This window comes from Cupressus sempervirens, chromosome 10 (genome assembly GCF_028749045.1).
Source record: "Cupressus sempervirens isolate cs-2001-9-10 chromosome 10, ASM2874904v1, whole genome shotgun sequence".
NCBI lineage: Eukaryota > Viridiplantae > Streptophyta > Pinopsida > Cupressales > Cupressaceae > Cupressus > Cupressus sempervirens.
In genome coordinates, this window is record NC_143127.1 from 460,938,614 (window position 1) to 461,082,792 (window position 144,179).

The following is a 144,179-nucleotide window of genomic DNA, read 5'->3' on the forward strand; positions in this document are numbered from 1 at the left end:
AGTCATGTGAAAAGTATCAAAAACATGGTAACTTGCTAGCAACATGCTCTATGTAGGGAACTCATTCCTTCTATCTCTCATTGGCCATTTTAGCATTGGGCCTTTGATCTTGTTGGGCAGATTCATCCCAACTCATCATGTGGACACAAGTTTATTATCACTACTACTAATTACTTCACTAAACTGGTAGAAGTTGTCCCACTTTCTATTGCCTCAAGCAAGATAATTTCTCTATTTATTCTGAATCATATTATCTGTAGATATGGAGTTCCTTCCAAGATTATCACTGACAATGGAGGCTAGTTTAAAAATAAGGACCTTAAACAAATTTGTAAGAAATTCAAGATAAAACAACATTGGTCCTCCATTTACTTCTCGCAAGGAAATGGTCAAGCAGAAGCATCAAATAAAACCATTCTCATAATATTACATAGAATAGTTCATAAGAATGGTAGGGATTGACACTTACAAATAAATCCAACTTTGTGGGCCTATAGAATGAGTATTCATACTCCTACTGGGGCTACTCCTTTTGCCCTTACGTATGGTGCTGAAGCAGTGTTACCTTTAGAGGTTGAGATTCCTTCACTCAGAGTTTCCCTCAAAAGTCTACTTACAGATGAAGACTATTGTGCCATAAGACTTTAAAAGTTAGAACTTCTAGATGAGAAACACCAAGCATCATTTGACCATATGAGGCTCTATCAAAAGCGCATGTCAAAAACATTCAACAAAAATGTTCACCCTAGAGAATTCCAGGTGGGAGATCTTGTCCTACGTGAAAATCCTAAGAATCAATAGAATAGAGATCAAAAGGGTAAATTTGAACCTAATTGTCTTAGACCTTACATTATTACAATAACTTTTGGGTCTAGTGCCTATTTACTATCTACAGTAGAGGGAGAGCAACTCCTTGATCCTATCAATGTCTTGCACTTGAAGAAGTTCTATCCATGATGCTTGTTTTGTCCAGGGTGCATCTTTGTACATATTTATTGATCCTGAAAAAATACAAAAAAATGATATATTTCAAAAATACAAAAAAAATGATATACTATCAAAATTCTAAAAATTGGAAAATGTCCTGAAAAATGATCATCTTAGTAATAAGCGCCTTGATGTATCTCCAAAAAAAAAAAATCAAAAAAAAAAAAAATGAAATAAAATATCCAAGTGGTGAAAACCTAGAAACGGGTGCTACTTGAGGCCTTTGCACCCCTATTTCTTATTGCGTGTCCTCAACACTTGGCCTTTCTCCATCATGCCTTGGTTTGGAATTGGTCTTTGTCTAGGGGGCATAATTGTGTTAGCTTTGGTCTCTTGGTTGTGTTAGTCTTTAGGACACCTCACAAATGGTGTTTTATAACACCACCTCAATTGTATTTTTCAATACAACTCCTGACATCGAGTGTTTTTCAACACTTATCGGTTTGGTCTTACCTAGTTTCATCATGTGATCTTACCTGCCTGCAATTATTCAATCCTTATCCTCAGAACTTAGTATCAATTAACACACTTAAATTTTTAAACACAAACACTTAATGCTTGACCTATGTCGTGATTTTTTCTTTATGTGTTGACTGTTATTGATTTATGTTGAGTGTCCTTGTTTGATAAGTCTCTTTGGGATGCATAGCTAGAGGACTTGGGGCATGGGGCATGTTTTTATTTGTTTTCTACTTGTGGATATGGTCTTGAAACTCTAGAGTGTGTCTTGTTGTCCCCTTGAAACATTTAGGAGATTTGAGGCATCATCCTTGACTATTTTTGCATTACTGTTCTTCTAGTCATCCTAGCATCTATGCCTTGATGCAAGCATGGTTTTACTACATTAAATTGGGTAAGATAACATCGAAGTCATCTTGACCTTTATGTCTTTGATGCTTATGTTAGAATCTTTCTACATTCCAATCCAATATAAATCACATTCATATCTTCATAGTTGTGCTTGTGACTAGTGATGATTGTGTGACTTTACGATGTTCGTTAATAATGACCCAATGATGAAAATAAGTTCTTTTACATTCTCTAATGAATGATGAACACAAAATCCTATATTACAGTTGCTCTTTTGCAAGTACACCTTTGCATTTTCATGTAGCTTGCATTATTAGACTTCATGTTAGTTTGCATTTTTAGGCTGCATTATGAGATTGAGAGGGTTTTCCCTTCATCTTTGTTGTGGACTTTTAATCAACTGTGGTCATGTTTTGATCTTCATTTCATTATCTTCTTTTGTGATCTCAATCGAAATTTCTATCTTAAACAGTTGATTAATTTTGGGGCATTATATTTCTTATGAAAAGTTTCTTTCCATATCTTCCAAACTTCTATCTTCCATTTGCTTTTACCTCACTTCTTTTCTTCTAATTCACCTTTGGGGCATAATATTTCATGCTTGACGATCTACCTTGGTTCTATGATTCTTATATCTTTAGTCTTACATCAAGAACTTTATCTTTTGTTCGATTTGATCAAATTTATTAATTTGTTGTTTCTCCTCTATCTCATTTCGATTTTGATCACGAGGGGGCAGTGCCTATCAACTTCAATCCTTGATACAGTTTTATCCTTGACTTTTTTAAGTCAAAATTTATTTGTATTCTTTGTCCTGATGTGTTCCCGAATCAACCACACATCTAGGTTGTTTTGTGATCCCAAATCGATCTCACACTTCAATTTCTTTCTTTGACTACATGTGTTTCCAAATTGATCACACATTAGTCAAAGAGGGGCAAATGTATGCACCCTAAAATGGCCGCTTAGACTATGGGCCCCCATTATTCAATTTATCAAATTTCCTAAATCAATGGATTGCAATATTTAATTAAATTAATTCAAAACAAATTTCTTTGATCAAATTGTAATTAATTCAATTATTTCAACATTTCCTAAGATTTGATCATTTTATCCCAAGTCTTATTTAATTAAAAGAAAACCTCTCTTTTAATTAAATAATTAATCCACATTTAATTAATTAAGAGAAAAACCCCTCTTTTAATTTAATTAAATATTTTTTATTTAATTAAAAGAACTTGCTCCCTTTTAATTAAATAAAATCCCATGTGAAAAAAAAAATTAAATAAATAAAAATTAAACCCACTTGAAAAAGAAAATAAATTAAGTAGAAATAAATAAATGAATCCTTTTCGCTACATTTGAATGCAAATATCTCTAAGTGGGATTCATCTTTTTCCTCTTCCACTTTCTTCTCAAACACTCCTCTTTTCTCATTGGTGGAATTTTGTCTCACATGGATCAAACTCTATTATCCCATATTAGTTCTGAGAAGCCTCTCACCTCCACATTTTCATTTATAAGGAGCCTTCTCCTTCTCATTTTGATATAGAGCAATATAGAGAAATATAGAGCAATAGAGAGAGATTAGATAAAATGGCTCGTTGCTATAGTATTCTTATGCTACAGGTTTAGAGAATGAGTTTGGAGAAGGAGTTTGAGCCTTAGGGTTTGGACATTGGAGCTTCATTGCAACTTCTCTCTTCTTGTCTTATTCTCTCTTGCATCCCATGGCTTCCATCATCAGGTTTCACCCTTTCATTTTCATATTGTCTTCGAGTCATATTTGTTTTCATAGATTAATATAGCATTGCTATTCCTGTCATAGCTAAGATTTCCTTTTCTTGCACTGCTTTGCATTGTTATCATTTCGATTAGTTTGCATCCTCATTTGCATTCATATTTTGATCCTTGAATCTCTTGTTTTATGGTGTACTTGCATGGGCACAAACCAGGTCAAACTGAGGGCTTCCATCACAAACCCTTGCACTCCATGAATAAAAAGCTATGAGCTGCCATTCGAGACCTCATCCTTGAGCAATCTTGGATATAGTGACCCATAGAAGTGTGCTCACATTTTAGGCATACAAGAGAGACCCAAGGATCTAGAGAAAGAAAGTGCAAAATTTTTGGTAGTATTACCAAATTTTGGATCATCTCTTTTGACATCCTCTATTGGTCTAGGTACATTTCCTCACCCTTCTTCCTATATCTTTTTAATATCATCAATCACTATTTTATAATTTTTCATTTGGAATATGAATCATTTTTCTAGGTGGCTAATGTAGTTAGTGGTCTTGCCAAAGTTTTGGAATAAACATTTTGTCATGAATTAATTACTTGGTAGTGTAATTTTATTTACTCGCAATTAGTTTTGGGAAGTTGTTAATAGTTGATAATCGTAACTAACCTCCTAACACTATATATGTAATTAATTTCCATTGGAAGGAGGCATGGTTTACATTGTATGCATTGCACTTGGAAATAAAGTTAATATCTTTCTACCATTGTTATGCAATTATTACTTTATTTTGGGTAATTTGGTATATTATCTACTTTGTGTAATCAAGTAGTAAACAAATGACACTTGATTGCACAATCTTCTTGAGAGTTAACTCAACCAGTTCCCCGACTAGTATGTGTTTTCATTTTGGTACATGGAGACTATTTTCTATGGGCTTGTTGTTCATTGGAATGTAAGAGCTCATTTTTTTTAAACATGTGAATGATATATGAAGTCTTTAGTTATCTAAATATGAAGTTATTTCTAGTGTTTTTGGATTTTTTATTTTATTTTTTATGAGAATGATGATGCAACTAGGTAATGAAAATGATTATGGTTTAGAGATTTTTTATTCTATTTTTGACAATAATGATATGCTACTAGGGAGTGACAATGAATCCTCTATTTTTATGCTTCTTTTAATTTTTTATGATAATGACGATGCAACTAGAAAATAATAATGGATCCTATATTTTAAAATTATTTATTTTGAAAATATTAGAATGCAGACCTACAAGTGCAGGACTACATGATTGAAAGGTGAACATAGACCTTACATACTAGATGATAGGGATGGAGGTAGATAAAAGTCTTAACTTTCACTAAACTATTGAGATACTTGTTTGATTTGTTAGTGGAATTGATAAAAATGTTATTGATGAGGTCAATATAGCTTACCAATAACAAAGGAAATGATTCAATTTTTGATTGTCAAGTTTTCAAAATTATCTTAGGACTAATGTACAAACTTTATGTGTGCAAGATCTCTGTGAATGATTGGAATTCAACGACTGAGACAAATAGATAAGATAAATGACTAAAATGCACAAATTAAACTTAGACAATTGAACTATAACCCAAGGTATGTTTTAAACTATGCAAGATAAGTTAAACCCTAAATTATGCTTAGAATATTATTGACAATGTAAATGTGAACTAAAAATTAATAAATGCATTGTAACCTAGATGCAAATTTTAAAGGACAAACTTAAGAAAATGTTTAGTCTAAGGGTACAAACCTAGATTTTGAAAACAAATCTAAACAAATATAAAAGTTTTAGGTCTTAGTTTTATTTTTTAGTTTGAAAAGATTTCAGAATTCTCACTTTGCAATTTCAAAAACTATAATTTTTGCAAGCATATGTGGTATAAGCTTCAAGAGTTGCAGTATTGTATTTCACATAAGTAATGCTAATTTGATGAATACAAGGAAGAATTTAGTAATTATGATATACATATTTAGTGCATGTAATTTTGTGTTTAGCAATTGCGATGTTCTAGTTTCTGTAGGTGTTGTCTAATTTTTTATTATCAAATTTTATCAACAAACACTCACAAAATAGATTGAACAATATGGTTGTTAACTCTAAACAAATAGCAGTATGACCAAGGCTCCTCAAGCCCAAAATTTTACTACTCTTGTACAATAGTAGACACTTCAAACATTCTTTACAATATAAAAGTCAAGGCTTACTACAATGAAAAATATACATACTTGGTATTTCATCAACTCAAATTTGCATCACTTTAAGGAGTGATATTCTTGTCTTTACAAGAGAAAGATAGGGATGAGGCCTCATATCTAGATGAATGACCTAATTAGCCTCTTTTCAAAAGCTTCGAGTAGCTTATACAACCTAGAAATTTTAGTCTCAAGTCAAGTAAATACAAATGGTGAATATCTTTAGGGAATGATGCCACTACTTGCACTTAAATTACCATGACACTCAATCAAAAGGGTAGTCTACTAAAATAAGGTGTATAGGCACAATTCAGGGACACCTACATACACACATTTGAGACTAAGACAATAGTCAACCCCCTTAGGGCCCATAAGATTATCTTTAAGAATAGTAGTCTAGTCGTATACATTGATATAAAAAATCAACAATTTCTAGTTGATTCTAATGACATATATGGAGTTTTAACATGTAGACTATTGAAAGAGATAAGAGTTGTTAAAACAAAGATTTAAATTTGGTCTTATTAACACTCTTGGTTTGATATATGTTAATGAAATCAAATAATTTCACTTTATGACCAATATTTTGTTTTAGAAGAAAATTTTCATTCTAAGACCAATTTTATCCCCTCTTGTTTAGAAGCAAAAAAAATATTTATACTTTGTTGCAATATACACATTATTTGACTCAAAATCCACTCCCCATTAGTTCAATACTCAAGGTCGTACTTTCTAGCACTACTTCTATTGGTCCTCATTTGTTTGACACATATCTAGACATCTTAACATTAAACACTCTTTTATTTTAAGAGAGTTATTAGACCTCTTCTTACAAAAAACCCTCAATTATCAGATAAAGTGACATTTAGTTTAGAAAAAAACTCGTTTTAATAAAGAATGCACCAAAATTAAGATCTCAACATTACAAGAATTCACTATTATATAATCTTTGCTAATAATACAATATTTGAATAAAGTTATAGGTTTTGAATAATGAAACAAAAAGAAAAAAGAAGTTTCAACCTTTCTCTTTGAGATTATCCAACAATAACTTACACTTGGACAAATGCTTTGATAAAATAGTTATCCCATGCCCTGCAAATATGAAATGATCTTGTACTTAAAGTTTCTACTACTAGAGCCACCACAAACAGATTATACATAGCAAAGGTGGATTCTCTCTTAGATACATTCTATCATTTTCTAGCGACTCAAGTATAATCATCAACAAAAAGAAGAAGAATTAAAATAAACACAAAATTGGCTTAATGCTAGGGAAGGTACCACATTTGTAGAAACATTTCTCTATCAAACTTTTTCCACTATTGTGTGTTACAATGAATTGTAACACTATCTACTAGTAACATACCAATTAAGACGAGAATCCAAAACTCAAAGCTATAAATTGACACAACTTTTTGATGTCATTGTAAATGCCTCTTGACATAATAATAACACTTGAGATTTATATGACTGCAATTAATGTTTCATTATTTTTCATGTTTTTAAATGATTGTATGCAACTAAAGTAATATAATTAAACAAAAATTAACAACTATTCCTTTTTCTTTCTTTCATCTACAAGACAAATTAAAACATAAACGAGTTCAACCACTTCTTTTAACTTACTTTTGTTGATATTTTGCTTTCACAAAATAAAACAAGTGATTAAACTCATTGATTTTTGTAAGAGACCCCAAAATAGATTAGAGTATGTAAATTAATAGAAAATTGAGAATCTTAGTAAATCTATTTTCAATTAATTTACACTAATACTCACAAATTATTCTAACTAAAAAAAGCAGTATGATAATTTTCATTGGAAAATTGATTATCTAAGATATCAGAAATTGATGGTGGTATGACCATAACATTCCCAAAGGCCCAACTTTATCTTTTATCCCCTCCAATTTTTCACTAGAAGTATTACTTTGGTGGCAATGGGAAAATGAAAGAGAAACAATGTAAATGGAGCTAAATATAAATATATGTTGTAGGAACAACACTGAAATTATGGATTGTGTTCTCATAAATGAATAAAGACCCTAAAGGCTATATATAATGATGAATTACAATGATATCATTGGAGGAGTTGCAAACAATTTAAAAGACAATTACTTTTTCTTCTAAAAATAATGATTACAAATAAGATAAAAATATTACATCAAAGAAACTCTAAAAACGGTACGAGAAAAGAACTACATAGTCACAAAAAATAAATCCATTCTAACTCTAGAATCCAAACTAATAGATGAGAGTGAAATTTAAATAGGTTGGGCAATTTCAAGGACCAAGTAGGTAAGAGTAATCAAGCTAAAACTAGTGCCAAAATGACTACAATTTTTTTGAGGTGCACAAATTTAAATAGTAAAATTGTTGTAGCAATTTAGAACCACCTAGATGATTTGATTAAAGGGGCAATTTTGTAGTTGAAGAATCAAAAAGTATGTTCTCGAAGATGACAAAGCATGAAACATAGGGAGATAATTAACTGACATAAAATATAAGGTAAAACAAAGGTCTAAAAGCCAACTAAACATTTTCATTAGTTAAAATTAATAATCAATAATTTTAATCATACCACACAAGTCATCTTCTAGACCATCAAATAATAGTCATAACTTGCCATGCAAATTGCAGTTTGAAAATCATAAATCAAATTCAATATTTAAGATAGAATTAGATTAAAAATATTCTTATTTATTTAATACTTTCTAATAACATGTTCTTTATGAGCTTGCTTAAATATTTTTTGAACTTGAATTTAAGAATCATGATCTCATGCGAATTTGACTAAAGTATAGGTGAATTTTTTTTTATAGCAAATACACATTTTTTTTTAAATTTTTAAGCCGATAGGCTTCTCCTATGGAGTGAACGCTCCAAAATAGATGTAGTTATTGTCTCACACATAGTTAATTGTCTCACACAAAAATTAGAATGTGTTTGTTTATGCCAACACATTTCCCCTCACCATCGCATTCCCCTACCATTTACAAACAACTATTTAAGTCTGCGAGAAATCACTACATTTGGATGACCTGTTGTGGAAGAATTCAACCATCATATTTATTTTTTAGATATTGAATCAATCTGTAAGTAGAGATCTGATGTTGGAGCACAAGATGGAATCCACAAAGTAAAACTTGGACATCAATTAGATGAAAAAACAACAATAGATAGTAAGTTCTGTAACGGCCTAAGTGGTTGTTGCAGCCATATTGCTACCTTGTATGATTGCAAATAATGACAAATGTTTCATTTTTTTGAAATTAAATACCAATTGAGGGCATTGTATGCAACAAATGTCATTTTGCTACAGTTTGCACTACATTAGATGCTTTATTAAAATTAACCGTCTAACTTTAGTAAAACATCCTAAATAAATGCCTCGTTTCATTTATTTATCAAACGTCCAATAATATTTCATAGTCTTTGAACAAGGAATTACTTTGATTTGTTTTTTGTGTGTCATCACTGTATGCTACAAATGTCATTCTGCTGTAGTTTGCATTCAAATACTAAGGGACATTTGACTTGTCAACAAGGTAAGTTTGCATAACAACAGAATAAAAAGGCCAGAGACACAATTTTTTGTATATCAGGCTACCTGAATAGAAGTTCAAAGACAATACCCAATACTTCTACATTCCCAGGTATTCAATTCATAAATATTTATATATATACTCATTGCTTTATTTCCTCCAACTTTTTCACAATTTAATTTCTTTTCAACTTATTTGTTTTCTGTACTCTTTGCTATGCACTTTAAGTTTTCTTTCACCATTTATAATCATGCATGTTGAATATATTTTGTTACAAGTTTTGGGGGGTTTCAGTTGGAATTTTGAATATCCCAGGGTTCTTTGAATGTTATTAGGTGATTGAGACTTTAGTAGGGAATTTCAATTTAGATTGGGGGGATGTAAAGTTGGGAAAAAATTAGACTTGGGAGGCTCTTCAAAAGGAAAATTTTAATATGTAAGCCATCAAAATTTTATTGATCTCTAACATCCTACAAGTAGAATTGAGGATAATTCACATTGTGCTTAGTTGCAATATTCCTATCTAGGAATTAAATTGATTTTAAAACATTTTGCAATGTTAAAATTTTCCTATTGTGTAACAATTTAACTTTTGTTTGCAGTAGGAAGTTGTTTTACTGATTTGACATTGGGGCTTTTATTAGGGATTTGCTATACTGGAATCATTTTTGTATTCAAAATAATTTTTTTTAACATTAATAAAATTCTGTTGAGCTACTTTTGATCGCTCTATGCCGAACTTTTTTGTCATTTCATTTCGTCTAATTGATTATAATTCCATCGACAATGGATAGTGGCTAAATAATTCTTTTTCATAAAGTATATTTTATCTTCCAAGATTTTCGTAGTCCGAACATTTTTGCTTGTCTTCAATGATGCTATCGATATTTTTGTTTGTTACATTGTTATGATTTCATATGTTTGTTGACAAGAATATCTTCTTCTCCTTTACAAGTTCACTAGTTGCATCAAGAAGAGGAACATAGTCATTTTGGCTTGTGATACACAAGATTTACTAAAGAACTCCAAATAATTGCAATGCTCAAATTTTATGAGAAATCATACAAGTTTTATCCATATAACAACATTATAATTTCAAATTTAGCACACTTACTTTTACTTACATACATTACTTCTATAAAACATTATGCATGTTTGTAATGCCATTTTACAATTATATTGAAATTTTGCCTTCATTGCTTTGTGTTCCTATCTACATTTCTTTACCTACCTTTCTCTTTTAAAATATGCACTACAATATTTAATTATATTCCTAGCAGGTGCTGCATGTGCTAGTTTTTAACTTCTGTTGGCTGAAAACTTGAATCCATTTGAACGACTAAGACCAAATATCAAAACAACATTAGCATTGGACCCCGGCACTTCATCAAGCAAATACTCCGACTTTTGCCTGCAATTTCCTTTGCCTTCTAATTATTATTACCTCTTGCCCTACTCTTCGTCAGATTTCGTTTAAACAGGTAAGCGAAATGTATTTTTTAGCCCGCTTTAAATATTAGCTATGTGATCTTGTGATCTTTTACATTCACGTCGGGTACGATGCTCTGCTGCCCAATTGCTTGGGTACTGGATAATGTACTTGTTGTGCGCTTCCTTGTGTTGTTAAATTCGATTAGTTTATTAATTTATGCTAAAGAGTCTACCTACGACCTTCTACTGTTCTTAATCACTTGTTCTTTAGGTTAAGAATTCAGCTTTCTTTTTCCAACAATTTTCTATGTGGTCAAATTTTCGTAGTAAATAATTACATTTTTTTGGTTATATTATATTGTTGAATTCTTATTCTCGTGGCTTGAGATTTATGAAGTAATTGAAGATATGCGCATGCAGTTGTCTGCTCTTGTCTGAATAGTGTTCTATTTTTTTTAATCTTTTCTTTTTCTGGGACCAGCTATGACCTAAACATAAGAGCTATCGTTAGCATTCTGTAGTGTTTTTTAAGTTTTCTTATTTGTTTGATTAGGACATACCTGTTTAGTGGGTAGTGGTTTCAATACGTCAGGAATTATTGATTGAGATTTATATTTACCCTGGATACAATTAATCAAGACACGGCTTCACTCATATTTCAATTTTGCAAGTTGGGAGACCTGGTAAATTCTTACCCGGTGCATATTATTCTGCTCCAGTCTAACTAATGTAGAATACTTCCAATCCTTATCTTTATCTAGTAAAAAATAACAAATGCAAAACTGTTGTAATTTTTACACCGTTAGATGTAAAAGATTTAGCAGAATGGATATTTAGTTGTCCATTGGGGTGCGTATTGAATACAAAACAAATAAGCCCAATAGGTATATATTAGTTCAAGGGGAAGCACTTGCACAATCAACTTCTACTAATGATACGCAGTGGGGTTTCTGCTGTCTTTCAAAAACTGTGGATTGAAATGCTGTTAGAAAATGTAACAGTGGATTGGTAAGTTTGGGCATAACATCAACATGTCAAAACAATGCAAGAGCTCTAATAGTAAACCATGCTGAGGTTTAAAACGTTTTGTAGGAGTGGGCAAACTAAGATTTGCAGTTTGCAAGAAATTTACAGTGAGAAGGGTGACCTTTTTCCCCAGTTATAGCAGAATTATTGCAGAAGTATGCAAAGATCTTCGGCAAAATTATCAATTGCATGATAGCAAATCAGTCTATCCACATACATTGGTGGTTCAAGTTTTCTACTCCACCTCATTCTTTGATCATTGTTTGGCCACATCACCCCATTCAATGCCTTCTCATAATTTGTGGAAAATATTCCCGCCTTTACAAATAGTATTTGAACTCCAATGAAAGTAAATTCTTGTGTGTTTAAAATATTTTAAATTTTTTACATATGGCCATGAATTTCTTAAATATTTTGACATTGTCTGTCTCTTGCAGCCACATACAACATGTCCAGCTCTCCATTTAATTATTTTCAGAAAATACTTTCGCAGTTCCCTCTTCAACAGATACAACCTTTGCATCAATTTCCATTGGTGCATTTTTGTCTATTTACTGTTTTTCACTAGAAACTTCAGAAACTTTTTGATGCAATTGAAATGCTGTTATGATTAAACAAATACATTTGAGTAGTCTAGCACTCAGTTACCAAGAGATGTGCTTCCTAAATTGAAATGCATATTTGTACTTTTGGTATATGTGAGTGCTTCATCACACAGTTAAATATCCATGTATAACACTACATCAGATCATAAAGTTGTTCAATATAAATATAATATCTACACCTCCGAAGAGACAACATCTCCAGCCTAAACTGGTATGCAGAGTGTGTATCAATCAAAACTTGTTCTAGTTTTACCATACAATAACAGATTAACTAGTTACATACAATGTATAAACTGTTTGAGGGTTGAAGTCTGGACCTTAAATGGAGGAACATGACAATTTATTGAAATCATAACTGTTTTAAGGAACATGTCAATTTATTGAAATCATAACTGTTTTGGACATTTATATAATGAATTCAGCTACTAAATTGATAAAATGCCCAATGTTTTCTTGCTACATTTTTTTTCTTGTTGTCCTTTGTTTGTCAATCAATCTTGTACCCAATCTCTTAAGCACCCTGTAAATTGGTTTTAGATTTTCTCTTGGACAAGTTTGGGAAATTTAATATCCTGTTAGATGCTAGAAATATACAGTAGTAGTAGATTTCATTCTTTTCCTCCCCATTTATCAATGGTGTTGGAAAGTCCTGTTCTGTGGGAATCAGCAACCATGTTTGGAAAACAAGGAATGAGACTTTTGTGATTGTATATTTCATCTTCTTAACAAAGATCATTTGTAGTTCTTTTTGCATGGGGTCAACATAAGTTTTATTACATGGTAAAGATTGGATACAGATTATGACACAATTGTGTGGTAGGGATGTATCCTCAATCGTCAATACACATGCCAAGTCAGACTCACATTGAGGATGTATAATGTTAATTATAAAATGAGTATTTGACACCTTTGTACATGGGCTTGGAAACAATAGTGTGTAATGTACAAAAAAGTCAGGAAGCATGATAAAACTAACATACCAAAAATCTCGATCTATTTAAAAACTAACTATGAATGCCACTACATAAATTTAAACAGATGTTTATGGCCCCATTCATTGTGTAGAGGCACATTTTCTCTTTCTGTTATTTATCCCGAAACATCTTTATCCCTGCGAGTATTGCTAGCTAGTTAGCTAGTAGTTTATTTATAAAATGTACTAATTTTTTATTTGGAAAAGGTTCATCCAAGTTCTCTTGCAAATCCTTATCAATTCCTTAGTCTCTAGTAGTTTGATGGTGGAAATGTGGCTTAAATATTGGATGACAGAGTAGTTTTCTAGTTGAATATATAACATACTTTGTCATTGTAATTTCTGTATTAACTCATCCATGCAAACACTGTCAATTGGTAGAGATATATAATCAATTGGTAGAGATATATAATCATGAAATCAACCATTAGTGATCCATACGAGTATACTCACTAAATTATTTGAAAATTATCTTCATATTTAGAAACTATAAAAAGACAACCATATAATTGATTCACAGTCCATATAATATTTTAGGAATTCATTCCTATCTTTGACAGTTCTAGAGCTGTAATATGTATATATTAAATAAGATCCTGGACTTGATCTGGTCTAATCTCAAGGTGTATAGCTGGGGTCATGCATCATTTCCATGACATCATTATGATCAAACAATGGGATTCGGCTGGAAGGGCTTTTCACCTAGTTTAGCTGAGCTGATAGATCAGCTTTGTTTTTTGCAATAAATAGATAACTTGTTCAGTTTGAAAGGTTGATGTTTGCAGTAAAACAGATCCAACATGGTGATACAATGGAAGATTGCACATTCTTCCATTGGCTAAGATAGAAATGAATTCCTAAAATTTCAATACAGGTTTCATTCTAATCTATCATTGTTAACTTGTTCTACTCCTTTTGTGAGAGAAAGAACTGCTTTTTAAAAAAAATATCTTCTCCGGGGAAATCCTTTTGGTGGTTATGGTCAAAGGGTGAACTGAGTTCATGGCAGCTTCCTTCATGCTTTGTTCTGTATCTGGACCTTGTTGAATTCTATGTTGCATTGTGATCATCTTGATAGCTGAATGCCTGAATGCTTCCTTGTAAAATCTCCTAGTGTCTAATAGTTTAAATCAACTCTTGCTGGCTATTATTGGATAATTAGACATTGATTGGCAATTATGTTGTAAGGTTCAGTCTACATTTGTGTGTGGAAGTGGTTCAGTTTGAGCTTGGCCATGCATCAGGTTGAATGAGACGCTCAAGTTTTAACATTTTTAAAAGTCTCTGGGGTTTTAACGCACTCTTAAATTTGGAGATTGAGAATGCTGTAGAAAAAAATTAAGGCAAATTATTAATACATTCTGCAAATTTTAAAATAAACTTTATTGAAAAAGATTAGAGTTTCCTTGCCTTGAATATATAGGATGCCAGTCTGTATAAGAACTTTATATTAACACTTTTCCTTACAAAGCAGAAAAATCAAGTGTGCTGGCCCATACAGACAAGCCAAACAGGCTTAACAGATAAAACCAGGAGCATGTTGTTAACAGCACCTTACAGATCGACATCCTATATCAAAAACACTGCTCCTTACAAGGTGCCTCAAATGAGACCATATGCAAAATCAAGGTAGTTTCAAAAATTGTGCATTCTCTTCTACATTGCCTCCCCTGAATAGTCACCTAATACAACCAAATACAAACAGGGCTCCTTTCCCTAGATTTCTGATTTGTTAGTCAATATAAGTTGAGAATGTATAGCCATCTCTGATTTTTACAACAACATACACGCTCCATGTATTTCCTTGTCTGTAGAGTGATATCACAAACAGATTCATATCTTCATTAAATCATCTCATCTCAATTGCATGTGAATTTTTTATTGTTGGAAGGAGTTTATGTTATTTCTACTGAATATGCAATCAAGTTTGACAAGAATCAATGTATCTATTAACTAGAGAAAATTGGTGTTAGTTTTGACATGAAGTTGTACCTTTTGGGACCAACAATAGACAATTGATCTATTCTAGGTTACAATTATTTCACACAAGGAAAAAGGGATAACTCAAGGAAACAAAAGAATTAAAAGAAACACTTCACACACAATGGGATCTCACAGTTAAACACCTCGCAAATTTCTCTTTCACACACACTTATTGGCTCTCTAATGGGCATGATTTTATATCATAAAAGCTTCTTGACACTTTTTTTAATCATGCAAACCATAGTTCAACTTCTTGTTCTTTGCCACTTCTTGGCGAGGCCAAATATTTTTTTCTCGGCAAATATCAGAGAGAAATCAACAACTTCTCAGGAAAATATCGAGAATTTTAAAAATGACTTTAATTTAATTAAAAATGCATTTTTTTCACAAAATTCAGTAAGTAAATGCATGTATTGAGTCAATAATTGAGTAAACAAACCAAACAAGCTGATCTAGATATATATAAATGCAATAAGTAACAAAATCGCATCCTCATGTGGAATTCCGTTGTAGTCACTAACTCTGAACTCTGAAACAAGCTACAAATAGTAAATACCGAATTGTCTTTGTTAAAATATAAGCAAATACAAATGTCAAGTTCAATATGAAACTAGTCTACATCTTCCTCTTCCCCATCCCAGTACTTCTAGTAAAAACTATGGGAGAGGGAGGGGGTCTAGCAGCTCTAGCTGTAGCAGTCGTCTATGGTGGTGCTGGTGTTGGCCCTGGCAATGACTCCTCATCATCCTCATCCTCACTATCATTGTGCTTACTGCCACTGTCCTCATTGTCATTGCCCTCCTCGTGAATGTCATCTAGTCCCACTGCAAAACCACCCTCCTCCATAGCCTCCCTCTCCAACTCATATATTTCATCCTCAGTGAATAGTGAAGGCTGCTCCGATGCTGTCCAATCGCCAAAAGGATCTATATCATCCAGATCAAGTGGCTCAGTTGCTGCTGCTATTACCTTTCTTATGTGCAACTTTAGGTTAGAATGCACAAAGACAAGGTCATTTATGCGTTTTTGTGCCAACTGGTTCCTCTTCTTTGTGTGAATGGATTCAAAGAAGCTCCAATTACGCTCACAACTAGATGAGCTACAAGGTTGACATAAGATGCGAAGAGCAAGCTTTTGCAGATTTGGGACATTACCACCCCAATTTCGCCACCAAGCATTTGCAAGATAAATATTAAAGAGTTAGAAAGCAAGATGAGGACAAGTTTTTGTAGCTTATTTAATCTACTTATCATGCATGTGAGGGACTCCAAATTCCAAATATTGTACTTGGGGTCTGAGTGTGTTTGCCTCTCTTTGCCAAGGCTGAGGAGAATAGTTTGCCCGTTACATTTTCATACACTTCCATCTTGGCCACAATGAGGTCTCTCACCGCAATGTCAGGTACCATCCTCTACATGCATTCGCTAAAGCCCTCCATGACCTCTCCATTGGGATCCGCATATGATGGAGAGAAGCGGTAACAAGGGTTGAGGAAATACCCCGCTGCATGAATGGGTTGGTGGAGTTGATTGCTCCATCTTTTATCAATAATATCCCATATGGTCTGAAATTTTAGGCTCTCTCCCCTGTACTTATTTCTTACAGCCTCTTTTGCCCTATCCATGGCCTCATAAAGGGACCCCATTGGGGTTTGTTCCCCATCTATCAATCGGAGAACTCTAACCAAGGGCTTCACCACCTACTATTGAAAAGTAGAAAACAATTATTAAACAGAGAGCAGGATTATAAATTAATAATGAAAGACTTGATTAATAAGTACAAAAAAAAATCAAAATTTGAAGTTTCCAAGTTACCTCCACAATTTATGTAGCTCAATCAAAAAACTAGATGTCAAATACAATGCGTGCAACACTCTGCCCATCGACCTTCTTTGAATAACTTGACTGTAGCCATTTTGGACACACAAACATCTACCTCAAAGGATTCATATGATGAACACTTTGCAATGTTAAAAAAATCGTTGCAAATCTTGTGACCGCGGGTCTAACCAACTCCTTGTCTTCGGTGTAGTCTCTCATCAAGCGAAGGACCCAAGGGTGATTGTAGATATATTTTGTTATCTTCCTTGCTTCCTCCATGATCGGTTTCACCCAATCCAATTTCCCTATATCCTCCAAAAGAAGGTCAATAACATGCTTGTAAGATCCTACCTGCTGCCACATATGCTGCTGCATTGTCGATTATGATTTGCACCACATTTTCAGCCCCAACCTCCATCACAACATTTTCTAGCATTCGAGCCAAAGTCTCAGACGCCTTTATCTTGTCCGAGGCATCCAAGGATTTAAAAAAGACTACTTGATCCTTGCAAGAAACTAAAAAGTTGTTGATGGTACAGTTTCTTCCATCCATCCATCCATATGAAAGTATGGTGCAGCCATACTGTTTCCATTGTAACTTTTTCTCTTCAACCACATCTTTACCCCTAGAAACATCTTTCAACAATCTATAAGCACAAAATAGAAAATGAGATTAACTTTACACAACTTTGATTAAGAAAAAATACTTTCAATAAAAACAAGTAAATTGTAAAACTGTAAAAGTATTAAAGTTTGAAACAAGTGAAGTACTTCCCACTCAAGGTTGCAGGAGTAGGTGGCTTGTAGCCCTTTACCACTACTGTGTAACTTGTCACAAAATTTAAAAAATATGGACTTGTTGCAACATTGAAGAGAGCTTGTTAAAAAACCAAAAATCAGCACATTGAATGTCAAGTTGCTCATGCACATCATGGTTCCATCCAATACCCTCCAATGATGGTTGTGCTTCAAGTGTGTTTCTATGCACAAAATAACCATCAATAGAAGAGTTTGGTGGTCTACTAGAACCAACAGATGTGGAAGTTGAGCCCAAGGACCTGCCACGAGTAGGTGTGTTCCGTGTGCACATCTGTGGGCCACGAAAAGGGCCCACTATCCCCTCAACTACTTCTTCATCAAGGGTGATTGGGATACCTAGTCACATGACACAACCCACATCATTTCATTATGAATCATGATAATTGTTTTAGCACAATCGTGAGTCATGATTAGAAAATAATAAATGATTCTTAAAAAGAAACATACGTTGCAATTCGTAAATGGCTGCCCTCATGGCCAATTTGCCCTTTCCCTTTTCGACTCCTTCTCTTCTTGGGCACTAAGCAAAGCAATCATCTCCCTTTTTATTTCTTCCATAGTCGCATCACAAACCCTTGTGTCATGCTTTTCTATACCAACAAGGTGGTACTTCAAATGAGATATGCCTCAACAGATTTGTTTTTCACATTTCATGCTTATGACACTATTATACTATATTCCTTCAAAGGCATATTTCCATGCAAAGTCTCTAGCCCTTTTAGGGCACGTGCCTATGAATCCAGATGGACATGCTACGGGACGATTGGGAGATGCTGCAGCTGACCCAGATGTAGAGGAAGCCATATTTGTTGGAAAATCAAAGAATAAAACAAAAAATGTATTGGCCTTTAGGTTTTGAAATTATTGAGAAAAACTTGATTGGTTTTGGAAGAATTGCAAGAAGATGGTGTTAGGTCTTTGTCATTACACTCTAAAATATATTAGAGAACATTACAAATGGTATTCCTAGAGTCTTAATTAAGTTAGATGCAAGATATGCAAGTATAGGAAGACAAAAATAAGTTTAACTCAAAAGAACAAAAAATTGAGAAACTTACTTGTGGATCCAGATTTGCTTGGAAAGAGCTTTGAATCTGCTTCTAATCCAATGGAAATCGCTACAAATCAATGCGAAACACTTAGGTGCTGCTCCAAAACCCTTCTCCTCCACCCAAGACGCTGACCGCAGCAAACAAAACAATAAAATGACGTTTTTTGTGGTGCAAGTATTTACTGGATGCCACCCGCGAGAAGACTGCAAGTTATCGTGAAAAATTGGCGATATATTGCCAATTTCTCGCTGTGAGAAGTGCAAAATCTTGGCCCTTGAAATCGGCAATAAAACCTCAAGTTTTCTCGCCGCCTGGAACTTCTCGCGAGAAGTTGATTTATCGGCGATAAAACGACGAGAAGTTGAACTATGATGCAAACAACTTATTACTTGTTGGTATGGATTCCGAGTTATCCTATAGATGTGTCATCATTTATTCCAGATTCTTTCCAGGACCATAGATGATATATTCTGACTGAGTTTCTTGATGAAGTTTTGGAATTTTGATTTAATTGATTACAAGCTTCTGTTTTATAACATAACTGCAGAATGCTAATGGTAACTAGAATTGAAATTTGCAGAGCAGATACAAAAGAAACTCCTTAATTAAAACCAGCAAAAGATTTGAGTTAAAGTGACCTTTATTTATATCTGTGCTATACTAAAATGACATTGAACATACAGCAGGAACAAGTTAAGTCTGAGGTAAATTCACCAGGTGGTTCACTGAATATGCTACGGCTCTATATCTGATTGCTTGAGGAAGTATCACTTATTTCCCTTACTCAATGAAAGGCTGTGATTTTTGATTGGGGAAAGGAGTCTGAAATATCTGTTCAAACTCTTCAGTTCTGGTCGTATTATCTCAGTGTTTTTGCTGCCTTTAGAATTATCTAGATCTCTCCTGCTTCCTCTGAGACATGCACTGGATTTAGAGACTGCTGAAATATGCTTAATCCAACACCACTTGATTGAAGAACCTTGGGGTTTGCGTCCCAACTCAGGCCTTCAGGGTTTCCATCCTAAAAGTACGAGGTGTGATCTTTTGCAGAGAGGTAACAAAACTTTAACGGTGCATGATGAATTCTTCTTTCCATCAAACTCTCATTATAAATTGTCCTTTCCCCAAAAAGCTGCAATACTTTCTTTAAAATTCTCTGTCTTGTGCGAACTAGGTAAATATCAATATTTGCCTCATTGCATAGGCCACCACTGTAGGATTGACTACGAATATTAAGTGGGCCCCCTTTTTAATGATGGCGTTGAAATATTAATTTCTTATTATCCCAAGCCCCAGCTTTTTGGCTCAAATATTTGATTATTAATTAACACCCTTTATTAATTTAATATTTAGCCTATGGAGTGAAAACAATATAGGCTAAAATTATTGTTTATTTATTTGCTAGGTAAGAGGGGACATGACAACAGAGCTGCCACAATCTGGTTAAAATAGAAGGCACAAGATTCTACTCCATCATCTACATAAAAAAATCACACAACATCAACAATGCTCTTCCAGCCTTTGGCAGGAACTATGCTGCTCTGTAGCCCTTGGTATAAATACTATTAACAGAAAATCTCTAATAATTGCTTGTAGAAAAAAATTAAATATTTATCTCCACAAATAATTTTTGAATAATAACTGCTATACAAAATAATCTGTATTCTTCCGCAAGGTGAGAATAAAATGCCCCAAGCGCAAGGGATATGTATGCTTTAGAGCCAACTAGGGCAAGTGGCTGATGAAGAATCCTATTTAAAACGTATTATAAATCCAGACAAATAATAATGCATGATGAATGCTACTAATATCCAATTATGTCTTAAGATCAATGAATTATTTTCACGCTTGATTACATATCAGTGGTTTTGACAAGCAATTTGCAGTGTTTTGGTAATTCGGTTTTATATATTTTTTCGAAGGATCTACAACTTAGATAATGGCGACTAACCTAATTTTCCATATGTTTTTCTTGCATTAATATAATTTGTGGATCTGAAGATTTAAGAATATAGAATGAACTTGATTGCTTCTGTTCTTTTGTAATTTTAATTTGATTCAGTGTAAATGGGTGGATGTTAGGTCTTTCTACATTGATGGCAGTGGCATTGAGGATTTTATGGTCAGAATGAGGTTTGTTATGCTTTGGTCAAAGTTCAAGTCAATGCCATGAAAACTTCCAAGGTAGACATCAAGAATTAGAGTGATATGAGATGAGTTTTTAGGTCCTTTAGGTTGAGTAGATTTTTATCAGTTGTAAAAAAGATTGTTTCCCTGGCATCTAGTTCTCCAATATATTCTGTAATTATAGTACATAATTCGAAACAACACATGTTTCTATCAGTCTACTTCATATACATCATATATCATATAGATTCTTTGAGCATGTGGTGTCTTAAGCACAGGTGCATCAGCTGCTACTCTGTGAAGTAAAGTATCTTAGTTAACTTTCTATATGCTACCTTTCCACCCTTCAAATAAATGTTGCTGCCATATTCTCGATTGATTTTTTGCCATTAGCTGTCTATTTTTAATGACTTCCTCTAGGATGGCCCATTATATTCACATGGAGTTAGTGCTGTAAATCCTGCACCGGCAAGGGCCAGTGCACTTACTAATGCATTCCAATATGTGCTGGTTGCATATCTAATGATATATTGTATAGTATGAAAAATATGTGGCAGCCATACTTCATGGTTGTTCCCCTGTTTCCATGTGCACCTTCGAGTGAAGGTTGTGTATCTGGAACACTGTAAGAAATGAAGTAGCTAAGGTAATTAATACAATTTGAACTCTCTTTAATGCAACTGGAGGAATGACGAATCTGTGGGCCAGTAAAAAGAGTCTGTTGTTGAACAAGAAAGGACAGTTTGTTGGTGATATAGCGTCAGGAGTTATATGAAGAGATTCTCACCGGGATATATGAAGAGACATCTGATTGGGAACTGAAGAGACTCACATTTGGAGTCATGAAGAGTCTTCCGTTAAAAGGAATTGTGGAGATGATTGGTTCTTGTATGTTACAGCAATCAAGATAAATCTTTTATTGATTTTTTATATTATTGCAGAGAGGATGTTCTGTATTTTAAGGATTAAGGGTTTGATCTCAGATTAGGATCTTTCATTGGGTCAAATTGTACCCAGACTTCTATTTTATTCAATAAAGAGATTATTCTTAGTGTGGCTGGGTTTTTCACCCTTAGGTGGAGGGTTTTCCTAGGATAAATTCTTTGTGTTTCTTTGTTCATTTGTTTTACTGCTAATCTTGATTCCTAGCTTAAAACATTGACATGGTAGCAAAGCCAGGTTAGATAACAGCAAATGAGTGTTTATTATTGATTTGAAAATTGTAGGTAGGATTTGATTTTAACTTAAAGAGTTTGTCATCAATTCTATCTTTTGGTCTCAAAGGTTTCTGAAATGTGTTTCACGATTGATTGTGTGTTTCCTCCATCGCAGTATTTGCAGAACATTGTGTTTTGGAAGTGACTGTGCTGTTAGTGCATTCCTGGGGGTTTATTAAGGACTGTATTCTAATTCCAACTCAAATTGGGTATAGTGAGTGCCAGGAAGTAGAAGACAATGGTGATTTGATCTCAATTGGTTATGAGGTGCCTGATGATGGTCCATATGAAGTGATGCAATTGCACATGTATGAGTGTCGATCCAAAGGATGTTTTATGTTCAGTCACAATTGGTGTTATGATTTCAGATTACGTATTGGGGAGACGCTGAGTCGTCAACTGCACATAAGTGGAACCCATCAGATTTCATAAATCTAACTTCTATGGGAGATACCAAGCTGCCAATCACCAGCCTTGTGATTGTGGAAAACCTGCAATATTATTTCAGATCGCTTGAGGAATCGATCTGTAGTGTGACATCCATTTGAGGATAGCTGTTTTAATGTCCATGCTCTGCTTGCATTTCTCAAAATCATGTTTTTAAATTTGTTTTTATAGTCACCATATCTGCTTAATATTCCATGGACTGCATTTCTACTAGACATATTGATGGACTGATTGTGAGGAGAAGGCAAGGGCCTTGGATTGTCATATCACTATTATAGTATTGGGTTGCACGTAAAGGGTGTAGAGACTGCTTGTTGTTCCTATTCTGGGTATATTTGAAGATTCAGATGCCAAGATTAGGATGAACAATTGGTAAATTGTGAGGAAGATTATACAATAAAGAGATATATAGTTTGAGTTTATATCATTGAATAATGATTGTGAATTTATTGGGAATAGTGAATTATGTATGCTTCTCTTCAAGGTAGTTTTTGTTTCTACGAACTACTATTAATCTCTCTAAAAATGCTTTCAAGATAGATCAAGAAGCAACGGGATGATGAGAGATTACATGCAAAGTCATGCAAGTTGTAGAAAATAGCATGGGGATGCTGCTTGCAACCATGTGACTGAAATGGTGGCACATTACTTCAATAAAGAGGAAGAACCAATACAACTTGTCATTCCGATTAGTTTCTTCGTAGAGGAAGAAATGCCATTTAGAGGGAGACTATTCAGCTGCAGAAATCGGATTTAGAGGGAGCTTAAGTGGCAAATGTAGAGTGCCAAATCCTTTGCAAAAGATCAGCAAGCTCGTGCAGCAATGCGACTACAAAAGGTCATTGTTCGGTCAAACATTGAAGTTGTCTATAATTTATTGTGATAATCAAGTTGTGAAAGTGATGCCCTTGCTGAGAGGCGGTTTCAGCATCAATGGTACTTCCTTGTAATGTATTTTTCTTTGAGATAGAGAAATTTGAAATGAAAGACCTTGTTAGTGCATTCCTCTTTGCAAGAGAAGTTTTGAGGTGCAAGGCCATGTTAATGCATTCTTCTCTACGAGAGAAGTTTGAGATGCAAGCCCTTGTTAATGCATGTTTCTCTACTAGAGAAGTTTGAGGTGCAAACCCTTGTTAGTGCATTCTTCTTTGTGAGAGAAGTTTGATGTGCAAACCCTTGTTCCACCCTCTGGGAGTAGCCATGGTGGATGCCATGTGAGAGACTCCATGACTTAGCACTTCTGTTCATTCACCCTTTGTGAGTAGCTATGGTGAACATCGCAATGAGATGGCGATATAACATTGGGTGATTATGTGGTGAGCACTTGTGCTCGTTTGCATTTCCATTCATGGGAGTGGCTATGATGGACCTACCCTCTAGGAGTAGCCATGGTGGATATATTGCGAAAGATAACTCCCTAGCTAAGAGGGAGTGTTGATGATATAATGTCGGGAGTTATATGAAGAGATTCTCGTTGGGGGATATATGAAGAAACAACCGATTGGGAATTGAAGGGACTCATTTTTGGAGTCATGAAGAGTCTTCCATTAAAAAGAAGCTTTTTGTGTGGATAGCTGATCTCTAGTGTGGAGACGATTGGTTCTAGTATGATGCAGGAGCTACCTAGGGTAGTTGGCAATCCTACAGGGTGAAGTGGTTTTGGCCTTGGAGTTGGAGAATTTAGTCGTAGTAGGATTGGTGCTCAGTCTTCACTAGGTAGTTCTTGGGTGTAGTGTTGGCCGAGGAGCTCGGTCATTGAAGGGGCTCGGTCGTTGAAGGCTTGCTCGGCATCTTCATTGTTGTTTGACATGTGAGGAACTCGACAATTCTTGTTAATTTGTTGATGCTCGACAGTATGGATTGCGGGATGGAGTTCTTGTGGAATTTCTCAATCGAGTTGGAGCATTTAATGCATGTTGCGTGAGATCGTGATGTGGAGCGATCCTGGGAGTTTGCGTGGACCTATTTGGGTCTTGGTTATTTGTTCTGTGTATTTAATGAGTGTTGTAAGCCTTTTAAGGTATTTGGTATTTAATATCTATTGTAGGCCGACTTGTGGCTCAACATGTATTTAATGTAATGGTTAATTTAATTTGTTACTTACTAGGCTGACTTGTGGCTTAGTTGGGTATAAGGGGTCTTGTGGAGTCTTAAATCAGAATCATTCAACATGGAGGAAGTTAGCTAGAGAGGAGTAGCTGAGAGGAGCAAAGTTTGTTAGTAGAGCTAGTAGCTACGACTTGGGAAACAGGAAGGTTGCTTGGTGGCTTGCAAGCACAAGTTTAGATTCTTCTTGGAGTTCTCTACTAGAGTGTGGATTTGGACTAGCTAGGAGTTAAATCTTACGAGGTCTTGTAGAATTACGATTGTAATTGCTTATGTATTTGGCCGTAACCCGGAAGGCCTTACAGTCGGGCATGTTGAATGAAAATATGATGATTCTATTATGAGAATTGGTGTTATTCGGGACCTAAATCTCCTTGTTATTGTGTATATTTTGTTGTGTGGTTATTTGCTGGGGGCTAGGACATCTCTTTCAGGGATTCTCCTGCCTTGCACTGTCTCAGGTGACATTAGAACGAAGGTTTTCCTAAGTGTGTAGATAGATCACCGAAGTTGAGGCAGTTTGGACCAGGACCTAGGGTGAAGATTATTTGATCAAAGGTTGGATCTAGTTGATTTGTTGTAGAGGGTTTGCGAAAATCTTGGAAAATGCCTCTGAGACAATTGGACCCTAGGGTGATTGAAGATCTTTATGATGCTATGAAAGCAAGGATCTCAGAGAAGATTAAAGCAGAATTTAGAATTTGAGATGACACTGATGAAGAGTGATATGATTGCTAAGGTCATAAGTGCTATAGGTGGTGTACCTTGGCATATGGGTATCGAAGATGGTTATGAGGAAGCTGCTAAAGACTTTAACGTTGTTGGATCAAGTGGTGAAGGTAGAACTGATCGAGTTGAGAGACCTATGGGAAATAGGGCTAGTTAGCTTGATAGACCTAGATCTTAGTTGAAGCTGCAACATAAGATGGAGGTTTCTAATTCCCTAGGTACTTTGAATCTTGAAGACCTGTTTGATTAGATTGGCGAATTGGTAGACTACTTTGAGCTAGAGGATATTGGAGATCCGCTCAGAGTGAGGTTGGCATTGAAGGGACATGCTGCTCTTTGGTGGAAGGAATTGTAGCGAGATAGAAAAGAGGAAGGTGAAATGAAGATCACTAGATGGAGATCAATGGTGACTAAACTGAAGGCTAAGTTCATTCCTGCGGATTATGAACTTGAGTTGTTTAAGAAGTTGTAGAATTTGAAATAGAAGGACATGACTATGAAAGATTATACAGAGGAGTTTTACAAGTTGACTATTCAGTTTGGGCATAAAGAATTGTCTAAAGAAAAGATGGCTAGATATATTAATGGTTTGAGATTCAATATTTAGGATGAGATTGGTATGTTGAATATTGCTTTGGTTGAGGATGCTTATCAGTATGCTTTGAGAGCAGAAGAGGAGCTGAAGAGGAGACATCAAGGTAATCCTTGAGGGAAGGAGAAGCAAAAATCACTTTGTGAAGAACAAACAGATTGCGAAAGGGGCTTTCTACTGAATTGATGAGCTTAAGGGGCTTTCTAATGAATGGTTCATAAGGTACAACACTTGGTGAAGGTTTTGCAAATGGGGTTGCAAGCTTTGGGTTTAACCATGGAGGAAACTCTGTAGTTAAGCGTGCTCAGGTTGGAGTAGTATTGGAATGGGGTGACCTCCCGGGAAGTCCTGTTGCTTCACCCTTTTGAGCGTCACCCAGATCCAACGAGTGCTAAGTGTTCCATTTATTCTCACGAGAGATGGATTCATGTTGAATCACTACTTATGAAACATGGGTCAATGAGTTTGACTCAAAAATCACACAGTTAAATCCTAATAGCAATATCACAATTTGACTTGCTATGGAAATTATCTCTTACTTATCAATTGATGAGCTTAAGGGGATTTCTAATGAATGGTTCATAAGGCACAACACTTGGTGAAGGTTTTGCAAATGGGGTTGCAAGCTTTGGGTTTAACCATGGAAGAAACTCCGTAGTTAAGCACGCTCAGGCTGGAGTAGTACTGAGATGCGTGACCTCTCGGGAAGTCCTGGTGCTTCACCCCTATGAGCATCACCTAGATCCAATGAGTGCTAAGTGTTCCATTTATTCTCATGAGAGATGGATTCATGTTGAATCACTACTCATGAAACATGGGTCAATGAGTTTGACTCAAAAATCACAGAATTAAATCCTGATAGCAATATCACAAGATTGCAGAAGATGAACCGAAACCTGTTGAATAGAGGAAGAGGACAGGCAAAGGTGCATTTAAGGGTACTTGCTATAGATGTGGTGAAGGACACAAAGCTTATGAATGTTCATAGAAGGCTGGTGATGGGAGAGCTGCTATTGTAAATAAAGCTAAAGATCGTATCAGTGAACCTGAGTAGGGAGAGAGTTTGTTAGCTCGGCGAGTATTGTTGGGTAAGAGGACACTAGAACCTTGTTAGAGGAGGAATTTGTTCAGGACTTGTTGCAAGTTTGGAGGTAAAGTCTGCAATGTGATTGTGGATAGTGGTAGTACTAATAACCTAGTTGCCGAAGAGATGGTTCAAAAACTTGGATTGAGGAGAATAAGACATCCTTGTCCTTATAGGGTTGGCTGGTTACAAGATGACATGCTTTGGAGGTGAGGGAGCAACATCTTGTTGATTTTCAGATTAGGTAGTATAAGGATCAAGTTTTGTGTGATATTGTGGACATGGATAGTTGCCACATATTACTTGGTGGACCTTGGCAGTATGATTGCAGGGCTGTGCACTTTTGTGTCAAGAAAGTGTTTACAGTTGTGAAAGGTGGCAGGAAGCATTCCCTAATTCCTTTGCAAAATGAAGAACTCGGTAGAAGGGACTTGAGTATTAGTAGCCGAGTTGAGTTGAAGGATTTTGAAAGGGTTAGAGATCAACATGGAAAGCAAACCTGTGATATATCAAAGAAAGATGCAAAGAAGCAAAAGTGGAACAAAGGAGAGAGTGTACAAGTTGAAGACTTGTTGGACATGTATGTGAAGAACCAGTTTGGGATTTATGTGTTGAATCCCAGAAGATGTTCTTCTAGCTACTGAGAACATTTTTTTCGCACTTAGGGTGTCTAATGTAGGAGCATCCTAGGGTAGTTGGCAATCCTATAGGGTGAAGTGGTTTTGGCCTTGGAGTTGGAGAATTCAGTTGTAGAACGATTGGTGCTCAGTCTTTATTGGGCGATTCTTGGGTGTAGTGTTGGCCGAGGAGCTTGGTCACTGAAGGGGCTCGGTTGTTGAAGGCTTGTTTGGCATGTGAGGAACTCGACAATGCTTGTAAATTTGCTGACGCTTAGCATTATGGATTGTGAGATGGAGTTCTTGTGGATTTTTCCGATCGAGTTGGAGCATTTAATGCATGTTGTGTGAGATCGTGATGTCGAGCGATCGTGGGAGTTTGCGTGGCCCTATCTAGGTCTTGGTTATTTGTTCTGTGTATTTAATGAGCGTTGTAAGCCTTTTAAGGTATTTGGTATTTAATATCTGTTGTAGGCCGACTTGTGGCTCAACATGTATTTAATGTAAGGGTTCATTTAATTTGTTACTAGGCTGACTTGTGGCTTAGTTGGGTATAAGTAAGGGGTCTTGTGGAGTCTTAAGTCAGAATCATTCATCATGGAGGAAGTTAGCTAGAGAGAAGTAGCTGAGAGGAGCTTTGTTAGTGGAGCTAGTAGTTGTGGCTTGGGAAACAGGAAGGTTGATTGGTGGCTTGTTAGCGCAAGTTTAGATTCTTCTCGGAGTTCTCTACTAGAGTGTGGATCTGGACTAGCTAGGAGTTAGATCTTGCAACGTCTTGTAGAATTACTATTGTAATTACTTATGTATTTAGCAGTAACCCGAAAGGCCTTATAGTCGGGCATGTTGAATGAAAATATGATTATTCTATTATGAGAATTGGTGTTATTCTGAATCCAAATCTCTGTTTTATTGTGTATATTCTGCTGTGTGGTTATTTGTTGGGGGCTAGGACATCTCCTTTGGGGATTCTCTTGTCTTGCATTGCGTCATAGTATGTTATGACAATCAAGATAAATGTTTTATTGATGTCTTATACTATTGTAGAGAGGACGATATGTATTCTAAGGATTAAAGGTTTGATCTTAGATTAGGATCTTTCATTGATTCAGATTGTACACAAACTTCTATTTTATTCAATAAAGAGATTATTCTTGGTGTTGTTGGGTTCTGCACCCTCAAGGGGAGTTTTTTTTAGGATAAATTCTTTGTATCTATTTGTTGTTTTGTTGTTTTGCTGCTTATCTTGATTCCTGGCTTAAAATGTTAACAAAGTTTTGTTAAGCATGAATGCTTGACGTTGTTGTATGGGGGAGTTTATTAGTATGTTAGAGAGATAATTGAGTGCTTATGTGTTGCATTCATGACAGTGTTTGTCATTGATGTCAACATATCAATTTTCTGTATAGTTCAACCAAAGTTGCAGAGTAAGATTCGTTTGGTGAGGTACGTGATCAACAAGTTATGAGCACTTAGAGGAGTATTCAGGAATGTGTTATGATTTTGTATTTATGTTTGTGGAAAGAAATATGAAAATTGGCATGAGTTTCAAAAGATTTTGCAGAAACTGCTCACAGAGGGAGTTTCTGCTACATAATTTCTGATATTTGTACTATATCTTTTCAGTAAGGTTGAAGATTGTTTAGCAGGCTTGGATTATGGTAGAAGACATGTTCAAGATGCTATGGTTAACATGACAGAATCAAACGTTCATCCTCTGATGAGTTGTGAAGTCTGTTCAACATGTCGTTCCCAAGAAGCTGACATTTGTTAATATCATAATGGGAAGTGTTATTTGTGATGAAACGTGTAAATGTAATATCTTAATGTGGTCCTATACTATTTATTGTAAATTGAGAAAGCCTCAAGGTCGATTCAGTACCTTATTTTAGGACTTGGTCACATCCTAACGAGCTCACATCCTTTCACAAGGAACTTTCTATATTAGTACATCATCTTGTGGGCATCATTCCCATCGGGGTTTTCCCTAGTTAACATATTTGGTGTTATTGTGCACGGTTATCCTTCTATGGTTGTTGCATCTTTTGATTACATGTTTCAGATTTGATAAAGTTATTAAGAGTTGTTTTAAGCACATAACTGATTCAGCCCCCCTCTTAGTTGTGTTGGTGGACTTTACTTCTTAACAATTGGTATTAGAGCATTAGGTCCTTGAAGGAAAAGTCTAACAACTTAAGGAGATCCATGGCTTCTTATTTCAGGAAAGAAAGTCCAAAGTTTGATGGGATAAGTTATGACAATTGGAAGGAAAAGATGAAGAATCACTTGATGTGCCCGGGTCTGGAATTTTGGCTGGTTACATTGAAGCAAAAGGCTATAATAGATGAATATGAGCTTGACTCTTTTGAACAAGCAAATAAAGATCTATTCATGTAGAACATGCTTGCTAAAGAAGCACTATTGTTAGCTCTTCCCGAATTTGAATATGCAGAGGTAAAAATTTGAAAGCTTGCACATGAAATTTGGACTAGTTTACATAGTATATTTGAAGGTGATGAGTATGCAAAGAAGTCTAGATTGCAGAGTTGGATATGTATGTTTCAAAGTGCTAAAATCTAGGAAGATGAGACTATTAAGGGATACTTTAGTAGGATATTTAAGATTGTTGCAAGAATTAGAAGTTGTGGTGAAAGTAAGACATAAGATGAGATTGTGTGGAAGATTATGAAGACTTTGACACCTGCTTATCCTTAGAAGGCACAGATGATTGAAGATGTTATTCCTTGCACACCTAACTTTACCAAAGAGACTCTTCTTGGAAAGTTGAATGCATTTGAATTATGGATAAAATAGAATGAAGGATTACCTAGAGTTGAGGTTGCTTTTTGCTTACAAAGAGATAGACCTACATGAATATGGAGTACGAGTACAAATGGAGATTATGCTAGAGAATGAGCAACAAAACAAGATGAAGACAAGAAGATTGACAAAGAACTTGCATTGCTTATGAAGAGAGAACTTAAAGGTAACAAAATTCTTGTTTGTTGGACATGTAAGAAACCTGGTCATTATTCATCTAAATGTCCTAAGAGAGAAAAGAAGATAAATCCTAGGAAGCCTTACAAGTCTAGAATAGCTAAAGATTGCTTCTTTGTTGATGAAGATAATAAACTTGATTTTAAGATGGCAAATTTCCTAGATGATAGTGATGAGGAAGATGATGAGATATGATTTGTTGCTATTAAGGAAGAAAGTCCTGAAAAAGAAAAAAAAAAAGAAGGAAGAGAAGAAAGAGCCTTAGTATCACATGTTGAGAAGAAAAAGTTTGATTGGATAATATATAGTGGATGTTCTCATCATATGATTGGAGATGTGAACAAACTTCTGAATTCAATAGTTATGATGGAGGAATAGTTAGAGTTGGAAATAATGCAACCTGCCACAATAAAGAAAAAAGATCTATTACTCTCAATGAAAAGATTAACACTAAGGATGTTTACTTTGTAGATGGATTGAAACATAATCTTTTGAGTGTTGGACAACTTGTTGACAAGGGATATCAGTTTCAATTTACAGAAAAGACTTGCATTATCAAAGATAAAGATGGTCCATTGATGAAATAGATACAAGGACAGGAGGTAATGTTTTTTGGTTTAACCCTACTGAGATGACATGTTTGGTTGCTAAAGTGGATGATGGTTATGACATAAGAGATTTTGTCACATTAACTTTGATAATATTGTGAAGGTCAATACAACACTCGTAGTAAGAGATTTGCATAGAATGTGTTGGCAAAGCAGAAGAGAAGTTCATTTTTAAGCAAAATGTTTACTACTACAACAAAGTTGGAGATTGTGCACAGCGATTTGAGTGGTCCTACAAGAACAAAAGCATTTAATGGAGAAAGGTACTCCATGCTTCTTATTGATGATTTTACTAGAATGATGTGGGTAGCTTTTCTTAGAGAAGTCTGAAGCTTTTGAGAAATTCAAGATATTTAAGAGTACAGTTGAGAATGAATCTGATTTGAAGATTAAATGTTTGAGATCAGATAGAGGTGGATAATTTATTTCAAATGAATTTAACATCTTTTGTGAGGACAATGGTATAAAGAGACAACGTTTAGCTCCTAAGATTTCGTAGTAGAATGGGATAGCAAAAAGAAGGAACATATCAGTAATTGAAGCAACTAGAGCAATGATGTTTGAAAATAATGTGTCACATATCTTTTGAAGAGAAGTAGTGAATACCACAGTATGCACAATGAACAAATTTAAGATTAGACAAGGCACTAGTATGACACCTTATGAACTTTGGTTTGGAGATATACCTACTATGAAATATTTTAGAATCTTTGGAAGTAAATGCTATATTAAAAAATATGATGATATTGGGAAGTTTGATTCTAGAAGTGATGAAGGAATGTTTCTTGGATATTTATTGAAGAGTAAGACATATAGATGTTTTAATTAGAGATTGAAGACTATGGTTGAGAGTGCTAATATGAGAGTTGATGAAAAGTTTAGAATTCAAGAGAGGATACTTGATTATGATTCTGATGGAGAGACTAATCAAAGGATTAACAAGCAAAATGTTGAACAGGAATTATTTTATGAAACTAACACTGATTTGCAAAGTGAATTACAAAGAGAAGAATATAGAGAAGAACCAAGAACTGGACTAAGATCAAAACCTAGAGAAGAAATCAAAATTGAGCAAGGAACACCTAACGGAAATGTTGCAAAGAATCACCATGTGGATCAAATCATTGGGAGTGTAAACAAAGGAGTTATGACAAGAAACAAGGTTAGTGAAGAATTATGTTTGATATTTTAAGTTGAACCTAAGAATTATGATGAAGCTTGTAAAGATGATAATTGGATAAAAGCTATGAAAGAAGAATTTGGGCAAATAGATAAAAATAAAACTTGGGAATTGGTTACTAGACCTAAAGATAAAAATGTTATTGGAACTAAGTGGGTATTTAGCTATGTTCCCCGGGGATGCGTACCCGACCCGACATTTTGGGGACTGGGGGACGGGTAGGGGACGTCCCTCAGCCGTCCCCAAAAAGTGAAAATGCAGGGGATGTCTCGAAAACTTGGGGACGACTGAGGGAAAAAATGGGGACGGCCAGCTGTACTCGGTATAGAAAGGGGATGTCTGGACGTCCCCTTTCCATACCCCCCTTTTTTGTTTGCATAAAATTAAAAAAGTTTAACATAAAAAAATATTTTAAAGCCTCCAACTTGGTCGGCCAGGTTGGCCCCACCCCTCCAAATGCCCTAAAAGGCAGTAGAGGCAGAATAGGAGCAGCAGGCTGCTTCATTTTTCTATGTTTTGTTTTTTATGTTGAACATGAACATGATTATGATACATTGATACTTATTACTTTATGGCAGCCCTCTACCCTTTGGGCCTATACCTTTGTGCACATTTTGATTTTGATTTTCAGATTTATCATGTTTACCATTATGACATTATGATATTGACAATTGTTAATGTTCATTGTTCAGTGTTCACTGATATTGATATGCATTTTGACAATTGGATACTAAAATCGGATATTATTTCCTAGATGGCATTCAAATGTTGTATGTTATGGTTCTATAATGTTTAAATGACATGCTCATATGAATGACATGTATATTTGCAAATTTCAATGTATATTTAAAAATTTTCCTATATATATATAGCCGTGCCCCCCCGTCCCCAAAATCCCCAAAAAAAATTTGCCATCTCGGAAACCTGTCCCGCTGTCCCCCGCCATCCCTGTAACGGAAACTCGGGGGAACATAGGTATTTAGAAATAAGATGAATAAGCAAGTAGTAAGGAACAAAGCAAGGTTATTTTGCAAAGGTTATTCGCAACAAGAAGGAATTGATTTTGAGAAAACTTTTGCACTTGTTGCTAGATTAAAGGAAGTTAGAATGTTTTTGGCATATGCAGCTAACAAGATCTTCAAAGTTTATCAGATGGATGTTAACTCAACTTTTCCAGAATGGAGAACTCAAAGAGGAGGTATACATTGAAAAACTTGATGGCTTTCCATTGAACAACTTGATGGCTTTCCTTTGAACAAGCACCTAGAGCTTGGTATGCAAGGTTGGACAAATATTTGATTAGTTTGGGATTTGTGAAAGGTAAAGTAGACAATAATTTGTATTTGAGGAAGAATGAAGATGGTTTGCTGATTATTGTAGTATTTGTTGATGACATCATTGTTGGAGGTAATGATGAAGCTAACAAGACATTTTTAGAAGAGACGAAGAAATAATTTGAGATGAGTATTATTGGTGAGATGAAATACTTATTGGCATTGCAGATTGTTTAGATAAGATAATAATATTAATGTTCACAAAAAACCAACAAGGTTTATGGGACTGAGCATACAAACAGAAGAGCCGACCAAAGCAGAAGCACCAAACGGTGACAGAGAAGAAACAAAAGCTAGAAACAAAACAAGAAAGAAGACAAGGTAAGGACTAAGGGTCCTTCCCTGTCACAAAGAAATCAATAATAGCGGGGTAACCCGTGAACGATCCATAGTCTTAGAATGCCGTGTAGAACCGCTATAGGACTGTCGTTGCTTGGAGAGAGTGGCGTAGTGTCTAACCGATTTGGAATGAGAAGTACTGGAAGGCCTTTTTAAACCCCGTGGAGGAGACAAGGTAGAGAAAAAGGCAGTAATGAGCTGGTTTGAAGTACGCCTCTGAGGTATAGAAGACTGAAGGGTAATCTCTCGAAGATGGGTAGCCTCTTGAAGATAAAGTGCAAGGCATCGCTGATCAATATAGCTGAAGAACATTGAGAGAGAAGAATAGTCTCTGTAAAGGCAATAAAATCTCCCTCTAATCTCATAGTAAAGAGTACATCGAAAAATGAAGTGGATCTCAGTCTCAACCTTTGCCAAAGTACACAACTGACATATTTGATCTGCCCAATCCATATGGTGATCAGTCCGAGCCTTAAGTTGGTGAGAAGTTGAGAACCAACCCTGAATGAACCTAAAGAAAACCATAAGGCATGATTCTAGCGCCGATAGAGATAAGCAGGGCGAACAATAATACCATCCTGAATCACAAGAAAATGCTCAGCATAGAAGGCCATCCTAGGTTGTAGAACTCCCGAGGGATTACTACAAGTAGTGGTAATGTACTGTTTGTAAATATCCTATTTGACATGCTCATTCAACTCCTGATGTGAGGGAGAAGATGGGTAGGAGCATCAAGTGAAAACTAGTAAGGAGGAAGACGATCTATCTCAATACCAATCAAACCCAACAAAGAGGTGGCTTGGGTGTACCAACAACGAGACCTAGTAGAGGTGTTAGATCTCATAATCTCTACAGAAGAACAGTATGCCAGATGAAAGTATCTGTGCCGATCAACACCCAACTCCATAAAACCATGAAGTCAATGAAGAAACCAAATCAAGTAAAAAATGGCAGCAAATTTGAGAGGATGAGCTCCAAACTCAGCTAATACAATGCTGTGAGGGGTGAGTCTGTGACATCTTATGAAATACCATAGCATCAACGTCTGAACCCTCTTTATAGAAGCCCAATCAGAAGTAGTAAGAGAAGGTCCCCAAACCATCGAGCCATAGAGAACTATCGGACAAACCAAGGAGTCCAAAAGGGACAACTTGGACGAAATATCCTGGAATTGATGTTTGAAACACTGTCTTTCCAACAAAGCTAGGGAACCCATGCCCTTACTATCTCTGGACTGAATAGCTAGTCTCAAGCTAAAGTGCGGCCCCGAGAACTTCACACTGAGATGCATATAAGAGGAAGTAATCTCAACCTCTTGACCCTAAAAGAAGAAATGAAGATGCCCTTACTATCTCTGGACTGAATAGCTGGTCTCAAGCTAAAGTGCGGCCCCGAGAACTTCACACCGAGATGCATATAAGAGGAAGTAATCTCAACCTCTTGACCCTAAAAGAAGAAATGAAGATGAGAGGTCTTTAAAGTTTTAAACAGTTAAAGATCATAACCCAAGTCTTAGACAAGTTGACCACAAGCTGCTACTGATCACAAAAAGAAGCCAGACTATCAAGGAGTCTCTGCAAGCTGTTGGGAGAAGAGGCCAAGAGAGCCACATCAGCAGCAAAAAGGAGAATGTAGATCAAAACTTGATGCAAATAGCAACCATCTCTCGGTTGGGAGTTCACAAGGAAATCCTCCAACTCATCAATATACAAGCCAAACAGTGTAGGAGAAAGAGGACAGCCCTGCTTCACCCCTATGGTGCTTTGAATCGGAACAAAAAAGCCCTCCAGAGTCCTAAGCCTACCGGTTGCCCTCTCATAAAGCCAAATAATAGTAGTGTGCAACATATTTGAGATCCCAATCTCATGAAGTCTTTGAAATAAGGCCAACGTGGGAAGATAATCGAAAGCCTTAGGGAAGTCCACAAAACAACAATAGACCTTTTGAGAGAGGTGCCTAGCCTCCCCAATGATAGCCCGCAGCGTGAATACATGATCCATAGTCTGACAGTTTGCTCGAAAACCAACATGCCCTTTAGCTTTACAATCTCTTCTATCAAGCTCACTAGATAACATGGTGTTTAGAGTAGTGGCATAAAGTTTGACAAAAGTATGTCCGATCATAATAGTTCTCTAGTTACCCGGATCGGAAGTAGGCCCAGACTTGTGAATAGGGTACACCACATGTCTAGACCAGGACTCAGGAAACCCAGTGCAAACCACTCTATTAAAGAGTGTAGGAAGGTAAGATCCAAGAACGGAAGCACCAAGTTTTGAAAAGTTCTGCCTGGAAACCCTCTTCATCTACTGCTCTTCATCATCTCAAAGATCTGATGGCCTCAATAATACTAGAGTAGGTGAACAAGCGGAAGTGGAAGTGTAGAGGTGGAGTGGAGTGAAGAAGTGGTTGCCTAGGAATACCATAAAGCGTAATGATATGAGGTCACAGAGTGGTAATTGAGAGTGGAGGACGGGGGGATTATCGAGGGAAAAGGGTACGCCAAAAGCTCTGGGATTCTGAATAAGATTGGAGCAAAGGGTTCTGCATTGAAAAGAGGCAAAAGAACGTTTCTTGTGGCGAAGAAAATGGAGGTACGAAAGGCGCAGATGGGTGAAGGCAGGAGACTGAGTCTCAAGGGCGATGCGAACAAAGTGATGGAAGGCTTTGCAATCAGTATCAAACCATTTATTCATAGAACAAGTATTCTGATGCTTAGCTATGAGAGAGGGTGGGGAACAGTGAGGAATAGAAAGGAGAGCAAAATCCTAGATGGCAGAGGCAAGTGAATCAAACATGTCAGATGCAACAAGCGACTCACTAAAACTAGCCGGTGTTAGAAGTCTCCTAAGGTGGTAAGTAAAAAGCTCACTATCGCTCTTGGGGTAATGAAAGCGAGTAGGAAAGGAGACAATATCAATCGGGTAATGAGAAGGCTAGAAGGAGTCCGACAGGTGGGGTGAGACGCAAAAAGAAATGCTAAGAAGAGCATGATCAGCTAAGAGGAGACGTGAAATGGTGAGATTGTGAATGGAAGAAATGAAGGAATGAGAGGAACTGGCTTGCACCACCACAGTGTGGCCAACAGGTAAAGAGGTCCGATCTAGGAAGAAGGATAAACCGTTCAAAATCAACAACCCAGAAGACTCACAGAGCTAGAGGAGATGACGACCATAACCAGAGAGCAGTCCAAGAACATCCTTCGAGGTGCGTTGAAGTCCCATAGTAGTCGGGTCTAACTTATAAGTGCAATTCAAATCAGAACCACGATCATGCAAAGGAGTCTAAAGATCCTTGCTTCGAGCATTGAAGTCTCCAAGAATAATAATATCACCCAAAGCCTCAAACTGTGAAATGCTCTCTTGAAGGTCACAAAAGGAATCTCCATTCTTCGGGTCATGAATGGCATAAGGAGAGGAGGTCGGTGGAAAATAACAAACAACAATAAAAATATCTCTCTGTTGGTATTTCCGCCGACCAATCCAGACTCACATAAATCTAGCGAAGGCGTTAGAGTGAACAATTAAAGTGAAGTTGAAAATATCATCATGAATCAAGCAAGCAACACCCCTAGATCCACGGACCCCACTAGAATTCCGAACCTCATCCCTGCAAATTGATAGCCACTAATAACCAGGATAACTTGGAAGAGGGTGCATGGGGCTCTCATGAGTCTCAGTAACGGCCGAAATATTTGAGGACCCCACCGCATCCTGAAAAAGATCAGGTAATGACCATAAAGAGCCATTACAATTCCAACAATTGACAAGAAGAGAAGGGGGCTTCTTCCTGTTAGACTGCTGTCGGAACCATCATGCCAGTTTGGAGGTTGTCCTCTCTACCCAACTAGCAAGAGGAGAATCACGAACCACTGCTCTAAGATTCCTAATAACAACCATTTCCCAGCATGCCTAACATTTGCCACAATTCCCCAAGCATGTTTGAGTTCTGTAACATGTGCCTTAATAAGATCTTCCTCTAGATAAATTTTAGAGGGGAGAGGAAACAACTTTCTCTTCGCTCTAAGGGCATGAAGCCTATCTGAAAAAGAGAAAAATTTGATGAAAAGAGTGTCCCCCATACCAAACCAGCATTTATCCAAGGTAATATCCGAGATACCAAGTTGATCAGAGAGAGAAATGTCTAGGAGCAGTAGGGTTGGAAGTGGGTGTAAGACCACGAACACACAAGTTGAGCTCACGTGCACGCCGCACCCGCTCGTCATCAATCTTACTTTGGATAATCTTGTCTATACTCAGCTTGGGGGTAGTAGTAGTATCTGTATCGGTGCAGAGAGAAGTCCATGATTTCACCTTCTGTTTAGTTTCCGCAATCAGAGAAGAGTATATTGTTGCCATTTCAGCTTGTTGTTCTTTGATTTTGTCTAGCCCATTCCAGCTGTTCAATGATAGCCTCTATGTTGGATTTTAACCCTGCTGTTTTAAAGATGAAAGTATCTGGAAAATGTTGAATGTTTGATTCTGTGGACTATTTGAGGTTTGCAATTTCTGCAGTTAATTTAGAAACCCGTTCTTTTAGCAAGATGTTATCATTCTCCAGCTTCAAAACACGATCACATAAATGCTGGTATGTGATGGTTTGATTTTGAGAGGAGTTATCGCCTGTATTCATGGTGACCGCTAGTATAAACCAGGGTTTAGAGTCATAAGAAAACGCTAAGATGGACAAACAAAGAGATTGCAATAAAACCAACAAAAATCCGAGCCAAGAAGTATATCATATCACACCAGTGAACCCGAAAAATGAAGCAAATCTGATGAGGTAGTGGGCCCAAAAAATCTCACAAAGACGCCTGGAATGAAGCAAAATGGGAGAGAGAAAACCCATTGAGGAAAATTGAGAGCACTCCATAGACCGAACCAGTTGAAGGGCATGTAAAAGACCTGTTAGAAATGTGTGTGATGAGGGTCGAAGACACCCACGGAAGCAGAGAACACCAGTCGTGAAAGTAGCAAAAGAGAGACATGGGAAGAAAAGATGGCAAATAAAAGGAGGGCACTCGATCATGGCTGCAGGAGAGACGAAGCAATTGCAAACAATTTAGGGCAGTCGAACAGGAAGGGAAGGAGAGATCAGAAGTGGAGAAGCCATGCAGAAAACACAAACCCGACAGTAGAAACACAGGCGCAATATTGGTCGTGGCCGTCAGAAAGCTTGTCGCAGGAGCTCATGTCGAAAAAAGATGGCATTTTTATATCACAAGCTAAGTATCTTAAGTATTTGTTGAAAAGATTTGGATTGGAGAATTGTACACTTGTTGGAACATCAATGGTGACTAGATGTAAGTTGTTAAGCAAAGATGAATCGCCTAGGGCATTACAAATATATGATTGGAGGATTGCAATATTTGACATATACTAGACCTAATATAGCTAATGCGGTTGGAATTGTGGCGAGATTTCAAGCAAATCCTAAAGAGACACATCTTGAAGTAGTGAAAAATTTTCAGATATTTGAAATGAACCTTAGATAATGGCTTATGGTATGACAAATCACATGACTTCACATCATGTGCTTACATTGATGCAGATTGGGCAAGAAGTGTAGATGATAGAAAAAACACCAGTGGTGGAGCATTGTTCTTGGGAGGAAGATTGGTTTCTTGGCTAAGCAAGAAACATGATTGCATTCCAGAGAGTACAACTAAGGCAGAATATGTAGCAGCAACAAATAATTGTAATCAAATAATTTGGATGAAACAAATGTTGAAGGATATTAGAATTGAGTTTACTGAACCTGTTATCATACATTGTGACAATACAAGTACAATTACCATGTGAAAAAACCCAGTGTTACATAAAAAAGACAAAGCACATATCAATAAAGTATCACTTTTTGAGAGAAAAGGTAGCAGAGAAAGATATTAGATTGGAGTATATTAACACAAAGGAGCAGATAGCAGACATATTTACAAAGGCTTTGGCAAAGGATACATTTGAGTACTTGAGAGGTATGCTTGGGGTCATGCCACAACCTTCATCAAAGTAGTTGATGTAGAGATTGCATCAATCTAGTATGAATCATAACACTATTCTTTTGTCTAGACTAGATGCTTGACGCTTCTCCTATGGGGGAGTATTTGTGTTTGAGTTGAGTCATTGAGGACTCTTGGTAATGTTATTGAAATAGTAGCTTCGGACACTTTGTTGAGCTTTTACAGAATGTTTTGGAAATGAATGAGTTGGTATAATGACACCTTTGTCGTTGATGTCAATGGGAGAAAGATGAGCATGAAAAATATTCTTTATGAATGAGGGAGAGTAACACATGTAAAAATTTGATTGTTAATTTATGGGGGAGATGTACTTTATGTTTGTGATTAGAACATGAAAAACTTTTTACAACCCCTCTATAAGAGAGATATGCTTGTACATTCATGAGCAACATGAACGGGGGAGTAAAGGCAGATGGGGAAGAAATATATTTTGGTATTCATGGACTTTGGTGTTTTTCATCATATGTTGTCATCAATGCCAAAGGGGGAGATTGTTAAGCATGAATGCTTGATGTTGTATGGGGGAGTTTATCATTATGTTAGAGAGATGATTGAGTGCTTATGTGTTGCATTCATGGCAGTGTTTGTCATTGATGTCAACAGATCAATTTTCTGGATAGTTTAGCTAGAGCTGCAGAGGAAGATTCATTTGGCAAGGTTTGTGGTCAACGAGTTATGTTATGCGCACTTAGGAGTATTCACAAATGTGTTCTGATATTGTGTCTATGTTCGCAAAAAGAAATATGAAAATTGGTGTGAGTTATAGAAGATTTTGTGGAGACTGCTCTGAGAGCGAGTTTATGGTATTTGTGTTGTATCTTTTCAGTAAGGCTGAAGATCATTCAACAGGCTGGGATTATGGTAGAAGACATGTTCCAGATGCTATGGTTAACATGGTGGAGTCAAATGTTCATCCTGTGATGAGTTGTGAAGTCTATTCAACGTGTTGCTCCTAGGAAGATGACTTTTAAATATTATTATGGCAAGTGTTATTTGTGATGAAACATGTAAATGTAACATCTTAATGTTGTTCTATACTATTCATTGTAAATTGAGAAAGCCTCAAGGCCAACTCAATACTTATTTTAGGACTTGGTATAAAGGAAAGTTTGTTTCCTTGGTTGTAAGTGTGGCATTAGTTAAGTGAGATCACACGTTATGTTATGCAAACTTGGGATGCGAATTATGTATGATCAGAGAAGAGATTGATGTTGAGGATGTACTATAAGCTTCAAAGGAACTGTATTGGCAAAAGAGTTGTTGTATAGTTAGTTTATGAACTTGGATATGTTATATTGTTTAGTGAAGACAGTCTGAGGCTATTTAAATAGTGGGTTTAGTTGTCCTCCTTTCAACTCCTAACATGGTTGAAACAACTCCTAATAGGGTTGGAATCTGTTGACAGGGATTCAAAGTCTCCTAAGAGGGACTCATATGTATTAATTGTATTTCATTTGACTCCTAACCGGGTCACATTCTTTCACAAGGAACTTTCTATATTAGTGCATCATCTTACGGGCATCATTCCCACTTGGGTTTTTCCTCTGATCAAGGGTTTCCCTAGTTAACATATCAGGTGTTACTGTGCATGGTTATCTTTCTATTGTTGTTGCATCTTTTGATTACATGTTGCAGATTTGATAAAGTTATTAAGAGTTGTTTAAACACATAATTGATTCCCCCTCCCCCGCCACCCCCCCCCAAGTTATCTTGGTGGACTTTACTTTCTAAGAAGTTCACCATGGATGCAACAACTTCCCTCACACTCTTCATTTCAGTTTTTACTTGTTCATTTCTTACTACTCTTTGAAACACAACTTGACATCTTGGCCAATTATTGAGCAAGGTGGTTTTTGGGATGATTGATAACTCTCATAACTGTCACAATAGTTGTAGCTCACCATACCCTAGATCACTATTGTTACGCCATGCTTCCCACTTGGTCCTTTCCACTTCACAATTAAATAATGCCTTGCATGTTGTAGAGAATCTATAAATTTGAGAATAAAACAACTAAGCAATATAATTTTGAAATAGGAAAAGAACAACAAAAGCACTTGAATAAAAAATTAAAACTCAGGCAAATACCTATTAATCTCACCAACTGTTCATAAATCCTTCCAATTACCCAACAATCATTAATGGTGGCATAAATTATAATATAAATCAATTTCTCAAGGGGCTTAACTATGCTTTTTCTTTCCTTCCTTTGACATTCGAGTCCCTCTGTCAGACCTGTTGAGCCCAAGCAAATTTCCATGTGCCACTCAATGCAATTCACAAATTTTTAAAGCAAAATTGGCCTGTGAGTTTGGGGCAAGTTACTTAACTAGCTAAATTCTTTTGAGTCCAGTGAGTACTTCCAACTTTAAGATAATTATTGTGAGTGCTCAGAATTGTCCATCTTGATACTATGTCACCATAGACTCATGGAATGAAACTGACTAAATTTAATATCCTTAATCGGTTATTTTCGCAAAACCCTTAATAGAATCTCAAAATTTTTAAACAAATACATTCATGCAATGATTTTTTAGATTTCACCAACTAAACCTCAACAAATAGCCAAATAAAGGATATCCCAAAATATTATTGCAATAAATCTCCAATAGAAGTACATTTTCAAAACTAATGTTTTATTGAAGCTCGTCAACAAAATGATCAAGAAATCCAATCATAGGTATAATAACTAAGATTGGATAACAAAAAAAATGAACCTTGAATACAGTGTGAAACACTTGTGCGATGTCTCAAACCAACAATGGGTCTTTGTCCACTGCCCAAGCTTGAGGGTTTTTGTTCTCTCACCTCTTGAAAGTTGAATCTTTCGAAAATAACTCTGCAATTGAGAAAGTGATTTCCAAATCACAAAACCAAGTATATCCAAAAGAATGGAGCTTCCCTTCTTTTAATGCTCAAAGTTGTGACTTTTCAATCAACTTCTCCTTTCTTTTCGTCTTATTCCTCCTTTATCACTTTTAGCCCACTTTAGAATATTATATTGACCTTTTATAAATTTACATTATGCTCCCATAATTTTAATATTACATGAATATGTCTTTAAATTTATTAATGCCCCAAAAAGGGGACATTACAGTCCCCCCTCCTCAAGATTGCTTGCCCTCAAGCAATCATGAGTCCGTAAACCGATACCAAGATCCTATACCCATCTGCTAGCATCTCTGGATCCATATTGGTAACTCCAAAGTCAGGCCATCTCATGCTGTGGTACCAAAAATAGGAATGCAACCCTTATATCAGTAATAAGTATGATCCCTAGATCCCATGTCATCTAAGAGATACAACTGCTTCTGGCTACTGCACTACTATGAACACAACTATATCAAGCCTCAGATAGTGAAGCAGCTCAGCATAAGTCCACATAATGCATAGTGTCCATCCTGTAAACAGCTGGACCCCAAATCAACATGTCAACACGAACCTGGGTGTAGAAATAGGTGTCTATCAACCCATCATTATCCCGAATCAGCCAACTGAACAAGCAGATCACCCCACCAAAACCAAAAACATTGTAAGAAGTCCAACTCATAAGACCACCAGAATTTGCTTCTATAATCTGAATCAGGAATAAAAATGATACCCATGTTGTCATTGTGCCCTTGTACTAGAAGGAAAATCATTTCATAAGGTATGTGCCTCAAGATGAGATCAATTTGCAACTCACAATCCTCCAAAGGCTGAGCCAATTCTGAAAATATAATAGCAGACCAACTGGAGAGGCTACTGTAAACACCTGGTTCACTATGAGTACCATCAGCCAAATCACTATCTCCATTAATGAAAAGATCACTGTCAAGTGAAATCTCTGAATTATTTTCACACGATTGTGAAGATATCCAACTGCTGTCATAAAAATCAGAGTTCTCATGGTTGTCTTCGTGCTGGTCCTCATAGCCTTCTTCAGCATAATGAGCCTCATATAGATATGGTGAACTGTATATATTGTGCTCTCCTTCATTCTCACCTAGGGTATTATTCCCTTCTATTGATTGTATGATCTCCTTAGTTTTAGGTTCTTGATCATCATCTTGGCGAGTGACTGTCCTAGAAATTTGATTTTCAACCTGATGTAACGAGTGTTGTGTCGTACTTAGTTGGAGACATAACTCATGTACCTCCTCTTTATCTTCTACATGTTTGATGGCTACATCCCCATCTTTGAGCAATTTCAAGTAGTCTGATTTCATCCTTTCCAATGCCTTCTTAAGAGTGTGAAAGTATGCACCATTGATTCCATTTGTTAGCCCCTTCTCCTTTTCAATACTTTTAGCTTCCCACATGGTTTCTTCAATGTTTCTATGGGTGTTATCAAAATGCACTAATGTTGCATTGACCATATCATTTGTTACTTTCAGCTTATCTTCCAAATTATATGCTCCAAAATCAATTAGGAATGAAATTTCTGATTGGTCCTTCAAATCTGTCCCTTTAGCAACATCATCTTACCTTAGTTCTTGAATACTATATTCTTTTTAAGCTGCACCATTTTCAGAATTTTCCTCTTCTTTAAAAAGTATTGTCTCATCACTATTACACCATTTATTTTCAAATAGTTTATCCTCATGGAGAGGTTCATTTTCATTTTTGGACATATCTTGTAGATAGACATTCTCATGAAAAGGCTTGTTAATAACCACTTTCAATTCACCAAATATGATGCTAGTATAATCCTTACCATCATCCTTAGCGAATTTCCTCTCATAGACCTCATCATGTTGAAGTTGGACTAACGAATCCCCCACTTTCTTAATGCTGATATGCACTTCTTGAACTGACTCTTCCTCCTTGTTTACCTTACAAGTGTGACCAAGTGACCAGATATGTTTGCAAGTAAAACAAATATGCTCTTTTCCCATTTGGTTCTTGCTCATTTCTTGAGATCCTAGAACCTGTAATTGTCTTGCATTTAGTTCTTCTCTAGCCCTTTGTTGTTTATACTCTTCAATTTTCGGCTCACATTGTTTCAGCACCTTGTTGACCAACTTACAAACAATTTTTGAAGCATCTTGTTCTTGCCTTGAAATTGCTCTCAACATGTGTATAAGAGATTGAAAGTGAGCATCACTCGTTTATGTTCATAAGCATAATAGTTTCCATAGCTGCAAAAATATCTGCAAGGTGTTCTTTCCCAATTATGCCCAAGAAATGTTGAAACATGATACGAACTAAATCATACAATCCCATGTCAAGTAGAAGATTATGCAATCTGATTTCTACACGACTTGGGTATGGCAGCCCTTCTAGAAAAATGATGACTACTGTTGTCCCCAAGATGTTGAATACTATCAACAATAAGTTGAACTACCTCCTTGATGGTGTCTTCTTCATAGGGTTCTTGTGGTGCTAAAATGCTTGTGACCTCCATCAAACAAGAAGCAACTAATAGTTTTACCTTGTCATCTGAATGTTTCAGCCACTCGTGCTTATTCAATGTCGGTACTATAGGTACAAGGGCAATCTGCAACAAATGAGGGGGTGATTGCTCGACCATACTTAAATACCTTTCCAACTTAATCAAAGTGACGAGATAAACTTTCTTGTGTTTGCAATTCTGAACCCAACTTACTACCGGTTTCATAAAACCCTTTGGCCAAACTATTTTCAGATTCCATCTGAAAAAAAATTCACAGCATTGCTGTTCTAATATAAATCTCAATGTGTATGCTGAAAATCTTCAAAGTTTAGAATTTATTTACAGTTATATCTTTGCACGATTACAACACCTTATTCCTCCGATTCACAATCACCCATGTTGACTCCCAATGACTCTATGAAGCACGATACACTTTCGAGAAAAACTCTGAAATTCTCCTTTGACTCACACAACTTGAGATCGACTTGAATTGAGGGGGAAGACAGCTTATGGCTAGCTTGTTCATGTAAGTTAGTTGCTCCCCTATAACCCAAAACGGAATCCTGACTAGTGTTGTTAAACTCCATATGTTTGAGAAGAAGACTGTGACCCTTGATCTTTGGAATAATAGGTTGCACCTTGAATCAGCTCTATACATGTATTCAGCTTCCTCAATTGGTGATGACCTCCACTTCCATTTGTAAACATCTCAGTGCCACTTAATGTAAAAGCCAATTATGAAAGGAGTTTGGTGTGAAAGTTATTTCTAGGTTTCAACAAAAATCTCTCTCAGAGACAGCTTTTGGTAAGTTGTGGGTTACTATCCCTTGTATTTTCGACAAATATGAACCACCTATTGCAGCCCCCAACAATGCTTTTACAACCAATCTATGTCTTGCAGCCTGCAACTGGCCTAGTTCTACAACCAACTAGAAAGATTCGGTAATGGTTCTTGGTCTTAGGGAGATACCAAGAACTGCGTTAATTTCAATGCATATACCTATCAATTCTTTGAATAGCTGACTCGACTCACGTTACTAACTCCTACAATTTTTGCGTCCCTATAACTTCCCTGTTATGTTAGCTGTTGCTTTGTTGTATGTATGCCAAGAGTTATTCTTTGTAATTGACGACTCTCTTCAAGACTGCATTTTACACCTATGTTATCTCTTGCTCCATCATTTTTGCATTGCATTGCGACTCATTTTCTTCCTAATGTTAATTTGCATTTATTTTCCTAGCTCCCCAATCGGTGATGTATAAGTATGAAGAAAACAATACCATGCCAATAAATTTGGTAACTCGATTTGTGAATACCAACAAGGTAGAGACGACAATGTTGCTAACTGCTTCCAGTATCGTCTTGTCTCATTGTTTCTCTGAAAACGGCGAAATCATGACTAGACGATCTCTTTCTTTGTAAGCAATGATTATCATTCTCTATAACAGTTCTGTTATTCCTACCATTTCCAAAACTGAGATTCCCTGTCCTTCCAAACAAGGAGAGAGTTGACCACCGCAAAGTGCAAGAATTCATGCCACCATTGTAGTTATGCGCCCAACAAAGGATCCATCTAGTGATATAGAGTGTAGATTTTTTAATGCTCCAATGGTAAGGCTTCAATGCCAATGCTACTATTTTGATACGAATCCCACCATGGATACTAGTTTAATTGTCTTTGTTGTGTGCGTTCAATCTTTTACTAAAACACTGCCTTTCCAGCTGTTTACCTCTATTACCATCATCACATTCCCTACATGTCCTTTTAAGATTGCTCTTGTTCACACCAGTTTCCTACCATAACTCTACCTCTGATCATGATGAAATTTCAGTCCCCTTCTATGACACTTTGTAACAGTTAAACTCTTAGAATAGTCTTCTAATGACAGAGCTTTGAATGCTTCTTGTCTTCCGGTAATGCCGTTTCAATTTTAATAAAGATGTTGTTAATACATGGGATGACAATGTTGGTTCCTACAATTTTTTACTTCCAAATTGTGGTACTTCTCAGACCTATCGACATCCTCATTGACAATCTTCATAGAAACTTAGCTTGATTGGTACAAAGATTACCACCATTTACAAGATATTTTCTTTCTATTTCAATATTCCCCACAACCTACACTTCAACAATCATTAATGATCAATCTTTCGACTCATGATTTTTAATTTGCCTCTCCGAAAGAAATTTCTTGTCCTACCCATAATATTGAAGTTCGCAATGTTTTTCATGGCAACCATATCATTCATCTATCCACACTTTCACGACATATGCTACACAAAAGACTTTGACAATAAAACGTCAACACTTAGCGTTTTCAAGGCAAATAGTTACTCAAACACCTTACAAATACCTAGGAAGTGCAGATGACGATAACTAAAATTTTCAGTTCTAACCAATAGATTATTTGAACTCTAAGGCTTATATTTCCTTTTCAAAACACTTCAATATTTAGATAATAATCGTCCATAATTCATTAGCTTCTGACAAAATATTTTGTAAGAATATTGGCTCCTATTTTCCCAGGACAAAATTTAAGATTGCAAATAATAATAATAATCGACCTTCGGACCCAAAAAAATTTAGTTGGGCCTCACCGTAGATAGTAAATATAAATCTTTCAAATTTAATTTCTAGCTTAAATACCATTACAATTGCAAATACTTATTACTCCTTTTGTAAATATGTAAGTTTGTTTCTAAGGAAAACTCTTACTCTATCCAATAGGATGACAAGTTCGATGCTCTAATACCACTGTAATATCCTCTTACTCTATTCTAAGAGTTTAAGAGTTTAGAAGACTATTCTAAGAGTTTAACTCTTACTCTATTGTTTTCTCATTTCCCTTAATAGTATCTCAGAAATTTTAAACAAATACATTCACGAAATGATTTTTTTTTTTCAGATTCATTAGCAAAATCTCAACAAATAGCCAAATAAAAGAAATTTGAAAATATTATTGCAATAAATCTCCAACAGGGGTACATTTTCAAAAATAAATTTCCATTGAAGTTCGACAAAATGATCAAGAAATCCAATCATAGACACAATAACAAGAAGAAGATTGGATAACAGAAAAGATGAAACTAGAATACAAAGTGAGACACCTACGTGATGTCTCCAACTATCAATGGGTTTCTGTCTACTGCCCAAGCTTGAGGGTTTTGTCCTCTCACCTGCTAAAAGCTTAAGCTTTCAAAAATATCTCTCCAAGAGAGAAGGTGAAATCCAAAGCACAAAACCAAGGATATCCAAAAGAATGAAGCTTCCCTTCTTTTAATGCTCAAAGTTGTGACCCTTCAATCCCCTTCTTCCATCTTTTCGTCTAGCCCACTTTATAATATTAAATTGACCTTTTATAAATGTACATTGTGCTCCCATAAGTCAATTTTAATATTACATGAATGTCTCTAAATTTCGTAATGTCCCAAAAAGAGGACATTACACTAATGTTTTCCACATTCCCATGGGTCCAATCCTTGTTACAACTAATGCTCTTTATGCGATTTGAGAACTTCCCTGTTAGCATGCTCAAAAAAAAATATTTGGTAGTCGTGATTCCTATGAAGCTTGTTTGGGTTCTTGTTGTTTAGTGAATCAAGAATACTAGGTAAACATTTTGTGGTTTACATATCATATGAATACTATGTGTACTAAAAATAAGGTTTTATTTTTTATCGATAAAAAATCAGCCTAAGGAGGCTGCACCCTTGTATTGAAAAGAAGTTTTAAAATATTACTCTGTCTATGCCAACTCTGCATTAAAATGAATTTGGCCTTCATTGACTATTTCACAGGTAACTGGTAAATCATCGAATGAATAAATGAATGAGCAAGACATTCATAATTCACAAAGACGATGTTTCTATTATAAAACAATTGCTCTTATTAGAATTATTCTAATAACGAAAAAACAACCACAATATTAGAAACATTCCAATATTTACAATACTGACCATGAAAATAATAATAAATAGGAAATTAGGGAGATAGTATTCTAAAAGCCTCCTTTAATGTTCAATTTGTCTATGATACCAAGGAGACCCCTAAACTTAATAGACATCTCTGGAAGTAGGGACTTGGTGAGAATAACGACAATCTGGTCCATTGTAGGAACATATTGCAAATCTTCGGATCCATTTTCAACCAAGTGGTGAATGAAGTGACAACAAAGGTCAATACGCTTGGTTTGCTCATGGAAGATTGGATTTTTGGTGAGTTTGGACACCCCTTGATTGTCGTAGAAGAGGGGTGAAGTGTCTATCTTAGACATCTAGATGTTTGATGGCATCCTTCAAAGCCAAACTGCCTCACAAGCTGCTTTGACTGTTCCTCAATGTTTAACATCTATTGAGGAAAGGGATACAACCTATTGCTTCTAGCTGGTTCAAGTGGTAGCACTTGTGCCCAAAGTGAAGACATACTTAGAAGTGGATTGTTTGTCATCAACAAAGCCTCCACAATCTAAATTTGTGTATCAGATGAGGCTGGGATCTTTGGTAGGTCCATAGAGGATATCAAAGTCGGAAGTGCCTTTTGACATAACGTAGGATGTGCTTTTGCTGCAACCTAATGTTCTGAAGTAGTAGCTATCACAAAACGTGATATGTAACTCATTGAGAAGCTCAGATCAGGTCTAGTGATGGTGAGATATATTAAATTGCGCACTAGTTGCTTGAATGTATATTCATTCTCAATTGGAGAACTAGATTTGGTAGACAAGTTCAGTACTTAGACTGAGAGATGACGATGCCATGAGTATTCTTCCAAACCTCGATACCTAGGCAGTAGTATAGAAGCCCAAGGTCGGTCATATCAAGAGATTGGTGTAAATTCTATTTGATTCCCTAATTTAAAGATGTCGAAATACTAGTAATGATCAAATCATTTACATAAATAATTAGGAGGATGATTTTATTGCCAGTAGTCTTGACATACATATGTGAGTCAGAATGACTCCTCTGGAAACCTTGACCTGTGAGATACTTATCAAATTTCATGTACCATTTCCAAGGAGCATAGTTAATGGCACAAAGTGCTTTCACCAGCTCAAGTACTTGGTGTTCTTTACTAGCAACTATATCCAGGAGGTGTCGTTTAAACCTCTTCTTGTAACTCATCATTCAAGAAGGCACTATTGACATCCATTTGATGGACATTCTAGTCATACTAAGTTGCCATGGTGCTCATCTTTGTTGTCAGAGAAAAGGTGTGCTCATAATCAATTCTTTCATATGAAGAGAAGCCTTTGACAACAAGACAAGTCTTTTACTTATCTAAAGTACCATGAACCTTGTATTTGACTTAGTATACCCATTTGTATCTGGTGGATTTCTTTCCTGAAGGAAGATTTGATAGATCCTCGGTGTTATTTTTCAATAGATTATGATGCTTGGTCTTCATAGCTTTTTCCCACTTAGGTATGAGGCTCTCACACATTGTGAATGTTGGCCATGAGAGAAAAATTTATAAAATCAAAAGATTTTTTTCTTCTTCCAAGTAGTTCTACCCTTGATGAGCTTATCGTGATGAAGATTACCTATCATCTTAGTGCACCATTTAGATTAGAGAGTAGAAGTGCCAACATTAGAAGTAGGAGTTGCAACATGATCATCATCATCAAATAGAAGATTGAATGAAGCCTGAGGAAAATCAAGTGGTGTGCTTGCGTGTCTAGGTGAGCCTGCAGGAGAAGGAATTGGTGGAGAGGTATGAACATGAATAGTTGTAGCCCTCCCATCAAGTGCATCCAATAGAAGATAGACACCCAAGACTTGAGCCGTGAGGGATTGATTGTCTAAATTCATAACTGGAGGAGAGAGTTGAAATGACCCTTGTTCCTCTCAAAGGCCATATCACAATTGAAGATGGATGATTAGTATTGATGTCAACCAGTCAATAGGCTTTGTGATTATTATTGTTGTAGATTAGCATGAGTTTTTGTCTCTTGGCATCTAAATTGGTGTTTTTACCATTAGGGATCCAAACAAAAGCAGTAGAGCCAAATAATTTGAGATGACTGATTCTGGGGTTACATTCTACTAGGCCTTTTCTGGATTTTGCTTCTTGATAGCCACTGTAGGAGAGCAGTTGACAAGATAGAGGGCAGTATGAACAACTTCAACCCAAGATTTCTTTGGAACACTCTTGTTTTCAAGCATAGATTGGGCCGACTCGGTAATCATGTGGTTTTCATGCTCAATGACACCGTTTTGCTAAGGGCTGTAGGGGTGTTGGTAATTGGTGCTTTATGCCATGTTGTTCACAGAAATGGGAGAAGGTAGAGGAACAAATTTCTCCCCCATCGTGAGTTCGTCTATATCTACAAATACTTAGAACTTTTGAAACAAAAGAAACACCTTTGACCCACATTTTGCGACTGAAATTATCAACAAAAAGTAGAAAATATGTGGATCTAGTAACAAAAGTAGTAGCCATAGGTCCATATATATTAGCATGGACTAGTTGTAATTCCTTTAGAAGCTCTGGAGGTGTTGCCGTCAGAAAATGGACTGCGATGTTGCTTCCCACCTAATATGCTCTGCAAACTCTAAAGTTCTAGGTCTAAATTTTCGATAGTCCAATAACAAGATCTTTTCGAACAAGCCAAGAAAGATAGTGCACATTTAAGAGCCCATACCAGTGATGCCTGAGTGTACTAATAAAGGAGTTTTGGGCTGCCATAGCAAGCTCTTAGGAATCACTAGAGTCAACAAATTTGAAAAGAACGTAATCCTCAACACCCACAACAACAATAGACTAAGTCTCCCAATCAATGATACCACTCTGATGTGTGAACGGAAGGTCACATCTAACATGGAAGAATGTCTTAGAATTTGATTGATTGAGAGAAGGTTGAGTTCCATTCCTAGAACATAGTACACATCTAGGAAAATTAGTTTCCTTCCTCCAGACTAAATCTATATATTGCCTTTTCCAACAACAATGTACTCCTCCCCTCCAAAAATGACTGAATTTACAAATGGCTGAAAATTTGTGAACCAATATTGACAATGAGTGAAATACTGGGAAGCACCTAAATCAGTATACCAGGCAAAAGATTTTACATGATCTACAAGTCTTAGTCATGAAGGCATAAAAGGAACACTCACCTTGTTCAACGTACTCCACAATATGTCCTTTAGTTTGTGGACCAAATTGCTTGGTTGAAAGGCTAAGTGTTTACAACACCCCAACTTCATATGACCAACCTTATGACAGTAGTTGCACTAAATATTTTTCTTCTTTGGGCCTTCTAATGATTGAGCAAAGGGATTCTACAGAGAAGGTTGAGAAAACTGATAGGTGCTTGTATCTTTATGAAATGAGTTACTTGAAAAAGCTTGTGTCTTTTAATATGAGCTGGTACCACTTATTGAATAGTTATTTTGAATGATCTTGTTGTAAAAGCATTATACAAAGGTCAGGAAATGATACATCAGCACAAGTGGAAGTAATGTTGAGAGTTTCAACAAAGTGCTTATAGGAATACAATATACTCTTCTGGGTGATCACCACCATGTCTTCTTTTGTTTTACATCCAATGGCTTCCGACAGATCTTTAATGTCATTGATTTTATTGAGATGATCTTGTAGGGACACTTGTTCATCCATCATGATTGTGGGATCATGTTCTTTAAGAAGAACACAAGACTCTTATCAGAGGTTTCATGTTAACCTTTTAGACGACTCCAAATTTCTGCAATTGTTTTGTTAGAAGTTACCTGTGAAAGTTGATCATCAGTCATTGATAGTTTGATGAGCATGATAGCTTCTCGATTCCTCATCAAATTTGTATTGTTTTTTGTATTCATCTGTAGGACAACCAGTCTTACCCAAAACAGTCAATTTTGTAAAGACATTTGTATTCAAAGATTGTCATCATACACTGCTTCCAAGTATTGTAGTTTTTGCGGTTGAATTTCTGACTTCCCTCAAATGGAATATTTGTTAGAGATGCCATTGTAAAAAACTAAGGTCAAAGGTGGTTGAATTAATAGTGGCATGAATATCGAGGCATAATATGTTCAACGTGTGAAAATCACATTTTGATTATGATTGAGGCAGAAAAAAGGTACTGATTTTGAGATTGAACAACAAATCTTTGATCATGGATCCCAAGACATAATTTTTTGAAGACCTAGGAAATTTTGAGAGACCCAAAAAAGCTCACGAAAAACCCATCAAGAATTTCCAATCAAAATTTGGAGCCAATGAAAAATCTGGGGGAGTTGTGACACACCCTAGCCATCTAAGAAGATATTAGAAAAAAGCTTAAAAAAATGAAGCACTGCAGTAGTTTAGCAGATGAATAGACTGTGGCGCTAAAATCATGTTGTTTTGAATAGAACAATTGCAAAAGGGGTTTGTAAGTTGCAGAAACTGCAGATAAACAATGGTCCACGCTGATATTTGTAGAGTGGAAGTGTTGCATGCAAACAAATCTTGTCACAAGACAAAACCACCATGAAAATTGTCGAAGATGCCAACAAGAAAATTTTGCCATGCGTGAACAGAGTGGGTGCAACATAAAAAAATTACCACAATGTCGTGGGTTGTTGAAATCCCATGAAAAAACAAAAACCAACCAGAATAATGATCATTGGTCCTCATAAAAGCCAAAAAAAAAGCAGGCCCAGAAAATGTCGTTAGTACAAAATGATGACATAGAATGTTGAGTAACAAGGATCACTTCTGCAAATGTAATAACATTGCCATCGCATTGATGTGTTCCAAATGCAGATTTGAATCTCATATAAATATGAGAGGAGACATGTCTCTATGGTTTAATCATCATTTAATTAATAATAATATATTAACAAATATGTTAATATGTATAACAATTTATATAATATAACATGAATAAGTACATATAAGAAATGATGATTTTCCTGGAATGGCATATTTAGGGATATAACATATATCCATCAAATCAGATGTAATTCAACTAATGCTATTTCATCAACATTTCCTCTTAGTGAGGGAGGATTTAAACAACACAACCATCTCACAAAATGGTGATCTGATTCTGAACAATCTTGTCAATCTCACATCCTTGTGATATAAGCACTAGCATCAACACCAAGATGCCTATCAACAATTATATTATTATATATTTGAGAAGGATATAACTTATTTGATCTTCGGCACACTATGGGACAACAATTGAATATCGTCAATCAGATAACAACATGATCTTAGTGACATCAACTTAATATAGTCTCCAATGACAAGTATCATGACCTCCTTTACACTCTGAGACAACTTAATGTAGTTTGTCATGTTACGTTTGTTATCATGATAATAGAGCAAGAACACAAGAACAACAAATGTAGTGAAGAACTGGGTATGATCATAAAGTATCAAATAGCTTGTGATATCAGTATGTAGAGGAAATCAAACCTATGCATATATGAATGTATATGTATATATGTATATATATGTGTAAACCTGTTCCATATACTAATATCAATTTTATCAGATCAAATCAAAGCTATTACTTTAACACTCCCTCTTAGAAATGGAGGATATGATCAATTTCATAATCTCATATTCGAGTTTGCATAAAAAATGCTTATACAAAATTATATCCCTTTAAGAATATATATACTATTTGATTTCCGACACATTCCGGGACAAACATAGTCAACCAGATAGCCAATCTTGATCTCATGATTTCTGGTTGAATCCAGGACTATCATGATTTTCTTATTGTCATGCCTTCCGACACAGTCCGGGAGAGCAAGTTTAGTGTAGTCTATCATGATAATGGATCAATAATACAACACAACAACCGCAGTATAATGATTTCCAGCTCATTCCGGGACAACAATTAATGTAGTCGATCATGATACATTTTGTTAACATGATTAGTGGCACATTCCAAGACAACAACTTAATGAATTCTATCATGATAACATGGTCAAGTTATTGCTATAAGATTGTCACCTTACAATAGCGACCTCACACATATATCAAATGAACGATCATCACCTTTCATGACATAAATCACAACAACATCATGTAGTAACTCAAATTATATATACCATGAACCAAGTCAGAGGGTGGATCCACCATAGCTGCTCCTAGAGGGTGGAACAAGGGTTTTCACCTCAACTTTCTCTCTAAAGAAATTTCACTGCAAACTTTTATTTCATAGAGAACTTATTAACAAGGAATTGCACCTCGTAATCCTCCCTTTGAACAAAAGATCCTAACAAGTCAAGTCCTCTAGTTACTCCCTTAGAAACTCTCTTCACCCAAGGATGCATGTCGGACTCCCTCTGAATTTGTAATATCAATCTTCCGATCTTTTGGTGATAAGTTGTTACTTCCTCATGATGTACACGAGGGTAGGCCCATCAAAATCATGTAGTCACACACAAGTATTTTAGACTCCGTCTTGATGTAGAAGGATACTCAATCTCAATCATCAATAATATTCTTTTCAAGAGCCTCACTAATCATCAGATGACTAATGAATTATAGATCACAGCTTCTTTCGAGCTATTGAGTCTGGACATATTTGGTACCATGTGTGAAGTACCAGCCTTCTTTTCCTGCAAGAACATCCTCGGAAAAAAAAAGATCAAGGCAAATAAGTCTTATAGTATGTATAGAATTACCAATACGAGAAAGACTACAATGAGTAGATTAATGTAATACTCAAAGATAATCACACTTATCTGCACACGAGGGTCCATAAGCATTTGAGAATGGAACATCTCCTTTCTAAAGATGGTATAAGTGGGAATGGAACATTGTTAACATTATCCCCCACAATGTAAAAATTCCCACTCATAGAGTTCACTGGGTTGCAAATCTGTGAACAACTCCAATGTCTATTGGAATTTGAGAGAACTCCATCATCCAACTTGAAGAGTTACATCAGCATCTACCTCAAAGTGATTTATCCATAAATTGAAGATAATCCTAATTCTCCACATTATTGTGAATATCCCCAAAGCCTTTTAATGTATAAGTCATGACACTTAAATAAGGGTAGATACTTTGAAATTATTTCTGTCCACATCTAGAAATAGCAATTGCATTGAACTGAGGTCTTATCATCATATACAATATCATACTCTGTTCATTAGAGTCTGGAGAAAGCCAATTCCCATCCTTCAAATTCTGAACTATAAAGATTAGATATTCTATGTATCTTAAATCAACCTTCACAACAGCACCAACACAAGAGCCTTTACGTTATATCCACCATTGGATGTCAAATGATTTGTGCATGAGGAACCCCAACATTTGATATGTGCCCAAGAGTGGTATGTTGATACTTTTCTATCCTCAAAAAAACAACTCCAGCATAGATCTCATTACACTTCATATAGAAGGTATCTAAAGGATTTGCATGTAGAGATAATAAACAGTAATCTTCACTTATATTCACATGTATTGAACTCAGCCAGTTTAATATTTATTTGCAACTTTTTGTTTTTGTTTTTGTGAACATGAATTCTCTATGATTTCAAATTTTAGAAATTCTTCTTATCTCTACGCCATGCAAGTATTTCACAACTTAGCAGTAAGGCACATTATGAGTTCCCTTTTCATCCATGGTGGCAATCCTCTCATTTGCTTTAGTGTATTTTAAAATCACTATTTCATCTTCATTCACTAACATGTTTCTCTGCTAGGAAATTTGTTTCTTTGCAACTTACATGCTTCTCTCTTAAGCCTCCTCTATGCATTTCTTCATATGATTGAAAGAGATCTTATTCGCTACCTGTAAATTCTTTGTGCTATCTGTCGACATGCATACCTACTCTAAAGATTCCTTGTATCTACAAAAATCTTCATCTTATTTATTTATTATATATATTCTGCTTTTGATTGAGATCTGTACAATTTCTAGTCTAGTTCCTCAATAGGGGATTACTACGATCCAAAAGATATATGTGTCCAATCCTAACATGATTGTTCTCTCACCTCTCTTCTCCTCTCCATGTTTGATGGAGGAATGCTGACTTTGTCTGGCATATTGAAAATATTAATTATCAATAGTCCAAGAACAGCATCAGTATTTGGTACTTATTTGGTGTCAAACCAGTTTCATTGTTCCATGTCTTTCTTTGTTCTTGCTGTGCTGACTAGGAAGTTATTTATGGTGATCAATGATTGCTAGCGTGTGTAGATATGATGGCTTCCAATTTGATACATGCGTATGCATTTATATGCATTGAGCACCATTCTCCAGCATGTCTAGTAATCTAACAGTAAGTGTAATATATTTCATGACGTGTATAGCCCCTATTTCATCCTTGGCTAGGGCGCAGGCTTCAGCGGAGTATAATGGCATTTCTGACTTCCAGTCTCTCCCGTAGCCGATGATTTTCTGACTGTTCCATTCGTCTTTGTCCTCAACTCCTTGCTGGATCATTTGTATCAATTACTCCTGCAATCCTTCCCTCTCCATCCTTTTGTAATCCTTTGTCGCTGATGTGGAATAGTCCCGATTTCTCCATTTGAAAAACAATTACCTTTTGTTTGATATTGAATGAATACAGATTTGGTTATTAATCTATTATCCCCACTGACTCCAAATTGCATGAGTGATATACTTGTTGCTGTCTGATGGTAATTGCATTTGCCATAGATGATGTTCATCTCTTGATGGTGTCCTGATCATATGTGCATCTGTATGTTTTTGCCCGGTGATAAAAATTCTTTCTCAATACTCCTATCGGTACTGATTGCTTTACGCTAATACTGTGATTCATTTTCCACTTTGTGAATGTGCTATTCTGTCTTTTCCACAGTGCCAAGGTGTTTTCTTCCTCTGTGGATATTCATTTTGTTCTCCTCCATTCTATGTTCTGTATTCCTTTCTTCCCCAGTTCTCCAATACCAAACAAATCTATATTTGCCGACCATAGAGGTTGCTCTATCTCTGTTATTTCCCGTCAATTCCTTTTCGTTATTCTTCTCCAGATTGCAAACCTTCTCGACATTTTGTTTATAAGTATATAGATGAATTGCCATGGTGGAATATTTATCATCCAATTCCTCTCACCGAAGATATTGTACTGGGTGCAATACATAGTTGAATCCTTGATCCATGTCTTATACCTATCTTCTCCAGTCATGCTTGCAACTGCTTCCAACACTTCTTCTGCTACCTAGACTCCTCACTGCTCCTAAGATTCCCCACCTCTATTGTGTTGGGTATGTATTTACCTGTTGTGATCAGCGCTCAATATTCCTTATGGCTTGATCTCCAAATATTAAACATGCTAATATACAAATACCGTTATTTGTGGACCCTGGAGGTGATTGTTATTCTTCCTATATTGTTGGTCTGTAATATGTTGCAGGGGGTTATGTCTTAATGCCATGATTACTATTTTTTCCATATAGAACTGATGGTGTCTATTCAGTCTTATTCCATAATATATCATTTGAAATGCTCGATAAGGTATTCACAGACTTCCTTGATTAATGACTTAAATCGCCTGGATGTGTGCATTAGTCTTTAATTCTTTATGTACTTTATCTACCGATCAATGGGATGTCTTGTTTCCTGTCTCTCCCTTGTTCGGTATATCAATTTTATTTATTTATTTATTCTTGTAAAACAAGTTGTTTCCTTACATTCACTGTTTGGCTTTGATACCAGGATGAGTAACAAGGATCGCTTTTGCAAATGTAATAACATTGCCATCGTATTGATGTGTTTCAAATGTAGATTTGAATGTCATATAATTATGAGAGGAGACACGTCTCATGAAGAGACATGTCTCTATTGTTTAATCATCATTTAATTAATAATAATATATTTAAAAAAAATAAAAATAATATGTATAACATGAATAAGTATATATAAGAAATGATGATTTACCAATAACAATAATGTATCTCAGATCGAATCAATCTGACTGAAGCTACAACCCCAACATAGAAAGCACATGCAGAAACAAAAATGTGACCACGTAGCAGCCACAAGACAAGACGATGTCAGTTTTAGAGAAAACTCTATGTAGGTTAGAGAAAAAAATCACAAATAAAACCCTCATGAAATGCAGGTAGTGTGAGAAAGACACCAAAAAATCAAGTTTGAAAAATTTAATAACTAATAATTTCAGAAAGAACTTATAAATCTTTCAAAGAAAGTTATTAACATGGCTTTGATACCATATTACACAGGGAATTGGTAAATAAATTAATGAATGAGCAGACGCTCATTTATAGTTTACATAGAAGATGTTTACATGGCAAAAAAACAACTACAATATTAGAAACGTTCTAATATTTACAATATTGACCATTAACATAATAATAAACTGGATATTAGCAAGATATTATTCTAATACTGATCACCCAGTAACATCTTAGACATTCCTACGAACTTATAAAATGCATACTAACGACTATACTATATCCACTATCCATACCAGAAACTGCTAACTAAACTAACATATACAACGAAAAAGGGACCCCAGCCATTATGGCTTCACTAGGCATCCCTCTTTGAAACCACCAGAAAAGCAAAAAAGAAGTATCTCACTGGTTCCCATTGCAGGGACCATCCCACCCGACTTCTCCAACTGGCATTTCTTACTCGTATCTCAAGGGCATTTGGGTCAAAATTCCTTATGGTCTGCAGCCGCCAACATCTCTCACACTTTCATCAATGTCCTTATCTTCCTCAGCCATCTGCAACTCACCCTTATCTGCATCCTTCAAATTCTTCTCCTTGATGAAAGCTTGGAGCCAACCGAAGTCCTTTTCCAGTGCTTGATCAAGAATACAATTCAGAAGTAACACTCCCTTCAATGTGGCTGTTCTGAACTTTGGTAGTTCCAAAGGGTCCTCCGAGAAGATGAGCAAAAATCTGTCCACCCCTTGGCCGTGTCTATGTATGACGTAGTAGTTCCTTGGTAGAGGGATACCAGTCATGGCCTCCACATTGTTCAGTACATCTTCCAGTTACCCTACAAAATTTCCTCAAAAATAGCTTCTTTCAAAGGGCTGCCACCATTTCCTTGGGCTCACTTGTCACAAGAACCTTCACCAAAAAATTGGCAGAGATCAGATTCACCTCTGTATCTATGGTCGTTCCTAATAAACTCCACTAAAATCATTTTAATAAACTCCACGAAACACCAACTCGTGACATAGTCTTAAAAGACTCTGCATCCTTTTCTCTGTCACTACATGTAGGAAAGCCATCTGCCTATTGCTGTTAACAAGTGTTTCTGGGTGATATCCATTGTGCCAAATTCACCAAAGGTTTCTGTGATATTCGGCGATTCACACGGGCCTTCAAATAACTGTAGACTTTTACTCCACACGGTTTTGTCTCGAACCATCTGACACCTCCAATACCAATTCGTTAAAGCTTTTTATCCTATCCCAACTTGCTCACCAGTTTCAGATGTCCTTGCTATCCTACAATTGCCATTCGTTACGGCAGAAAATGTGAAATCAATTCTTGCAATAATTAGCATTGCAGCCTCCACACATCACCCACCTCCGTGGGTTTCTTGGGCAGCTTATCTGCCGCCCCATCAGCCTCCTGTACAGGTGACTCACTTCAAACCTCCCAAATTCATTTAATAGTTTGATGATGAGTAGGAGCCACTTTCCCAGCCAATTTGGGGTACACCTTGCTTGATTGAATTTATAGCAAGAAGGGAGTCTCCTTCAAGGTGTATATTTCTCACTTTCTCCGCTTGGGCATAGCCATGAGAGCCACTGATCTCCCTGCCTAGGTACTTAGATTTTGATGCAATAACCCTACCTTTATGATTCCTTGGAATGCATCCTTCCCCCCACTCCCACGTTTTGCCTCTGGAAGTCTCGTTGAAATTTACGTTATACCATCCTTCTTCTAGCTCCTTCTGGTTAGCCTCCTTTCTGGGATCAACAGCAGGATCAGCCTGCTGTCCCTCTGAATAGTGGAGTACTACTTTCAATGTCAATCAATTAGTTTTTACTCTTATAATCTCTCTGATAGCCAGCAATGTCTATCAGTAGGTTTTCTGTTATACAATTCTTCATTTTTCACAAAATATGCTAAAAATGAAGTCTTAATGTGCATTTGGGATTGTTCAATAGTTTCACAGTAGCTTATGTGACCTGCACTGTCAAGTTTTGCATTAGCAATGAGTTTACCTGATGATACAGTTGTTGTGAGTCAAGTACAGTTGTCTTGCTAGAGACATATGCTTTAGAAATTTTCTCTAAGGTTTATAGCTCTTGGCTAGGAATATATGTTAAATCAAAGTAGATAATATCTTTATGCTATAGCTCAGAGAGAAGTGTGTCAACTTATGTTTGTGTCAGAGCCTGCCTGTACCACGATGCATTTCTTTTGAATTGTGACCTTTTTGCCTCAGTGATCAATTTTATCATTATGTGATGATTGGCCATGCTGGTAATTTATTAACTAGATTATTCAATACACGTATTGGGGTATGCAAATGTATATTTCAATGGTTTCATAGCATAAGAATTCATGCTATTAAAGTTTAAACCGTAGGATATGGTATTATCTGCTCTCTGAGCTATAAGATTCAGTAAAATTGTTGGACTTTGCCGAAGATTGCAATTTGATTGTTTTTAGGATTGTTGTAATTAGAGCTCTCTACTGAGTGCTTTTTTTCTTTTTAAAGTCTTCAGTAACACTATAGTTCCATAGAGGGCTACATATTTCTGAAAGTAGTTAATGGAAAGCTCAAAGTGCCATAAAGATGGAAAACATAGTTATTGAGGATATCCAACAAATTTCAATGCTTAAAATGCTTAAGCTATCTGCTTATGTAGCTTGTATGGTAGGCACGAAAGACCTTTGTTATTTAGAACTTAATTATCCTGCTTTAAGAAACTAAAGTCAGTTATCTGTATAAACTTATGCAGTTACAGTGTAAAAAAACTAAGGAATCTTGGAGGTTGTAAAGGAAACATTCACAATGAGGGTGGATTTCCTTCTAGGTCTGGTAGGAGGTGCCCTCCTTGCATATGCTGCTTACTGCACTATCCAGTGTAAGTAACTTAACATTTTTTAAAAGTCAGGCCATGTTGTATCTGTAAGTTTATTTGAAATGGAGCTTAAAATAAAATACCACTTATCACAACTATCATGGGGTTATCTCAGTATTCCACATGTCTTCATGGTTGCAATGTTGTATTATTGCAGATCGTGCAGTTTTGAAGATAAGGGAAGAAGAATTTGCCGCCCCCCCAGTAGAGGTGAATATATTTGCTGAATTATCATTTGAGTGTTTAACTTGGGGCTTAGGACTCTAAGCTCTGCGAATTCGCTGTGATATGCAGGTTCTGTTAGAGGTGATCATTGGTCTTGTATTATGCTTTTGGGCAGCTTTGAGTGTGCCTGGAAAATATCTTCCAATATTGCCAGATTCCAAAGAAAACAGGTAATAGCCATTGTTATGTTAAGGGTCCTATAATTTCTAATTCATTAAGTAAAAATGTTTCTTATTTTAAAAGCATTTTTACATGCATTTTGTGAGAAATGGGGATGCGTTCATTAGATATTTGGAAAAAAGTTATGGTGCTTGGTGGTAACATGTATAACAAAGGATTTATAATTGTATATTTCTCTTTTGAATAATATTAACACATATTGACAATAAACTCAACAAAGAAAAATCATCTTGTAATAAAAAATAAAAAATAATAAGTACATATTAGAATATTACAACGTTTCTTTAATGGTCATCTTAGTCCTTAGTTTATTAGGTAGTTTCTTTTGCCATCTTTACTTCATGATTATTTCTTTTAGAAACATCGTCTTTGTAAATCTATATATAAGGAGCTTTCATCTCCTCCTTTGTTTAATACAACTACAACAACATTGATTTACCATAACATGGTATCAGAGCAGGTTGATGGGATTTCATAAAATTTGGCTGATTTTATAAGAAAAATTCAAAGCCTCTTTTGATCTAGTTTTTTCTAGTTGCCAGATTTGTCCCCTGCTGCCTTGATTCAGGTCCGGGTCTGCACGGGTCCGGATTCGCCCTCGGGTCCGGGCAGGGTCCTTAGTTTTGCCTGTGGATTCGTCTGGGTCCTCGCTGAAGCGAACCCAGACAAACCCACAGCGAACCCGAGGCTAAAATAACATTAAAGAGTGTGTTTTTTAAATTGTTTTCTTATATAACTCTCAAAGGAACTTAATAAAAAACATTTCACTCATCTAATCCCTTATGTCAAGGAGGAGGACGATGATATAGCAGCATATGGGACTAGTGGAACCAGTTTGGGTTCCAATGATGAAGATCTAGATATGGTTGCAGTTGGGGATGAAGCCATTGATCCCTCATTTTATGATGATCCATTTGACCCTTGAAGGGCATTTGATATTATGATTATTGATAAACTACTAAACACTTGTCATCTATCATCATGTTTCAAACTTTATTATTTGATGAACTAGTCTTTGTTTTGCAATTTAGTAATTCAATGTATTATTTGATGAACTAATCTATGTTTTGCAATTTCATTTTGCAATTTAGTAATTCAATGTATAATTTTCGTTACAATCATGAAGATAGATTAATGAGCGAGTATTTAATGTTTTTAGATTCAGGTAAAAATAGGTTTTGAAGGGACCCGAAACCCTTTGGCATTTGGCATTGATCAATGATCAAGCAACAATTGTTCATATTGTGAAATGACTTTGTTTTGCAACTATGCATGTTTCTCTTCTCTGTGTGTGTGTCTATATACATATATACTCACGAACCCACCCACAAACCCAAATAGGGAAAAAAAAATTCGCCCGAACCCACAAACCCGAACCTGTCCCCAAACCCGAATCGGCAACTTAGAGTTTTTTTTCCAAAAATTTGCTTTCTGATTTTTAAAAATAAATATCGTTAGAGATATTTTATGAAACCTTTGTGGTTCGTCTTTGAGGATTTTTGCTGGAAATTGCAAGTTTGGTTAAGGCTTTTAATATCGCAATTTCTTGGTCGCAGCAAAAGTTTAATTTTTTAGGGTTGCATGTACTTGCATATGCTGGTTTACCATGCGAAGTCTTATGTTTTGCCACCTTTAAAAATTTCTGATGAGTTTTCATAAATTTTCCCCTTTAAAAATTTCTGATGAGTTATAAAATTTTCCCTTAAAAATTTTTCTAATGGGTTTTCATAAATTTTCCTTCGAAAAATTTCTAATTTTGTAATTCACAAAGTTGTGTGGAATTCCTTTGTGGGTTTATAATTTTATCCTTAAAAATTATCTATTGGGTTTTACCAATTTTTCCTAAAAAAGGGAAGCTTTGTGTTGCCTGGTTTTGGTTGATTTTTTACCTAAAAAATCATGCCGAGTTTTGATTGATTTTTCACCTCAAAAATCGTGTTTGGTTTTTCTCCTAAAAAATTGTGCCTTTTTGCAATCTTTTTTGGGGCATCTTGCTCATCTGCAAAGTTTAGAGGATTTGTCAATTTTTCCTCAAAATTGTGCTAGCTGTTCTCAGTGTTTGTCTTTGTCTACAGGAAAGAGCAGCTTTGTTATCCAACATCAGGTTGGATATTTTATGATGATTTCTAGTTAGATGTTTTGCCGATTCTAAGAGGGTTAATAACAGACTCGTCTCAGTGACAATCTCTTGTCTCTTGTTGCAAAGCATTTTGAAGAAGGGGGCACCCTTCTCTATTATTTTATGGGTGAATTTTGGCTTCTTGCTCATTAACATTTTGCAAATCCTTGGAGGGTCTCAAAAGCAACACAATGTTTTGAAGAATTTGTGATCAAAAGACATCAGTTAGTCAACAAACATTAAGGGATGTTTTTTGAATATTATAATGTTTCTTTAATGGTCATCTTAGTCTTTAGTTTATTAGGTAGTTTCTATTTCCATCTTTATTTCACGATTGTTTCTTTTAGAAACATTGTCTTTGTAAACCTATACAAAAGGAGCTTTCATCTCCTTTGTTTAATACAACTACAACAACATCAATTTACCATAACAGTACTTTGTGTTATTTATCCAACCTTTCAATCTCATCATTTGATATTGACCATTATTTAAAACTAAGTAAAAATTGAAATGCCTTATCAATATTTAAGGCATTCGAGCAGTAAAAGCACTTATAGTTATTACTGAATATTTTTCCCATTAACTTTAATTTTATAAATCAATCTCTAGATGATTCCTTATATGCAAATTGAATCCTGTATTGAAACTTTTAGACAATAGTGATTAAATTAGTAGTACGTTAGAGTAGAAATTATTGTACCAAATGTTAATGTTTGATAGCTATAGGAGGCATCATTCTACCTGTGCTGTTGATCGGGTCTCCTTGCTCAGCTTCAGTTTTGTGTTATGTTTCTTCAGAGCACTACATTGGCGTTCGTTCCAGCTTGTGAATTATATTTGCAACTATGTTGCCAGCATGTCTTCTCCCTTCGGTGTCTAGTTCCCGTCATTAGTGATTTGAATGCTTTTGAAGATGTATTGATTAATATTCATTAACCCCACCATTATTGTTGTTTATGTTTGGAATTTAAAGCGTCAAGAGTATTATTGTATTGATATGACTCTTATGGCAAGTTTGAGGTGAAACGACATGTATTTAAATTGTTGTCGCATGTCTTCATGCTTCTTGCAACGTCTCTTGGTCTTCTTGTGGTTTTAGTCTTTCTCTGAAATGTAGAGCATGGGATTATTTTTTGAACATAGACCATTATTCATGTATGTGATGTGCAAAATTAGTGTGTAGAGTAGTGTTATTATTGTATCTATTGAAGACATCTCAGCTTGGAAAGTCAAGTCATTACTGCTGTTGCCTAGCTATTGCTTGCTTGTGCATGGAATACATTTTAATATAAGTAATTGTGCAATAATATGCTGATCGTGTGAGGAATGCAAGGGTGTTGGACTAATTGCCAACGTCTCCCTTAAGGATTTGTGACATGGTTTAACAACCTCTTGTCTCTTCTATAATAGTGGTTGTATCGAGCATTAACAGGTTGATCTTTTGGTGCAATGACAACCACCACTCTAGTAAGTGGGCATCAAAGCTTGGTCACCGGTTCAAATTCTCTTGGGTGACGTTGAGGAGGGGATTGTTGGACTACTTGCCAACGTCCCCTTTCGGGATTTGTGACATTGTTTAACAACCTCTCGTGTCTTCTATAAGTCTAGTGGTTGTATTAGGCATTAACTGGTTGATCTTTTGGTGCAACTACAACCACCACTCTAACATGGTATAATTGCCATGGACAGTTTATGTAGCATCAACTGGCATTCTGCTAGAGGGAGAATCCATTAGATGATGTCTGAAGATTTCAATGACAAGAGATTGTCATATCCCTTTGTATGATTATTGGGAGATTTTTTTTATTCATAGGATAGAGACAATTCATACAACATTGTTTAGTAGAATAACAAACAGAGTTCTATTATCGTGCGATTAGTTTTTTTAATATATGTTTTCTAATTCAAAGGAGAAATATATGTGCATTAGCTATCTAATCCTACAGGGATATATTACTGGTAATTGTTTATGATTTGCAGATTGTTGATGAAGTCTTTCTTCATTAGAAGCTTGTGAAGCTTTTGTATAGAATCTCTTGTTTTTAATAAAGGTTAAATTTTTGAGCGTGGCAGCGTTTTTCGCTCAATTAGGAAGGTTTTCCTAGTATAAATATCTTGTGATCATTTGTTCTTGTGATTTTGCATCTTTGTCTTTTTGGTTCAAAAACTTAACATGGTATCAGAGCAGATCTAAGGAAATGATCCAGAACCAGATTTTTTTTAAGCATCGAATTATTCTTTTCTCTTTTGTTAGTTTGCTTGTTGCAGCTTCCATCAATGGTGAATGGACTCAAAGTTGAAGACAGGCTAGATGGTGCATCTAGTCTTTATTGCTCTTGAAGAGAATGATCTTCTCAACTACATGAAGGCTGATGTAGCTGAACCTTGTGATGACTTTGAGAAACCCCAAGGGAGGAAGAACAATATTATGGGGAGAAAGATATTGATTGATATTATTAAGGGTCATCTGGTACCTATCGTGTCAAAGTTGAATTCAACTATAGTTTGAAAGTCATCAAAGTTTGTATGAATTCAACAACACTAGCAAACCTCTAGCCTTGAGACGTCAACTCTTACTTATTAAGACAATTGAATGAGAACCTGTGGTATGTTTCTTTATGAAAATTACGAAATTGAAGGATCAACTAAATGATATTGGAGAATCAATTGAGGACAAAGACCTGGTTATATTGGTCATGAATGGCCTTCCTCACTCTTGGGAAGATTTCATTCAAGGGATTAGTAGAAGAGATGAACTACCCAAGTTTGATCGCTCGCTAGCTGATTGCATTCAAGAGGAATGTAGATTGAACGAAGAAGATCATGTTCTTGTTTCTCATACATCTAAAAGGAAAGGAGTGATTGGAGAAAATGAAATTTTAAGAGATATAGATATAAGGATTTTGATTAAGCTCCTGAACCGAAGAAGAGGAAGGATCTCTTCAGGATTCAATTTTCTAGATGTGACAATTGTGGTCACTTTGCCAACGCTTGTTTACCAAGACCAAAACATCAAGTTGCTGGTGCAAATGTTGATGTTGCTTCACCTAATAAAGAATCTAGTGGCAATTCAAAAGGATTCTTATTTTAAAGTTTGTTTTAGTTCATACTTCTATTTGATCAGCTGAACCTTTTTAAGCAAAGGAATTTCAATTAAAGGTGTCAATTTTCATTGTTGAATCTATATTAATTTTCATTCTTAGAAAGGTTTTTATAGGTTTTTCCAAACTACTTATTTGGATTTCGTACTGCTGGTTTAAATCATATAGTAAAGGTATGATATTATAACTGTGCTTGAGTGGCATGTACGGAGTTTTTATTTTTAGTCAGCAATATTTTAGGATTCATTGTGGATGATCTCAATCTAGTTCAGGTGTTTTGAAGTGATCAACAGGTTACTTGTCTATTTTTGTTGGGTACTCAAGACATCGGTATAAGGGAAAGCCTTATTATTTCTGTGTGATATTTATATATATCTATGCAAGTGGAGAACATTATGAGTTTTAGTGAGTTAATGAGTGCATTGTGTGAAGCTTAGAAACTTAGTTGCCTTGGTTGAATGCACAATATGCTTCATTAGTTTCTAGATTTTAGTTGGAGACCTATTTGTGTTCTTTGGAGGGTTGGACAAGTCTTAAAATCTTGTAGGGTTATGAGATTTTTATTTTTTGATCCAAGGGGAAGCTAATGCTTATAAAGAAATAAGCACTTCATACTCTTGAATAATGTATATGAATCTTTCATGTAGTTCTTACCTTAGAATAGTAATTCATTTTTTTTTTTGGCATTGGTCTATTTATTTCTATTCAAGTAATATCCCTTTGGTTGTAGGATTGGATCAAAGAGCATAAGGTTGTTAAGTAGATTGAATTTTGTAAGGGCTATGAGTTTGCTTTGGCTTGTGGTTGCTTTGCAAATAATAAGTTGAGAAGAATTCTGTATTGGTGGATTCTAAATACTTCCTTCTAGTTTGCAACTTCTAATATCCTAGCCTTATTAGCCCAGATTACTTGGGAATATTCACAATGGTAGATTTGGGTGGTGTTTTGTATTCTCATGTCATGCAACATCGACTTAGTGGAGTTTGGAACACCTGTATTGGCATTTTTTGAGTTATTTCAGCATGTAGAGATGGTAACTTCAAACTTGAAGGTTACAAAGATGACTTACTCGTAAGAAGGTCACGCAAGCTATAGGAATGAACAAACTTGCAGCCATGAGATTGAGTTAATGACACATAACTTCATAGAAGCAGAAGAACCTACACAGATTGTCTTTGCATTTGGTTTTTTCTAAGAGGAGAAAATGACATTCAAAGGGAGTTAAATCCCGAAAAATCAAGGCATGAGTTAAGAGCATTAAGGTTCTAAGATTAATAGAGGGGAGTTCACTTCCAGATAATCTCTTTGCAATCTTTGAGGCAACATGGATCAAGAGGGAGCTCTATAAAGAAGTGAAGGTGTCAGCTAAGTAGGTTGCAGTGTTGCGGCGAATAGAATTTGCCTAGGCAATCTGGATTTGACATTGGTAGCTTTGCAAACTTTTATTATAGAGTGATTTGGGATGAGGTCGAGGAGGATAAATCCTACACTTAAGCATGTTAGAATTTTTGAAGTGTGTGTTGAATATAGTTCCTCTAAAGCAAGCATTGTAGGTAGTCACTGAACAAGGAGGCTGATGCAGATGGTTGAAGATTTAAAGGGAGCTTGAGTGACTAATGGATAGTGTCAAGTCCTTTGCAAGATCAACAAGCTCAAGAAACTTTGTGGCTTCAAAAGCCCATTGTTTGGTCAAACAGTGAAGTTGAATGTAATATATTGTGATAATCAAAGCTATGAGAATGTTGCCATTGTTGAGATGGGGTCTTTGCTAAGAGGGAATCTTGTCATTCGCTTGTTCTTATTTTGTATTATAATTGCATTTTTCTCTTGGGGTGAGAAATTCGAGGTGAAAGCCCTTGTAATGTATTTCTTTCTGAGACGGAGAACTTTGAGGTGAAAAGCCTTGTAGTGCATTTTTTTCTGAGATTGAGAAATTTGAGGTGAAAGCTCTTGTAATGTATTTTTCTTTGAGATGAAAAAATTTGAGGTGAAAGCCCTTGTAATGCATTTTTATTTGAGGTGGAGAAATTTGAGGTGAAAGCCCTTTGAATGCATTTTTCTCGAAGACAGAGGAATTTGAGGTGAAAGCCATTGTTGCTCTTTCCACTCATGGTAGTAGCCATAGTGGACGCCATGCTAAGAGACTCCATGATGACATCACATTGAGTAACTTTGTGATGAGAGTTTGTGTTTATTCCACTCATGGGAGTAGTCATAGTGGATATCATGTTGAGAGACTCCATGACAACACCACGTTGAGTGACTCCCTGATGTGAGCTTGTGTTTATTTCACTCATGGGAATAGCCGTGTTGAACATGATGTTGAGTGAATCCATGATGCTATCACATTGACAAAATCCGTGATAAAAGTTTTGGTTTTAACACATACGGTGTAGACATTGTGTTTGTCATGTTGAGAGACTTCATGACATTAAAATTTGTACATGATATCTCCTTTGCTAAGAGGGAGTCTTAGTGTTTGATAGCTGCAGGAGACACCATTCTATCTACAATGGTTGTGCTGATGATCAGGTCTCCTTGCTCAGCTTCAGTTTTGTTTTTACTATTATCTGATTCTCTAAATGATTCAATCTTATATACCTTGGAGTCTTGGGATTTGCATATGTACTGGATTCTTGCGTCTCTGTTTTTTCTCCATTTGCAATGGCTTTGTCATCTTTATCCACTGCACTTACCTGAATTTGATTATGATTATGAGCTTGTGTTTGAGTTCCCTGATTACCACTGTCATCCTAATCATCTAATTCATATCCACAAGATCTTGCTTCTCTCTAATTTCTTTCATCCACTTTCACATTTGCACTTTCAACTATCTTTTCAACCATGTATCGTAACATTTGTATGCCTTGCTATTTGTAGAATAACCAAGAAATATACCTTCATCACATTTAGGATCAGATTTTCCTAAATCTTTATCTCTTCTGATATGACATTTGCTTTCAAAGATTCTGAAGTATTTCAGAGTAGGAATATGACCATACCATAGTTCGTAAGGAGTCTTACCAGTCCCACCTTTGATTTGCACTCTATTCAATGTGTAAAGTATAGTATTAATAACTTCTCTCCAATAAACATGGAGAATATATCCTTCAATCATTGTTGTCCTTGCAGTGTTGAGAATATCTATTCCTTCTCTCTACAATACCATTGTGTTGTGGGGCCCTTGATGCAGACATTTGTCTTTTTATCCCATTTTCCTTACAAAATGCATTAAATTCACCATATGTGAATTCGCCACCTCTATTGGATCTCAAACACTTGAGCTTCAAACCTGTCTTGAGCATAACTTTAAAGATCTTGAATAGGTCAAAAGCTTCAGACTTCTCCTTTAAGAAAGTAACCCACATCATCCTTGAATAGGCATCAATGAATAAGATGAAATATCTATCTCCATAGTAACGTCTAGTTCCAGTAGGACTGCATAAATCAGTATGCACAAGATCTGGCAATCCACTTGAAGAATAAGTCTTACTTTTGTAGATTTAGTTAGCTTACCCATCTAACATTCTTTACACATAGCAACAACAAGCTTCAACAATTTGGGAGATCTTTCACTGCCTTAGTAGCACTTGTCTTTACAATGTTATCAAAATCCACACGTCACAACTATTTATGTCATAGCCATCATCAATTTGAGAAATCAAACTTCTTTCAGCACTATTCAAATGAAAGCACTACCTCTTGTTTTTGTACCTGATGCAATCTCAATACTTGAAGTTTTCAGGATTCTACAGTTGCCATTCTTGAATTGTAAATCATAACCCTTATCAACTAACTGTCCAACACTCAAAAGACTATGCTTCAGACTTTCAACATATAAATATTATTCTTACCATTAAGAGTAATGGATACTCTGCCACAGAATTGTACTAGGAGTGTCATCACTGAACCTAAAAATATCACCATCATACCTTTCCAAGCTTACAAATTATATCTTATCTTCAATTATATGACGCGGACATTAATCAGTAACCCATTCATCTTTCTCTTCAACATGTGCAGCTAGGATTCTCTCCAAATTCATGCAACTTGCAGTCTCATTAGGGATTTGATCTTCTTCCTTGATAGCAATGAATACCCATTCACTACCTTCTGAACCACCTTTATCAGACTCATCATTGGTCACACCTTCATCAACAACATAGTAGGTTGGAATTTCCTAGGCTTATGCTTTGGAACTCTTGAAGAAAAATAAAGATAAACATTTAAAATGTAACTTTTCTTATACTTACCAATACCTTTATGCAATCTCCTAGCAATGAGAGCTTTATGTTCTTCTAGCTCTCTCTCTTTTTCTTCAATCTCTTCCAACTCCTTGGCATATCTTATGTGCTTCTAAAAATAGTAGCTTTGTATGCAAGCTTAACTTTAGGAAGGACATCACCAAATTCACTTCACTCAAAAGGTGTTAAATCTATCCATCAACATTTCTCTTGTCACAGTTGTAATTGTTCTGATCTCCTCTATAACATCAACCTTGTGTTTCTGAAGAGGTAAGGACATCAAGATCCTAGCAATAAACTTTGTCTCATCCAACTGTCCACCAACACATTTGATACTGCAAACAAGTTCATTCACCTTCTGAAAGTGGGAAGTAATGTTTTCATCTTCACTCATTCTCAATATCTCCTGTTCAGACTCTGCAATTTAGTTAGCTTCATATAGGTATCACTTTCATGCAACGTCTCCGACTTTGTCCAGAACTCATTTGCAGTCTTCAATCCCATAACATTTATTTATAGGTATCACTTTCATGCAACGTCTCCGATTTTGTCCAGAACTCATTTGCAGTCTTCAATCCCATAACATTTGTTTACTCCACATCAGGCAAGGTACACAACAATGCTTCCTTATCTCTTATGTTATATTCAACCACCTTCTCATCAAGGGTAGTACTAGCAAGATTAGCGGGAGAGGCATAAGCATTCTCTGTGATCTCCCAGAAGTCTTCTCCAATGCATCTCAAGTGTGTTTCCATGCGACCTTTCCACAGTGAATAGTTTGTACCTTCAAATCTCAAACTGTCCTTAAAAGTTGCCATCCCTGACCACCTCAAGTGATTAAGCTTCCCAAAGAGGAACTAGGCTCTAGTAACAATTGACAGAAACGAGGTGTGAATTAGTCGTGATCAAAAGCCTCCCACAACTTAAACAACTTGCACAACATAAACCTTAAAGCACAGATCGGATAATTAAGCATGTAACCAAAGATCCACAAGAACACATACCACTAAATTTTTTAGCATGGATACCTTGCCGGGGGAAAACCCATGGTGGAGATGAACCCACAAGATGATGCACTCTTTTAAAAGCACTGTACTTTGTTAAAGGTATTACAATGGGGAATGCACATGCATTTGGGCACACTGCCTAGAGATTGCTGCTCAATTACAACAAGGGAAGGCTTGCTAGCTTACAGGTTCACATGGACTACAATCCACAATTTATGAACTGTCTGATAGCATGTTCATCATGTATGGGTCAATTCTATTGAAGTACAAAGACATCAAATTTCTGTCTCAATCACAGATTCCACTCATACCTCTTTGCACACTCTCAACCACATAGAATCACACGTATAATCCACAAATGGAAGCAATGCATTACATTTATACAATTTATCAACCTTGGAAATATCAACAAAGTTGACTTCACCTTAACACCTAATGATAAAATATTTATCATTTAGAATACAATATTCAGTGCAATCCAATGTTTGTTGGCTAAGACATAGCAATGATCAAAATCTTCATCCTCGAACACAGAATAACTCGAATAATCACGCCTGGATCCTTCACAACAAGTCTCTCTGAATTCATCACCATCTCTGAACTGATCGTCAAGAATACCAACAGTAATCACTGTTAATCAAGAAAAATAGCTTTTGATCCTTCAAATCATGAACCAATCGGGTTGAGGACACACATCCAAGTCCTAAACATGCCACATAGATCCTTAAATAAAAATAATGCAACACTGATCCTCACCGACCAGTTTCTGTCACACTATCCCCACTGAACATCGAAAAATATCAATCTCAACTCAGATTCCATTACTCACTCAAATCTCTATGCAAACCTTATTAAATTGACATGAGTCAATGACAGACATCCCTCTAACCAACACATGCATCTGCTGAGTCTGATCTTCAATACATTAACCACACCTAACCAACATCTTACTGAACACCTCTACAGCATTGTGACAGACAGAGAAACATATTGACGTCAATGAAAACACATCTCTGAAACATGTAATAGCAATCTTTGAAGTTCATACTTGCACATTATTCCAATAGTAATTACTCTAAATTGAAATAAAAGAACATAAATCTGGTCTACACTCTAAAAATCAAAACTTAATATAAGTTATCAAGATTTAAAACTAAAAGTTAAAATTTAAAACACATAAAAACTAAAACAACTAGTTTAACCTCCCACTAAAACAACCAAATTTAGCCAGAAAGGATTTTGCCACAATGAAAGGGATGTTGTTTAAAGTACCAAAAATCAGCACAAGAAATTGTCTACTTGTTGGTGTACCTCCCTATTTCACCTGATTCCCTTCAATGACAGCTATGCTCCAGGTCTGTTTCAGTTTCTATGCACAAATTAATCAGCTATAGAGTGTGCCTGTGGCACTGATGGTAGCATTATATTAAAAGTAGCAGAAAAACAGTGAAAAAATTGTCAAAATTTACTGACCTAAATCTTGTTCATTACACTCTAAAATAATTTAAAGTACTTAGAAAATGCCATTATTGAGTTTCTTTAAATTTAGATGCAACAAAAAAAAGATAAAATGATATGAAAAGAGAAGAAAAAAAACTGAAAACCTACCTGAGAGTCCAATTTTGCTTCAAAATCTTCATGTGATCTGCTCCAAATTGACTTTAATCCTTGCAAATGACCTTGCGATAGCTTGACAAGGTATTTTGTGGCTTGAGCAGGAAACAAGAAGTCAAAAAACCAAATGCAACTTTATATATGACGTCTAAAACCTTTATTTTGATGTGGTCGGAGTAGTTATCACAAACTCACTGAGTTTTTGTAAAAACTCGGCCAACTTCTCTCTGAGTAAAACCTATAAAGATTCGCCAATGAAAACTAGTTGTAAGTATTTGATTACTTGCCAAATAACATGCGAGTTTTTCAACTGTGACTGAAACTATTGGACTCCTCATGATCAAGCTCCGCCAAATTAACACCAACCAGCCCTGCATCTGAGATCGTAGCTTATTCATTGATCAATTTAATGTCAGTTCTTCATTTTCATTTTGTCATCAATGTTCAACATCAAATGTTTCAAATCCATGGTTACCCGGAGACCCGCCTCCCACCCCTTGAGATGTGTCTTAGAGATAGAGGTATGTTTACAGTAGTGCAGATGTCTCTAGAGATTTCTTGACACACAAGGTTCTTTCGGCTGCCATCCCCTGCCATACACAAAGTTTCCCAACAAGAAATTGACAGTCTCCTGCCGAAAACCTTAGGGTAAAATGCATTCAAAGGCAAAAAAGGAAGGCGCATAAATAAGTAAGCCTGCATAATGTTTCATGCTGATGTTTTGGGTGATACAAAATTCATGCAAAGTTATAATGATTAGATCTATTGACAGCATAAACTTTTTGAGAGGGGCATGGACAGTTAAGTAATTGATTTCTTGTCTTTGTAATGGTCTAAAGAGAAACTACCTTTACTATTTATTGTTCTTGTACGATTGATTTACTATTCTTGTTGTTTTTTAAAGTTCTTTGTCATGATATTTCCTGGAAATTATTAAATTATATTAAAAATGGCTTCTCCAAGTACCCTCTGTATCCTATTTTTGAAATTCAGTCATACCTGTACCAGTACTAGTCTCTAGGGTTTCCAAGAACCCCATCTCCTGATAACTATTTTCAAATCAGATTTTGAAAATGAAACTTAAAAAAATGAAAAAAATAATAGGAAAAACAATCAGAAACCTGACTGGTGCTTGAAAATTGAGGATTTCAACACTGATTTACATTCCAAAATATATCAATTTCACTGTTTTTTTCATGAAAGAGCAATACAGCAATACAACTTCCATTTTAGCAATCTATATTATGGTTTACAGATCTGAATTAGAATAATATACTGGTTTTTGGAAGGAACACCCCCAGGCAGCCCTAGGTGGTTTTGACATCTCTGTTAAGCTTGTGTCCCCAGGTGTAAGCTACAGCAGTGTTGAAGTTGGTAAACTTTCTCTGTTTGCTGCTATCTTCACCTTTGATCAAACTAGTTGCGATCTTGATTTACAGATCCCAGTGACTGACTCCAACTTATCGTTGTGCCTAGACTCCAATAGCTTCTAGTGCTATCCTGGAAATGATGTCTCTGGCTTTGCCTTGTCAGAGGCAAAGGGAAAGATAGACTAATCGTCTGCCCCACTTGGAGTTCAGACTCCTGCCATGCAATTGCTGTGAATAGGTCTGCAATTCCTCTGGTAAGTTTGTCTGCAATTAGAAAACTATAATCAATTTCCTTTACCCATTATGCTCAATTTAAATGAATTACCAGTGTAGGGTGGTCGTCTTACATGGCATAGGCTATGGGGTTTATGTCCCATTCATCCTGCATGCACAAAGCATTTTTCATCAACCAAGCATGCCCTTCTACCAGCCCAACCCACTATAGATATTAGTGAGCTGTCCTACCTAAAGGCATTTTATTGAATCAGCCAAGAACAAAGAAAAACAAATTTATTTTACTTATTTGTCCTACTAAAGCACATGTTGACCTGAATGACAATTATTTAGGAAATTGACAGTAATTTCATTTATTACTAATTTCAGTTTATTAAAACGATAAACCGAAAAGCAAAAGTCAATGGTGTTAACTAACGCCGATGTGAATTAGGCTGGCAGTCCAGCCCCAACATTTGGGGCTCATTACATCTTTTTCTAGTTGCAGTTCAACAGAGGAAGGTTTCATCTATCTAAGAATTGCACTTTTATTTTACAGAACCTTCTCACCACTGGATCAAACAAAGCTTTTATCCATTATATTGAAACCATAGTCAATGAAGATACATTTAACTTCCTTGTCCCAACTTAGACCTTTTCTCATTTGTCACGTGTGTGTATGCCTTGTAACCAAATACTCTAAGAACACCTCCATGAGTGTTCATTAACAACCATTGATGTGGGAGTCCTCTTAGTAGATAGTAGGTAGTGTAAAGTTTCTGCAAATTCTGTTTCTTTTAAATCAGACTTTACTTCTGTCCTTGGTTGTTGAGAATGAACTTATTAATCTGAAGAATGGAGGAGTTGTCAACTTTAATTCTGATCTGAATGTTATATGACTTTGCAATAAATCTGAACTGGTATTATTGCTTGAGGGAGCAGACAGTAATTACTGTGTCCTCAAACTGCAATAATTCCTACCCAAGACCAAAGGGCATGTCCCTCAAACGGACACGACCCTACCTAGGTCAGTTTATACATCTCTCCAGAAAATCAGCGCCTAGAGGAAGTGACTCAAAGTTAACTAACGTAACTATTAGTTATGATTAGTTTACAATATAATCTCTGCTCCAAAGATCGCCGCCCATTCTAGAGTCAAACCTGATGCATATATATACCATCTGTGATCTAATAGGGGAAGATAAAGGTGTGGTCTGCACTTTCTCACCAGTATAATATTAATAATTATCGATGTTAATATGTAACAGGTAGTTGCTATAGTTCAACCCAAAACTTTTATTCACGACCAACACCACTTAGCATATTCTAGCCCTCTTCACTAGCATCTTGTTAATCCTCTCATCAACTCCATTTCACTGAGAGGTGTATGGAGTTGTCTTATATCTCTCAATCTTTTATATCTCTCAATCTTGTGCTCTTTATAGAACTTGTTGAATTCTATTGAACGAGATTCACTACCATTGTTGCAGTTCTGAAACACAATCTTTCTAATAGTCTAATTTTCAACCAAATTGTTAAAGTTTAATCTTCTTAAATTGATGGAGAACTAGGATAAAACTGAACACTATTTGTTTTCCATAAATGCAATGTTTGTGAGAGATTACAATTGTTTAGCCCCTCAATGTAGCATTTTTTTTTCAGCGCTCTATGACCTCAGCATTATGGTCTTGTCTTTGATGTAATAACTCGTCTTCTCTATAGGAAACTTCATCTCCAATGAATGAGCAACCTTAGGTACTGAAAATGCGCAATCATTGGAGATGCAACTGATTCTTTACTATTCTATTTGATGGCAAGGATGAAGAATTTAGGGTTCTTTTCTTTGACTTGTCAGAAGAACTATATCACTGAAGAACACGTATGTCCAGAATGAGCAAGGTGCTAATGCAAACACCCCTATCCAACAACATAACTCCTCTAATCATATTACTTCCTTCACTTGAGAAAACAACTTACACACCCACATCATTCGACTTACGGAAAGGAGGCTTTTGTACCAAACTCAAGATATATGACACACCATTGATCCCCTTCACTATACCATCGAAGAATTGGATTTTGACTCTTCTACGGCCAATAGTTTGTAGATGTGATCAAATCTATCTCATTTATGCACCTCCTTTATTTAATTTTTATTTCGATCCTGAGGGGGTAGGAATACCCTATGTTTTCTTCTCTTCAATATGCCTTTCCATCATCAAATGTTTCATACTTTGAGAACAAAAGCCTATGTGAGGTCATATGAAAAATGCATCCAAGCCTATGAACCACACATCTTCAAATGCTTGCATTGCCAAGGTTGCAACAAATGTTTCACTGTTATCTGGAGAAGATTTATTGGTGTCAAACAAATTAGAGGCCCTCAGCTTTCTTCAAAGATTTTCTCTGCATTTCTTCAGAAAGCAACATTGCAACCACTTCATCAATCCTGAAGGTGGTAGTGGTACTTTGAATGGCCATCACAAGGTAATACCATGAGTTTTGCAAGGAATATAACAGCGTCATGCAGTGATTCTTATCGTCTATCTTCACACCAACAGAACCCATCTGGGCAACAAACATGTTAAAGTCATTCACTTGATAAGCCATGTGTCCTTCCATTCTCGGAGAATATAGCTTTTTGCTTGGGAACAGATTATTTACCAGGGATTTAGCTTGATAAGTCTCTCCATGATTTTTTCATAGGAGTGATGTGGTCTTCGTGAATATTTAGTATTATGGAGTCTTCCAAATAAAGTCTGATAAAACCTTGCATTCTGATCCATCAACTCTTCATTATCTTGACTCATGCTGGCAGGTTTTACACCAGATTTAGCAGTCCATAGATCTTTGTCTACAAGCATATCTTCCAGTTTAAGCTTCCACAACTCAAAAATGCTGCTATTCTTTTCCATCTTGATCCTTCTGAATCTGCTTCTTTTGTCTGCAACAAGGTCACAACCATAGTTTAAAAATTCAGTTTCGGCAATATCTCGTCTAGCCCAATTTTTTTGAAAATATCGGAATCGGCAAAAACTCGGCGAAAAATTCAGCAATAAATCGGCACTTTTATCGAACATTTGAAAATATACAATTTCTTAAAACTCATATACACACACCAAATTTGTAGAACATATAATGATTTGAGATAGCCACCATATATTAATCAAAGTTTTGAGTAAAAAAAATAATCTATGATTCTATAGCAACTAAAACTTAGTAAATTATCATAGTGATAGAATCATATACCAAGAAACAAGTGCAACATTTGATTATAAATACGTTCAATGCATATAGAAGTCAAACTTTGTGAAACTAAAACTTTTCAACACATCTTAAGTTCAAGTTTTAATATGAATTAGGGATCCATATCAGGTTCAAGTTTCAATATCAAGCCTCTCCACTTGTTTGTGATCATGTAGAACTAAAAGTCTCCATTGAGGCTGCCATGGCCTCGAATGTCCTCTTTTTTGTTTCCTTATTTTGTGCAAATTCTTGAAGGCTTGTCAAAGCCTCTCTTGAAGCCTCCTCCGGACATCTATCACACGGTGAAATGTCATTGTTTGGAATCTTTGCAAGATGGTATTTTAGTCGGCTTACACCTGAAGTCATATGCTTCTGGCAAAAGATACATTGGATTTGTCCTTCGTTTGCTCCTTGGAGCCCATATTTCCATAAAGGGTCCTCTTTGTCACCAGCCATCTTGTGAGGAAATAGGCAGACTTTGTAGCACAAAAAATAACCAATTATAATTAGAAAGCTTCTAAATTTACAATAAATCAAATTTAATATTCATTAAATTTATTAAAATACTGTTATAAATTTATTAAAACCTATTGAAAAATAAAATTTCTTAAAATCTAATATAAATCTATTAATATATATTATAAATCTAAAATCTATTAAAATGCATTATAAATATGTTAAAAATTAATAAGATATAGTGAAATTCATAGGAAATTTAAAAGTTAAAACAATCTATTATGTATTTTTAGTTTTTAATTATTTACCAAAATATATTAGATTTTGATTTTACTTCTATAAAATAAATTAAATGTTAAACAAAACTTATGAACAAAATATATTAAAATTTAAAAACAATTTACAAAATGGTAAAACAATACATACCTAGGAAGTGCTACCAAAAAAGTTTAAAACAGTCCAAATCGATGCAAGAATGAAGAAATAGTAAAATCGGTGTAATGCTTGTCAAATGCCGATAGTCACCTCTACAGTCTCCGAGCTGTCGTCGGATGCAGAGTCCAGACAAATCAAAGTCAACTGTCGACCCTCTACCACCATCATGCGCAGACAAATGAGGGTCCAAACTTGTGGAGACCAGACATACTCAGACAAATGATCAATTAGGGTTGGAACGAAACAAATGAGAGTTGGAAATTTATAACATGACATCAAACCTAAAATATCCTGCTCTGGCTTTTCAACGATATCTTCTGCGATTTTTTGGATTTTAACGCGATATATCTCGAAATAAATGATGCGATTTTTTGCAATTTTTCGTTGCCGGTTTCTACTGCGTTATATTCGGCAAGGTATTTGCTTTGCGAAATATTGCGAGATTGGGGATATTTTGGCGGTTTTTTAAACTATGGTCACAACAATGCTTCTGCAAAAGCTCCTGCTCAAATTGAGATCAGCACAAAAATCATTCAACTCAAAAACAAAATCAAGACTGTTCAAGCTGTGATAACAACTGAAAGGAAGCTGTGCGTGTGGAAGTAGCTTCCTACGCCAATCCAGGGCAGGGGGAGGGGGGGCGGGACGTGGAGATATTACAACTCAAAAAAGTTAAAATAAACTGTCACAGTTTAGATGCATGTTCAAATGAAACTACACAGATATTCAAAACAAAACAAAACACAACATAATGTATATGCGAGAAAAACACTTTTGACAGAAAATGCTTCTTTTTAAAAATAGAATTTAATAAAAAATAATAATATTGAAATATAACACAATTTAATTAAGTTTAATGAATGATCAAAAGGTATGAAGCAAAAAGTTGTGAATCCCTCAAACATGGGATATATAAGGCAAAAGAAAATTTGAAAAGGAAGAGAGGGGAAGGAAGAGAAACGGAAAGTTGTGAATCAAGAAAGAATTAATGAAAGAAACAAAAGAAATGAGAAGAAAATAAGGAACTGACTCCCTTAAAGAGAAAAATAATGAAGGGTTCCTGACTCTTTGAAAAGGTAGAAATAATGAAGGGCCGAGACTCTTCCAAAGGGTGATAATTGTGAAAGGTTGTAACCATTGCGAAGGGCAGCCATGATAAGAGGTGTGACTCCCCCACATTAGAAAATATAAAGGCGAGAAGGTTTCATTTGAGGATGACATCCAAGAGATCAATTTGGGGAATAATTTATTATTCTCAAGCATCTTATGAAAGGTGGTGACCCTTTCACCAATAAAGGAGATTTCGTTCCAAGCATTGAAGTACTTATCAACATCATCCTTCATCCATCAATCATTAACCCCTAAAGAAATCAAGTAAACAATCAAACAACTAGATCAAGCAAACAATCATCAAATCCACATCAATCATCTTTTCATCTTGGGGTCAAGAAAACATTCAATTCAACAATCAAGCATCACACTCTATCAATTCAACTTTATTTAATCATTATCAACCAATATATCAAACTAGCACACATTATATCATTTTTTTTCAATCATCTAATCATGAATTACTGAATCATAACTTACCAATTCCTCAAATCATCAAATCAAAGGAATTCAATCAATCAATCAATCATTCAGCAACAATTGAATGATCAATCAAGACAACATGAAAAAGCATCAGTGATCTCATATCACCAAAACAATCAGATCTGACTGACAATGATCTTACTCAGACATATACAATCTGAGCATTATATCTATAAATTGGTATGAAGTTTTAGCTCTTATAATAGGCAGCATGGTGGGTCCTATTTACAATTTCTTGCTTTTGAATGATGTGCATGCATATGGTATTGTTATGTGATCTTTTATTTGAAGATTACATGCAATGATGTGTAAATTTTTATATGCTTTGTTCATCATGGTAGGGATGATAAGGGAATACAAAGCGGTCCTCTTAAGTATGCCACCTCATGGTGGTGATTGATAGTTCCATGAGCCCTAGAGGGTGCAAGAGTGAAATGTCCCTTTTTCTGATTTTTTATGATATTTCAAGCCTCAAATCAGATCTTTAAAATCAAACAACCAATATTTCAAAGATCCACCAATTTCTCAATAAACCCCAAATCGGGTATGCCAGAAATAGTGCCAAAAGCTTCACAGCTTCACCTATTATTAATAAATCTGAAAGTGGACATTTTTATAGAAATTTGAGTAGCATAACAGCCTATTAAATGACATTTCCAGATCTGTATAACATTCACACAATAGCTCCCAAACGGAGGACAAAACAATGCTCATCGGGCTCCTGAAAATAGCACAAAATAGCCCGGAATCACCACAAAAACTTAATAATCTATCACAGAAGTATAATCATATCCAAATACATATATTCAGCTCTATTTTAACATCTAAAAGTTTGAAATACAGCACCAACCCAAACTGATATGAAATACTCAACTGGAAACACCAAACTCTTACAAAAAAACACTCGAAAATCCACAAATCTGCACTGTTCAGCACAAAGGCAAACTCTGCATGAGCATGCACATGGAATGGCTTCAAACTCCCGTCCTTGGCCTTCCTAGAAACCTGCAAACTCCCGTTCTTGGGTCTCCTTCTACACAGGTTTGGCAGCCTCTGAAGAACAACAAAGCAATGTGCAAAAATCAAGTTCTGGAATCAGCCCAAAATGCCTCCAAACCCCTTAAAAGAGGGCATAACCCTAACTCACGTCCAAGAGAGGTTAATGAAACATATTTTAATAATAATTTTCATTTATTAGTCCAACGGTTTCCAAAGATTAAACCCCTTTTTTCGAAACTTCACCTTCTTGGGCCTGCCTACCTTGACAAAAATTATTATTTTTAATTATTTGAAAAGGGGACATGACAAGTCCTCCCCTTCCAAATATTGCTTGTCCTCAAGCAATGGCTAAACAATAAACCAATCAATCCACCTGGATCCCAAATGTAGTCATGAACTATACTATTGTCAATTAATACAGGCTCCTGCAATATCCTTTGCAATATAACCAAGAGAAATCCATAATCACTCTGACAATTAGTGGTCAACCAAACTCCAAAGTCACAACTTCCACAGTTAGAAACTCACGAGACACAAACTCTTAGAACATCAAAACCCAAGTAAAGTGGACAAATCAAACTACCAACACAGTAAATACCATCAATGCATCCCATTGGCCTATACGGAATGTACAATCCAACTCTGCAACAATGGTGAATGCTCCCGAATGAAACTGTACCATGTATGGAGAATCCAAACACTGTACAACTCCTGTAGTGAACACAACTCTGCAGATCACCGACCATTGTCTCATAACCATAACTCCCATGCGCCCTTGATGGTGAGAAGCCATCACAAGATAAACAACAAGAAATGGAACCCAAACCAACTTTGCCTACCATCAACTCCTCAACACAAGGATCAAATGCTAACTGATGTACATAACCTGCAATATAATGTTGATAAAAAAAACCAACCTCAGTCAGCAGCTCACCATGAACAAGTGATACAATCCACTGTGACTGATCACCAGCTAAGTGAGGAGATGTCATAGCCAAAGGAGTAGAATCAATAACAACACCTGCTGAAGCATCACTCCAAAACTCCTGCTCTAATTCATGTATTATCAAGCTGTCAACTGCAGAACCTATCGCCATGTCGTGCCCATCACAACTCTCATCCCGAGGCGTCAAACTATCCCATAACTGATGATAAGCACTAGGAACCAAAGTACATCTCTGTATCATCATCTCATCAACATGGTCATCAAAGGTGAATTGATGAGCATACCTCACAATGTAATGTCGATAGAATGCGCCAATCTGAGTCAGTGGCTCAAACTGCAGTCCAGATGTAACTAACTGTAATCGATCACTAATCAAGTTGGAACTGACTACTACCTCTGAAAACATCGCCAAGGGAGTAGTATTACTAGCAGGAACCATGCCAACTGTCGGCTCACCAACATCACACATGGTCTTTGATACAACATCTCTAGTCTTCGTGCCATTAGTACTAGAGGTCACCACCATGTCAGGCATACCACAACAATCTACTGTAGCACCCAACTCAACTGATCCTGACTCTAGTGGGGACAAACCCGATATGCCAATGTTAGTATCAAGGATGGATGCATCCCTATCTCCACTGTCTTTGACAATCTCGACCATGGACATCCTCAGATCACCAGACACCACAGCTTGTGACTGTACAGAATCTGGTAAAGACTGTAGTTGCTCTAGCTCCATGGTCACCTTAGCCAAATGAAACTGTGACTCCTTGAAAGCCAATTGTGTACTCTCAAGAATCTTAGAAGTCACCTCAAGCTGCTGAGTAAGCTCACTCACCTCATCTTCCTTGGCCAACAATGCATCGTATGCTGTATTGCCCCACTCCATAAGATAATCTCTGTCGGCTACCAACTGCATATAATCCTGTCTCAGAATCCGGATAGCCTCCCATAAAGAGTGGAACTCTGTCAAGAAAAGATAACTACCTCCCTGCTCATCACTAGTAGGAGAACCCCATCCGTAAATTGCTAGCAATTGACGAGCAGCATCGAAATGTTGGCAAGCAATAGCAATGTCTTGCTCACTAACTCTCAACTGACTAGACACATGATGGCACTGGCTAGACTGTATCCTACAAACCTCCTCTGACGCACTATCTAAAGGAGTATCCTCAAGGTTACTGGTCTCTAGAGTATTACCATCTATATCATGCAAATCAACTCCAAAGCTCATATCAACATACGGAGTATCAAAAATTGTAGCACTGTTATCCAACTCCTCTGTACCAAAAGAAACCACCAAGGAAACTAAGTCTTCAAAACTGTCCACTGTATCCTCTTGGATGTCATCAATGCCAATATGATCTGGGGACTCATTTGTACACATTGCCAAATATGAAAGATCATCAACACATTCCAGCAAGTATGGTCGACTGGATATATGAACAAAGCCCCACACCAGTGTATAAAAACTAATACCAACATCGGATAAGCTCCTGGCACAAGAAAAGACAACACCGTGCAGTCTACTAATCAAATCCATGATAGCACCCAAACAATCACTACTACCAAAAAGTGTTAAAGATTTCTAGTCAACTGAATCCCAAATGCCAATATAACAATCTCGAGTCCATATCTGTAAACTATAATCAACTGGTAACTCAAACAAACTCCTCACCTGAGTAATATGACCAATACCAACTAACTCCACATATCTGTCATGATGAGATAATGAAGTCACAATACTATCTTTGTTCAATTTCAGCTGGCTAGACAAATCATGTGAAGTACTACCTGCTTCAACTTCATGTGATGAAGCATCTAACTGTGCCTGGTACTCTTTCTCAGCAAATTCATGAATGCTCAATGTCTGCTCATCTCTACCAGGTATTTCACCATCATGCACAACAACATCCTCATAATCATCATCTGAACCCACTACGCTGTAGTCACTGCCTGTTGTAACTATACCATCCTGAATACCTGTGACATCACCCTTTGATGACCTGTATACAATTCTCTCAATTTGAGTATCAAGTTGACCATTACTATCAATCTGCGTAATATCTTTTCTCACTACCTCCTGTGGCGAAGTAGAATCTGAGACCTCTACCTGGCTATAAGCTAGTTTCTCAAACTCTTCATGCAAGTTCTTGGTAATTGTGTCATCTGCCCTGTGAGAAAAACTGCCAAATAGAAATCTAGTCAACTTATCCACCTTAGCTGGGTCGGATATCATGTCATTCATCATACGGTGGTGCTCAACCAACTGTTCAGACATGTCATGGCTTATTTTCTTAAGTTTATCTCGAATGTCTAAATAACCATCCTTCTTACTGTTCTGACGCTGGATATCAATTGTCCAAGATCGTGTCCTCTGAGACTCTGTACTATACCTGTCCATTCTGGATAAAGTAGAGTGTAACCCCAATAGGTTATAACTTCTTCAAACACCAAGAACTAACATGCAAATGATTAGAAGTAGCATGCAACCATAGATTTTGACATGCAGCTGATTAGAAGCAACATGCAACCACCAAACTCACCAAGATCTAACATGCAAATGATTAGAAGTAACATGCAACCATAAATTTTGACATGCAGCTGATTAGAAGCAACATGCAACCATAAATTATGACATGCAAGATTTGGGTAGTTGTCAAAACTAACATGCAAACTTCTACAAACCCTCAGGCTAGCAAGATCATAGCTCTGATACCACTGAAATGTCCCTTTTCTGATTTTTTATGATATTTCAAGCCTCAAATCAGATCTTAGCTTCACAGCTTCACCTATTATTAATAAATCTGAAAGCGGACATTTTTACAGAAATTTGAGCAGCATAACAGCCTATTAAATGACATTTCTAGATCTGTATAACATGCACACAATAGCTCCCAAACAAAGGACAAAACAATGCTCATCGGGCTCCCGAAAATAGCACAAAATAGCCTGGAATCACCACAAAAACTTAATAATCTATCACAGAAGTATAATCATATCCAAATACATATATTCAGTTCTATTTTAACATCTAAAAGTTTGAAATACAACAACAACTCAAACTGATATGAAATACTCAACTGGAAACACCAAACTCTTACAAAAAAACACTCGAAAATCCACAAATCTGCACTGTTCAGCACAAAGGCAAACTCTGCATGAGCATGCACATGGAATGGCTTCAAACTCCCGTCCTTAGCCTTCCTGGAAACCTGCAAACTCCCGTTCTTGGGTCTCCTTCTCCACAGGTTTGGCAGCCTCTGAAGAACAACAAAGCAATGTGCAAAAATCAAGTTCTGGAATCAGCCCAAAATGCCTCCAAACCCCTTAAAAGAGGGCATAACCCTAACTCACGTCCAAGAGAGGTTAATGAAACATATTTTAATAATAATTTTCATTTATTAGTCCAACGGTTTCCAAAGATTAACCCCCTTTTTTCAAAACTTCATCTTCTTGGGCCTGCCCGCCTTGACAAAAATTATTATTTTTAATTATTTGAAAAGGGGACATGACAAAGAGTGCCCCACTTTTGGGCTTAGAAGGGAACAATGCTTTGGATACCCTATTGTAGTTTCCTCAAACTCTTTCCTTGGTTTTCCACTATGTTAAGGAGCTTTAATCATGGGAAGGGAGATAAGAGAGCTTATGAAAGAGGGGAATATGGATTCCTCACTAGGTACACCCTTTCATATGGATGGCAAAGGGCCACATGAGGCCAAGATGGGTGGTGTCTGCCATTGGGCCTAGGGAAGAGGATTGATTGGCTATGGATTCCTAGTGGGTAAACCCCCTCATATTGATGGAAGAGGGCCACATAAGGCCAAGAGTGATGGCATCTGCTCTTGATCCTAGGGTAGAGGATTGATTATGGCACTTCAATATGCCCCTTATCCTAGCTTTTCTAGGGTTGAACTCCACTAATAAATTAAATATATCTGCATAAGGCCAAGAGCGGTTGCTTCTGCTCTTGGTCCTAGGGTAGATAATTGGTTATGGCACCCTAATATGCCCCTTATCCTAGCTCTCCTAGGGTTGAACTCCATCAATAAATTAAATATATCTTATGATTAAATTAATGTTCCTAACCTTAGTTGATATTGTGTATGCTATTAATGTCTCAAATAAGGAAGATCTATTTTTGGATCATGTATCAGTGATTTCCTAACATGTTGCAGGATCTCAACCAGGTACATGATGGTACTAATTCTATTCTACTTCTACTTGGAATTTGTGATTTAGGGCAAAAACGAGAGCATTTACAAAAGGGGATATTACAGAAAAATCCTACATTCCAAAGCACAACCCAATATATTTGACAGTAATAACAATTTGCAATACAATTGCAAAGCGATGCCTTTTTAGTAGACTTCACATGATAGTTGGATTTTGGAGCAATTCTGACAATATAATGGTACATGAATAACATGAATAATGTCAATTTATATCTCCGATCCTAACACGTGTAATTTTAGAGTTTACAAATGCAAGCACATGCACATGCAAGGCTTAACATGCAAGACACATGCTATCATGTTCCCTAATTGTGTTATACCCATCCTTTTCACGTCACGCCAATCCAGTATTTCAATTTTTGTGAAGTCTAAAGAGACAAAATAGCAAGAATTAAGAAGTCTGATATGGTGATTGGGATACTTGATACTAAGATAGATCAGACAAGCATTAACTTTCCTTTATTGCCAATGGATATAAAATAATCGGTAATCTCAAGAATGGAAGTCTACAAGAGCATATTTATACTATCATTGATTAAGTTATTAAACCAATCAATAGTCATTGTCTGGCAGAAATCAACCATGTACAGTAAGTGAAACTTCTGAAGCATTGTGTATCATAGAGGCCACTGAATCACAAGTCCAGTAGCGTGGAATGATACAGAGAAATCATGAACAGCTTGCAGTCCATAATCAAGGACGAGGATTACAAACACTATTAAGTAATAACGTTGACAGATTGAATATTAAAAGAATCATCAAGTTGTTAGCTTGTCAGCACCAAATATATCCTGTCAATAAATGATATTATGGTCCACGTACATGATTAACTTATGAAGGCATGGAATAGTTAAGATTAGCAGCAATCAAACATCAACTATATATGAAGACAATGATTATACTAAAGAGAGTGATTTGTTGGGAAATCATCGCTAATGACAACCAATGATTTATGTTGTTTGACTCATGAAGAATTGAGCTATTATGATAAGGCACGATGATGATTATATCCATGACTAGGAGAAGTTATGAATAATAATATACATTACTATTGACTAGTTGGAAGATTAGTCATCAAGAATAGTTGATAAGCAGATGGATATATATTGATTAAATAGACAGAGAATAGTTTTGTTGACATAGACAGTGATGACATATATATTCTCATAATGAAAGATTGCGATGTCTATTATTAAGGATAACTTATCGATGGAGGAAACGCAAGTGATCAGATGTTTGGGTTGCTATGAAGAGGTAAGAAGACATGAGTTGTCAGGGAAGTGTGCTTTTTGTAAGATTTCAGTATAAGAGATGTTTCAACACTTCACCAAAGGAGGATGGAAGTATCAGATCATAAATTGTATCTAGCATTCACCATACAGAAGACAGTCATGGAAGGATTGAAGATTAGAAAATATATTTGATACTCCTTAGAAGGAAGAGATCAGAAAGGAAAATAAATTATATTCTATTGTTGGCAGGCATTGTGTGACAGCATACTGATATGCTGTACTTATCTATAAATCAATATGATATGCAGAATATTATATCAGAATGCTATTAGGAATAAGAGCCAATATGTCGTCCAGTTCATATGAAATAGCTTTGGTATCAGTTTATAATATATATTAACAAATCAGAAATATATAAACATATATATTATTTGTGATAATACATAAAAGTGTATATATATATATATATATATATATATATATATATATATATATTAGCTTTATCTTTCAAAGTTGGTATATCCATAGCCCCTTTTGAGGACAGATAGGTTGTAGGGAACAGCTGGAGTAATTCCTCACAGTGTGGGTGGATCCCAATATAGGCTAAGGCATGTATTTTTGAGACCCTAAGGGCGTAGTCCCAAGATGGGTATGAATATATGTTCTAGAAACCTTGAGGGAATCTACTTGTAGATTGGTATCTAAGTACCCTATAACAAGTACTCTCTGTCTTCTTTGGGTAGAGTTTGTAGAGAAGCAAGAAAGTGGGTTTGAACTAGTAATTTTTTTTTTCTTACATTAACTTGATTTAATTGCAGAGTGATGTATGTTGAACATAAAAAAATGAAATCCTCCTAGTAGGGCGCATCACATGCACATGCAAATAACATGCAAGACATATGCACATATAAAGCTCACACCTACCATAGAAACTTTCTATTTCCAACTGTCTTGAGTTATTTTCCATAAATGAGCGTACAAATAATAAATCATAAAATACCATTAAGCAAATCAATAAATAATAATGTTAGGAATAAGCAAAGGTTAAAAAACGATGCAGCAAGTCACATCTCTCAATTCATCACTGCAGGAACTTTTGTTAGTAAAAAGGAACTAAACCTTATACATGCTGCTTGATGTTTATTCATGGTACTTTATAAGTTGAGACAGATTAATCCTCTCTCCACTGTTGAAACAATGCAGATGGTCTGAAAAGTTGTTTTCATTGTTTCGCTTTCCCAATTTTTCTGGTTTTTACTGCATTGAGTAAAATATTTATGGTTTTTATGTAGTAGCAGTATGTTATGCTAACACAAATAATGAACGGGATCTGTGCAGATTAGTTTCTCTCCCAGAGAATCTTGACTTTATGATCTTCAACCACCGGGGTAGAGTTTTCCCACTGGAATTGGAAACAAAATTGAAGTCCTAAACATGTCTGTATCAATTCCTGTTTTGATTTTTCATGTGCTGGAAATTAGGACAACAAAATCTTAATGGAAACACCACTGAGTTTGTGATCCTTAACTGGATTTCGCATTTTCTTACCCTTTGGAAGCTAGTTTGTGTTCATGGTCATTTTCTTTTACCACTGTCACACTTTTGTTGTAGTCTTAATTGAAGTATTTTCAAGCTTCTTGCCAATTGGAAAATTGCAATTATATTTAGAGCATTTTTGGAAAAAGTGGTGCTTGTCATATTTTTAACATAAATTACTGTCTAAGAGAGTATTTCGTTATATACTGGGCATTCATACCATACACAAACACAAATCAGCATCTGATCATCTCAATCTTCTGTTAGTCTTATCGGTAATCTTATTTCTAGTATTTGTGTTGGTAATCTTATATCTAATATTTTTGCTCTTTTCTTGTGAGTTGCACACCTAATGCCACATCATGCATGGTTTCGTTTGTTTCTTCTAGACAGAAGAAAGCTACGTATTGATGGTTTTTATTGGTTTGTTTTTTGGTTCTTGGAAGGTCCCAGGTGGCAATCCCTGAAGTGAACCATCAAATATTTGAACACTTCTAATCCTAAACATTGAACGTATCAGTTAATAAAACAACAGTTTGACTGGATTGTTGAAGTTTTTTTCTAGTGATATGTTGTACTCTAAATATGATGTTATCAGAATGATACTTCATATGTTCTGCTGAAGTTCCACCTAATGACTAATAAGTATCATTAGGTGGAAGATTAAGAAAATATAACTGTACACAAACCTTTTGACTGTTCTTGTCTATATCTTGTACATGTGTGCCAAACTCAACTAGGTATAGTGGGAAGAGGGAAATGTAGGAGAAAAATATGGAATCAATTCACAAGATAAGGTTATGGGCATTTAACAAAAATAATCACAACCTGTTGAGGTTTTACGATGCACATTAAGCACAACTTTGCGATGTTAGAAATAGTATCGAAAGATGCCAAGTAATGTTGAGAAGCATTCTGCAATAACAGCAAGGAATAGTGTGTAATGGTGTGTGCTAACTAAAACCTCTTACCTTCATTCTAATTTTGACAATCATATATATTGCTATCAGGATTCAACTGTGCAGTTTTTAAGTTAAAACTCTTCAACCCATTTTTCATGTGTAGTGGTTCACATGGATCTCTCTCTCATGAGAACGAATAGAATATTTAGGACTCCTTGCATCTAGGTGATGCTCATAGAGGTGAAACACCAAGACTTCTTGGGGTTTCACCCCATCCCAACACTACTTCAGCTCGAGCACGCTTGTCTACAGAGTTGCCTCCATGGTTAAACCCACTCTGCTTGCAATCCTTTTGCAGAAACTTCAAGCAAGTGTGGTGCCTTATGTACCATTCATTAGAAATCCCCTTAAGCTCATCAATTGATGAGTGTTTCACTATAATTTATTCTGCTAGTAAGCGGTGAGATGTAATAAGTATATATATTTTATTATTAGTTTGATAAAATGTGTATCAATGCATGAAATTATCTATTAGTAAATAATGAGAAAATTTATTTTAAATATATTTTAATTTGAATTGTATTATTTTGTTCAATATTATGAGAATTAAAATAAAATTGTTTTTGTACTTCATTGTGCCTATTTTAAATTCTATGGATAAGAAATAATTATCTCTATAATCAAATTTTTATATAAACAAATTATTTCTTGTATTTCAGTCGTTCTTTTGGTTGCCACTTTTGTCAAAATAATGAAAATAAATAATTTGTTTATTGTAGAGATAGTCATTTCAGATCAATGGAATTCAAAATAGGCACAATGAAGTAGAAGAACAATATGAGAGAATAGTGTTATTTTTTAAAGCATGATTAATATACAAAAATCAGAAAATTATATAACATATTTTCAAACAAGTTTGTGTGTTCATTAACTTTACAACACAAAAAAATAAAAAAAATGATAAATTTTGTTTGCTAATTTCAATGAACATTGATTATTACTCGCTGATTACTTGTTCATGCTTTTTGATGGTATCTTCAGTAACTTTGTTGACACATTATGATTGTCTCATACGTTCCATTGGAGTTTGTTGACCCAGTTGATAGACTTCAAGACATCGAGCCTACCTTGAATTTGATTTCAAAATAAAATTGTGTCCCTAATATATAAACACTCTCGAAGAAGCTAAAAGATTATTGTCAATTTTTTTTATAAAATCATTATGTTTGTCTTATAATTTTTTAATTTAAACTTTGCATAGAAATAAAATAATTAATATTTTACTATCTTGAAATGATTCGAAACATTAAATGAAAAAGTGAATAGTAATAAAAACTTATATTATACATTAACATTATATTAGTCTCTAAAATAATTGAAAATTCAAAAATATATTTTAAAAATATTTTAAAAGAGGTAATGTTTTGATTTTTTTAATATGCAACTAATGAATTTAAATTTAAAATATAGCAATAAATTATTTTATTTATTTTTGGCTTCATTTTAATATTTTTAAATGTAAAATCAATGACAAATTAAATGATTTAATCGTTTAGGTCATTTTAATATTTTATTTAATAACTTCAAAATATTACAACCATTTTTCATTTCTATTCAATATTCTAAAATCCAGCCCAATCAATGATCGTTATAAATATTTTGTTTTAATAATTTATATCACATCTTATTTTTATTCCTAACCTTATCGTCGAAGACAAAAATTTATGAAAATTTGTTGAAGTTTGAAACTTATGGATCACAACCTTGTAGAGTAGATGTATTGCATTGAGATGCTAGAAGATGAAGAGAAACGAGTGATATGATTGAAGAGGAAGAGGTCGTCCTTAATCATTTTATTGAGAACGATCTTTTTGGGAACTACCAAGCCAGCAGTCTTGCAACTAATATAATTTTTGGTGGTCACCCTATTCCAAAGGTAACTAAAGAAAAGGAAAATGCAACAAGAGTATTAATCGTCAAGCATCAAAGTTGTGGGTGATGTACGTTGGATATGATGCTACCCTAAGGTTTCATAACCTTTTTTTTAAAATTTATTTATTGTGATGATGACAAAGTTTACAGCTGACCAAAAGAAATATGAAGATCTAGAGGTTGAGAGTGACATGAAATTGAAAGTGGTTTATCAACCGCTAACAGAGAAAGAATTGGGTCTATATGTGAGAAATATTAAGGAGTCATACGCTGGGCTTATGATGATTTGAAGGGATAGAAGTGAATCAGATAAAAAAAAATAATCGATCCAGAAATAGTATTTGATGGCATATGAATTGAAAAATTTGTGTGACTCGTGAATTATCTATCCAATTAAACTCAACACATGGGTGTCGTCTGTATATTTTTTAGATCTTAACAAGGCTTCTTTGAAAGACCATCCTTGCCATCAATGTAGCAGATTTTGTAGCTATTATTGAATAAAAAATGTTTTATTTACTAGAGGGTTTCTCATGATGTAATTAGTTCTAGGTACCTAAGGACGACCAACATAAGATAATATTCACCACTAAGTGGGGAACATTTGTCTAATGCTAAATGCCATTCAATCTCTAGATAATTTAGGAGAGACATTCCAGAAAACCATGAAAATCACATTTAAAGGGTTGGTAAATGTAATTGTCTTGATCTACTTAGATTAATTGTCTATATTTTCAAATAAAGAGGATCATTTAGATTGATTTTTTTTTTTCAAAGGTGTCATGAATTTGGGATATTACATAAGCTCAAGAAGTGTGTATTTGAAGTTACCCATGTGAAAATCTTCGGGTTTGTAGTTTATAAAGATAAAAATTTTATTGACCAAAGTGAGTAAAATCTATTTTAGAAATTTCACTATAGTTAATAAAAAAGGAGGCCAGTCTTAAGAAAGATAAAGTTCATTAGTAGGATCATTCAATTTTTTTAGGATGGTAAGACCCATTACCCCGATGTTACAAGTGGATAGCATAAAGGAAGGTTGCATTTGATAAAATAAAAGAGGTTGTATCCACCACACTAGCGTTAACTAATTCTAAAATTTGAAACGATTTCATAATGTACGCCTATGAAAGTGAAAAAACATCAGTGTTGAAAATAACATTCACCCTAGCCAAGGGATTGAAGAAATTCAACTATAATGGTGAGAAATAAGATCATGGTATATGTAGCATACCATAATGTGCAAGAATATCATGGAAGGAGAAATCACTAAAAAAATAGTTTAGATTGTTGAAATCATGGAGTACAAGATAGAGGTCAGACCTACCAAAGTAATCCACAAAGAAGGACTTTGTAAAGGCATTGCAAAATAAATTTAAGGAATTGAGGGAGTAGTAGAGTTGATTCTTATCAATCCAATAGTCAAAGTTAAGGATTGTTTTAATGATGGAGTAAAGTTTAAGTAGATAGAAAAGTGTTCATCTCACCTCCTTTATATAAGCATATGTACTACAAGGAGTAGGTTATCTTCTAGTTGAGGAAGCACTTTTCAAAATAAAATCTAATAACATCCTACTCAAGTGTGTTAACAAGACCTAGAGTCAAAAGATCTTAGAGGAGATGCATACTAGCCCATTGGTGGGAATTTCTAAGCTAAAACCACCACACTAAAAATTATGTTGGTTGGTTTTTTCTAGCCAACCATGTTCTTAGATTTTTTTGAGTTAGTCATAAAATACATGTAGTTTCAATTCTTTGTGGGCAAGCAAAAGAAATCAACAATGCCACGAAGTCCTATAGTAGTTGAACGTTTCTCTTGGTGGGGATTAGATCTAATCCTAATGATTAATACTCATTCTAGTGTAAGACACAAATGGATTCTAACTATCATAGATAATTTCACTTGCTAGCAAGAGGTATGGCCCTTGAAGCATGATATAAAGAATGAAATCTTACAATTTTCTTGAAGAACTATTCTCTAGGTTTGGACCTCATAAGACTATCATTTTTGATAATGCAAAAAATGTTTGTTGGATCAAACATGTATTAGTTTACCTTAAAACATGATACCATTTTAGAAACATCTTCAACTCATTATCTTCGAGAGGAGGTTTAGCTAAGTCAACAAACAAAATTCTATAACTATCAGAAGGATAGATTCTAAAAACTAGATGGAATGACATAAGCACTTGTAGATGGGCATGCTAGAATATGGTAAAAATTCCTTAGGGATGCCTCTTATGAGATGGTATATGGTAAAATAGTTGTTCTCCACAATGTAGATTTTAGTCCTGCAACTTGTCTCTTGAGGTTAAAGAAGAAAATGCAATGAATATAAGGTTGAAAAATTGTTAAATTTGTTGGAGGCTTGTGACAAAGCTTACAACTCTCTAGGGTGCATCACCAAAAAAATGTCAAATGCCAGTTTAATAAGAAGTCATTTAACCCCATCTTTAAGAAAAATGATTTGGTCCTAAAATATAATGAAGGGGCATCATGACAAGTTAACATGCAAAATTTGCCACATTATGGGAGGGCTTGTTTCACATTTCTTAGTGTAAGGAGAGCAATGCTTTTGAGATGGAGGACATGGAGGGTAATCCTTTCTAGATCTCCTTAAACATGATCCACCTTAAACATTTCTATTAGTAGGTTGTCCTTCTTTCATGTACATTGTAGGTTAGTTATGTTTGAGTTCAATATGTACCGTCCAATACATTCATTTGGTATTAGTCTCTAGTTTCTCCAATTATTGAACCAATGTTTTTACCCATATATAGTAGTCTGTGTTGTTCAAATAAAAATCCCCTTGCCATTATGTCAACCCCCTCATTTGTCAGTACCTCATTCTTGGAAACGATAATAAGTTTAGGTAATTTTTACTACCCCCTTCATCTATAGAGTATCACAAAAACCTAGGAAATAAATGCACACAAATAAGCAATTACCATCTTGAAAGCCTTGTGCATGAAGTTTTGAGCTAGAATTGAAGAAATTTGTTAAGGCAAGGATTGTAATGCCCCGCCAAGGGATCCAAAAGAACTAACCTAAACTTTTACTAAGTTTGTCAAACATTTTTTTATAAAGAATAACATGTACAACAATCATAAAGTAGTGGAAGCAATAACATACAATCATACATAAGAAAACATAATAGATTGCATTCCTTAAGGATCCCAAGACGTTGAATCACATTTAAATTTAAATAATACTAAGTCCAATAAATAACACATCAACATGAAAGAATAACTACAAGTCCAGTCCATTTAAATAATAAACATTTGTTTCGAATACCACTTGGCAATAAATTCAGAATGCACAATCATCTATTGTACATGTCACAGGGTATGAAAGGCTGAAAGAATACATTTATAAAATAGATTACATCATCCCTTTCGGATCCATGAAACAAGATATAATACAATAAGTAAAATCATCCATCAAATAGATATAACCATCCATCATAATACACAAAGATAAAATGAAAGAAAATGTAAAACAAGGAACTCCAGCCATGACATCAATGAATGGATCTCAATGGTAAAAGTAAAAAGCACTACCACCCGACCTCGTGGTAACCCAAAAAGGTCCACTCCCACCGCGCTGAGGAGATAGTCTCAAGTCCCAAACAAGATATCAATCCCAAAAATCAAAAGTAATATCTAGGTTAAGGGAAAACCTTAAAAGTAATCTAACTCAAAGGTTCCAAGATAAATCAACATCTAAACCTAGAGCAAAACAAAGACACATAGGAAATCTATACTGCTAGTGGGCAAGTGTCATCACACGAACCAACTCTAAGATTGCCCGGCTAATCTTTTAATCCTTCGCCCCCCTAGTGACTCTATGCGACACTAGTATCCTTTTGTACTGACAAGGCATACTAATGATGCATGGTTGCAACCAAACATCCTCTCTACTCCCATCCTAGTCTATACTAGCACTTGAGGCATGGGTGAGGAAAGACAAGATTCTTATTAGGTTCATTTTACTCTCATTTAGTGTAGTGTTTTCACTTACTAACTACTTACAATGGGTTACCCGTCAACCCCTTTAGGGCCCCGACCCCCATTGCAAGCCACTTCCCAAGTTAACATATAGATTACCTACCCTAGGCTCATAAAAGTACAAATCAAAGAATCATGGTTTTTAACTCAGCCTTATACAAGCGATTGCAAATGCTTCTCCAACTTGTGTTTTTCAGATGCCCTCCTGACCCCCTTATATACAACTCCTTTGGAAAACCAACGACCGAGATTTATTCTCAATCAACAATTGAGATTAAAACAACCTAACAACCAATAATTTTTTGTTTTGTTTCTAGTTGCTTTTAATAGCGGTCAATTATTCAACAAATAAGTGTCTGTACACTAACTAATTAGTTAGTAAAACCATTATTTGCTAAATATTTACATAAGGATGAACAATTGTCCAAAGCTAACAAAACTAACACTCCCTCTTAGCGAGGAAGTTGTTATGCATGATATCCAACTTATCTATGAAGAAGATGAATTTTACCTTCCCCAACGCCTTAGTCAGAATGTTTGCTACCTACTTCTCTATAGGTATATATTGTAGCTGAACAACCCCCCATTGTACACAATCTTTGATGAAGTGATATATGATGTTTATATATTTAGACCTATCATGAAATACTGGATTCTTAGACAACTTGATGCAACTCTAATTGTTGTAGTGTATCACAATAGTCTCCACCTTTTGACCAAACAAGGCTACTAACTTCCAAAGCCATATTGCTTCACATGTCGCCATGCTAGTTGCTATGTATTATGCTTCTACTAAGCTCAGAGCCACAAAATTTAGTTTCTTGTTGAACTAAGAGACAACTCCTTATCCCAAACTGAAACAACACCCTAAAGTGCTCCTCTTTTCCATTGTACTTCCTGCCCAATTTGCAACACTATAACCTATCAACCTGATACCTTCACCTCAAACATATCTGATCCCATACTCAATTGTACCACATAAGTGATGCAACACATGCTTAGTCGTTGTCCAATTCATTCTCTTTGGTTCAACCATGAATTGACCAAGAGAGTTTACTGCAAATGCTATATCTGGCCTGGTGTTGACCAAATACATAAGTGAACCAATCAACTGCCTATATAAGGGATCTACATCATTTTCCCTAGATGCATCTACCTTTTGTTGAGTTGTCATTTTGCACGATGCTTAATGATAGGAATCCTTTTGAACTCCTCTCTTAAAAAGCTAATCCAAGGATCAACTTCAAGGTTCTGGGCAATCTTGCGATCTACTGGAATCCACTCAATTGAAGATAAATGTGAATGTTCACGAGGAGGCCTTTGCTGGTTCGGATAACTTCGGATAAGATGTAAAATCTGTTCACTGCTTCAAAAAGAGAACACACAAAAGAACTATATTTTTTTGTATTTTTTCTATTTTATGATGAATGCAATCTAACAATGAAACTATATGAATTCCTAATTTAACAAGGTGTTAGTAAAGCAAATAAAAAAGATAAGGTAACAAGAAAATTAAGAAAATAACATGGAAATAAAATCCTAATCGACATAAGCTATGGAAAACAATGCGTCTGCGAGTTAAGCTTTTGAAGAAATCAGTGGGTAACCAATGAAAATAGGAGTAGCGCTTCCTTAATTCAATTGATGCAATCATCAATGGGAATTTAGCAACCGTAAGATGTTTCACTTTTCATCAAATCTCAAGGCCACTAAAAGTGTGCTCATGCGAGACAAAAAGCTATGTAGGAAAAAAATGGGTGATCTCTTCTTGAACTAGATATGTCAGCAAAATTTGTAAAATCGTAGCAAACACCAGAATTAAAAGATCACACAATTATGAATAACACAATAAACTTTTGGCTCAATCACAATTCCATGAACATACATTCACAAAAAATATGACACACTTAGGCAATAATCACTACACTCCAAATGTGAGCACCAAAAACATATATTATTTCAAAATAATGACGGCCTTGATTACATATTACCATCTCGTATTTATAAGAAATCATCTCCTCAATTTGTGTTGAGAGTGAGAGATATCTTCATGCAATCATATGCTTCTAAATTAATAAAACAAACTAATTATATACAAATTGACTATCTAACTAGTGCTTAGTAGAACTCCATCCATTTTTATATCATTAATTGGATGCATGAGCCTTTATAGTTCATAAAACAAAGAAATCATGAGAGAATAAGAAGAAGAGAGCCTTTGGTTGATGTAGAAGTGTCTGGAAGTGCTAAAAATAGAAGCTCAACCTTCACTAGGTGTCTGTCGGAGTTAAACTGTTGTTAGAATGTATTTTCGATACATGAAAAACTCTAATTTTGGAACTAGCAGTTAACTGTTGGTGCACGTTTGGAAAAGCGCACCTCGGAAGAAATGTGCACCTGACACACTAGTGCACCTCTAAATTCTTCAAAATCTTCCAAAACATTGTTGTAAAAAACACACTAGCGCACTTGGTGCACCAACGCAACAGTGCACCTCAGAGACCAAAAAATGCAAAATTTTAGCAAGTGTCAAAATTGAAATTTTGGCATTTGGGTTTTGATCCCCTTTATCCGAAAGCTATGTCTAGATGTTTGCCCTTGAATTTCTCTATTATCTTAGTGACCTGAGCTCCATCTGGTAAATCTAAGGCTTCATATTTATCCTTTACTTTTTGCCTATAGTTATCCACTTCTATGCGAGTTTTTGCAAAATCGTCGAGTTTCTTATCAAGCTCCAATAATGCCTCCTCCTTCCAGAATGCCTGTCTGATATCATCATCATTGACAGCTTCTTCAAAAGTCCTTCAAAATCTCTCAACTACTCTCTCTACTAGGATTAGTTTCTCTCATGCATCATCCTCAAAAATATCTAAACACGCATCGCTATAATGTTTCTCAGCTTCTAAAATTTTCTCTTGGGCTTGATCCTTGAGCCTATGGATTTCTACGTGTAATGTTTCCATTACTTTGTTACCATCCACAATTTTCTCTATCTAGTCATCTAGCTTATCCAACTTCTCAACTGTATATACATCTATAAGCATCCGATACCTCTGGCCTTTTTATTGCATATAATGCCTGCAAGTCTTTCCCCCAAGTATGCACTTCATCCATCAAACCAAAATCTTGATTCAAAATTGCTCCTAGCTTATCTGCATTATCCTTCATGATATATAATAGCTTCAGATTTCCCTAAATAATTAATACACCCTTCTCTTCAAAACTCTCTCGCCATTGTTGACAAGCTCTCAAAAATGGATCCAATTTGCCTTACCCCTATCTCTTCTCTCTAGTACTGTAGTCAAAGTCTATTTTGGATGTTCATGATCTAAGGGACCAACAACTTTGGTTAAATATCCCTTTAGGATTTTATTTTGTCTTCGAAGTGTTATCAGTTCCGCCCCTTCTTGTTCCAAACTCCTGAATACCTCCTTCATTCCCATTGTCACCATCAGTTTAGTTGTGTCCAATGTAGGTTTTCTAAGCATAACCTCTTTGATTTGATAGTCATGTGGAGTCAAATCTTCTACTTCTATATCTGGAGGAGGGATAGCTACGTGTGCGAACAAATCCTGATTTTGATCACTATTGATAAAAGCTAATGCTATTGCATCCTTTGATGGTGACCCGGGTTTCTTAAGAACCTTAATTAATTCTATCATATCCTCCTCATCTGCATTGAATTGATACCTCTTGTTTCTTATCATTTCCTTTCTCAACCATCTTGGGATCCATTCCACTAAGGTTTTTCCTTTCGAGGATGGAGTTATTTCAGCTATGCTCTTTCCCTTATCACTCCTTTCTGGAGTCTTCTCCTTATGTGAGCGATCCACACTGGGAGTCTCTATTTTTGTGGAGTCCACCATCCTCACCTCAATCTCCTAAGAAGTTTTCTATGGTTGTTCACTTTTTCGTCCTTCCGACACTTCCTCGGTGGATACTTGTTGTGGCTCTTCTTGCTATTCTACCTGGACCTGTTCAATTTCTGTCCCTGGAGGAAGAGGGGTAGCTGATCCCTTGTCAACACAAAATGTGACTTGCAACTGGGATGTGGGAACCATTTCAAGTCCTTATGAATCGGGGGGCATCTGAGTCCAATCCTCTTGTTGAGGTTGATTGGTCGACATGTCTTTGATCTTATCCCCAACCAACTCAGTACCTATGGGCATAAAATTAAAATATAACATCTTAAAGATATCACTACCCTCCACATCCTACTCATCTATCCACTGTTGCATTTCATCCTATGATGTAGTGGTCTACATGGGTTCATCTGGGATAGATTCTAGTGTGATTGTGGAAATTCTCCTTTGTTCCTACTTTGTAGCCCTTTGACTCAAGGGTAGATCATCCTCTTCTTCTTCCTCTTCCTGGATGGGTTCAGGGATGGATAGAACAGGGATCACTTTCTTGATCATCTTTTGTCTCCTTTTCACCGAAGTCTTTATCTTTCTTCTTTTTGGCACTGAAGGAGATGCCTGTTCTATTTGCCGAGGTGGAGAGACCTCTTGAACTTCAACCTTTTCTTCTGTTTGGCTTGGTGCAATTGGTGGTAGTTGAGGATCAACCTAGGCTTGTGCAGCTCTAGTATTCATTGGCCCTTATATATTTTCTTCTCCTTGCTATGGAGGTGCCAAGATTTCTCCCTCTTCAGGTTCAACTCTCTAAGGAGAAATCCTCTTCCTTTTACCTCTGTCTCTGCCCTTCTGAGCTTGATAATAACCAACCGGTCTATCAAGTTGGTGCACCATTTCTAGCCTTACTGGTGACTGAGCTGAAAAGGTAAGCATGTTGCCCTTTTTCCCTCTACCTTTGACTGGACGAGCTTGTGCATGAAAGATCACCGTTTCTGGAATTGGATCAAGCTTGAATGGTTTCTTGATCCAATCCTATGTCATTTTAATGACATGCCTCACCCTATGGTTGATATCATAATTATCTTCTCTGTCAACCTTTGCGTTCATAATGGGTTGTTCACCAATCTTATCCTTGTTGAACAATGGATCAAGTAACTCCTCTAAGTCTTGCTGCAATATCTTCAATGGAATCTTTATTTTCAAGGCCTTTTCTGCCAAATACAAAGTCATCCTACAATAATCCCTTATACAGATATCATAATCATTTGTTGCATTCATCCAGTGATCCTCAATAGCTTCTTCATGCTAGAATGTTTTGCTCGCCAAATATTGTACTCTTTCAATATTATCAAAACAAGGCCCTGAAGAATTGTACTCTTCCAAGGGATATTGATCCCACTCACTCTCAAAAGAAGGGATATCTTGGTATCGATCTACCTAGAAAGGCCCTATCATCATAGGCCACCTCAAACATGTTTTATGCTACTTTTTAACTCTGTCATGTGCAGACAAGAGTTGTCGGGAGATCTCCAAGAGAACAAGTCTGTCACTGGGATAACTTGGAAGCTTCTTAGGGTTAATGGTTGTACCTACCACCCTTAAATATGTGAATGTCTTGAACTAAATATAGTAAGCCCCAACCAATAATATATGTGCCACTACATCATCTGACAGTCTCTTCACATAATCCCCTTCTATGAATCAAATTATAGCAAATATGAAAGCATCGTTCACAATTCTATATTCTTTGCTCTATTCTGAGAGCCTCTTGTTTACTAGCCGAGGATACATAATGTATGGCCATGCGTTAGCATCCTGTATGCTACCTTTTTTGTACAACCCTAGATAGTCTGTCACTCTTGCTGCCAATAGGTAAATAAAGTATGATGTCATGTAGAATTTCCTTTTCTTCTTTTCTATCACCAATTGTTCACACAAATTCTTGCTAAGGATGGAAGCCCAATCTAGTGGCATCTCTGATTTGCTTATTATTTCAATGAAGTGCACCATGAAGATGTTCAAAATCCTAGCTACCGATAGGCCTATAACCCTTCTCAAAAGTATGATTGAGTATCCAATATCTTCTTTTATGTATCCTCTTGTCATATCCACCTTGCCAATTTTCTTTCCCAGAGGAGTCTTCTCAACAAGGTACGAAGATTGGATGATCTTAGAGGCTTCCTCAATATGTTCTTGGTACCACCTTTTTGCTTGCTCATAGGTAAGCCTGATGAATTGATTTGACCATGGGAGATGGAATACTTTCTTGATATTCTTTGGTCAAAGATCAAGAACAATTTCTCCCATTATGCTCTTTACAACCCTCTCCTTGCGGACAAAGTGTTTCGCAAGTGTCATAATGAGTTCCAAAGATTGCACCGACATTGAGTGTGATGTTGTGTTGACGAGTCCTGATCTGATGAGAGTGGAGATCATCTAGAACCTATTAGTTGGTTTGTTGCATATCTTGAAGAATTCCCCCAAGTTTGTATGTTCCAAATCCGTATCTTGAATCTCTAAGTTGTCATCTTGGAATCGTGATTTTGTTGGAACGCCCTAGAACTTGAATTCTATAGGTTTCAATGCCATTTTATCACCAAGGGAAGATGATGAAGATGCCATAATATTTACACAAAAAGACATTCATTAGTATGGAAGTCACAGAAAAATTGATCAATCACACCCTAGAACTAACACGGAGAAAACCTAGAATGTTAAAATACCTGAAAACACGAAAAAACCTCTATTTAACCCTAAATAGAAAAAAAAAAGAGCGACTAGACGCACTTGTCAGGTGCACCTGGTGCACTTTTTTATAAGCAATATTCTTTATATAGGGTGCACAGTAGTGCACCTAATTAGGTGTGCTATTGCGCACCCTAATTATAAGTTAGGATTTTTTTTTAAGTCTTTTGTGTTGTTTTTTTTTTTAAGGGATAAAGGTGAGCATCAACACACCTCTTAAGGTGCGGTAATGTGCACCTTTTTTTAAGTTTCATTAAGTTTTTTTCTTGTGTTTAAGTTTCGGGGAAGAAAAACTAAGGTGTGCATCAACACACCTCATGAGGTGCATTGATGTGCACCGTATTTTATGCATTTTTCCTTTGTTTAATTTTTTTTTGCAGGTGAGGGTGGAGGAGGCGCACCTTATGGGTGTACAACTACGGTTCGGTGTTCTCAAAGATGCAAATGAAGATAAGAGACAAGGTAAGATGTAGAGAGGAGGGGGGGTTATATAGAGCCCCCAACATATTTTGTGTTGTGCAAGTGCGTAGGTGTGCAATTGCGCAACACAAAATGTGCTTTGTGTCTATTTTTCTTTTGTTGTTAATTTTGGTGCACTAGTGCACTTATTTAGGTGCACTGGTGCACCTTTTATTTTTCCAAAAGACTCTCCTAAAAGAACTTTGATTCTCAATAGTTGGGCTCTCTAGTTGGGACCTGGACATGAACTAAAACACCAGACAAGACCTCAAAAGGACTAGGACCCTAGACTAGGGCTCCAAAAAGTTGAAAAATAAAGTAGGGGGTCCCCATTTTTGGAGGAAATGGGGCGTGTGTTGTGAAACTGACAACACCTTCCTCCAGTTCGTGATCATGGGTGTAGACATGGCTTTGCAATCCTCCATCCTGAATCTCTTCAAGATTTTAATGCAATATTTCCCTTGACCAAGGAAAATCTCTCCATTTGTATGCCACACCTCCATACCTAGAAAGTAGTGCATAAGTCCCAAATCCTTCATCTTGAACTCTTCTGCAAGGTCTCTCTTGCAATCCTCTATAAGCCCTAGTGAACCAATAACAAAAAGGTCATCCACATAAAGAACAAGGAGAACATCACCCCCAACCACCAAGTAGTAGAGGTTAGCATCTGCTTGACTTTTCACAAAGCCCATTTCTTGCAAGTATGTATCAATGTGCTCATACCACACCTACTTGAGTCCGTACAAGGCTCTCTTCAATATGCACACGTGGGTCTCTTTGTTGTGTGCTACAAAGCCTTCTAGTTGCTCTATGTATACCTCCTCCTTGAACTCACCATTAAGGAGTATTGTCTTGACATCCATTTGATGGATTTTCCATCTGATCTATGCAAAAAATGAGATCACAACTTGTATAGAAGTATACTTGGCCAATAGAGAAAATGTCTCCTCATAGTCTATACCCTCCTTCTAAGAGAAATCCTTTGCCACAAACCTTGCTTTTTATTTATCGATGGTACTATCTGCACTATGCTTTATCTTATAGATCCAACATGATCCAACTACTACCTTATTTGTTGCTCTAGACACTACCTTCCACACATCATTCTGCATTATTGAGGAATATTCATCAACCATAGCATCTTGCCATACCTTATGATTTGTAGCCTCCTAATAACTGGAAGGCTCACTATCTACCAACTGACTAACTAATGCCACATAGTCATTGAACTTGGCAAGTTGTCTTCGATGTCTAGTACTCTTCCTAAGAGCTCCTACAAACTCCTATGTATCCCTATGAGTATCTTGAACCTCATGGTTCCTACTGCCAATTGTAGAGGATGAAATATCAACCTCTATGTCTTCTCGATGCATTTTGTTACATCAATTGCTCCATATTTAGTGAATCTTCACCACCCAAGCCTACACTTGTACTAGTAATTATACTTGAGCTTTGTTTCCCTTGACTTGGTCTTGGAGCTTCTGCAGGTTACTCACTCTGATCATCTACTAGAAAAATTTTGGACCTTCAAAATGCCTTGTCCTCCATGAACTTGACATCACGTCTGACTATAATTCTTTTGGTCTCGGGGATAAAAATCATATATGCCTTCAAGGTTTTATTGTACCCAACAAGGTACCCTCTCTCTATAGTTTGATCTAACTTCATATGTGTATCTTTTGGAATGTGACAATATGCCTAACTCCCAAATATCTTGAAGTGACCAACATCTAGCTTCTTTCCTGTGAAAGCTTCCTCTGATATCATCTTCCCTAGTACTTTGTGTGGAACCCTATTCAGAATGTAAACTATTGTACTACATGCCTATGCCCATAAGTAACAAGGCATGTCCTAGTCATGTAGCATATCCCTTGATGCCTCTGATAGAGAATGGTTCTTCCTTTCAAAAACTCCATTCTGTTGTGGATTGCAAGGAACAATCCACTCACTCTTGATTCTTTCCTTGGTACAAAGCTCCTAGAAGACATTTCCTTTGTACTTGCTGTCATTGTTTGACTAAAGAACCTTTATCTTCCTTCCTATTGAATTCCCCACAAGAGCCTTGAACTCTTGGAAGCAAGTGAAAACCTCATCTTTGGTCTTCAAGAAGTATATTAAGGTCTTCTTAGAGAAATCATCAATAAAAGTAACATAGTACTCATATCCTCTGAGAGATTTCATTGTCATTGATCCAAAAACATCTGAATGTGCTAGATCAAGAACAACCTCAAATTTGGTGTCACTCCTTGGAAAAGATGCTTTCATAAGCTTTCCCAACACACATCATCATGCACTCTGCTCACATCTAGAACACCTGTCACTATCTCATGAAACAATTTAAGTGTGCAATGATGAATGTGGCCCATCCTCCTATACCATATCTCTCAAAGATCTCTAAGATTACTGCTACTCATGAGTGCTTTAGGAGTATCAAACTATAGCCTACAAAGGTGATCATTCCTAACTCCAATAGTTATGGGTGACTTCCAATCCTTATGCTTGATCAATATATGTACCCCTCTAAAGAGTAAATTATACCGCTTATCTTGAAGGACAAGTATAGAAACAAATATATACCTAATCCTAGCACATGCAACACATCACGAAGTGGAATTATCTTTCCATTCTCCCTTTGAAATTGAACAAGCCCTTTCCCAATTGGGTTGAGTTTGGACAAGTTTCCCATAGAGATTTGGATACTGGTGTTCTCCTCCTTATAATTGGAGAAGTACTCTCTAACTCCTGTCATATGAAATGACGCCCCACCATCAATATACCAAACACATTGTGAGATTGAGCTAACCATACAAGCTATGAGTGCAAAGTTATCTTCCGTTCTACTAGAGAGTTCTTCTGCACTTGCTGAAGCTACCACCTACTTCTTTCCTTTCTTCCTTTGTGGACAATCACTGACATAGTGACCATACTCTTGACAACCAAAACACTTGACCTTAGAAAGGTCCTTCTTCTCACTTTGTGAATTTTATTCTTTTCTAGACCCCTTCTTTACATTCTATTTTCCCGCTAGGGAAATACTTTCCTATTCCACCTCACTTGTAAGAATCTTGTTGGCCACATTGATAAGACTTAGTCTAAACTCCTATTGAGTGAAATCAATCCATCATTGATCCCAACTCGGTAAGGTGTCTCATCCAATGACAACTTGAACAAAGACACTTCCCTGCTTAGTAAACTCATTTAGGGCTATTCTCACTAGCTCGTCATCACTAGGGCTATCTCCAATAGTTGCTAACTCATCCTTGACAAGTCTAATCCTGTTGAGGTAACTTGTGATGTCTTCTCCTTGGGTCGTTTGGGTATTCTTCAAAATTTCTTTGAGAATCATCTTCTATTAGTGGTAGCATTTTGGAATAGATTCAAAATGATATCCCACATCTTCTTCATTGTATCTAGCTCTACGGTATGTGGAACAATATGATCCTTGACACCATCAAGGATCATCCTCTTGGCATTGGCATCATCCTTCTTGTATGCTACAAGTTGTGTTGCATCTATAGGTACAACTACAAAACTGGTAACATAATCCTTGATACCATTCTCTTCCAACAATAAACAAAGATTGGCCTTCCATACACCAAAATTTGAGGCACCATCCAATCAGTTCTGATCTCTCAAACCAACTGAAGCCATCTCAAGGGATTAAAGCAATAATAAATCTAAAGAGATCAACCTAGGTTCTATAAAATCTTAATTTTTTTCCTAGGGAAAAACTTTTCTACCGTCAACACTACTTTGATACCATGTGAAAATTACTATTGCAGTCACTGATTATTAATCTCCTATCGTAAATAATTATTTAACTGTCGAAAATTAATTCACAGCTAATATCAAAAAATAACACAACTGCAACTTCACAAATAGAATATGGAAAGAAACAAGCAACACAATGACACAATATTTTTGGACAAATTATCCCTGAAAAAACCCCTAAGGAAAAATTAGTTTTACAAATGAGGAATTATATTAATTTCAACAAATCAAGAGATAAAAAATTCCCTACCTCTTATTGGTGGAACTCAAACAACCTCTCAATTTCTCCCACTGTTATTCCCAACGCTATCATTGTGCCCTTGCTAACATTGCAAGACTATTTTCTATCATTGCAAATGCTTCTCCAACTTGTGTTCTCCAAATGCCCCTTGATTCCCTTATATACTACTCCCATTGGAAAACCAACAACTGAGATTGATTCTCAATCAACAATTGAGATTAAAACAATCTAACAACCAATAAAAAATTTGGTTTCTAGTTGCTTCTAAAAGTAGTCAATTATTTAACAAATAATTCTCCCTACTCTAACTAATTAGTTAGTAAAACTATTATTTGCTAAATATTTACATAAGAATGAATAGATGTCCAAAGCTACCTAAACTAACACTTTTACCCATAGTTGCAACCAATACCTAACTTACAACTAACCAAACTCATTAGACAAACATTGCTTCACAAAAGACATATTATATAACAACTTTTGGAAAAGGGATCAATTCCCTGGTAGCAAGCCACATTTCAGTAGATGACCCAAGTATTTCCTGCATTATGAATAATATCCTTGATGACATTTTCCGATATGATCATTCACTCCATGTGTGAAGTGACGCCTTCCAATTCTATTCCACCAAAATAGGCAACACCAATGACAACAAGAAGAATACTTTGATATTCATTCATCCACTGATATTTGTCTTTTAGGTCTTCATGTTGATTTGCAAACTCTGGAAAGCCCCCACTTACTGCAGTTCAGAACTCATCATATTCAATATACCATTCTTCCATATATTTTCAAAGTTTGGCAATAACCTTGTTCATTTCTTGGATATCATTGGCATCAATAACATTTAAGATTAGTAGTTAGTGGAACTTGGAAAAACATACCCAATGAAATTAGTTATATTGATGACATTCATTAGAATAGATCTTGATGATAGTCTATCTTTCTATGGACATCCATAGGCATAATTGTTACCAAGACAAAAAATTATTCGCCACTAGTGTTGTCTTTCTGTTGGATTTTTATTAGTATCTATTATACCAATGTATACATTTCCTTTCTCTTTACTGAAGCTATCGACATATCTTTGTCGATATGGCTCTTTACCTTAGCCATTCACTATATGGTATTCTGATTATATTTGTTATCTTTATGTTGGAATTTTATTAGTATCTATTATACCAATGTATACATCTCCTTTCTCTTTACTGAAGCTATCGACATATCTTTGCCGATATGGCTCTTTACCTTAGCCATTCAGTATATGGTATTCTTATGATATTTGTTACTTTTCTTTGCTTTCTTTCATTGGGGTGACTCTTATTGATAGCATGAACTTTCATCTATATAACTTTTGACTCATCCCACCTATCTGATCCAAAAGTCAATTTTCATAAGTTTTTTTTTTTTTAAATTTTTTTTTTTAAATTTTTAAATTTAAATTTAGCGTCCTACCAATGTAGACCTTTAGCAACCCAACTAATGGTAGGTTTTTCATAGCCAAGTCACACATAGATTGATTCTAGTGATACTTGTCTTTGGGCTTAAATTGCACATGTACAATCTAGTAAAAGAAATCCTCATGATTTAATCAAAATGTTAATACAAAATATTTTCATGATTTAAAATTGAAGGCAGAAAGGGATATGCCTTGATCTGTTAAGATGCTTCGAAACCTAAGCTCAAAGAACATTATAAGGAGGTAAGTGAAATTGAGAATTTATGTGATAACTCCATGATTGCAAAATTAATCTAAATTTATTTATTTGACTTTAGGACATCTTACCACATAATACTAGATAATGAAATCACACCCATTTCTCGGTATAAGGATGATTTAGATTTATACATCATTAGAGTTGCATTTTCTCAATTGTCCAAGAGTTGAGAATGTTTATCTCTTTGCATTCAATATCCTTGGTTAATATTTGGTATTATTATATTATCACCCTACAATTGTAATTAAATCAATCCTAATTTATTTATGCTCAAAATATATCTTATTGGATTAGCCTAGATTAGCATTAGAGAAAGATGGTATTCCATGATAGTTTTGTTGAATTTATGTTACTTTGCAACACCCTAGTGTTTATACCTTACATTTTAGGGTTTAAATTTTTGTTTTTTGATTATGTTTGAGATTTTTAGATCTTGCTAAGGGTCGTGTGTCTTTCCTTGCTATAACATTGATATGCATTTACAACAAGCTTCATTCTTTACTAACTTGTTTCACTACTTTGTCCATGTTAGAAATGCTTTAGAATAACTAAGAGGGGGGTGAATCAGTTATTCAAGGTCCAAATGTATAATTGAAACTTTTTTACCAAGTAAAGTGAGCCTATTAAATTGTTCATGCATCCAAGCTTAAACTTTCCTACTTAGCAAGTTACTGTAAATCAACATGCAAGCATAACACATGAAAGATCAACACATAACACAATGATTTACGTGGAAACTCAATTTGGGAAAAACCACCAGTAGCATGCTACTCAATTCTCACTCTTTTGAAGTGATGCCCTGTGAAAGGCCTGCCTTGTTAAAGGCTACAACATACTATTAAATGTGACCTGGTTAAAGGATTTAATCACCCTATCAAAAGTGGGCCTAGTTAGAGGACTTTAGAACATTCACTTGGAATGCCACCTTGTTAAAGGATTTAAAAATGGCTATTAAACCAACCTAAGTCCATAGGATTTTACCCTAGCTTGCACAATTGTTAGAGAGTAACAACAAGGGCTTTTGACCTGATATAACTCACTACTTAACTTGCAGATTTCATATCATAGCTCAGCTCATAACATTGCCTAGCTTTCAGTCTCTACAGCTTTGATAGCTTGTCCTCCTTTCAAGCTTTGTCTCCTTGACTCTTAATGCTTGATGTACTAGTGCAATCTCCTATATGACCACTTATCAAAGCAAATTCTCTGTGCTCTATTCTTCCTTCTTAATACCTTCTCCTTGACATCCTCTAGCAACTTCGCATTTTGGCACCCCAACCTCTCTTGCTTCTTGGCCTATGACTCCTTAAATAGAAGTCTGGAAATTCTTTTCTAGCTTGATTCTTTCCTCTTTTAATTTTAGTTCAAATGGATTAGGTAGGATTCATTGAATCTAACCCACATATTGTTCCTTCTAGAAACATCATGAAGAATCCTCTTGAATTTTCTCAAAAACAATTTACTTAAAATTCTGTGCCACCAGCTCATCATCCTTATCCTCTATCTGGTTCACAAAATTCAAGGTAACAAACTTGTTGGCTCAGATTTGGTGAATATTTGACTTTTCAAATAATGCAACAGCTCAACACTATTGAAATTCTAGTGCTTAGCACATACTATGTTACTCGACATCAACTACGTTTTACTGATGCTCGATACCTACTGTGGACTCACTCGACATCCACTAAGTTTTTTTGATGCTTGACACCTATTACTTTTCTCGACACTTGAACATGCTCAACTCCTTCTGTATCACTCAGCACACACTAGATTTTTCATTTGCTCGACACTAACTAAAAATCTACTCGGCTTGAACTAGCTTGCTCAGCACTCACTAATGAACTTAGTTAAACTTTGCAGACAACCTTGTTACAACTTATTATTCTAGTGTTTCTAAGTGTGGCCAACCTCTATATCTTCAAGTATATTATCAATACATCATTTCACCATTGTCTTAACTGATCCTTGCACTTCATTAAAAAACCATAACTCAACCTTTCCTTTAGGTACTTTTGTTACATCTTGTTGATTAAATCCTCTTCATCAATCAAGTAAGTGATAGTACTTGGATCTTATAAGCAATTTTCATTCCAACGAATAGCAGGTTTGACATCAGTGACAAAACAATGATTGAAAACATTCTTCATCAACAATCTCCCTCTTTGCAATCAATCTTGTTCTTCCAATGATCTTTTCAATGAGATTTCCAACAATCTCCCTCTTTGGCATTGATGGAAAACCAAACTAATCAACCAAGTTATCGAAATGCTAACTAGGTTAAAATAGTAAATCAAATGCCAAAAAGAAATTTTGTTACTAATTCTATTTTCATAAACTTTCACATCTCCCTCTCTAATCTGCTATCATGTGCTTTGCTTTTACTTCTCCCTCTTAACTGTTGTTTCCTTTTCTTTCCTTACTACACATATTACAATCTCCCTCTATATGAATTGATCAATTCTGCTCTACTATTTCTCCCTTTGTCTGTGGTGATCAGTTTCTACTATTCTTCTTTCGAAACATTCATTTTCTCCCTCTTTTCCACTGCTCACTTTGATCTTGTGCTGCTCTTGACTCCTTACATTATTTCTCCCTTTGCATGCATTTGATTCTATAGATTTGATCAATTTCTACTATTTCTCCCTCTTTGACAACAATGACAAAGACGTATTATCTCAACATCTTAACATGCAAGTATAACATTTGTAGGTACTCCAATTTCTCCCTTTGTCACCTTGCTTGTGATTGATTTGGAACTTCAACACTTTGATTACTTCAGACATGATCCTAAAGTAAATATCCTCCTCATCAATTTGTAAATATGCGAACAATCAACTCATTTGATGCAAGACAGTCTTGCTTTTTATTCAAACAACCTTGGATAGGGGTATCACCCCTAATTTACCTCTAAGATACTCAAAAGCATCTTTAGGTAGTGCTTTTGTAAATATCTCAGCAATCTAGTCCTTTGAGCTGACATATTCCATCCTTACTTGCTTGTCTTCCACCAATTCTCTTACATAGTGATACTTAATTGCAATATGCTTTGTTTTGGCATGCATCACAAGATTCTTTGATATGTTGATGGCACTTGTGTTATCACAGTAGAGTATCACAGGTTCAGTTACCTCTTCCTTCATACCTTGCAATAAATGTTTGATCCATACAATATTAGTGCAATCAATTACAACAGCAACATACTTAGCTTTTGCTGTGGACTGTGAGGTGCAACTTTTCTTTTTGCTGATCCAAGTGACCAATCTTTTGCCTAAGAAAAGTGCTCCTCCATTGGTGCTCTTTCTGTCATCAATATAACCTCCCCAGTCTAAATCAATGTAGGCCTTCAACTCAAACTTTTCACTCCTCTTGTAGTACAAACCAAAGGCATCAGTCCCTTTTAGGTACCTCAATATTCTTTTTACTGCCATCAAATGATTTTCTCTTGGGTTAGCAAAAAATCTTGCCACTATTCCAACAGCTAATGCAATGTTTGGTCTACTATGCACAACATACTGCAACTTTCCAATCATTGATCTATACATTGTTTGATTCACTTCAGCTCACTCATCATTCTTGGATAGCTTATGTCCTATTACCATTGGTGTACTGACTGGTTTTGAGTCTTCTAATCCAAATATTTTGAGTATCTCCTTGATATATTTTGATTGGGTCACAAATATGCCATGCTTTAGTTGATGTACTCACAATCTAACAAAGAATATGATTTCTCCAAACATTGACATCTCAAACTCATAGTTCATTTGATCAACAAAATCTTTGCATAGGATATCTTTTCCTCTAAATATTATATCATCAACAAAGATTTTAGATATCAGAATATCTTTACCTTTTTCTGCTTTGATGTACAGATTGTTGTTGTCATCTATTCTCTCAAATCCTATCTTCACAAGGTATTTATGCAGTCTCTCATACCACGCTCTAGGTGCTTTCTTCAAACCATAGAGTGCTTTATGCAATTTTCAAACCATATCCTTGTTGTTGTCATCAAAAAATCCCTCTAGTTGTTCTATGTAGACTTCCTCTTCTAGTATACCATTCAAAAAAGTAGACTTTACATCCATCTAGTAGACTTTGAATCCTTTATAAGCAGCATATGCAAGCAGTGTTCTTACTCCTTCCATTCTTGCAATCAGCGCAAATTTTTCCCCATAGTCTAGTCTTTCTTCTTGTGCATAACCTTTGCAAACTAGTTTGGCCTTATTTCTTGTTATCTCACCATTCTCACCAAGTTTGTTCCTAAACACCCATTAAGTGCCAATCACATTCTTGTCAGCTGGTCTAGGAACTAAGGTCCAGGTTTTGTTCTTCTCAATATGATCTATCTCTTCTTCTATAGCTTTATGCCAATTATCATCTTGCAATCCATCTTTCACTATTTTCGGTTCAATCTTGCTCAATATACATGATTCATTCCTTAGTCTATTCCTTTTCATTGGTCCTACTTCCTTGTCTCCAATGATTTGTTCTACAGGGTGACGTCTTCTCACATACTTGGATAGTCTTGGTTTTATCCTTCTTTCCATGTTTGATTCTTTAGCTTTAGAGTCACTTTGCACATCACTATCTAGTATTTCCATATCTCTTCCATGTGTACTGATTTTAGAATAAAAATGTGCATTGTTTTCATTCTACAACTTGGCTTCTGAATCTAGCTCGACATTCACTGGCTGTGACTCTGCTGATACTAAAATTTGTTGCTGATTATTAACTTGATTGGTAGCTTCATCTTCAGTAGACATTCCTTCATAGAAGTATACAAAAGATCTATAATGTTCTGATTTCTTGGATTCATCAACTTGGACTTCTGCATGCTCATCAAAATTTACATTTGCACTCTCCACAATCTTGTTAGTGTTAGTATTCAAACACTTATATGCTTTTCTTTTAGTAGAGTATCCAAGGAATATGCCTTCATCACTCTTTGCATCAAATTTTCCATTTCTAGTATCTTTAAGAATATAGAATTTACAACCAAATACTTTGAAATGTTTTACATTGGGTGAGTGACCATACCATAGTTCAAAAGGTGTTGCATTCGTACCTTTCTCGACTTGCACTCAATTCAAGGTGTAAACAACAATACTTATAGCTTCTCTCCAGTACTTCAGAGCAACATTTTTTTCCAACATTAATATCTTAGCATAGTCTATCACTGATCTATTCCTTCTCTCAGCAATGTCATTCTGTGGGGGAGTTCTTGGTGCTGATGTTTTTCTCTTGATTCCTTTGTCATTGCAAAATGTCTCAAACTCTTTTGATGTAAACTCTCCTCCTTTGTTTGATCTCACGCATTTCAGACTCTTTCCTATTTCCTTCTCAAACCTGACCAAATACCACTTAAACATTTGAAATGCATTAGATTTATGCTTCAAGAACATGGCAGTCATCATCCTAGAATAGTCATCCACAAACAACATTATGTATCTGACTCCTTGGTAATTTTGTACTTCTATTGGGCCACATAAGTCAATATGGACTAGCTCTAGTACTTCTTTGGAAGTGTATACTTTACTTTTGAAACTTGACTTGGTCATCTTTCCTAGTTGACATTGTTTGCACATTGTGTTTTTAGGCTTCTTTAGTTTAGGAAAACCTCTGACTTTCTTCTTTTTGTTGATGCTAACCAGATTATCAAAGTTAACATGACACAACCTTTGATGCCATAGCCACACATCATCAAGTTTTACAATAAGATAGGTTGCATCTTCCATATCTAGGTAAAATAGATTACTCCTAGATTGTTCCCCTTTTCCTATTAGATTTCCATAAGTATCATAGATTTTGGTAGTTTTGTTTCCAAATTCTACTTTGCAACCTACATTTCCTAACTATGATACACTCAACAAATTGTAGTTCAATCCTTCAACATAGTTTGCATTATCACATAAAATTATCTCTATAAGTTTAATAGAACCTTTTCCTTTGATTTGACAAGGAGCATCATTTCCAAATCTAACACTATTTCCATCATATTGAGTAAAGGTGATAAATTTACTCTTGTCTCTTGTCATGTGACGTGAGCATCCACTTTCTATGATTCATTTGTCATTCTTTTTCACACAAGTTACCAATGTTGTTACCTCATCTTCATCTAATTCATCCTTCATGGCTACATAGACTACTTCATCATCATTCTCATCAGAATCCTCTTCAATAATGTAGCATCTTTTACCTTTCTCTTTGTAATCTCTGCCATCATCTTCTCTTTTGTTCTTGTACTTGTTTCCTACTTTTTAGTTCTTCTTCTATGTACACCTTTTAGTAATATGTCCTACTTCATTGCAATTAAAACAAATGATAGGAAGCTTACCTTTCAATTTACCTTTGCCTCTGTGAAATCTTCTAGCCAGTAGTACTTCCAATTGTTCCACATCTTCTTCATATGTACTACTATCACTGGATGCATGTTTTCCCTTTTTCTTCTTCTTTGATTTCACCTCCTCAATGTCTTTCAATGTCAGCTTGTATTTGAAAGTAGATTCAAGGTTCTCAGGTCTATAATTATCAAAGTTGGACAACTCAAATGCAGTGAGTCTTCTTACTATTCCTTCAAAGATTAACTGATTTCCTAGGACACACCTTAGCTCTTGGATGGCTAAAACTCTAATATCATAAATGGGGAGCAAGGTTCTTAAGTATTTTCTATTAACAGTATCATCTTCCAAATGACCACCCAAACTTCTTATTGCACTTACCACTTCTTTCATTCTAGAGGCATATTGAGCAACATTCTCACCTTCCTCCATTTTCATGTCATCAAACTTTCCTCTAAGGCTTTCTCTTTTTTCTCTTTGAACATTCTGATCTCTTCCATAGATATCAGTCAAAGCTTCCCACATCTTGAATTCAGTATCACATCCCTTGATGTCATCAAATTCAACATAGTTCAGGGTAGAGGCAATCTCCAACATTGCCTGATTATGATCCTTCTTTTTCTTCATATCTTCTATAGTAGGTACAACTGGATCAACATGTTCTACTTCAATTGAGGTTTGTACATGATCACTAATTGATCCAAGGTGCAACTTCATCAACCTTTTCCATGTAGTGAAGTTGTCTTTGTTAAGCTTGGGAACTTCTCTCTTGGACATCTTGATCTTCCTGCTTCTAGTACCTTTAAATAAATCAACAGATGGCTCTGATACCAATTGTTAGAAATTCTTTAGAATAACTAGGGGGGTGGGGGGGGGTTTAATTAGCTATTCAAGGTCCAAATGTCTAATTAATTTTTTTTCATCAAGTAAAGTGAGCTTATTAAACTGTTCATGCATCCAAGCTTAAATTTCCTACTTAGCAAGTTACTGTAAATCAACATGCAAGCATAACACATGAAAGATCAACACGTAACACATTGATTTACGTGGAAACCTAATTTGAGAAAAACCACTAGTAACATGCTACTCAATTCTCACTCTTTTGAAGTGATGCCTTGCGAAAGGCCTGCCCTGTTAAAGGCTACAACACATTGTTAAATGTGACTTGGTTAAAGGATTTAACCACCCTATTAGAAGAGGCCTTGGTTAGAGGACTTTAGAATATTCACTTGGAATGCCACCTTGTTAAAAGATTTACAAATGGCTGTTAAACCAACCTAAGTTCATAGGATTTTACCCTAGCTTGCACAATTGTTAGAGAGTAACAACAAGGGCTTTTGGCCTGATACAACTCACAACTTAACTTGCAGATTTCAGATCACAGTTCATCTCATAACATTGCTTGGCTTTCAATCTCTACAGCTTTGATAGCTTGTCCTCCTTTTAAGCTTTGTCTCTTTGAGTCTTCATGCTCGATGTACTAGTTCAATCTCCTATATGACCACTTATTGAAGTAGAGTCTCTGTGCTCTGTTCTTCCTTCTTAATACCTTCTCCTTGACATCCTTCAACAACTTTTCATTTTGGCACCCCAACCTCTCTTGCTTCTTGGCCTGTGACTCCTTAAATAGAAGTTTGGAATTGCTTTTCCTACTCTATTCTTCCCTCCTTTAATTTTAGTTTGAATGGATTAGGTAGGATTCATTGAATCTAACCCACATCTTGTTCCTTCTAGAAACATCATGAAGAATCCTCTCAAATTCGCTAAAAAATAGTTTACTTAAAATTCCATGCCACCAGCTCATCATCCTTATCCTCCATTTGGTTCACAAAATTCAAGGTAACAAACTTGTTGGCTTAGATTTGGAAAATCTTTGACTTTTCAAATAATACAGCAGCTCGACACTATTGAAATTTTAGTGCTCAACACATATTGTGTTACTCAGTATCAACTATGTTTTACTGATGCTTAACACCTACTATGGATTCACCTAGCATCTAGTAAGTTTTTATGATGCTTGGCACCTGTTACTTTTCTCGGCACCTGAACATGCTCGGCTCCTTCTGTATCACTCGGTACACACTAGATTTTCCATTTGCTCGACATGAATTGAAAATCTGCTCGGCTCGAACTAACTTGCTCAACACTCACTAATGAACTTAGCTAAGCTTTGCAGATAACCTTGTTACAACTTATTATTCTAGTATTTCTAAGTGTGGCCAACCTCTGTATCTTCAAATATATTATCAATACATCATTCCACCATTGTCTTAACTGATCCTTGCACTTCATTACAAAACCATATCTTAACCTTTCCCTTAGGTACTTTTGTTACATCTTGTTGATTAAATCCTCTTCATCAATCAAGTAAGTGATAGTACTTGGATCTTATAAGCAATTGTCATTCTAACAAATAGTAGGTTTGACATTAGTGCCAAAACAATGATTGAAAACATTCCTCATCAACAATCTCCCTCTTTGCAATCAATCTTCTTCTTACAATGATCTTTTCAATTAGATTTCCAATAGTCCATCCCCTCAACTACCCTATCATGGTTTAATTTTTAGATATGATAGACCAATTTTATTTTCCAATATTTGAATATGGAAGCCAAATTTTATGCTTTATGTTCTTATCTTTTGTTTATGCTACAAGCTAATCATTATCTAGATCTCTCATGAAGTTCTCATCTAAATCGCAACATGACCACCCAATATAATGTATTTGAGATCTATTCTAGTAGTAATGATATCCTCATGGAGGATTTATCATGATGCTCATGTGGAAAATCAAGATTTTACAAATGGGCTTTATAGTTTGGATAATTTTACTTTTGTATGACTAGTTGATATTATTTAGAATGTGTCAATATATTAGCTACATAGATTAGACAATTTGCAAGTTTTTAGTAATAAAATTATTTCATCTACTTTTTCATAGTACATAGACGTCCTCCACTTCTACTATTAACCAATCTTCTATATTTACTAATTCCACTACTATTATTCATCCCTACAATAGCATTCCCATCTCTATTTATATTCTACTAGAATGCCTTTCATTTCTCAAATTCGCTGGGTGGATTTTCTCTAGACATACCTATTTTGAGTTCCTTGCATATTTATGGTTTATCAAACTAAATTTTTGTCTTAATCCATTTCCATGCATCCTAGCACCACCCCTCTATTAACCCCAACTGATAATGCTGTTAATGTATGTGTAAGAGTCATATCAATTGTTATGTTGTCACTAATGCCAAGCTTTAATTGGTTAAATACATAATGCCAATTCAGTAGAATGTCATATCATTTGATTGATGAAAAGGATTTGAAGAAAGTATGATGATGTAAGTGTTGATAAGTGTATAGTACTTAATGGGCACTTGAATGAGTTAGACTCTAATAGTATAATGTTGGTTTGATTGTTTTACATGATTTGATTAAGTGTTGGAATCACGTATAATCAAGATAGTTTAGTCAATGCATAAAGGAATATAGTATTGACTGAGCTACTACAGTTGTCATCAAGCATTTGATAAGGAAGTGAAGGAACATAGTGTTAATCAAGCGATTTCAATGTTAACTGAGTCTAGTATTGATCAAGCAAGATGCAATGTTCACCAAGCATGAACATGAGCCAAAATTTGACAAAAATTAAGAATGTTTGAGAAGTTTCAAGGACCAGGATGTAATTAGTTAAGAGGTCAATGACTAGATAAATTCAAAGAAGATTTGATGGAGAAGATTTATCAATTTAAAATGGAGCACAAAGTTCAAGGTCAAAGTCTATTTCTTGAGTGTTTAGATTCAATGAATCTGAACTTGATGAAGATCTAACTATTGTGATCAAGTGGAAAAACTTGGAAGATTCTCAAATGAAAAAAGTTTTTTATTTAAAGGGATGAACAAGATTTTTTTTGTTGTTGATGTGGATGATTGTCAAGATTATTGTTGAAGAAGAAGAAGATAGTTAGAAGGTGAACCAAGAACAACAATACTGTGAAGATCAAGTAAAGGAAGTGCTAAGTTGAAGTGTGAGATGTATGAATTAGCCAAAAATGGATCAAAAGAAAGAGTTTGAGTGAAGAAGATATCTAAGCAAACAATGTGTGGTGCTAAAACCTAATAAATCATTTCATTGTTACTTTCTTACCATTGTAGTGAAAAAATCTATTAACCAAGTTGACCTAATAGTCTTTTGAAATCCTATATGGTAGCATTCAATAGAATTCTTGTAAGTCCTTCAGAGCAGACCACTTTTTAGAAATGTCAAGGAGTGATAAAGTCTAGGTGATCTTTTTTGTAAATACTCTAACGAGGTCACATTAAAAATGTGTATGTAACCTTTAACAAGGTTGGCTCCTAACAGAGCTCACTTCATAAGAGTGAAAATATTTGAGTTATTGGTACTCAGGTGGTTTTTTCCTTTATAGGATTTCGATGTTAAATACTTGTGTTAAAATGGGTGAATTCTTATTGTGTTACATGGTTATTTCATGTTAATTGTTAATTTGGAACTTGGTATAAGATGGATGATTAGTTTGATACTCAATATAGTAAGGAACAAAAAGTTGATAGTTTGATGTAAAGTTTTTATCAGTTAAGATTATGATGTTAGATATTTTTACCAAGTTAATAATCTAAAATTTCCTCTCAGTTATCTAACAATTGGTATCAACGTTGAGTGCTTGAAGAAAGAATTTTGAAGGCACTGAAGCTAATGATATGAAGATGTATAAGAGAGAGGTACCAAAACTAAACAAGGAGAACTTCTCTTCATGGAAAAGCAGGATGAGGCTTTATCTATATGAAATTGGAGAAAATGCACTATACTATTTGGCCAACCATTTGGTGCAAGGAGGGAAATGGATAGCTAGGGCCAAAGGCACACCCAACTATCCAACCACCTTGTTGAGTTAACACAACAGAAGCAAACAACGCAGAGAACAATACCAAGGAGAGAGAGAACAAAACAATATTAATTCATCAAATTATTAGCATACATGCCCAACTGTAAGACCTTCTCGGTTACGGCTATATAAAAAATACAACTTCAAGATCTATGATCCAACTTCAAATTTGCACTTCCAGACACATCTACTTTGAACTCCCTAAGTATATAATGCCCTGCTAGGGAACCCAAAATAAATTAACCTAAAGTTTCACTAAGTTTTCTAAACATTTTTTTGTAAAGATAATAACATCAACATATAACATAGCGAAATCAATAACTGACATAAATACAACCATCCAAAATAGATAACATCTCTTAAGGGTTCCATGATGTTGAGTCACATGTAAAAGTAAGTTTATTAATATTAAATGTAACACATAACCAAAATCCACATCATAGAATAATCAAAAGAACAATTCCAATTCAATAATATTTAATTACAAAGGATGTCACTTGTCATAACTAGAATGCATAATCATCCACTGTACAAGTCACAGGGTATCAAAAGCTAAAAGAATATACATCATAAATAAAATACATCATCTCGTAAGATCTCCGATAAATCAAGTACAATATAATAGAGTATAAATTAGAAAGAAAGGAACAATTGCACAAACACACCCAAAATCAACATCCAGCTGTTGGATCTCAATGGTATAAGAAAAATGCACTACCACCTAGCCTCATGGAACCTAAATGGAGATAATCTCAAGTTCCATATGGATATCAATCCACAAGTCATAACCAACATCTAGGTCAAGGAAAACTTGACAACAATCTATCTCAAAGGTACCAAGACACAAGTAACATCTAAACCTAGAGGCAACAAAGACACATAGGAAATCTAATATGTAAGTGGGCAAGTGTCATCATATGAGCCAACCCTAAGGTTACCCTGGCAGCCTCTCTAGACTCTGGCCCCCTAGTGCCTCTATGCGACACTAGTATCCTTTTATACAGACAAGGCATACTAAAAAAGCAAGGTTGCAACCAAGCATCCTCACTACTCCCATCCTAGCCTGTACTAGCACTCAAGGCATGGGCGAGGAAAAAAAAAGACTCTTATTAATTCATTTTAATCTCATTTAATGAAATATTATCACTTATTAAAATAACTTATAATGGGTTACCCAAGCAACCTCTTTAGGGCTCCAACCTCCATTGCAAGCCACTTCCCAACGTATACATAGATTACCCACCCTAGGACCATAAAAAGTATAAATCATAGAATCACAGTTTTCACCTCAGTCCTTTGCAAGTAACTAGAAAGAACCTAAAGATAAATCACAATCATCACCTCAGTCCTATACAAGCAACCAGAAAGCACCAAAAGACAATGAATCAAAACTCAAAGGTTACACCAGGAAAATCACAATCATCACTTCAGTTCTATACAAGCAACTAGAAAGCACTAACAAGCACTGATCAAAACTCATCATAGAAAACACGTGACACATCACCATGCTCAGGTATAAAAGATCATATACATAACATCATCATACAACAAAAACCTCCAAGCCTCTGGTAACATCCTTATTGGTCAACGTATTAAGTCAAACCCAAGCCCCAACATGAAATACAACATACATCTCATCAAAATTTTAACAATTGTTTTCATAGTTCGTTAGGTTTTCAAAACACAAGGATTAGATAAACAAACAAGTTTTCAATTTTCATTTTTCGAAGTGTCAAAGTCCCTAAGGTTTTTGAATTATCAAAAGATGTAATAAATTTCCCTTAATAATAGAAATCATTTTCATATAAAATTAAATCATCAAGTAAAACCTAAGTTTACTAAAATACTCATTTTCCTAATTACAATTTTTGAATTTACTTTCCAAATTTATTTGATTAATTAGCAATCTTCCATTTAAATATTATTAAAATTGAACAATACTCAATTAATTTATTAATGATCATAATTATTCACATACTAATAATTTATATTAAATCATTAATAAAATAATTATAAATCTATTAATAAAATACCAATTATTATTAATAATAATATTTAATATTTAATAACAAAGTTACTTAATAATTATTAATATTTAATGTATATATAATAAAACTATTTTAAAAATTACATATATTAAAATATTAATAACAATTAAATAAATTAAATAAAAAACAACAACTTTCAAAACCCCAAAGTGGGGTAGCCGCGTGCGGCCTTAGGTCTGCATGTGGCTGGTTGCTTTAGCAACCTCGATAGTCAAGGACTACACGACAACCTTGGCTGCCATCACAATTGTGTAGTGTATAAATGGAGGAGAAAGGGAGGTGGTGGCCACTACCCACTCAATAAAATAAATTTTAATTTTTTTTTCTTCAATACACCATTAAAACTAGCTTCGTCCCTTTTTTTTGAAAAAGAATATTATTACCACAATAATATATTATTATTGTGGTATTAATATTTATTATTTAAAAAAAATGTTTTAATATAAGATCTAATTGGAAAACAAATATACAAACCATCAATTTTATAAATTTATTTTAAGATAATCTTTTCCAAACCCTCCTCTCAATTCTTATAATCAAATACGAATCCCCAAATTCATCAAACAAGGTTTCCAATCTCAAATTTGTTTACAAACATTTTCAAAATTAAAAAAATAATAAATTCACGAACAAGGGTTTCAACCCAAATCAAATTTTGAAAACAATTCTATTCAGACACGAAGAAGACAAATATTTCAATGAAATTGTATAAAACTCATAAAATCCCACCTAGATCTTATGCTAAACAACGAATGCACGGATCTTCACAAGCAAATTCTCCTTCTTTTGAAAACCCTCTTCTCTGAAATTGGCTCCTCCAAATCTGTGTGGAGAAATGAACTCTAATTTCTTAATAAAGAGCTTTCTCCCTTGTTTTTAATTTTCTAATCACGCGAAACCTTTTTATTATTATTATATTATTTTAATTTCATGTGCAAAATTTTTCATTTTAATTAAAAATAAACTTTATTAAATTAATTTGCTCTCTCTTTTGTTAAATCATAAGACGTCTTTAATATAATATTTATTAATTTAACTAATAATAATATTTAGTTTATTATAAAAAAGAAACTCTTAAATAAATTATTATTAAATTACATTAATATAATTATGCCAAAATTAGAATTTTAATTAAATATTTTAAATATAATTCTTTTATTTAATTAATTTCTCAATTAATTAAATATAATTAAATATTGAATTTTTTTAATAAAAATTTCATTAAATTAAATCATTAAATTATCTTTTAATTTGATTTAATTATAATTAAAAATCACAATAGACCCACAAGACTTAATACGAAAACCCATTATAAAGTACAGAGTACTAGATCAAACTCAAGGGTCAAAATCACTAATTTACTCACTTGACGAATTCAGAAGGGTAAAAATCATATACTGGTCCTACTTTCTAGGACAATTGGCTTAGGGTTAGGATTTGGACTCAAGAATTATCTCCCCTCTTTTACCATTGAGATACTGCGATAGGTCACGCTCATCCTGGCAATTCAAGGAAGTTGATACCCGATACCTACAATCTGCATAAAATTAGAGCATGTACATATAAATATAATCTAAACTAAACAAGCAATGGCGAGAAGCGGTGCATCGTGTAGATCCTAATTAGCAGGTGATTGTGACTCCTTCTCTCAACCACATCAGAAACGTCAAACATAAAGTAAAACATACAAGTACACCATACACATGCAAGTATGGGGTAAGTAACCATAGAAATTTCATATAAATCATCCATCCATCTATCATCATGCAATAACTAAAAATCACTAAATGAACATACATATATCATCATTGAAAGGATAAACATAAACACTTGAAATAACCATGTATCAAGTAGCTCATCAACTATATTGACTAAGTATGAAATAAAATCTAATCAAATCCAGTAACCAAGTACCGCTAATCATAAAACCTAAACATAAAACATGCCTAAAAGAATTCGGCAATTCAACATGAAAAGTAAACTAGGGGTAGGCATTACAAAGTATCTCTCGTTCTATCTAACCTAAACCTAAATGCCCTTATTTATACTTACCAAAATGGCTTATAGAAGATTCTAGATCATTACATAAGAGAAAGACTGACCTCAAAATGTTCAACACTCATCCCTAGACAAGATCCTATCATTAAATTCACAATCCAAATTAAATACGTAAGTCAACTCGAACTAAGAAGCAATCATGACAAAATTGATCAAAGAAGAACCTGAGCATCAAAAAATATCAGGTTCAATTGACACATTAACACTTAGCCAACACTGGACAACTTGGCTAGCACTGGATAGCTTGGCCAATACTAGACAACTAAGTGACAGTTGAAACTTAGTAGCAACTGGAATTTGATAGTAATTGACAGAATGAATGAAAATGAACAGGATTACAAGGCAACCTAGGATGCTCCTGCATCACCATTACACCCCTACCAATGGTCCTATGATAGTTGATGAGATGAACTAAAAGAAAGAACACAATAGTCTTATGATTGAGATTGCTTCTGCATTGAATGAGGCTAAGTTTGATTATGTCAAAGATTGTGGTATTGCTAAAAAAAATGTGGGATAAGTTGATACTCATTTGTGGTGGAGATTAGAATATATTAAGAGCCAAAGAAAAAAGTCTCAGAGGAAAATATGATGATATGAAGATGAAAGATGGAGAAAATATTGTTCAGTATGTGAATTAAATCAAGGAAGTTGTGAATGTTATCAAAGTTGTTGGAAGAGTCATCAGTAATGAAGAATTTGTAAGTAAAGTTCTTATTACACTATTGCCTATTTAAGATATAAGAGTATCTACTATTCAAGAATTTAGAGCTATGTTTGGTAATGATCTTTATATTCTTGATGGTTTAGTTGAGGAATTAAGTAACTTTGATAATAGTGTGCCTAAGATTTAAAATGATTTCAAGTCATCACTAACCATTGGAAGTTCAAAGAAAGAAAAAAGTAGTAAGGAGGAAAGTGATTTAGATTCAGAGGAAGATACAAATGAGATTGAAGCACTGCTTGCAAGGAGGCTACTGAGAGGTAAAGGGAAATTCAAAGGTAAAGTGTCTCTGATATATTTTAAATGCAATGAATTTTTTCATATTGTTTCTAGATGTCCTAACAAGAACATGAGAAAAAAAATGATAAGGAGCACAAATACAAAAAGAACAAGGAAAAGAAGAAGTCATGCTACATTGTTTAGGAAGAGCATATCGAGTCAAACATAGAAGATGAGAAGGAAGGAGTATAAGTGGTATATGTTGTTGTTAAAGAAGATCCTAATAAGGAAAGGTATGATGAACAAAAATCCCTTATTTACAAGTTAGTGAAAGTTGTAAGAATTTGGTATAGTTTTGATACCATGTAAGAATTTATTATAGCTCTGATACCATGCAAGAATTTTCCTAAGGCAATAATTCAATGCCAAGATCAAGAAGCTCAATAGATAGCACAAGAGAGACAAATGATGATCAAATGAGAATGGATATCAGATGATTGGATATCAGATAATTGGATATCAAATAATTGGATGAATACATTATAGAAGTACCTTGTATATAAAGGCAACTAATATGACTAGAAGTTAGCAAAGAGATAAGCATAAAAACTAAGCACATGTCCACTGAGAGTAGATTATCCTCCATTGTGCATGAATGCATGTGCAATAATGAGAGGATAAGAATGCAAAGGTGTATATCATAAAGACATGTAGTAGACAACATGTGCTCAATTAGAGTGCAAACTACTGTGTTGTCAAAATGACAACTCATATGAATCTACAAACTCTTAGGTGTTTACATGGCAACTAATATGCTAATGCATTAACCTAAGTAAACTTAAGTATAAATAGTAAATACTTATTTACACTAACACCCCCCCTTAAGTGCAACTTAGGGGAATACACTTAATCTCACAAAAGCTAGATGAAAATGCATGATGGGTCTTAGCTACTAGGCCATGTTAGGTTCCCATGTACAAAATGCAAAATGAATGAAAGCTCTCATAAAGCAAAGAAAGAGAGAACACCTCATGGGAAAAACCCTCCTCGAAAAAGAGAGATGAAAGAACAAGATGCATGGATGGATGGAGTAATTAAGACCCCCCTATTACAACATACATCATGCATATACAATAGAGAAGTATGAGAAAGACACAATCCCAAAAGAGGAAAAGGTCCTCCCATAAGAGAAAAGTAGAAGAAGAAGAAAAGAGACAAGGTAGCCCCCCTCGCTAAAAAATGCTCATAAGTGATAGTTGCTCCAAGCTAAATGTAGAAGTTGATCCATGACTGCTGAATAATATTCCTCCCCTTAGGAAGAAAGTCATAGGCACATATGAGATTCTTCCCTAGTGTGTAGAAAGAATCCTGAAGATCAATGGTGTCTCTAAAAATTGCTCCATTGTCCCTATGTAGATACTGACAGTCGCCCCTTCCAACACTATTGAACAGAATAAGTTTAGATCTAGTATGGATAGATGTAAAACATATCCCAAAGAATCAACTATCTCCTGAAATGATAAAGAGACCTCCTGCAATTGTTGTACATAAGGATCCACAATCATATCAACCTTGTAAGATTGATCATGTAGAGAATGGACAAGAGGGTCAGAGTGTTCTCTTGCAACAACTAAAGAAGGATCATATTCATCAAAGAGAAGATGTATATCATCAATAATGTCTCCTAGATCTGCTATGTAGGACTCCACAAACAAACTTAAAATATCTATCAAGTAGTCATTTCTTGATGCTGGAACCAAAAGACAAGGTGTACCCTACTATACTAAATTACATGGACCTAGAAACTGCAAAAATATATGCATGTGGAATTTTTTGATGTTGTGACCTCATCTTGCATCTGTTGAAAAGATCCCACAGAAGTGATCCTTTTGAATCACTATCATTGTTGTCATTATTAGTTTCCACAATGTATGAAGTATGGAGAGGATTAGAGAATAAGCTTGGTGAACTTTCCTCAAAGTCAACATTCATCTCTATGAATATATGATGAGTCTTAGGATCCATAGGTCTATATGACTTAACACTTTCTTCATATCTAATGAAAGTATAAGGCCTTGGTGGTGGTGCCTTGCATTCCCTTGAAGATATGTGTGCCCATGCTAGAAAACCAAAAACTTTGAAGTGTTTCACAACTAGTTTTCTTCTGCACCATGCCTCAAAGGAGTCATTCCATCTAAGACATTATGAGTAGACCTATTAAGGATGTGATTGGCATTACTTGTGATGGATCAAGAGACTTAGCTTGAATCATGCAACTTGCCATTGACCTACGAGTTCTAAACCTAATTTTTGCAACACTTGTCTTTTGTGCACTAAATGCTATCTGATTTTGAATATCAATACCCTCAAGTTCACAAAAGTCTCTAAGTCTTGAGTTCACATATCTACTTTCATTGTCCATATGAAGAACCTTGATGGCTTCTCAACATGAATCTTGAAGGCTAGAAACTTATCAAACACTTCATTCTTGTGATCAAGAAAGTATACCCATGTGTAGCATGAAAAGTCATCAATGAAAGTGAGGACATAGCGACCCTTGCTAACTAATGTCATTGAAAAAGGGCTTGCTAGAACCATGTGAAACAACTCAAGAACAATAGATACTCTCCAAGACTTCCCTTTGTCAAACTTCTCTTCTATATGTATATCCATTGAACAAGTTGAACATTCACCCTTAGAAAATTTGATTGTAGGTAGACCTTTGACCATAACTTTTGAGCTAAGTTGATGAAGATAGCAGAAGGCAAGATGTCCATACCGCTCATGCCATAATTTACTTTGTGATTGTGAATGTGTCAACAAGGCATGTGAAGGAGACTTAGGCATGAAGTGGGAGAAAGAATAAAGCCTTGTGTCATGATTAACTTTACCCACTACAACCAATGAATCATCCTTAATATTTTGCACCATTACTAAATCAGGAAGGAACTCGACTTTATTTCCACCTCCACAATGAATGATTTGGTAAATTGAAAGAAGATTAGTGCTAAGGTTAGGAACATAGAGAAGATCTTTGAACTCTCCATTTTCCATCTCAACTTGTCCTTTCCCTTCAACTTCCACTTGTGTATCATTCCCTATAAAAATGTGAGGTACCTTAGATTGCTCCAATGAAAAAAAGTGTCCTTTTGAAGAACCCAGATGATGTGAGGAAACTAAGTCAATTGAGACAACTAAGGCTGACCTTTATTACCAAGTTGTTAGGCTTCTCCTTGTGAGAACCAGCACTTTGATATCAATTGTTGGAATGTTCAAATGGGAAGAGTACTTTTGAGAGGGGTGGGGGGGGGGTCAATTAGAAGTACCAACTTTTCACTTTTTTCTCTTGTCCTTATTAACATATGACTAAAAAACAAATTGCATGCATGTAAACATATAAAAGAACACAAAATCAATCACATGCAATAACACATAACACTAGAATTGATAACCCAGAAACCCTCCATGAATAAGAAGGTAAAACTAGGGTGGGGATGACACCCACAAAAATCACTACAACAATCAATGTTCAACCACTTCTGATGGTTTTCCCTGTGAAAGGCCTGCCCTGTTAAAGGCTTTACACTATGTCAATAGTGACCTAGTTAGAGGATTTACAAACACTTACATGAAGTGTCACCCTGTTAAAGGATTTACAATAGGTTGTTAAACCCACCTAATACATAGGATTTTCAATCACCTTCTCCAAAGGTTCTCCTACCTACCTTTTAAGCTAACCTATCAATATAGGATTTCAACATCTAATAAAATTATGAGAAAGTATTAGAACATTTGACCTGATTGAATGCAATCTCAAATTGTTGAGTTCAAGTACTAGATCTACTCTTCTTGTTCTGATCCTTACTTGATCTGATCTCTGTATGTGCTCCTTGTCCCTTGTACTACTCTGATCAACTTGATATGAAATTGCTACTCTGTTCCTCTAAGTCTTTCCTTCTTCACACTAAATTTTTACTATAATCTCCCCATACGCTATTCTCATCCACACATGCAATGGGTTTTTGACCTCCTTTTAAAGAATGCAAAGACTTAGGGTTAGGCATGGATCTACGATCCATATTAAATCTCAAATTCTCCCTCAAATCCTTTGTTTTCACCTACTGGTTGCATGCTGTCTGCAATTTTTTGATTGGCTGCATGTTGATTTCATAGGTAATTGTAAGGATTCAATCTTATCTTCTTATCCCTTCGTGAGTCATGCAAATTTTTTTTTACATCTTAGTTTGTGATGGCACAAATTCTTATGCTGATCCTGAGTTACTCGGCACTCATTACATTACTAATGCTTGGCATGAACTAATTCTTGGATTGCTCGACATCTATTACTTTCTTGGTTTTCTTGACACCTGTTAAACATTGTATTGCTTGGCACATGTATGTTCTGTATTGCTGGACACATGTACATTTTGTATTGCTTGACACATGTACGTTTTGTATTGCTCGATACCAATTGTGGCTCAACACTTATTGAAATTTTGGCTCGGCATACATTATGTAATTGACATATATAGTGAAAATGGTTAAGTGTGTTGACACTCAATTGTCAAGACTATTCTTTTGACCAACAATCTCCCCCTTTGACATGAGTGTCAAAAACACTTAACTAAGAATTTATGTACTTAACCTTATTGATCACATTATTTTATCTGCTCATCGTACATGCAAAAATTTAAAAATATTGTAAGTAAAAATATACCTTATGACTCCTCCTGAGTTGATTATGCCTTGTCCATTCTTGAGCATAAAATTCTGTGCTAATCTGCCTGATTCTCTCTGTCCTTTGTCCTATTTCTACATTCTAAGCCATTGTGATGTATCTGATCTGTGTGAAGTTCAAAATTTTGCATCTCCCCCTTTCTCCTTTATTACTAGTCTCCCCCTTTTTGGCTATTTACAAACTTTCCACTTTATTCTTAAAAAGCATGAAAGAATGTAATAAAAAATGGTTCAAAATTTGGTATTCTCCCATAGTATTTGCATATATACATATCTCCCCTTATACATATATCTCCTCCTTTTTGACATTGATGGCAAATGGTTCTATGGAGTAATACCATGCTTAGCCAAAAATGTGCTATTTACCTCTAGGAGTATTTTCAGAGTTGCATGCCAATTTGCTAGTGCAATGTCCAATGACTTATGCTAGATGGTAAGCTCTGCTGCTAGATATACAAGTCCATTTGAGGTAGAAAGATCTAAATCTTTCTTGAGGATTTTTTCCACATACATTTTCTCCTTATGGAGTACCTCTAAGTGAGGGATTATAGAGGACTGAATTTACATCAACTTAGCTTTTGTATTTGCCTCCGTAGCTATTAATACAACTAATTCTCTTTGTGTGTGAAGCATTTGAGAAAAATGCTTCTCACTCTGAGCTGGATTAGTTGGGAGTTGCATACTAGAAATATTTAGATTTCTCTCCAAACTTAGTATCCTCTGGCTAGTCTCCTATGTGAAGTTGGAAAAATCACACAACTTGTTGTATAGGGAAAATATATTCCCAAGTACAATTTTTACTCTATCTAATTTCTTAGCCAGCTCAATTTGAGATAGTGCTATATCACTAGATATTTTCTCATTTACCTTTCCTTTGAACTTCCTTTCTGACCATTCCATTAATTTTGCATTTATATCATGGTCTTCATTTGTCACCTAGTCAACTATGTCAAATAGTTTCTCTACTATTGGCCTTGACTCATCAGGTGTCTACAAGCTGAAGGCATCCATGAAGATGTCCTTTATCTCATTCAATGCTTTCCTATATTTATATTCTTTTCTCAATACCTCTTGTCTCCTTCTTCTATCCAGTTCACTATGTATTTCATTAATCTTCTCCTCAGTGAGAGTGCTGGATTCATAGTAAGGTATTGTGATTTCCTCATCAAGCTTAGGAATTCCATACTACAATTTCCTAGTTACTTTTGTTGAGATCAAGCCTAGTGTTCTAACTTGCAATGCTAGCATTTCAGTGCTTGACTTTTGAAGAGTTTGAGTGGGAGTACCTATTTTGGGTAGTTGAACCAAGGTTTGTATGGTAGTCTACTCCTCATCTCTTGTCTCTTCCTTCTCTTCAGCTTGTTTCTCCTTTTCACTATCAATGGCTGAGGGTGTGCTTGTTGGCTATTCTATTTTTTTTGTGTCTACCCCTATTGTTGCACTCAGCACTTGAAGTGCATCTGTTATTGTTTTTGGTGGAGATGGAGGTGGAAGCAATAAGAGTCCAATAGTTTGAGTGGTTGAGAGTGGTTCTTGTGTTTGCACCTTGACTTCTTTAGATTCTACTACTAACTTTTGCAATTCATCAACACTGACCAGTATTGGGCTTGAACATAACCTAGCTGCTTGTGTTGATTGGTCAAGGATCTTTGTAAAATCCTCTGTAGTCAAAGGATTGACATTTTGACAAGAAGTGTCAATAACATCCTTAATCTTGATAATCTTTGCAGGTGTGATGATGGCATGAGGAGGGCTAGGATGTGATATTTGTGTGTCTTGCACACTTTGTTCTTGTTACTCATCTGTACCCTTTTCTTCATCTTTCTCCTCTTTATTCTCCTCTTCATCTTTCTTTTCTTCTTCCACTTTCTTCTCTTCCTCAACCTTCTTCTCTATCATTTTTATTTCCTTTATCTTGGCACTTTCTTCTGCCTTGTATTCCTCATCAAAAACATCATCAATTTTCTTGTAAATTATTTTCCACAACTGTGTGGATTTGCTCACAACATTTTTAATTTTATTCTGCAAAATACTAAATGCCCTATGCTTTGGAGTAAATCTACTATTGTGCCTCTTGACTGCATTAGTTATTTGACCCTTAGTCAAATCAGGCAAAAATCTAGCTAAAGTAGACTCTCTTATTTCCTTTTCCATTTGCAAGCAAAAATTCCATTTGTCTTCTACTATTTTATACAATTCTTTGGGCATTGAGCCATCTTCTACTATATTTTCTTCTTTTCTTTGGCTCCTCTGTAGTCTTCTTTGTAGTTTTCTTCCTCTTCTTTGCCTCTTCTTTGGCCTTTTGTGTTGTAGCTCTAGTGGTAGCTCTGGTAGTAGGCTTCTTTGGTGCAGATTTTGCCACTTTTTTTGCTTTGGGTTGAGGAGTAGGTGGAGTTTTAGCCTTCCTCTCAGTGACTTTAGTTCTAATAGGTGCTTCCTCAACTTCTTTTTCCTCGACATGTTCCTCTTTATCCTCACTTGAGCCTTGTGTCAATTGTAGAGGCCCTTGCTTTGGCTCTTCCTCTTCATTTTCACTGTCATCTTCTTCTTCATCTGCTTCCTCTTCCTTTGTTGTGCCTGCTACTTCAACTCCAAAACTTTACTTGATCTTCTTGATCAAATTTTCCTTCTTTTTCATTGTTGTGGCTATCTTAAGATCTATCACCACCCTTGATTTGACAATGTCATAAGTTCCAAAAAAATTTATAGCCTTGTGAATTTCCTCTACAAGTAGAGCTATTATTAATGTTGAGGCTTGATCAACATCAAGTTCATAGCCCAATGGCCTAAGCCATCTCACTCTAGGTATGACTACTTGTATATAAGTGTAATCAATATCCACTAGGAAAAAAATATCCTTTACATGCTACTCAACCAGTGAGACTGATATCCTCATCCTTTGTTTCATGGACTTCTTAAAGTCCTCAAAATAGCTAGTCATTTGGGCATCAAAATTCTCACCCATCTGCTCAATGAATCCATTTATTTGCTCAACAATGGTCTTATTTTGATCCCATTTCACCTTGACTACTGAAGGGAATTCTTTCATAATATAGAAAAATATACAAACCAAAACTAAGCTAAATTTGCATTGAACTCCCTTAGACTTCCTTATAGCTCCTATATTTTCATTGATTTGTTGTAGCATGAGCTCTGCTAGATCATATGTGTGGTCTTTCTTCACAAATTTATAGGCTACATCTACTGCAATACATGGTACACTTTTTAGTCTACTTGACTAGTAGAATTTTTGGATCACAACAAAATATAGTAGGGGTTATGTAATGGTGTCTATTGTCATTCCCCTATTATTCCATTTTGCACCTATATTCTTCTCTATGGCTTCCCTTTTGTCGCTTCTCACAGTCTTTGGCCAATCTAGGGTTAGAATACTAGTAACCTTAAGGATAGTTTTCTTTGTAAACTTCATTGGCCATGTCTCTAACCAAAAGGCTCCATCGTGGATTCTGCTCAACACTATGTGTATCCATTCCATTTTGAAAATAGTAGGGAAAACTAGGGCTTTGGTCAGACCCTTCTTCTCAACTATGGAGAATTCATCTTTAAGTTTTCCATTATCACATAGTTTATCAAATGCATTAAAAATCTCCAAATCTCCTATGGCTCCAACTTTACAGTTATAACACTTTCGAACATCTTGAACCATAACAACTTTATTAGGTATTATAGATAGGGCAGTAGTAGGATCATTATTATAGGAAACTTTAGGAATGGGCCTAAACTCTGGTTGTTTAACTTCATTACTGACTAGTTGAATTTCAAGACCTTCCTTTCCTTTGGTAGATTTTGACCCAGATGCCATCATTTACCGAACTAGGGTTTAAAATTAAATAAGCTTTTAAACTCTGCGTAGCTCGACACTTGAATGAAATACCTATGAATTGATGAAATTGAGTTAAAATGCTATTGGAATCACTGCAAATAATTGTTTGATCACTGTAGAATCACCTCTTCGTGCTGCTCAACTTCACTTTGTATTTGAATGATTCAAAAAATGAATGATTTTTAACTTTATTAGGTTAAAAAACCTAGCATTTATTGCATTTGTGATTACAGCTGTACACTCGACATCCACTATCACATCTTATTCGACATCAACTAAAATTATCAATTGCTCGGCAACCACTAACATGTCTTACTTGACATCCACTAGACTGTTCAACTCAACATATACTGGAGTTTCACTTGGAAACCAAAGGTAGCTCGGCATCATCTTCTAAATTTTAACTTGGCATCTTTTCTCATGTATATTTCCTTTTTGTAGTACTTCTATGTTTTCTTGGGATGATGTATGATACATCTTTATATGTATCAACACCATGTATCTGTCTTGTGCTTAATTGAATGAGGTGTGATCACTTGACCTCTTGGATGAAGTGATCTCTCCATTTGTTGTGCTACATTTACCTTTCTTCTTCCATGTCTTGTTCATTTGTCATCTTATTTGTTCAACATCAATCTTCTCTTCTCCTTTATTGACTTCAGTATTTGGTGCTTTTGACTTTGTAGGACAGTTTCTACTAATATGACTAGTCTTCAAACAACTAAAACATGTAGTTTGGTTTAGCTACCTACTATAACTGCCCTTGAAATATTTCCTTATGCAATTTTCAGGAATGTGTCCTTACTCTTGACATTAGTGACATCTATACCTAGTATTGTACTCCCAATTGTAGTGATGCACATGATTAATTCCTCTTGCAGGCTGATTAGGTGTCCACATTGGCTTTGATCTACATTCAAATGCTCTGTTCATACTTTTTGTAGTTGTAGCAGTGACCCTCAAATCTTGGTGTCTTCATGGTCTTGGTTTTGCAGTCTTGTGTTGAATGTCCTTGCTTTTTGCATTTGTAAGCTTATCATATTGAGGAATATTCTTGCTTCTACACACATTAGAGGTATTTTCCTTTTTACCACATAAATGACAAGTTTTTTTAGTGTTCTTACCTTTGTTACTTCTTTTTTCTGCAATCTTGGATGATTCTCCTTGTTTAGTGCTAATGTAGCCAAGTCTTGAAGTATCATTACTAGCCCTTAGTGATTTCAGCAATTGCTCAAAGTACTTGATGGCCTCATTGGATTTGTTGTAACTTTTTGCTATTTCCTTTTCTCTCTTTAGTTCATTTTGCATCTTCAAGGTGGAGATCTCAATGTCCTTCATGTTTAGCTCATGATGAACATTCATCATTTGGCTCAAGGTGTCCAAATGCATATTTGAAATCTTTTCAAATTCAATTGTCTTCTCTTCCAGCCTATTGGTGAGATTTCTCTTGTCATCTTCTATCATGGCCTTTTCTTTAATAGCTCTTTTATTTTGTTTAGTCATTTCACAAATAATTATGGCTTGTGATTCTTGTTCAAGCTTGAGTAATATGATTTCTTCAGCTTGTGCTTTATTTTTTTCCCATTAATTCTAGTATTGCTACATCAAATTCCTTGGAGTCTCCATTGGAAAACACTTGTGTGGTGTCAATCTCCTTGTAGTGTATGTCATTTTCAGCTATGGCTATCTCCTTTTTTCTTTTCAAGGATTTTCTTAGTTCCTCCCTGGCTTCCTCTACTTTGTGTAGAGCTAGTTGCACATCAATCACTTGATTGTTAATGATCTTCCCAAGTTTGAAGAATTCCATCTTCTAACCTTTTTCTCCAAGCTATTAGGCTTCTCCTTGTGAGAACTAGTGCTCTGATACCAATTGTTGGAATGTTCAAATGGGAAGAGTACTTCTGAGAGGGGATGTGAATCAAAAGGACCAACTTTTCACCTTATTTTCTTGTCCTTATTAACACACAACTAAAAAACAAATTGCATGCATGTAAACATATAAAAGAACATAAAATCAATCACATGCAATAACACATAACACCATAATTGATAACCCAGAAACACTCCATGCATAAGAAGGTAAAACTGGGGTGGGGATGACACCCACAAAAATTATTGCAACAATCAATGTTCAACCACTTTTGATGGTCTGCCCTGTGAAAGGCCTTCCCTGTTAAAGGCTTTACATTGTGTCAATAGTGACCTAGTTAGAGGATTTACAAACACTTACATGAAGTGTCACTCTGTTAAAGGATTTACAATAGGTTGTTAAACCCACCTAATACATAGGATTTTCAATCACCTTCTCCAAAGGTTCTTCTACCTACCTATTAAGCTAACCTATCAATATAGGATTTTAGCATCTAATGCAATTGTGAGAAAGTATTAGAACATTTGACCTGATTGAATGCAATCTCAAATTGCTAGGTTCAGGTACTAGATCTTCTCTTCTCATTCTGATCCTTGCTTGATCTGATTTCTATATGTGCTCCTTGTCCCTTGTACTATTGTAATCAACTTGATATGAAATTTCTGTTCTATTCCTCTCAGTCTTTCCTTCTTCACACTAAAATTTTGCTATAATCTCCCCATACACTATTCTCATCCACAAATGCAATGGTTTTTCGACCTCCTTTTAAAGAATGTGAAGACTTAGTGCTAGGTATGGATCTATGATCCATATTAAATCTCAAATTCCTACTCAAATCATTTATTTTCACCTATTGGTTGCATGTTATCTCCAATTTCTTGATTGGCTGCATGTTGATTTCATAGGTAATTGTAAGGATTCGATCTTATCTTCTTATCCCTTCGTGAGTCATGCAAATTTTTTTTACATCTTAGTTTGTGATGGCACAAACTCTAATGCTGATCCTGAGTTACTCGACACTCATTAAATTACTGATGCTTAGCATGAACTAATTCCTGGATTGCTCAACATCTATTACTTTCCTAGTTTTCTTGGCACCTATTAAACACCATATTGCTTGACACATGTATGTTATGTATTGCTCAGCACATATATGCTTTGTATTGCTCGGCACCAACTGTGGCTTAACACTTATTGAAATTTTGGCTTGACATACATTGTGTACTTGGCATATATAGTGAAAATGGTTAAGTGTGTTGAAACTCAACTGTCAAGACTATTCTTTTGACCAATAGATTTAAACCTTTTTCCATTGGTCTACTCCATACAATATCTTTCCATGTAGTATAATTGTGTGAAGTTAAAAGTGGAGTTTTAGGTGAACCCATGATGCAAAAAATTAAAAGAGAAAAAGAGAGAAAGAGAGACACAAGAACACAAGACACACACCCCCTTTTCACTCAATCAAAGAATCCTCACCCCAAAAAAGATGATTTGACACTTTATATTTAGTGTGGGTACAATAGTTACTTGCCAATTTTGGGCTAAAGTGGAACTCTAATTTTTGATATTTACAATTGAAAATATGAAGCTATATATGACTCAACAAGATAAGCCACAAGACCTCTTAAGGATCTAATTAATAACAAGTGCCAAAATAGGCCAAAAATGACCAAATGCTGAAAGTACTATGTCCACTCAAAATTACTCCAAACTGATACTAGATCTAGAAAGTAGACAAAAAATTATGCACTTTCAAAAAAATAACACCTAAATATGTGTCCATATGAGCCCGAACAAAGCCTTTGAAGTTGTAAAAATCAGGATTGACAATTTTCAAAAAAATTCAGGAACAAATATCACATACAACCTGCACCAATGTGTAGATCATGAAATTCTACCCCAAAACAAAAAAAATTGCCGAAAAAAAGAGTCTATATGAGGGAGATCTAAGGAAACTTGCAATAAAGAATATGACCATTTCCACATAACCCATTATAGATTTGAAATAAATATGCAATTGAAATCCATATGCAAGAGAATAGAAAACATACCTACAAAAGTTGTGAAACAAGATATACCCTAGGAAACCCTCATTGAGAAAAAAAACTAGCCTCCAAAAGCATCCATCACCATGTATTATTCAACTAAAAACACCGTTGCAATACAATCATGGAAGCCTTAAAAGCCATAGCCATCACTGAGAAATCTATGTGAACAAGCATGAATCCAAACATCCCATGCCATGCCTCCAACCTTCACAAATGCTTCCTTGGCTAACCTGCCAAGCCTTGTCCCACTTGACTCTTTCCCTTTTGCCTTCTCCTTTTTTTTTCTCCACAACAACTACACTTGTGGCTGCTTATATAGTAGCAAGTCTCACAAAACCACCAAGTGGTATTACATAAACCATGTGCTACCTAACCCATTGACCCCACATTTAATATTGAAAATTTAATTCTATTTTCCAATATTAAATAATTACATAAATATTATAACAATGTTACAATACAACTCATCAAGTATATTCCATGAGAATCTTTACATGTTACAAGTCCATATAGGTGCTCCTAGATACAACATTACAAAATAAAATAAAGTAATAAAATATAACAATATTATGCAATGTGTGCAACACCTATTATCTTAACAATCTCCCACTTGTTGTATACATCTCATAGGGTCAATCTGTAGCCACATAAATGAATGAGAGAACAATCCCTCATAGCACATCCACTATCATGGATCAAAGTACACAAAGTACTCCATCCGAGTACCTGCAACAAAATCAAAGTATCCAACATCTCAAACATGAATGATCTCACCTCCTATTATGCCACTACCACTGAACATACATAAAAACCATCCAAAGAGAAATCCACCCAACATATCACATTAGAAGATCATAAAATCCTATATGAACTGAAATGCCAAGCACAAATAACCTGATCCAAAGGTAATCACATGTATCTGTAGTTGTCAAATATCTATAGCTGAAATAGCACCCACAACAAGTGTCAAATCCATCCAATTATCCATACCTCCAAAGGTATACCAAGTGAATCTTACATCATCAACATATCCAATCTATAACTTGCAATCACAAGCCTCAAGAGCAATACCTACCACATATATACCAAGAAGCTCCCTCTACAAAAGATAATGTCAAATCTATAACCAATTCACTCACAACATCTCAAAAAAGTGAATCCATTTAGTCTCAAGGACATCCACATCACATTAACCAATAACCTGCAAGAACAACTCTCATAACAAGTCTCCAATAGTCTACCAAGCTCTCCACAAACAATAAAGGAAAGAGATAAAAGAATAACCATGTCATCTCTCACACAACATACATGAGTACAAACCAATGATCACAATCTCCAACCAATCTCAAATCCAATGTAAGTGAAACTAAACATCCTGAAAGATAACAAAGACCAAAGAGAAACTATGCAAATCATAACCTATATCATGTCCTTCTACACACACCTCTAGATGTAAACTGTGCAAGTATGATCTCCTCCATAAAACCCTAACCAAGAAGCCACAACAACACCCAAACCATACCATATAACTAATCATGGATGTTCACAAGAAGATCAAACTCATAAACCATTCATAAATCAAGGAATGATCATTCCTAATCCAAGGAATATGCACAATATAAAATCATCTCCCAAAGTCAACTAACATAAAAACATATGCAAATGGAGATAACCAATGCTAAACCATATTTCAAATGAACCCTCTAGAACTAACTCATGTACCATAGCTCAAGATCCATATCCATGAAAGACAAGCATAAATATTATGCACTTGAGAGAAACAATGGGCTATACCTCTCAAGTAGCAAAACCCCTAAGTAGACCAAGAGTGGGGAATGAGAATTCTCATCAAGATATACAAGTCTCCAACTGAGAATCATCTAAGAATAATCTCCTCTCAAGTCCATATTAGGTGAATGCCTCTTGAACTTCCTGCTAAAACCATAAACTGTCCCAATAAATGCTTCTCTAATCCAAGAGAAATTAATATCACCACCATCTCTAAGTATCGATGAGTACCTATAACCAATCAATCCATGCCAACTCCGAATGCAACATAAAAATATCATAAAGTATCTAACTTATGATCAATGTACTCAATATCAAGAAACTAAACCAAGATCAATGTCAAAGTTCCAACCATGGCCTTAGGAACATAAACATGACAACATGATCTAAACCATCTCAACCAAAAAGATGACATGCTCCATATGAACATACTATAAAATGTCAAAACTCTAAACATGTAGCAAGAGTATATCATGACATAATAATAAAACCACCATCACACCAAGGATAACATGTCAAATAAAAGCATAAACTACACCTTTACCAAGAACCTCATAAGTCCTCAAGATGTAACCATCTCCACACACCATGAAGATAACCAAGAACCCCATGATTCCTCAAGATCTAACACCATAAAGATAACCAAGAACCCCATGAGTCCTCAAGATCTAACTATCTTCACATACCATGAAGATAACAAGTGCACCATGCAAATGTCAAAGATGCTTTTGTAGTGACAGGATCTAAGACAAACCTCCAACATTTTCAAAAACTCAATAAATATATCAATTCCAAAAAAACTTTCACTCAATTGTGGTACCAAGTCACCTATGGCATCATAAAATCTATCTCCTACATGAAGATCCTATGGGTCTACACTTACACAACAAAAGTGTCAGTACCAAGTGAAACCAAGATCTCCAAACCAAACCAGGAGCTAATCCTACACTATCACCTTGTCACTATCACAAGCTCCTTGTCATGCCCAAAAAGTAAGGGCAAAACACACACAACTTTTCTTTTTTTAAAACTTACTAGGTTCACTAGGGTTAAGAGTTGATTCGCAAAAATTAGATTTACTACACTCATCCTGAATATACTCATGTGAAGAAATGCATCGATAAAGTAAATTTTCGTTATTAAATTTGTAACAACATTTAGTTCATTATCACATTAAGATCTCAACGATAAATTTAGATCATTTGAAGAACAATATAAATTAGTCTTAAATTTAACTATGTAGAACGAATCACATTATCTTGGTAGTCTAACGTAACTTGTTATGTTTACAAACATAATGACCAACTTTCTTAACATCTAAACTACCTTATTACTAATCAAATCAAAACTAATTAATATTTACAAACTAAAACTAAACTATGTGACTAATCTCTACAATCAACTTTAATACAACTGAGATTCAACTTAGTAATTACTAGTTACTAGCACAATAATACTAAATTACTTCCCTTAACAAAAAGAATCAAACAACATTACTTAAACGATATATTATACTAATAATGGAAACTAACTTTCTAATTACTATCCAATATTTAATCGATTGAACACTATAAGATTAGTTAAATTTAACTATTCAACGCATGCTAACTACGTATGAAAACTTTAATCCAAAATCTAATTCACCATGGATATACACATAGAATTTGAGGTAAGCGTTATCATCCCTTATACTTCATATTATAATCATTATATCACTCATGTTAGATAAGGTTTGTGATCATAATTCAAGTATAGGTCCTCTACATTGCATCAAAGATTATAAACTTGAGGTGTAATAAATCGTTAAATAGACTCTCGCTATAAGATTGGTATTAGTATCTGCTTCATCACTCCATTAGTCTAACATAACATTGTTTTATACAAAACATACTTATGGGTTAAAACTTTACTTGATTTGAAACTAAATTAATCAATCCGTAAACAACTACTCGATTAGCACCAGTTTTATAAGATAAGATGTAACTACACAATGTACTTGAAACCCTTTGGATATACTGGTTAAATTTGTCACTTAATAAGACTAATTTCTAGATAAAGTTAACGTCTCTAATTCAACCACACTATCCCTTTAACTAAGCTCGCTCAATTTATTAAATTTTGTCATTTACGTGGAGCACTTGATTACACTAGTCATGAAATATTTAAAATTAAGCTAACTAAACAACATGCATACCAACTATACTATCTAAATATATAAGGAAAAATACTCGACTATCTTCTAACTATAATTGTGATAATTTTGAAAACTTACTAACAAGTAATATTAACAACTTTAACTTATACTACACTATCTTACCTGACTGACTATTATCTGCCAACATGTTAAATTAATCTACTTAACATATATCCAAAATTAAAACTTGAACTAGAATAATAAACAATTTGCAATTAACAAAATCACCAAATGATACTAA

At 35.4% G+C, this 144,179-nt stretch overlaps 1 protein-coding gene across 3 annotated transcripts; it reads left to right on the top strand.

Moving 5' to 3' along the window:
* Positions 1–10,471: 10,471 nt before the first annotated feature.
* On the top strand, positions 10,472–91,636 carry LOC149534691 (membrane magnesium transporter-like). 3 transcript variants are annotated; one of them, XM_089805449.1, is made up of 6 exons: positions 10,566–10,788; positions 14,817–14,971; positions 62,652–62,777; positions 62,932–62,984; positions 63,069–63,169; positions 91,331–91,636. In XM_089805449.1, the coding sequence occupies exons 3-6, from the start codon at positions 62,705–62,707 to the stop codon at positions 91,422–91,424; spliced, it is 321 nt and encodes a 106-aa protein (XP_089661575.1). In that variant the 5' UTR covers positions 10,566–10,788; positions 14,817–14,971; positions 62,652–62,704; the 3' UTR covers positions 91,425–91,636. The 3 variants fall into 3 exon arrangements, with proteins under 3 accessions (XP_089661573.1, XP_089661575.1, XP_089661574.1); XM_089805448.1 differs by lacking the exon at positions 14,817–14,971 and adding an exon at positions 21,099–21,200; XM_089805447.1 differs by lacking the exon at positions 14,817–14,971 and having other exon boundaries at positions 10,472–10,788.
* Positions 91,637–144,179: the final 52,543 nt, after the last annotated feature.

Excerpts from the sequence above, each read along its gene's own strand:
- LOC149534691 (XM_089805447.1), top strand. The coding sequence starts at position 62,705 with ATGAGGGTGGATTTCCTTCTAGGTCTGGTAGGAGGTGCCCTCCTTGCA. Across the intron at positions 62,985-63,068 it reads TTGCCGCCCCCCCAGTAGAG|GTTCTGTTAGAGGTGATCAT; the intron begins GTGAATATATTT and ends TGTGATATGCAG. Across the intron at positions 63,170-91,330 it reads CCAGATTCCAAAGAAAACAG|ATTAGTTTCTCTCCCAGAGA; the intron begins GTAATAGCCATT and ends GGATCTGTGCAG.